This window comes from Eulemur rufifrons, chromosome 21 (genome assembly GCF_041146395.1).
Source record: "Eulemur rufifrons isolate Redbay chromosome 21, OSU_ERuf_1, whole genome shotgun sequence".
In the NCBI taxonomy this organism is placed as follows: Eukaryota; Metazoa; Chordata; class Mammalia; order Primates; family Lemuridae; genus Eulemur; species Eulemur rufifrons.
In genome coordinates, this window is record NC_091003.1 from 5,345,339 (window position 1) to 5,457,566 (window position 112,228).

The window sequence follows — 112,228 nt, forward strand, 5'->3', positions numbered from 1 at the left end:
TCCGACTTTGTTCTTCTTTTTTCAAGATTATTTGGTTATTCTGGTTTGTCCTTAGGTTTTTTTTACATTAAACCCAACACCACACTTCAAAACCCTGAAATAATACTCTTCTCCTTTAAAAAAAAATATATGTCTGTATATCTGCCAGTCAGTACACTTAACTTCCTACCTCTCTGCTCCCCGGCTTCTACCACTATGTCTGCCTCATCCGGAGCTCCAGGGTCCCTTATTTCCTCCTAGCCAAGGGTCTCGACTCAACGTCATTTACACTCTGCAGTGGGGGGGTCTCCCAAAGTGGCCCCGATGCACTCTGCTTCCTGGTGCTCCCACCGTTATGTGGCCCGTCCTCGTGGAATACAGACTGGCTGTGCAACCTGCTTTAACCAACTGACTTGTGGGAGGTGACGTTCTGGGATTTCCAAGCCCAGGCATTAAGAAGTTCTGCTTGTGTGTTTTTGGAAGCCCTGAGTAGCCCACGTACAAAGTCTAGTCTATGCTGCGGAAAGAGCATGTGAAAAGGCTATTCGTAGACACCACTTAGGGAGGCCAACATAGGGAAGCTACATAGAAATGCCACATAGAGAGGCCACTGGGGGAGGCTACGCAGAGAGGGACAAAACTGTATGGAGGAGAGAAGCCCAGGTGTTCCATTGTCCCGCTTAAGCATCCACATGACACTAGCCTAGCTGCCCTGTGAGAGGCCCCAAATGAGAACCACCCAGCTGACCCCAGTTGACCCAGACAACCACGGGAGATGATACAGTGGTGATTGTTTTAAGCCACTAAGTTTTGTGGCAATTTGTTATGCAACAATAGATAACTAAAACAGAAATTGCAGCTTAGTTCAAAGACACAAAACAATTAATTATTAATCTCTCTGTGCCTCAGCTTTCCAACCTATAAAATGGGTGTGATGATAATAATAGCACCTCTTTCATAGGTTTTTTTTTTTTGAGGATTAAATGAGATCACATATGAAATCTCTTAGTACAATACCTGGCACATAGCAGGCAGTTGATAAATGGTAATGTTATTTTTAATTTTTAAAAATAGTTCAATCCCATTTAGTGGCACACATTCAAGCTGTCATTAGATAACCAGAGGTGGAGATTCAAGTTAATAGTGCTATTCGTAAATTTTAAGTTGAGTTTCCACCAGACTCTGTGGAATCACTCACTGCCTTAGCTCTTGAAATGATTCATTAGGCAAGTTTCTGTACAGCTCATGCACTAGTAAGAAAAAATAAATAAATGCATAAAAGAAGGACAGAAGCAAGACAAAACATGCCCACGGTGCAGTAGGAAGACCGGAAATTCCACAGCAGACACCAGGGTCCAAGGAGGCCGCAATTTACATTCTGCCCGAGTGATTGTGAACTGTGGGTTAGAATCATAGAACCTGAGAGCTGGAAGGAAGATCGTCTAATTCCTCGTTCACACATGAGGAGGTGAGGAGTTAAGAGGTTCCAAAGCTAGTTCATGACAGAGCCAGAGCCAGCACCCAGAGAGTCTAGCTTTTCTTTTTTCAAACTTAACAATATTTGTGGTTCTTTTCTAATTTTATCCATGAGCACTGTTTAAAAAAAATTATAAAATTGTAAACCTTAGAAAGGGAGAGTCCCTTGCAAATTCCTGCTCCCAGAAATAACTATGACTCATCGTCGGCTTTTCTGACTCTTAGCTGACAAAGGCCCCTAGGATGACTTGGTGAACTTGTCATTGACAAGTGTCCACATTCATCCAAGAAGGAAAAACAATATTCACGGGCAGCAAGGACGGAAACAAATGCCAGTCACTAGAGCCTTGATACAACTGCGCAATGTGACCCAATCCAGCGCAACCTAACAGACGAGGAAGTAGAGTACAGTGGTTAGGGACACGCAGGCTTAAGAGTCAGTGCCAGATTCAAATCCAAGCTCTGCTCGTATTAGCTGGGCGGCCTTAAATACATTACCAACCTCTCCGAGCTTCACTTTCCTCATTCTGAAATCCGAATCCATAATAGTTCCTTCCTTATGGGCTACAGCAGGGTGAAACAAGATAATGCATTTAAAACACTGAGTGTGGGATCCAGCACTCTGTGTAAAGTACATGACATCATCATCATCATCATCATCATCTTCATCTTCATTTCGTCACCATCACCACCATCATCAATTACCTCTGGTCCTATGGGAGTCTAATGAGGTCATTCTGACTCTAGTTCAAGATGAAGGGTCTATAAACCCCCATTATTAAACCTGGCTGTGCAGCTAAAGGAATAGATTTCCATTTTCTAACTCAAAACAGGAGCAACAAAATTTAGAAACCTCTTGTACAGCAAGAATTCATAAGACCAAAATATTAACACGCTGACTGCTACACTAGAAAAAAAAATTTTTTTCCATGGGGCCACGGTGTTTTATTACAAAAATAGAATAAAAGCTTCGAAAACAAAACGATCCTTTCTAATTTAATGAAAAATGTGTTATTTTTTATTGTTTTCCGTGCATGAGTTATATGCAATTAAATTGTGCATATTAATTGTAACAATAAGAACATCGACAAGTAAGATTTTCACGAACAACCTGCAGGGTTTTGCCCAGGATGTCACCCATCACGTAACATATATGATACAGCATGGCAGCGTGAGTTGGCTGGCACCCTGCGGCTCCCAAGATGAAGACACGTGTGAGTTACATGTGCTTCACGAGGCCCCAGGCTCAAAACTAGCGTGACTTAAATACAACTGACATGGCAGTTAATGTGTTAAAGAGTTGGAATTTTGATAGAGTGATACCCGATCACACTGCAAAACAAAGAAATGATGTGTGATACGGTCTCCTGCTGCAAGGCAGAGTTCAATATTCTCTTAGGTCCTGTCATTCTAATTTTTTTTTAAATGGGGGCTTTTAAAATATCACATACTTAGCAGGGGAGGTTGTGCATGTGTGGGGACGGGGGTATGCAAGAACTCTCCATGCTTGCTGCTCAGTTTGGCTGTGAACTTAAAACTTCTCCGAAAAATCAAGTTCATTAATTAAAAAAAAAAATCATGTACTTAAAAATAAATCACTTACTTGAGCACGAAAGCATATCACAATCTAATGTAAACAAACAGAAAAACCCAACCTATTTTAACATACCACTCGTGACCTAAACTGGGCTCAAGTTTTCAAACATCTTATGAAATATTATGCTCTCACGTAGCTTTTTTTTCCTAACTAGAGATGAATTGCAGAGTTTTGCTTTGAAAAGGCAATCCATGTTTGCACATAGAAATGGCACAGGAAGAGTGCTCAGATTCAACCTGTGCTCATAACACAGGCAATTTACTGTCTTCGCAGCCTTTCCAAAAGAAATCATAGGCATGCTACTATTTAAGTTATATGCATGTTAATAGTTCATGCTCATTTGTAGGGTCGCTGGAACACCATGCTGTTTAACACACAAAGCTATTATTGTTATTGTTGTTGTTTTGCTAATTATGTAAATCAGGCAAATGACAGCGAATTAATTCTGCAATGTCAAGTACTCAATCAGCCTACAGGCACTACAGCCTTCCGATGCAAAATCTGCCACATTTCAGTAATTCGAAAATGACAAGTCAGCTTGCCTAAACTTATCCTTTGCATTTAGGAAATGTTGTGGGTTCCTGTCTGCCCAGGGGATTTCTATTACTTGTTTATGCAAACAGCAGTTGCATAAGAACCTTGCTGCCTTTTTTTTTTTTTTTTAAGCGATTTCATAGTTTCCTGGTAACCATTCAGTCATCTATTTCAACACCCTGACATGACATAAAAGCGAGCGCTGGGCCACACGTTCACCACACGGACACACACCTCTTCCCTTGAACGCTCGCTAGGTGAGGCGCTCCCTCGGACGACCCAGCCCCACTCATGAACGGGCGCCGCCAGCAGAGCCATTTTCTGGAAATAGACAAGAAGAACTGCTGTGTGTTCCGAGACGACTTCATTGCCCATGTGTTGCCGCCGGTCCTGGGGCTGGAGTTTGTGTTCGGGCTCCTGGGCAATGGCCTTGCCTTGTGGATTTTCTGCTTCCATCTCAAGTCCTGGAAATCCAGCCGGATTTTCCTGTTCAACCTGGCCGTGGCTGACTTTCTCCTGATTATTTGCCTGCCATTCCTGACGGACAACTATGTGAGGAAGTGGGACTGGAAGTTCGGGGACATCCCTTGCCGGCTGATGCTCTTCATGTTGGCCATGAACCGCCAGGGCAGCATCATCTTCCTCACGGTGGTGGCCGTGGACAGGTATTTCCGGGTGGTCCATCCCCACCATGCCCTGAACAAGATCTCCAACCGGACAGCGGCCATCATCTCTTGCCTCCTGTGGGGCATCACCATCGGCCTGACGGTCCACCTGCTGCGCAAACCCATGCTGATCCAGAACGGCCCCGCGAATCTGTGCAGCAGCTTCAGCATCTGCAACACCTTCCGGTGGCACGACGCCATGTTCCTGCTGGAGTTCTTCCTGCCGCTGGCCATCATCCTGTTCTGCTCGGCCAGGATCATCTGGAGCCTGCGGCAGAGGCAGATGGACAGGCATGCCAAGATCAAGAGAGCCATCAACTTCATCATGGTGGTGGCCATTGTCTTCATCATCTGCTTCCTTCCCAGCGTGGCCGTGCGGATCCGCATTTTCTGGCTGCTGCGCACCAAGGGGACACAGAACTGTGAGGTGTACAGCTCGGTGGACCTGGCGTTCTTCATCACCCTCAGCTTCACCTACATGAACAGCATGCTGGACCCCGTGGTGTACTATTTCTCCAGCCCGTCCTTTCCCAACTTCTTCTCCACTTTGATCAACCGCTGCCTCCGAAAGAAGCCATCAGGTGAGCCGGACAATAACCGGAGCACGAGCGTCGAGCTCACGGGGGACCCGAACCCTGTGAGAAACGTTCCGGATGCCTTAATGGCCGACCCCAGTGAGCCGTGCAGCCCCTCTTATCTGGGCCCAACCTCTCGGTAGATGACCACACCAAGAAGGGAGATTGTCACCAAGAACCAAGATCTCTGGAAAAACGGTTGGGCTGTCACACAGAGTGACATCATTGGACTTGGCCTAAGGTTCTCTGGAACTTCCAGATTCGGAGAAACAGTGTGTGGCAGAGTGGATGACTGGGTGCAAGCCGTGACCACAGAAATCTTAGGGGAGCAGAGAGCAAACCTTCTAGGTGTCTGAAACTTTTGCTAAATCTCTGACGCTCTTGGGATTGAAGATGAGCAAGTTGTCAGCACTTCTGTTGAGCAGAGCTGGAGCTGCAGAGCCGCCCGTCGGGACCTGTGCCTGGCTGGCCTCCTTCCTTCACCCGCCTGAGCCTTGGACGGCTCTCGGCTCCTGGGGCGCTGTCTAGCCTGTCTGTGGGCTCCAGCCGGAATTGGGAGAGCTGAGATGGGAGGGGAGTTACGCAGCTCCTGGAGGGAGCCCAGGCATCATCAAACAAGCCCCTGGGTCACCTGAGATCCGGGGACCAATTCATCTTTCAGCCAAGCTTTAGCAGAAATGGATTTGGCGAAGAGATTCTTAAGCTTTGGTTAATGCCTGAGCTTCCAGGGGTGGTAAATTAGCCCTGGGAGGGACTGAGCTGAGCAGTGTTACTAAGGGAAAGAAAATGATATTGGTGCTACTACCAGCAACTAATCCATTTCTCTCTTGTTTACACTAATTTTAAGGTTGAGCAGTTAAAAAGGCTTTGGGGAAGAAAGTTGCTTCCCACCTCTGTTTGCTTTTACCATCAAAGGGGATGTGTGCTGCCACCCCACCAGTTACAGGAGGAAGAGTCCTCCTGGTTCATTTGCTCGTGTTTCTGTACTTATGTAATAAATCTACTATTTCAATAAATTTTGAATTTTGACACAGTCTGGTGTCGCATATGTCTGGGTTATGGTTCACAGAAATGGACTTCTTACTTAACAGAGACCTTTCTGGGTTGTTAACTATGTCCTGGTGGAAAAATTCTGTACACGGCAAAGGAAGAAAAGGACGCAGACGCTGAGCTACATCGTGTCATTTAACTAAAAATTATATACGTGTCAAGACAAGGTTGGAAAAGGGCTGGGAATATATAAAAACAATTTAATTGGTAAGAGTCATACAGATAAGATTGCAAGAGCACTTAGCATTTTATTTATAGTGCGGTGAACATGGCTGTTAATATTTGTGTATTAAAAAAGGAATTGAGCCCAACTAAGATTTTTCTGTAGGAGGGGGAAGAAAGCACTTCCTATGGAATGGTTTCACTTCCCAGTTCTGAGATGGAAAGGAGATGTACTGGTTTGAGTCTGTGATCGGTCCAAGTTTCTGTTACGCTTTCGTTTCCATCTGTCACTCCTTGATTCTTTAGCAAGACGAGGCATGTTTCAACCTCCTGACGAGGACACAGATAAGAATTTAGACTCGGGCTCCCAGCCTTGAGTGAACAGCAATGAATGAGGAAAGGTAGACGTTCCTGAATTTCTTCCATGTTTTCAGAGCAGTTCTCTTGTCCGTATCACCAAGCAGCTCCTGCGGGTAGAAAGTCCAAAGCGGGGATCACCTCCTTCGAGAGGAAGAGACGGCAGAGATGAGCTCAGAGGAAAGAAGGGATTCCCCAGCCCCAGATGCATGAGTCAGTGGGGGGCCGGGCTGGGAAACTCCGATTCCTTCAGAGGACAAGGCGGTTTGCAGCATTGCGAACTCACCGCCTCACATTTGCTCATTGATTCAGGCATTTCCATCAGTTCTTATGTATTAGGCACCAACTGTGTGCCAGGCTCTGTTCTGCGTGGTGGATTAGAGCAAAGAACAAGGCAGTAGAAGTCCTCTTCTCATCAGAGTCACATTGAAGTGGGGAAGGGACAGGAATGCAGTGAACAAATGACTGGAAGGGACTTTGGTGTACTTATGGCTATTGTGAAGACACCATGGCAGGGTGATGGGTATAAAGTGACCAGGGCTGGGGGCGCTGGGAGACCTTCACTGAGCCAAGAACAATGGGACAGAGCAAACAATGCAAACAGCTGGGGGAAGGACACACTCCGGGCAGAGGGAAAAGTGAGTGCAAAGGCCCTGGGGTGAGAGTTAGTTTGGTGTGCGTGTTACTTTCCCGTGGCTGCCTTAACACAGTATCACAAACTGAGTGACTTAAAGCAAGACACATTTATCCTCTCCCAGATCTGGAAGCTAGAAGTCCAAACTCGAGGTGTTGGCAGGGTCAGTTCTCTCTCGGGGCTGCGAGGGAGTCTGCTTCATGCTTCACTCCTGGCTTCTGGTGGCTGCTGGCAACCCTGGGTGCTCCTTGGCTTGTAGACACATCGCTCCAGTCTCTTCCTCTGTCCTCACGTGGCCTTGTCCTCTGTGTCTCTCTGTGTCCCCTCCTCCTCTGAGAAGGACACCTGTCATTGGATATAGGGCCCACCCTAATCCAGGTTGACCTCTTCTTGAGATCTGCACCTTAATGACACCTGCAAAGACCCTTATTCCAAATAAGGTCACATTCTAAGATTTGGGATGGACGTAATTTGGGGGAGCAACAGTTCAACCCACTATAATAAGGAACAGAGAACAGGCCAGTGTGGCCAGGACCCAGCAATTCGAGGTTACAGTGAGCTATGATCGTGCCACTGCACTCCAGACTGGGTGGCAGAGCAAGACCCTGTCTCTAAATAAAGAAATACATACAAAAATTTTTAAAATAGGAGCAAGTAAGGCAGGCAGTACTGGACCAAACCAACAGTGATGGCCAGGTCTCATGTTATGGCATCGTGCATGAGAGAGAGACAGAGAATACATGCGTGTATGTGCCTGTCTATGTGCCTGTGTGTTGCAAAGGGCAGGTATGATCACAGATGCGTCTTTTTCCCGTTGCTGCCTCTAACCCTGCCTTGCAGCCGCCTCCTTTATTTTGGGGGGTGCCACTTCATAGGGTCATGAGTTCCGTAAGTTCACTCTCTGCTATGTGAAGTGGGACTTCCTTTTAGCTGCTCCCAAATACTCTCTTCCAAACATCAAGGGATGATCCCTAAATCTAGAACCATAAAAGCAGGGGTGCGAGATCTGGTTCATTCCTGACTTCATGCGCCCCCTTCCCTTTCCAGATCTAACAGCCCGCTCACCCCACGGTGCCTCGGCTGAGGTGAGGGGATCCAGACCTCACCCAGGGCTCTGGTGCAGACACAGCGCAGATCCTTAGGATACATTTTGCGTTAATTTTCAAAACAGTTCCTGATTACGAGCTGTCTCTGCCTGGGTTGCTGCTATCAGCAAGCAGCTGTCTTCCCAGACGGCCAGCCCGAGCCCCATGGTCCCTTTCTTCCCCCACTTGCTCCTGTTGTCAGAGGTGTAGCCCAGGAATCGGTTATATGGGTGCTTCGGTGGCGTTTGGTGGAGCCAGTCAGTGCCGGAAGTTGACCATGTACCGACTACCTGGGCTACGGGGCGTCGCCTGCTCACCCGTCCTTTGGTTCAAATTGGTGACGCCTTCAAATCCGAACTGAGATCTTGATGAACTGCTCTGACGGCCGACCTGGAGCTGCTCACGTGACCGGCAAACTTCCCGGGAAGGAACTTTCCGTCTCCCCGCAGCGCAGCGGGACGGTGCCTTGTGATGACTGTTTGCCGCGGCCCTGGTGGTGCAAGTGACTGAAACGCACTTTGGGCTAGCTGAGGCAAAACATCCAACATAGAAAGAGAGGCAGGATGTTGGAGAGAGAGGGCGGTTCTCACAGAAACCGAGAGAGCACTACACCAGGCCGGGCGGCCCCGCGAGACCAGCCTGCGGCCCTTCACCCAGCTCCCGGCCACGAATGTGACCCGGCCCCTCAACGCCCGTGTCTCCCAGGTCAGATCCTTCCCCTGCTCGGTCCCAGATCACTCGTTATAAAAGAGTTATGAAGGCACTACTTGTGCTGCAGCTGCGTGGAGGGGTATATGTATTTGTTTGTCACATTTTTATTGGGGGCCACAGGGGAGGGCGTCTCCTTCCCGTCCACAGAGGTGCTCAGAGCTTCTCCAGCCACGCCAAGTCTGGGCTGGGGCAGCTGGGGGTGGCGGGGCACGCCGGGCATGTTCCCACCACCTCAGAGGGGCACGGGCACTGGGGGTTGTGGGTGGCGCCTGGCGAATCGTGATGGTGTGCCTGGCGCAGGAGCAGAACAGCAGGAGGCCCGTGGTGGTGACAGACACGGCCAGCACCGCCCCGTGGCCCAGGCGTTCTGAGGAAGGTGGGGTCTCGAGCCACCCTGGTTCCAGAGGCTGCGAAAGGGGAATTATTAAACCACTGTTTGTGCAAAGACATGCTCTCTGCTGGGTGTTCCTCAGATGTTTCGATCACCTTCCATTTCACTAGCCTGTCTGGGCTTTCGGCAGAGCTGATCTCAATTCTCTAGCCCCCAAAATTTCATGCCGCAAAACTATGGTCCCCGAAGAACTGAGAGGTCATCAACGAACCTTCAGAAAGCAACAGCTTTCACACCGCCCCAAACCCATCCATCTGCGGACCTCAGATGTGTGTCTTTTTATTTTTTTTCTTCTTTTTTCTTTTCTGAGGCAGGGTCTCAGCTCTGTCACCCTGGCTAAAGTGCAATGGCATCTTCATAGCTCACTGCAATCTCAAACTCCTGGGCTGAAGCGATCCTCCTGCCTCAGCCTCCCGAGTAGCTGGGACTACAGCTGGGACTACAGGTGGCATGCGCCACCACGCCTGGCTAATTTTTCTATTTATGGTAGAGACCGGGTCTCACTCTTGCTCAGCCTCAGGCTGGTCTTGACCTCCTGAGCCCAAGCTATCCTCCCACCTTGGCCTCCCAGACTGCTAGGATTACAGGGGTGAGCCACCAAGCCTGGCCTGTTCTAGAGTCTTTTATAATAGAAGGCCTTCATAGAGATTTAGTCTTTGTTATTCTATATATTGCTTAATAGAACTCAGAGCAAAGAACTATTCTTTGGCAGGCTTAGCTGAAGTGAGTACCTGGCCATGAAGTTCTGTTCACTGTTTCTTGTCGTCTGTGATATAAGCAGTGCCAGGTTCTCTTTTGGCTCAAATGTAACATTTGGCTACCCTCTGTCTCTTCACGGAGGAGGACTTTGCAGACGGCATCACAAACATCAGGCCTGACATACAGTCCACAATCCCACGCTCTGTCCAGTGAAAGGCAAGTGCTTCTGGGATCTTAGCAAATATTGACACTCAGAGCTCTGGTCACACCCAGACATGGATTTACAACCATCAGTAGGTAGCGGGAACCGGACATGACATTCTCAATGCGATTCTGAAAGGGAGGGAAAATGAACTGACCTAGCAATGTCACCCGGTTGGACAACAGTGGGCTTCTTTTTAGCATGTTTACAAAGTCTGTAATATGATGCTGTAGCAGGAAATTCACACTGTCTGGTTTTGATTTTGGTAAAGCGACACGAATGCAAAGATGTTCTCCCAGTCGGAATCGAGGCCCAGAGAGTTTGAGTGAGTTGTCCAAGGTCATACAACTGGTAAGTGACGAACCAAGTGAACGAACACAGGCCGACTGACCCCAGACCCCATGCTCCGAAAGTTCTGGGAACATGCAAAGTGAGGGTGAGCAGCTGGAGCTGGAAAAATTTGTGTGAATACCTTGACCCTTTTGGGGTCAGAACTTCCAGAACTTCCCGCCTGCCCAACCTTATTAGATCCTTAGGCACCTTCCAGGCCCAGGCTGAGATCTTATACATAAGCTGTCTGGTAGTGTCCAGAATTTAGCAGATGCTCTATAAAAGTTTGTTTCCCTTCTTCAAATCTATCTCTAGGTGGACACTTTTATTCCTTGTTGAAGGTTCTTCTTGCTTTTCTGAAGAAGCAACCACTTCACAAGGAGGCAGGTCAATGATGTTCATTGCAACATTGTTTGTAATAGTGAAAATAGGAAACAACCTTGATGTCCATTAGTGTGGGAACAGATAAATATGTCGTGCTATGGGCACCCGGTGGAATACTACACAGCAGCAAAAAATGAACCACAGCGACGTGTGTTAACAGGACTAAATCTCCAGCGTGTTATCTAGAGCAGAAAGCAGTTGCCAAATGATACGTGTAACATAGCAACACCTGTATAAATATTTGAAACATGCTAAACAAAACCATATATTGTTTTTGGAAACATTAATATGTAATAACATAAAAATGATGAATGAGAAGAGTGCATGCTATTCACAAATTACCTCTGCACAGGGAAGGAGGGAGGGAAATGGGATGGAGGGGAGGCTTCAGCTGTATTTGTAGTATTTGTAACGCTTTTAAGAAGGTTCTGGCCAGGCACGGTGGCTTGTGCCTGTAATTCCAGCACTTCTGGAGGCTGAGGTAGGAGGACTGCTTGAGCCCAGGAATTCAAGGTTGCAGTGAGCTATGATGACACCACTGCACTCTGGCCTGGGCAACAGAGCAAGACCCTGTCTCAAAAAAAAAAAAAAGAAGAAGAAGAAGAAGAAAAAGAAGGGGGAAGAAGAAAAAGAAGAGGGAAGAAGAAATTTCTGCAATTGTCCTTCAATGGGTAAACAGTTAAACTATGGTACATCCATACCATGGAATACTACTCAACAATAAAAAGAATCAACAGTTTGATACACTTAACTCGTTGGATCTCAGGGCATTATGCTGAGTGGGGCAGTAAAAAGCCAATCCCAAGAAGTTGCATACTGTATAATTTCATTTCCAGAACATTCTCAAAATGATAAAATTATAGAGATGACGAAGACCCCAAATGTCTCACAATGTAACTGTCTTTGGAGGCAGGGCCTTTAAAGAGGTTATTAAGTTAAAATGAGGTCATTAGGGTGGGCCCTGATCCAATAGGACTGGTGTTCCAGAGGAGATTAGGACACAGACACACCCAGTGGGGTGACCATGGGAGGACACAGGGAGAAGACAGCCATCCTCAAGCTGGGGCAGAGTCCTCAGAAGAAACAACACTGCCAGCCCTTGACCTTGGACTTCTGGCCTCCAGAACCGTGAGCAGACAGATTTCTGCTGATGCAGCCGCCCAGCCCGTGGCGCTGTGACGTCCCCTCGGCCGACCCTGCACAGGTAGGTGAACAGGTCTTTGCCCCTCAGTCTGCCGGTGCTTCCAGAGCTCGGCTGGAACACCAAATGTGTTTATTTAAAATCCACTTATCACCTATGAATCTGAATAGAATTTTATGTAAAGCCTGCTGTGCTACACAGCAGAGAAATTCAACTTCAGAAAATGTAGAAGAATAACATTAGGACAGATTGACTTTCCACAGGCAAACATTGCCCACCTGCTGCCGCTGTCCCCACTGGCTTTCTGTTTAAGGAAGGAAACAAATCATAAAATTCATTAAAATGCATCTTTAAAAAAAAATACTGAATGAGAGGAAAAAGTTACAGCTGTCTCTAGGGTTCGCATAGAGGCAGAACATTGACATGTTAGTTACAATTTCACACAAAAAATTTTTTTAACGAAACTACTAAAATTAGTATAGCTAGGAAAAAAAAACCCACCTCAATATTATCTACTGTTATTATGTCTAACAAAGAATATTCACATAAAGCTCCTAAGAATTATCTTTCTAAAACAAAAATTGAATTCTGCCTCTTTTCCTACCTCAAAACCCTTCAGTTATCACCAAAAAAAAAAGGCCAGATGTGGCAGCGTGGACTCCGCTGCCAGGCGACGTGGCCAGCGAGGTGTGGCAGTGGCGAAAGGAATGGCCTTTGGGGTGAGATGTCCCTCAGGTGACATTCCAGCTTGGCCGCTCATTGGCTGGTTCTGGGAGCCCGGAGAAGGTGCGAGAGTCCTGCAATCCTTCCTGCTTATACATATAATTCCTGCTGAGATATAATTCACACACTATAAAATTCACCCTTTTTAAAGAAATTGGGTATCTTGCCTGTGGAACACGGTCTTACATGCAGGAGACTTTTCCTAGGACACACGCCCTGGAGGCCTGAGAGAGACGGGACTGGGCCCACAAACTCGAACTTCCACCAATGCCCTGCCTGTGTCCCCGCCCAGGGCTAAGCCAAGACGCCGCTCCCGTCTCAACTGCCCGGTGGTCAGTCTTTTATCATCGACAGAGTGAAATAAAATGCAGTTGAGGAGGAACAACCAATCGATCGTTAAAGGGAAGCCTGAGATACCCAAAAAGCGATGGTTCTGCCCTGGTCCCTGCCGAGGTGACCAGGGTGTCCTTGCTCAGGGAGTAACTCCAAACTGGAACTGGAGTCCCAGCGATCCAAGTGATTCTTTGCGAAACCAAGATACCACGCAAATCCCCCAGGACGCTGCCGTCAGCTGGGGCTGCTGTAACAAAATTCCATAGACCGAGTGGCTTGGAAACAACAGAAATTTCTTTCCTTTTTTTTTTTTTTTTTTTTTTAGACAGAGTGTCGCTTTGTTGCCCAGGCTAGAGTGAGTGCCGTGGCGTCAGCCTAGCTCACAGCAACCTCAAACTCCTGGGCTCAAGCAATCCTCCTGCCTCAGCCTCCAAGTAGCTGGGACTACAGACATGTACCACCATGCCCGGCTAATTTTTTCTATATATATTTTTAGCTGTCCATATAATTTCTTTCTATTTTTAGTAGAGATGGGGTCTCGCTCTTGCTCAGGCTGGTTTCGAACTCCTGAGCTCAAACAATCCGCCCGCCTCGGCCTCCCAGAATGCTAGGATTGCAGGCGTGAGCCACCGCGCCCGGCCAGAAATTTCTTTCTCACAGTTCTGGAGGCTGGGAAGTCCCAGATCATGGCACCAGATTCAGTGCCTGTCCCATTGATGGCATCTTCTCATGGCAAAAAAGGGAGAAAACCAAAAATATCTGTTATAATCAGATCCCTTTAAACCTATGAGGTGGGTCTTATTTTATCCATATTTTTAAATTGGAAACTGAGGAACAGAGAGGTTCACTAACTTAATCAAGGCCTTCGGAGTCTACATTAGGTTGACCTTCACCTCCCAAGAATTCCAAAAGACCAAGAAGAAGCCGAAGGTGGGTCGAGCATTCCCTGGCACTGAGGCTGGGAGAGTTCCGGAGACCAGAGAGCGAAAAGCTTCTTCCAGGCAGCTCAGCAAGAGCTTGAGATCCTACCAGCTCCTGTGTCCCAAGCCCATAGCGGTAGGGGCTGCTTTCCTGCTTCCAACGGGGGACTCCCACCACGTAGGACAGCCTCAACAGCTACCCTTGAGTCCTAGCAGCTGCCCAAGAGGAATAACCACCCACTGAAGCGGCCCCAGCACCCAGAAACAGGAAGAGCAGGTGAGGCAATCGGAAGACGGTGCTGAAGTAGACAGAGATGCCCCTGGATTGCAAACAGTAATAGACCGGGCATGGTGGTGCATGCCTGTAGTCCCAGCTGCTCAGGAGGCCGAGGCAGGAGGATTGGCTGAGCCCAGGAGTTTGAGGTTGCTGTGAGCTAGGCTGACGCCACAGCACTCTAGCCAGGGCAACAGAGCGAGACTGTCTCAAATAAATAAATAAATAAAAAGATAAAAAGTGAAAGAGGACAGCAGAATGGTATCTACAGAGCCGAGAAAGGACCTCAATCCCAGAATCTGTTCTGTTTTCAAAAAAAAGTTTTTTTTCCTCTGTTAAGGCCAAAGGAAGATTTTCAAGGATATCCAAGAATTCAGAGAGTATAATCCCCGGGCCTCCTCCCTCTGATGAAACTACTTGAGAAAAGACTGACCAAACCACAAACAAACCTGAAAAGAAAACTCAAGCAGGCGGAAGAAGAAAGAGCGAGAAAACAGTGTTCAGGACACGGGCGTATGACATTTTAAATCTTACTGGGTCAGGATAGGCTGGGATTTGTGTAACAGACAAGGACTCCTGTAAAAAGAAGAAGCCTTAAAACCAAACGGATATCCTGGAAGGGAACTTGTAAGAAATCCTAGATTCTCTCAGCAGAACCTCAGGGAGCGGGGTGAGGAGTCAGTGTTTCATGGTCTCATCAGGGAACAGGGAAGGGAAGCAGAGAGGGGAAGTGAAAGTATTCTAAAGGTCTCGTCATGTCGGGGTGAGGGAGAAGAGGAATGTGACATAACAACAAATGTATATTTGGTCTCTGCTCTTGGTTCCTGACACAGAGCTTCTAAAAACCCTTACAAAGGTGCTAGGAACATCTTTTGTTATCATTTTTAGTCTTAGTCCCTGGTTCCTAACACAAGAGCTTTTAGGGCCCCTGCAATCTCTCTTTTTTTTGTTAATGTGATGACTGTGGCCAGAGTCCGTACCCAGCTTCGGGATGGGGACAGCGGTCACCACAAATACCAAGGCATGACCACAGGGATGGAAGCCCCTCTCGTGATACCTGGTTGACTCTATCATCAGTGGCCCGTGATTGATCAATCTTGCCTACATGATGAAGCCTCCGTGGAAACTGTGAAGGGCAGGCTTGGAGAGCTTCCAAGTTCGTGAACACCTGACATGCTGGCCGGGCACCTGGCGAGGGCGTGGAGGCCCCACGCACCCCGACCCAGAACCTTACCCCACACGTTGTTTCCACTTGGTGGTTCTGAGTTGTGTTCTTTATAATAAACCGATAAATGTAAGTGAAGTGTTTCCCCCAGTTCTGCGAGCCATTCTTAGCAAATTATGAGGAGCTGGTCGGTCAGAAGCACAGGGGGATGCCGGGGACTTGTGACTGGGGCCCGGGGCGGGGGCTGTCTTAGTGGGCCGGGCCCTTTGCCTGGTGGGATCTGACGCCAACTCCAGGTCCATAATGTCAGATTCCAATCGATTGCAGGACACCCAGCTGCTATCCAGAGAGAATTGGAAGTTGTTTGATATGGAAACCCCACACTTCTGGTGTCAGGAGTGTTGGGAGTACATAGAAAACCTGTTTTTCCTTTCGGGAATGAAATAGATCAAGGAGCCAAGAGGAAAGTGCACTTCAGTGTAGAAAATGGTAGATCCAATGTCTCTGGTTTTAAGAGCAAGGACGTTAGTCATGGAGGAAACAGGGAGACCTTCTTAACCAAGCCTGGGAACTCAGAAGCTATGAGAAAAAGACGGTTCTATTTGACCACATAAACATCGAAACATTTTGTGTGGCAAAGGATACCATAAATAAAACCAATTCAAATGATGGAGCTGGAGAAATATTTTTAGTATAAATAATAGTCATTGACTCCTATTGACTCATTGACCGTGTGCCAGGCACCGTTCTGTTTCCTTTGCACGTATTAACTCATTTCTAACAACACTATGAAGCAGGATTGATCGTTATTTTACAGATGAGTAAACTGAGGCATAGCAGGGTTAAATAACCTGTGGGGGTCCTGTGGTCAGTCAGGCCAGTGTCAAGATGCGACCTTTGGCAGCCTGCCCCAGAGCCAACCCTCTTAATGGCTTTGCAGATGAAAGCCAAAAGCTAAGTGGACGCTATATAAAGAGCTTTTACAAATCGACCTGAAAAAGATAAACAACCAAGGCAGAAATGGACTTACAGACTTAGACTATAAATAGACAATTTATAGAGGAGCAAAACCAAATGGGCAACGCACATGAAAAAACCCTCCAGTTCCCAGCAGTCAGACAAACGCACGAGGCAGGAGCAACGAGACATCATTTTACCATCGTCAGGTTGACACAAACTCAAACGAGGAACAGTCTCAGATGCTGGCGGGAATATGGAGGAAAGGGCACTCTCAGACATGGCGGTCTTTCAGCCATTTGGGAAAGCAACTTGACAACGTCCATCACAACTGAAACTAAACATACCCTCTGAACTGCTAATCCCACTCCTGGGAGTCTGTCCAAGAGAAATAAAGACACCCATGCTTAAGGACAAGGATGTTTGCTGGGGCATTGTCTTCCATGGCAGAAAACCGGCCACAAAGTAAATGCCCATTAAAAGAAAAAGGAAAACGAATGGATGAATTACGATACATCCACCCTACGGAATATCACACGGCCATGGAAAAGAATTATGCCTCTGACTTGCAGAATTTCCACAGATTATTGCAAAATGTGAAAAGCATGATATAAAAAAATGTGTATATCATCTCTCATTTTTATGAAAGAAAAAATGCATATCTGTGGAGGACACCATGTGGACACAGGGAAGCAGAAAGAACGCACTTACTGAGGGTCTGGGAGACTGATGTGGGTTGACGAATAAGGACACAAAAAGACAGGAGGTAGGTGGGCAAAAAGGTTTTACCGGGGATGGCAAACTATGGCCCCCAGGCCAAACCAGGCTGCCATCTGTCTTTTATAAATAAAGTTTTATTGTAACACAGCTGTTCAGAGGGCCAGAGCTAGGGTGAGGCTAGCCAGGTATACACGGCACACAATTTAACAGGCACTCACTCCTCACTCTCAGCGGCACCCCTGCGCTTGCAGACCTACGAGTGAGTGCCCCTTACAGCGTGCACCCCGGGCCTCGCTCCTCTCCCCCTAACCCATTTACGTTCATTTACACATGATCTCTGGTGGCTCAGACGCTACATCACAGAGTCGAGTAGTGGGGACAGAGACCATATGGCTTGCAAGCCTAAGATACCTACAGTACAGATAACGTTTGCAGGACTACCGTTTGCCTGGAGGGTGTAAAATAAAATTAGGTACATGAACACACTAAGGTCCCTAATATACAGTTATATGTCTATCTATATAGAGATAAATTTTAATCAAATGAGATCAATGAGAGTCTGCAACCTGGGGGCCTTCCAAATGGCCACAGCACATAAACACATACACGGTTTACCTGTGGCATTAACATTCACGGGGGCAGGCGTGTTGGCAAGGACGTGGAGAAATTGGAATCCTGGTGTTTTGCTGATGAGAATGTAAAATGGTGCAGCCACTGTGGAAAACCGTTTAGCAGGTCCTTGATAAGTTAAACACAGAATTACCATATTACCCGGCAATTCTATCACACTCCTAGGCACACCTCCAAAAGATTGAAAACGGGTGTTCAAACAAAAATTTGAACACAAATATTCATAGCAGCACTATTCACAAAAGCCAAAACGTGGAAACGACCCAAAGGTCCATCAACAGATGAATGGGTAAACAAAACGCAGTCTGTCCGTACAATGGAATATTATTCAAACACAGAAAGGCATGAAGTCCTGACAAACACAGAAGTTACGGTATGGATGAAATCTTGAAACATGACGCCGAATGCAGGAGGCCAGACGCAAAAGGCTACATATCGCAGGATTTGTATGAAATGTCCAGACTAGGCAAACCCACACGACAGAAAGCACATTAGCGGCTGCCCGGGGCTGGGGGGAATGGGAGAATGGGAAGTGACTGCTTCACGGGTAAGCAGTTTCTATTTTGGGTGACAAGAAAGTTCTGAAACTAGAAAGCGGCGTGAGGGTTGCGCAACCTTGTGAATGTACTTGGTGCCGCTTTCAAATGGTGACTTTTATGTCATGCATTTTTTTATTTTAATATGAAAAAAAATTTTTTTTGATCTTTCAAAAGCAATGCTATGCATATTTTATCACAACAAGAAAATTTCACGGTGGGACTCTTAGGGGGAAAAAAGTCTAAAAAGGCGACTTGGAGAAGGGTGATGATGGGGGGAAAGTGGGGGACATTGGGCTAAAGTCTAGTCCGTATCTCAACCCAGTGAAGATTGTTACTCTTAAAGCAAATATCTAAATAATTCAATTTTTTAAAACAACGAGTGCAGGATCTTGTTGGCCCTTGTGGAAAATCACCCTCCTCATTGCTCTCTGAGGATTTGGAGGGTGTCCATTCACAGGCCACAGAGCTTTGAGTTTAATCACCGTTTCTTGTCCAACTTTTGTCTGATTTTGTGTGTTGCTTGGGACCAAGGGCACACTCAGGTTACCTGAGTAATGAAAGTTAAACGAACAATCCCAGCCCAGTGAGAAAGCTCTGGAAACTGCCAAGCCTCTTGGAGAAGTGGAACTTAGGGTCTTTAATTAAGTCCCAAGTACCACTGGTTGGAAGGTGTATCATTATTTTATAGACCACAAAGACAGGAAAATAATGTGCACAGTTAAACTATGATGTACTTTTTTTTCATCACTTCAAAATTGCATTTGATTTTTTAGGTCTTGGGTGTTGACTTTTTATTTCCTATGTCAGTCTTTTTTTTTTTTAGAGACAGGGTCTCGCTGTTGCTCTGGCTAGTCTCAAACTCCTGAACTCAAGTGATCCTCCCGCCTCGGCCTTCTGGAGTGCTAGGATTACAGGCGTGAGCCACTTCGTGATACAGGCGGGCCCCTATATCAGTCTTATGTACATATAAAAAGGAACATGTTATGAAAAAAAGTATGGGATTTCCTCAAAAAATTAAAACTACAACTACGGTACAATCCAGCAATCCTGCTACTGAGCATATATCCAAGGGAAATGAAGCCAGGATGTTGGAGGGATAGCTGTACTCAGCTTGTAGAGCTGAGATATGGAATCAGTCTAAGTGTCCATCAATGGACAAAATGGGCAAAGAAAATGTGGCGTTTACACCGTGGAATACTAGCCATAAAAAAGGAAGGAAATCCTGTCATTTCCAACAACATGGATGAACCTGGAAGACTTTATGTGGAGTGAAATAAGCCAGGCACTGTGTGATCTCATATGTAGAATCTACATAAGCTGAACTCACAGGGGCAGAGAGTGGAATGGAGGTTACCAGGGGCCGAGGGCAGGTTGGTGGATGCGTTGGGAGGTGTTGGTCAAAGAGACCAACTTTCAGTTAGAGAGGAGGAGTAAATTCAAGAGATCTATTATACAATGCGGTGACTATCGTTAATAACAATGAACAATGTATTGTACATTTAAAAATTGCCAAGAGAGTAGATTTTAAATGTTCTCACCACAGAAAACAAGATAAGCATGTGAAGTAATGCATATGTTAATTAGTTCAACTTAGCTATTCAACAATGTATACATATTTCAAAACATAGGTTGTACACCATAAATATATACAATTTCTATCTGTCAATTTTTTTTTTTAAGTAAACTGGCCAGACACAGTGGCTCACACCTGTAATCCCAGCACTTTGGAGGCCGAGGTGGGAGGATCACTAGAGCCCAGGAGTTTGAGGCTGCAGTGAGCTATGATGACACCGCTGCACTCCAGCCTGGGTGACAGAGAGACCCTGTCTCTAAAAATTAACACAGTAAGAAGAAAGATGTAACTGAAATCAATTGATTAAGATGTTCCTATGACACCTTCACATTTAGAATCTGACTCTTCTGATGGCTTTCCTACACACGCATGCTGAGGTCTGTGTTTTCCACTCACTGTTGTCCTCGGCCCTGCAGAAGTTCCTGGCAATTCAGCATTTCTAAAAGACCTAGAAGCCGTTGGCACTGGTTCCCAGGCCGGCTGGGTAATCGTGTAGGGCAGCCTCCTCTCACTCCTCCCTCAGGAATGCGGCTGGACGCGTCTGACTCCCGCCTCGCCTCTTCCTTTGCCAACCTTCGGATTCCTAGGAGAGAAGAGGGCCCCACCGTGTCCCCAAGCCACCGACACCCATTCTGCACATTGTGATCCCAATGCTCTTAGAGCTCACCCACCTTCAGGCAATGCCAGCAACCTCACGACTGCTGCCTGGCCACAGGCCATGCTCAAGACATCACCTACTGTTAGACACACACCAAGATGTCAAACTGTGACAAAAACAACAACAAAAGGTGCATTTTCAAATCAATGAAATACAGTTGCCAGGAACAAGAGCTGGAATAGTGTCACCATCCTCATGATGAAGCTCCCTCGGCCGCTGCTCTGACTTCTCACTTGCTTTGCTCCCCTCCTCCCCCCCGCTTCTGCCAACTGTCTTCTTGCTGGGTATCTTGGCTTCTTCACGACTCCACGGGAGATGTCTGTTTTTCCCATGTTTCAAGTTCAAACTTCCATCAAGAGAGGCCAGACTGGATTGTTGTCACTGCCCAGCACTGATGGCCCCTAATGAGCAGGTGTGCGTGAGCCCGGTAGTCACTACCCAATTGCAGTGGGTCGAAGTGTGTCCCCCCGCTGCCCGCCCAAGAAACATGTGCATGTCTTAACCCAGGAACCTTATTCATGAATGTGACTTTATTTGGAAAAGGGGTCTTTGCAAATATAATTAAATTTAAGATCTCAAGATGAGATTATCTTGCATTAGCTGGATGGGCTGTAAAGTCAATGACAAGTGTCCTTATAAGACACGCAGAGGACACAGTGATGTGGAGATAAAGGCAGAGGGTGAAGTGATGCAGCCACGAGCCACAGAAAGCCCGAAGCCACCAGACACTGAAGAGGGAAGACATGATTCTCCCCCAGAGCCTCTGGAGGGAGTGTGACCCTCCCAACGCCTGGTTTTCAGACTTCCAGCCTCCAGAACTGTGAGAGAATAAATTTCTGTTTGGTTTCAAGCCACTACGTGTGTGGTGATTTGTTTTGGTGACCACAGGAAATTAATATTCCAGGATAGAGGGCCCTTCAGAGCAAGGCTTTTGCACCAGGCCACCTCGTGGGTGCTGGCTGGCCATGGACGGCTCCCCAGGCACGCAAGCCAAGAGCTGGTCTGGTCAGTTGCAGCCACGTGGTCACGTGACATGGTATTCGTGCCACGGACTTCTCTTCCCGAACTGCACAGAAAGAGTGACACGAGGAATTGCAGTTAGACTTGCAGACTTCCCCGCTTCTTTGGCCTTTGGGTCTATAACTATCATTTGTTCTCAGACATTCTTTTCCTTAGGAACATTAAGTTAAAAACAAATTAATTCTTGTTATGCTCTAAGGAATGTCCCTGGAGTCTGCACTTGGCCTTGCTTTCTCTTTGAGGGGGTTCAATGACGTTCCCTGATATGACCACGTCCCCTAATCCCTGCACTGGGATGAACCGGGGCAGCTTCGCTCCCTGTCTATTGCTAGACTTTGCCACCTGCCGACTGTCGTGGAGGCTCCCATCAGAATTCTTCCTCTCTTCCACACTTTCACAGGACCCAGTACTTTTTTTCTTCATGGCATTATCACAGTGTTAATGAAATACTTGCATAATTTGTAATTCAACATCCATCTCCACCACACCGTGAGTTCCATGCGGACAGGAACTAAGGGTCTCGGGCTGAGCCTTTCCCCGGTACCTGATGCACAGTAGGCGCGGGGTCACTGTCTGCCGCGGAGATGGACGAGTGATTTCCACGTGGCTTGCTGGGGGAAATGCAAACCCGGGCACACAGATCAGAATCCAGACGACAAAGCAGGGGTGCTCTTGGAGGCACAGCCCCAGCGTCTCTGCAAGGGGATGTCGACGAAAAGCGCACCCTGAGTCTTTCAGGTCCTCCCTGACATTTCGTAGGAGCTCCCGCTTCACTTGGCCTTGATTCTCTGGCGTGCTGATGGTCATGACTCTTGTTCCCACACTTCTTCGTTAAGACAGATGTTTGCAGAATAAACACACCAAGGAACAAAGAGAGCTGCACAACCCCCGGAGGAAAGGCTGCCCGGCAGCTAGAACAGACACATTCACACCCTTGGACGGAAGACAAACTGCTCTAATGATATTGGAGGTGGGGATGTTGACAGAAAACGCACCTGCCTGTGTCACCACCTCCTAGAAATGACCCTCCTCTAAGTGACCGTGTCCTTTGGAAGTGACTGGGCTCAACCCAGGTATGGAGAGGGAGGCATGGTCAGCTGGAGCCAGTCGTGGTGGGCTCACCCGCCTTGCCGGGACGCTGCTGTAGGCACGGAGATGTGACCCGATTCTGGCCAGGAAGATAGGAGGGGGAAGTCTTCTGGGGACGCTTTTTAGAAAATTTTTCTCATTACTAATAAGGACCTTTTGGTGTGGCAGTTCCTCAAAAAGCGAAACATAGACTTACCATATGACCCAGCAATTCCACTTTTAGGTTTATGCCCAAAAGCATTGAAAGCAGGTTATTCGAACAAAGACATGCAGAGGCGTGTTCGTAGCAGTGCTATTCACGATGGCCAAAGCGTGGAAACGACCCAAATGTCCATCAACAGATGACAGATAACCAAATTGTGGTCTATGCTTACAACAGGATATATAAGATTATTTTTCAGTCATCAATGAAGTACGGATGCACGCTACAACACGGATGAACCTCAAAAATATGATGCTAAGTGAAAGAAATCAAACACAAAAGGCCCCCTATTGTATGATTCTATTTCTAGGAAATATCCGGAGTGAGCAAATCTTGGACACAGAAAGCAGATTGGCTGGGAGTAGGGAAGTGAGGACTGACTGCCTAGTGGTTACGTGGTGGGGGTGACGAAAATGTTTTGGAACCAGATAAATGTGGTGTTTGCACAATGTGACCGTGCTAAGTGCCACTGAATTGTACACTTTAAAATAGTTTCATGTTCTGTGAATTTCACCTCAAATTTTTAAAAAAAAGGATATTTGAAAATTCTTACAAGGATATAATGTTTGGAGCAGCCCAGTGCATCTGTACCATGAGGGGACAAGCCAAGGACAAACCAGCGCGTGCCTATGTCACTGGCTTGTTCTGGGAGCTCTGTCTCCAGACCTGTCATCATGAAAGATGACGAATGCTGTCTTTGCTTAAAGCCATTTCTAGCTGGGTTTTCTATTACTTGCAGCCGAAAGCACCCCGATTGATACAGACTTCAGGGTTCTGAAAAAGCAAAGGCGTCAGTTTTATCCAAATGGGAACAAGAATTTCAAGATTGGCAGCGCCATCTTCACGTCCCTGTATGTCTCTCACTGGAGAGAAAAGATGTTATAATGTGCTGCTCAGCTAAAGTGAAAGAAATTCAGTTTTTCAGCTTGTAGGTAAATAACTAATGATGAAGATTTCTCAATAGTGTTTAATTCTCAGGCTTAGGCAAGGATTGTGCGTGTGTGTGCATGTGTGTGTGTGTGTGTGTGTGTGTGTGTGTGGTGTCCCTGGCGTGGCTGCCCTATAGGTTCCCTGCTCTACTCCACAAGTAGAAAGGTTTCAGAGCAAGGATCTTAGCTGGGTGGATTTTTGATAAGGGCGTTTAAAGGCTCACACAAGGGACTAGTATTAGCAAGCGATGTTGGATTTGAACTTGCTCTTACTCTATTTCTTGGCTCTGGAACCGAAGTCATTGTGTAATGTGTAAACTATGAAAATAAATGACTTGAGTTGCTTACAGTAAAAACCTGTTTCACAGCTGATAGATTAAGGGAAGCAGGTCCTGTGCCTATGCTGATTGAGGTGCTGTGCTTGTTTGTAAAGGTTGAGGCAATTAGCCACGATGAAAATGAATTCAGACTTATCCCCGTGAGGATTTCTAATAGGGATGTGGAATCGCAGCCCTCGCTGTCTTCACATCTTAGGCTTTTGGGGTTTTTTTTTTTTTCTTACTCAATTGAGAATTTATATAGTCAATGGGTCCCGTCTACAAAGAGGTGAGTTGTTTGTTCAAGAAGGCTTAAATTGCCTGGAATGTGAGATATTTCCAAAACAATGGGTGAGTGTGCTAAAATAAAAGGAAGCAAAACACAAAATCCTGCTGACTTTCAGAGGACTGGCAGGGATTAGGACATCGAGTTAAATCTAAACAACCACCAGGGTCCTGTGGGGTTTGCTTGTGACCCAGCTCCACAGAAAGGAAGAGGAAAAAGGAATAAATGTTGAGGGTCCACTTTCCAGTTGATTCTTATCCGCTTTTGAAACCTGTTGGTTTTGTAGCTTTTCTACAGATTCAGTGGGATCATTAACATGTACATGAGGTTGGTGAATGTGGCCAAAACCACAGGACTCCCAGCAAAGGTTTTGGTTTAAAAACCTGAAACACTGAAATCTATAATTACGGAGGAGGAAAACACGAAAGAAACACACATTGTTTATTAATTACACTTAGGGATGAATATTAGTAAAGACTTAGCCATAGGAATCCAAAAGAGATTTTCATCACCTTTCAGAAGAATATGATTTCGATATTATTCAGCCTTAAAAAGGAAGGAAATTCTGACTCACACTTCCAACATGAACGATCATTGAGGACATTATGCTAAGTGAAATAAGCCAGTCACGAAAGGACAAATATCGTGTGATCACACTTACTGAAGGTCCGCAGAGCAGTGAAATCCACAGAGACAGAGAGTGGAACAGTGGGGGCCGGGGCTGGGGAGGGGACACGGGAGTCACTGTTCAATGAAAACTGAGTTTCCGTTTTCCAAGATGAAAAGTTTCTGGAGGTGGATGGTGCTGGTGGTTGCATAACACTGTGAATATCTTTAATATCAAGAAACTGAACCCCAGGGTGCTATCCTGATTTCATGTTTTAAAAAGGGCTTAAAAAAACTATACACTTAAAAAAGATTGACATGGTAAATGTTACATGTATTTTATCACAATTTTTAAAAATAAAGAAAGAAATGGAAACAGTATGGTTTCTAATTTCTCCTGGGAATATTCTATTTCTTGGTCTACGTGTTTGTTACGTGGGCACGTGCACTTTGTGAAAATGCATCACAATTTCTGTACGTCTCTGCATGTTCGTTTACTTCAGTAAAATTTAGAAGATCATGTTCCTAACGGATAGCTAGGTTGAGGACTCATTCAAAGGAATATACGCTTCACCCAAAGGCAGAGCAGAATTTGAGGGAGGAGGTTATGGTGGGTTGAAGAGTCCCCAGTCCCTCATCACCCAACTCGGGTCTACCTGGGACCTCAGAATGTGACCTTAGTTGGAAACAGGGTCTTCGCAGATGTGATTAAGGTAAGGATAGAGATGAGAGCATCCAGGATTAGGGTGGCCCTAAACACAATGACAGTGTCCTTATAAGCAACACAAAAGGACACAGAGACACAACTCGGAGAAGGCAGCCACCTGAGGAGGGAGGCAGAGACTGGAGTGATGTGGCCACAAGCCAAGGGACACCTGGATCTACCAGCAGCTGGAGGAGACAAGGATCCTCCTCTAGAGCCCTGGGAGGGAGCGCAGCCTCCAGAACCATGAGAGAGTAAACTTGTGTTGTTTTACGCCATTCGGTTAGTGGTGACTTGTTCTAGAAGCTCCAGAAAACAAACGCAGAGGTATTTGGGGCAAACACAGGGAGGGAAACAAAGTTTTCTCTTGCTGCCTTTCAAGAGACCCAACCAATGAAACTGCCCTTTATAAAATTTAATAATAAAGGGCCACAGGTGGGAACTGTGGCAGGGGAAACATGTATATAGCCAGCCATTGTCCCCTGGCTTGTCCTATAACTGCTCCTTACTCAGGAGGCTCATGGCTGATGGTCATGAAGAGTCTCAGCTTTCTTCACTGTTCCTGTAGACAACATCACCCTCATGAAACCTGAGGCTAGCGTTTGAGATCTTGTTCCGGTAGACTGGGGGACCCACCCGGCCCAGTGGCCTCTACCAAGGAACTGACTCACCTGGTCTTGTGACCCCCACCCAGGAACTGACTCAGCGCGACAAGATAAATTTTACACCTTCGTGATCCCACCCCGAACCCAGCCAATCAGCAGACCCAATTGCTTTGCTCTTTGCCCGCCAAACTGTCTTTAAAAACCCTTTCTCCTAAATTCTCAGGGAGATGGATTTGAGAACTTCCTCCCGTCTCCTCACACGGTGCCTGTGATATTAAACCCTCTCTGCTGTGACTCCGCTGTCTCAGTGTGCCACCTTCCTCCTGGGCAGTGGCAGCGAGCCTGGCAGGGCTGGAACGCCAAGGAGGCTGATGGAAAGGGCTCTGAGGGCATAACTTGGTCACTGGCTTTCTTCCAGTTCTTTCTTCATTTCACTCTTAAGGTCTCTTTTTCACTTTCTTATAACACTTATCACTTATGTTTTCATTTCACCCTCGCTATCAGCCCAGAAGTAAAAATATAAGCATAGAAATATCTCACCAGTAAGAACGTAACTTCCTGAGAAAAGGCCACCCACCAGTGTATGAGTACACAGGGTTCTTATTTTCACGTGGCAAACTTGTGAATGGTAGGACTATCAGCCTAAATATCACATGCTGTGGCTGGTTGAGTCATTAAAAAGAGAGAGAGACATGCACCCCAGCACATGCACTCATATTGTTTGATGATGAATATTTTCCTCCTAGATATTCTGGCTCCGCATGACCAAAATACCAACAACTTCAGGGCACGTGACATTGTGGGGTAGGATGCGGGGAAGAAATTTTGTAAATTACCACTTCCTTCTTTTAGGGGTTGAAATATAGTATGGGTTATGAGTAATGAATCTTTTTAAGACTTAAAAAAATTACCAAGTCTATATAAAGAACATCAGAAAAAATGCATTGACAATATCTTGGTTTTGAGGTATACCATTTCCTCCTAGTTCATTACACTATCTTTTTGAGTACAAGAAATGTCCTAATGCTTTGTACATATGTGTATATTTGTAATAAGGGAGATATTCTCACGTAATTCAAGGAACGTGGATATATTAAGCAAATATCATGTTAAAAAGAGTTGAGAAGATGGCCAGGTATGGTGGCTCACGCCTGTAGTCCCAGCACTTTGAGAGGCCAAGGTGGGAGGATCACTCGAGACCAGGAGTTTGAGACCAGCCTGAGCAAGAGCAAGACGGCATCTCTACAGAAAATAGAAAAATTAGCCAGGCGTGGTGGTGCACACCTGTAGTCCCAGCTACTCGGGAGGCTGAGGCAGGAGGATCGCTTGAGCCCAGGAGTTTGAGGCTACAGTGAGCTATGATGACGCCACTGCACTCTAGCCTGGGCAACAGGGTGAAACCCTGTATCAAAAAAATAAAATAAAATATATTAAATAGGTTCAAATGTACATATATTCAAATTCTAAAAAAGGGACTTCCCCGGCATACCAAAAGCCAACACTCTTATCTATCAGAACTTTATTCTGAACAACGAAATCAATGCTAGGATTGGGAAACAACTCCCTTTAACTTTAGCTTCCGAGTCAACGAAGCAGGAAGATCCCTTCCATTTGTTACGTTCTAGTGCCACCACCTGATCCCTTCCGAGCCTCGCGCATTTATGCCCAAGGACACAATTACAGACTGCCCCAAGCTTCAGCCTTATGGTTGGTTTTCTAAAGTTCAGTCACACACATATTAAAGAAATCCGACGTACATAGTGAGATACCATTTTGACCTATCAGATTAGTAACAAGTTTCTAAAAGTGAGATTGTTCAGCGTCAGGGAAGAGGTCATAGAGCACACGTTGCCCTGGCGCCGGGGGGAAAGGGCATCTGCGAAGACCATGGGAACACGCGCAGGTCGGCGGTTTACAAGAGCCTTTCAAGTGTTCCCTTCATTCCTTTGGATCTGGCAAATCTGTTCCTGGGAATGTATCTTATGGGAATAATTCCAAATATGGAGACAGCTTTGTGAAACATCTTAGTGCAGTGTAAACATGCAGAAATACTCCAGGGAACCACCTAAGAGTTTTAAGGGTCTGATATCGATCATCTCATTTTATCCTCACAGAAACCACGGGAGGGGATATAGTATTCCCGTCCTGGGGTAAGAAAAGGGGCTCAGGGAGGTTAGGCAACTCAATTCAGCCCATAAGCCTGAAAGTAGCAGAACTGGAACCCAAGCTTGCCTGGTTCTCCCGCCTGTGGACTTTTTACTACATCAATGGAATAAAATGCAACCAGTAAAAATAACAATGTTTAAAGTCTATAATAGCAAGGAAAATGATATTAAGTACAAAACTGTACATGCAGTAGGATCATGACTTTATAACAAACACCATGAAAAGAGAGATGTATAGAAATAAGAAACAAAATGAAACAAAATGCCGTCTGCCAAAGGAACTGGTCCTTGCGCAACCACCGTCATCGGGTTCCAGAACATTTTCATCATCCCAAACACTTTTAAAAAATAACAACTTGGCCGGGCGCCGGTGGCTCACGCCTGTAATCCTAGCTCTCTGGGAGGCCGAGGTGGGCGGATCGTTTGAGCTCAGGAGTTCGAGACCAGCCTGAGCAAGAGCGAGACCCCATCTCTACTAAAAATAGAAAGAAATTATATGGACAGCTAAAAATATATATAGACAAAAATTAGCCGGGCATGGTGGTGCATGCCTGTAGTCCCAGCTACGTGGGAGGCTGAGACAGGAGGATCGCTTGAGCTCAGGAGTTTGAGGTTGCTGTGAGCTAGGCTGACGCCACGGCACTCACTCTAGCCCGGGCAACAGAGTGAGACTCTGTCTCAAAAAAAAAAAAAAAAAAAAAAATAACAACTTTACTGATATAGAACTCATATACCATATCCTGCATTACTTTCTAAAACGAAAAAAAAAATCACCAATATTTTTATTTAAAGTTATTTTCTTTTCATTGGTCTGAAAATTGTCACAAAGCTGCTTTCTCACTTTCTCTAAATTTGATAAAGATGCAATTCTTAATTATCCCCTAAAGACAACAGAACTAGCATCATGGAGAAATCTCCGCTGGTTAAAGGGTAGATTCATGAGGAACCAGCAAACCCGAGCCCAAAACAGCCCTTTACACTTAAATCTCAGAAAGGAGGAAAGCTGGGCATTGCATTATAAACACCAAAAAAGGGTAGAAATAAATGCTGGAGATTTTTCTGATTTATTCCTTTCCTTTGACCCTGATATTAAGAAGTTCTCATGTTTTCCTTTATCATTTAGTCTAGACTTTTATCACATTCCTGGGCAATTGAAATCATCTCATCTGGGAGCGCTTCCAGTCCCTGGCCGGTTCATCCTACCCCCAGCTGTCACATTTATCTTCCTAAAACATCAAGTTCGCTTTGTTATTTCCCTGCCTAAAAATATCGACTGTTTATGGTGTCAAGGTGCCAACGTGCTTTTTACGTGCTTTTTCTCCCCACCTCTCACCCTGTTCCCCAGCTCCGGCTCCTCCACGCCTTTTCTTGCTAGTCTCCTGTGTAATATTCTTTTTTTGAGACCAAGTCTTCCTCTGTTGCTCAGTCCGGAGTGCAGTGACATCTTCGCAGCTCACTGCAGCCTCGAACTCCTGGGCTCAAGCAATCCTCCTACCTCAACCTCCCGCGTAGCTAGGACTACAGGTATGTGCTGTGACCCACCACGCCTGGTTGATTTTTAAAAAAATTTTTTGTAGAGACAGGGTCTATTTCCCAGGCTGGGTTTAGAACTCCTGGCCTCAGCCTCCTGACCACTAAATTTTATTTATGAACATTGACATCTGAATTTTATCTAATTTTCACAAGCCATGATTCTTTTACTATTCTTTGGATTTTCTTTTTTTAAAACTCTTTAAGAAGGTAAAAATCATTCTTTGCTCACCACGGGCCACTGTTCGCAGATCCTTGGTCCAGACCCCTGTTGCTTTGACTGTAGTCAGTGAACACGCAGCATTGGCAGCACCTGGAGCGTGTGAGAAATGCAAAATCTGGCCGAGCCGAGTGGGAGGATCGCTTGAGCCCAGGAGTGCAGGGACCAAGTGCACTGTGATCTGTGAGTGGCCACTGCACTCTGGCCTGGGCAACAGCATGCAGGATCCGAACCCCCAACCTAGACCTGTGAATCTGAATCTGCGATTTAAGGAGGCTCCCTGGGTGATTCATGTAAATTGGAATCACCTGGGAAGTTGTGGAAAACTACTTAAAACCCACCTCCCCCAGAGTCTTATATAACTGGTATGGGTGTGGCCTGGGCATTGGGATTTCAAAAATATCCCCAGGTGATAGAACTGTGCAGCGAAGATTCTAATGTGCAAGAAAGGTTGAGAGTCACTGGCCCACTAGACCAAGGGTTGGGCATTTACTCCTATACCCATTTCTATTCTTCCTTTTGGAGTTGGAAATTCTATAGGGCATGTACTCTGTGTATCCCGCTAGTATTCTCCCAAGAATACTAGCAGCTAGCAGGTACTCTAGTTCTATTGATTTGACAATCAATTGATTTCTAATAAATTCCTTACTTCCCAAAACTAAGTACTCAAAGTCTATTCTTGCAGATGAACTGGTAATATTTTGCCTGGGTGCTTACAGCCATTTTCTCAAAACAAAAACCCCCAAAATATGCAGATCAATACATAGAAAAACTTTTTATGCTTCTTCTGAGGCAATACACTTCAATGCGCAGTCAGCGAGAAAAACACTTTCTGGTTTTTGACAAGAACTTGAGAGTAGGTGGCTGTTACGTTTCACATTTGAAGAAAGATTGTAAGATCTACACATAGATTGTATTTATTTACACCATCCTGCATCTTGCTTTTGAAAAACGTAATGTGATTTTGAGAATGGCCACATATCACTGAACTGTATACTTAAAAATGGTTAAGATGATAAATATTATGTGTATTTTGGCACAAAAATTTTTTTTAAATGACCATAAACTTGATACTTCTCCTACTATGGGGTGGGGCTTATGCCCTCTCCCCCTTGATTCTGGGTGGGCTTTGGCTGTTTTGACTAAAAGTGTATGGCAGAAGTTATGCTGTGTGATTTAAAAGTTGTCTTGTTTTGGCCGGGGGCGGTGGCTCACAACTGTGATCCCAGCACTCTGGGAGGCAGAGGCGGGAGGATCGCTTGAGCCCAGGAGGTTGAAACAAGCCTGAGCAAGAGCGAGACCCCGTCTCTACTAAAAATAGAAAAAATTAGCCGGGTGTGTCACATGCCTGTAGTCCCAGCTACTCGGGAGTCTGAGGCAGGAGGATCGCTTGAGCCCAGGAGTCTGAGGTTGCTGTGAGCTAGGCTGACACCACAGCACTCTAACCCGGGCAACAGAGCAAGACTGTCTCAAACAAACAAACAAACAAACAAAAAACCCAAAATAATTTTATAATTTTATTACACTTGCAACGTAAGAATTTGCGATTAAACAGAAGGCTATGTAATCATAACAACTAACACTTTGGGCACTCACAGGTGCTGTGCTAGATGTCGGATGTGAACTGTCACTCACACCTCCTGCCACGGGACAGTAGGTACTTTTACTGTCCTCACGTTAGAGATGAGGGAATTATGACTTAGAAATTAAGTTACTTGATCACACAATTCATGAGTGACAGAACCAGAATTCAAATCCAGACTTGTTTTGCTCTAAAACTCACGTGTTTGATCACGACGCTACATGGAGTTTTCTATTAATACATACAAATATTTTCCTCAACTGGCAAAACAAAGGCAAACTAATTCCAGTAATATCAGATTCACTTTATTCAGGTTATTCCCAAGTATAGCAGAAGATTGCAAAGGCAGAGTAAAGGTATAATGAGCGTTTCTGTGTGCTGGCTTTTCGCTCCCCCCTGCCCTGCAGGCCAGTGTCCCGCTGCTGGGGGCTACAGCCCGCACGCTGCCTCTCCAGACACCCAGCCAGGTGGCCTCCTATCTGCTTCTGTCATTTCTTGGCACTGGCACAAGAATGAGAAGGTTCGAGAAAGTGCAGAGCTATTCCTTTTCTCTCTTGGTGGTGGCTTGGCAGCGGTGGCGGTGGCGGTGGTGGAAGTTGTCAGCAGCAGTGGTGGGAGGGGACTCCTGGGCTTCTAAGGACGGTGGTGGCAGTGGCAGCTCCGACAGCTCGGTGGCCAATGTGGGCGCAGGTTGCCCTTCCCCCCTCCCTGGCTCCCCCTCCAGCTCTCTTTGCTCTTTCGGTCCTTTTAACACCTTTATAAGCAACCCCTGCCATGAAACCCTTCTCTGCTGGGCACAGCCCGAGTGGCTTCTGTTTTTCTCACTGACCACTCGCTGATACACTCTGCAGCTAAAATTATATAAATATTTACTTAGAATAACAGTAAAAAGATTGATATTCTTATTTTTGCATATGGAAGAAACAGGCTAGAAGCAGTCGCTTTCCTGGAGTGGGAGAGCAAACTATCATATTTTTGCAGTTTGTTTCCTTCATATACAGTGTAAAAAGCTAATAGTCTCTACAAGTTATACGAGAAACGGGCAATGAAAAGATTTATTAATTCAGGGCATGAGTTCTTTACGGGGCAATTATACTAATATTAAATATATTACTGGGGGATGATGGTTGACAGATTGCTATAGCACAGAGATTGCACAATTTAAAACTGTAATAAATAAATACGGTCCATTTGTCGCAGAGTCCAAACTCGCTCCTGTCCTTCTTGAAAAAAGGTTCGATGATTTACCATAATCCACTACGAAACATCTAAATGGGAAGAAACACAGAAGCCGTTTTTATGAGCATCACTTACTTTTTAAAACAGAAACTGGTCAGATAAACTACAGAACTTAACTGTTGTGACAAAAATCTACATGTAAAGTTATGTGGCATTTTAGACAAATCAGATATGACTGGAGAGAAACAGATACACTTTAAGGGTTCTAAATTTGTTTCCTGAATCAATAATTCTCCCTTTTTGAAAAAAGTCATCTTATGCCAGTGAGCACGACAGACCGGCAGTGAACACCGTGAGTTATTAATGGGAGTCAACAGAATGTGGGCTTATTTTATTACTAATATGCCTGACCTGGACCAAAGCAAGAAGAAAGGCCACAATACTTAGGTTTACTAAAACTAGCAAAACATGATCAAGTAAAAATTTTACCTTGTATTTAAGTTCAGAATAGGAGTACAAGTAAATTGTATGCACAGTTTATACACGCAAATAATTTGGAAAGATGTACAGCAAAATTTTAACAGTGATCCTGTCTCTGGGTAGCGAGATTTTAGGAGATGAGTTTAGCTTTTATTTTTGGTCTTTTTTGTTCCTCCATATTTCTTTGTTCTAGAGTAAACATATGTCTTAGGTAATTGAAAAAGAATGAACTTAAACAGCAATGAATGCCTGAGCATGACAGTAATCAAGATCCTTTAAAATTTAGTTTTCCACTTGCTTCGATATTAAAAACACTTTGTGAGGACTCATGATGCTGGAAAGCGCCCAAGGGACTGTGTGGCCCAGATCTGAAGAACCGAAGCCCACGTGGTTAAGTCGCTTTGCTGCTCAGTGGCAGAACGGAGATCAGAACCATCCTCCTTATTTCTGGTCTAGAGCTCTCTCACACAAAAATTAAACTATGAAAATACACACAGTCACACACAAAAATACATTTATCTCCAGCACATCAGACAAGGCTGGGTCAATTTCAAGACCCTAGAAATACAAACGGTGTCAGGTCAGAAGCTGAGAACTCCCGGCTGGCTTTACCTTCAGGATGTCACAGGGAGCGGCGTCTGGAGGTACAGGTTTCCCGAGATGCTTTGAATATTCGGCTATCAAGATGGAAGCTTCGTCCACACTATGGAATCAAAAGGAAAGAGCAGGCATGAGGGAACCTTTGGGGGTGGCAAGTATGTTTGCTGTCTGATTGCGGTGGTGGCTCTACAGGTATGTGCATACGCCACAGTTTCTCAACTGCATACTTCAAATACGTGCAGCTTATGATCTCTATCAAGTACAGCCCGAAAAATCGTACAAACAATAAAACATAAATGACAATAAGTAATAATGGCTGATCACGAGCACTAAACAAGCAGAAAGGTGTGGGGATGAGAAAGGGAAACCTCTCAAGCGACCGCACAGTCAGACCCAGCGTGGGGACGGAGCCGGCGGGTACTACAAGCCCCAGTGAACTTGCCCTTTCTCTGGTGTCACCCACTTCTTCCTTCTTTTCACTTTCCATATCCACCCCCACGTCTGTCCCAAGCAGCTTATTGTTTCTAAACTCGTGGGTGCTCGAAAATGAGATAACCAAGCTTAGCAAAGATTCCGTGTTACGGAAAGCCACCAGTGCTCTGAGCAAGGGTCTGAAGAATAAAGTGGTAATTTAGGGTTTAGAGCAGACTGTCAGACAACTTGCTTAATTGTCTGATTCCAAGTTCACGTTCCGAGGGCTTGAGTTATAAGACAACTCACTGCTAGGTAGGAGCAGTACTGGGAGGTTTAATATTTGGAGCTTGAAATTACGACCAAATAGCTCTACAATCGTTTGATATTTTCCTCCAAAGTAAAGATAAATTAAGGAAATTCTGCAGTAATATTTTTTTTTAAAAATTAACTTACCTTAAGTCATTCGCCACATAGTTCACTAGTTCAGTGATGTCGTTGGTGTTCATCACGTGCAGCTTCAACACTTGAAAGTGTTTTGTCTTTGCCAAAATCCCAAACTCCTTCTTATCTATGATATTATTCAGAATCAGACTTCTAATCTATGGAATAAGTATCATTACATTAAAAACGTGCTAAGTTCCAAGTGCTTATTCAACACTGAAACATTTCTGACCACCAGAAGCTGAATTATCGTTGTGTTGTGACTAAGCCTCATTTTGAGGGGAAGGAGGGCTGCTTTGGCCCATTTCAACAGATGGTAAAAAAATGAAAAAGTAATTGTTGTCAAGTATTTTGAGACTTTTATGGGGAAGAAGATCTGTTTACAATTACAAGCGTTTAAAGCTACCAATTTTCCACTGAGCACAGAAGTAAGCCACACAGCCAGGGTCACTGCCTTTTAAAAAATTTACTGAGGTTTTAATAAAAGCAAAATAACTTTACATATTAACATATAGCTACACATAGTAGTTCCCAGCTTAATCTTGGTTTGGAAAAATGATAATGTTCTAAAATCAAAATTTTCATAGCAAAAAAAGAGATGCAATAGCCTCTTACTTGGTGTGAAAATCCTGCTAACTGGCCAGTGTTCATATGGTCTTCTAATTGCTGTAAAATGATCTGAGGATCACATGAGCCCAGGAAATTCTAGAGACAAATCAAAGTATAATTAGTGGAAAGGTATCATGAGTACTAATTTCTGCCAAGTCTGGAAGGTTTTCATCTTTACGTTTGAAATATTTTAAAGAATTTCTAATCTAGGAAAAAGCACTTATCGACAGAAAATTATTGAAATGATGGAAAACAGCATTTTACAAAGACTTAGTCCAACAGCAAGAGCTGTTTATCAGGCATTTTGTCATCCTAAGTGCTAAAAGGAATCTATTTAAATACTGAAATGTTGAAAAGTATCAAGGGATGAATTTATGAATAATCAAAAGAGGAAAAAAAAAGACAAGCACAGATGGCTTTGAGAAAACGGAATTAATAGACCAAATGACAAATAAAAAAATATGCATGTTCATTTATATAGCTCTCTATGCACTGGCATATCTGCCTACGGGGGAAATAACTGCACAACATTTCAAAATGCTTTGTTTTCTTTGTTCTATATTATTAATATGAAGGAGAGTTAATTTTTTTTTTTAAGGGTTCTATCCTCAAAATGCTCGTGGCTCCTTTTGTTAGGCACTCACATGTAAAATCTGACTCTCCCTTTTATCTCCCACATCTAAGCACTAAGTCGCTGTTTTCCTTGTAGCCTTTCCATCTTGTTCAAGTTCACTGCCACCACCTTGGGTACCTACCCCTCAAGCTTTCCCTGCCTACCCACAGGGTTGTTATGTGTGGATGAAGCAAGATAAAATTCTGTTTAAATGCAATAGCCTCCCAAGACGTCCCCCTCTGGCCACTCTACCTCTCTCCTCTGGTCAAGCCTACCTGGGTTAATGGGTTATTCCTTCTAAAACACGGCCCCCATCATTTCCCTTCACTCTTCCAAGAAAATCAACTGTTCCCCACTGATATAGAAAAAGTTCCAATGTCTCCTTTAAGACATCCCTCAGTTGGACCTTAATCTACCTTTCTGTCTTACCGCCCACTAAACCCCCACACAAAACTTCTGCCTCACCTATACTGACATACTCGTGCTTTACAGGTCTGGTGAAAAGAAAATGCAAGCTTTTCTTGCAAGGGACATGCAAGATGAGACCTTACATTTCCTTGGTAGTCCCAGAGGAATAATGGGCAAGATACCTTAATTTGCTGGTGCCTTTTCTCTGAGTGTGGCATGAGCATCAGACAAGCTAAGGCAAAAGCCGGAAGCTCCAGCTGGACATACTGCCTGGCAACCCCGATCATGTCGAGATCATCTGAAACTGGACATCTTCGAGAGAGCACATTAATTGGTTAATGATCTGTCAGAGTCACTAGATTATATTGACCTTTTTCGCTTTCTATAGTCATTTACCTGTCCAGGCTTTCAATAATTTTAGACACTAAAGTGCTGGAACATAAGTAATTTATATATTTATATTCTATATATATAGAATATATACTAAGTAATTTATATACTTAGTAATATGCTGAGTAATTTACTTAGTAATTTATATAAATTTACTAAGTAATTTATACACTTAGTAACGAGTACCTCGAGTCTTTGATGGCGTACAATATGGAATAAAAGAATCTACCTACAGAAACACAGAATACGACTTGCTACCATGATTATGTCTGAAAGCCTACAGATGCCTAAATTCTCAGAAGACTCAAAATCTAGGAGACAACACTATATGGTTTGGGTAGTCACAAAGGCACTCTATAATTACATTAACATCAGGTATTAATACTAATTTTTAGAGAACGCTTATTGAATATTGGTTTACTAGTTGTACCACATGTGGAAAGTAAGCACTGTAAAAATAATAGATATTTTATTATAAAAACAAGTGTCATCCGTAACTTCCCAACAAAAAGGAATTACTCATGTGAGATGTCTATTAGAAAGGAATCTTACAAGCAACAAATTTTATATTTTGTTGGTAGGCGAGCAAATGTTTTACTTACTCTAGGACAGCGATGAGACTCTCACGACAATCTGAAAGCTGACTGGGACTTAAAGGACAAGAGGCTGAAGATAAAAAAACAACAGTGATGTACATACACACAGACACAGAATGCTCTGCCAATGTTTGGGAGGAGAGAGAAATACCTGAAAGTAGTGGTATCTGTATCACACGCTGCCACGCCTTGCTGAAGTAGGGCACCTGCGGAAAGAAGTCCGTCAGAGAATCCGTGTTTGGGATTTTACAAACTCTTCTTTATTTTGCAGTCACAAAACTGTACATGTAAAGCTTATATTCAGGATGCTAAGACCAAAATCGTAAACTAACTCCCGATTAGAGATGATTACGGTTCTATAGTCTAGAACTTGGATCTTGCTATACGATCCTGGCTGATTCATTGTTGCTCTATTTGGCAAAAAGTGTCAGAACTCGACTCAGAAAACAAAATTCACACTAAGTCTATCATGTTCCAGGCGTTGTGCCAGGGCTACAGGAAAGGGGGAGGGGCCGAGAGGAAGACTTTCAAGAAAGTGAATGCGAACGTGAACACCCATAAACAGAGGAGTGGTTAAATAACTTGTGGTGTATTTTACTTCATATTATAGAGAATTAAGAATTTAAAATAATGAAATACCTCAAAAGGCTATAGAGTTGTCATAAGCCCCAACAATCCGAGGTATATACTCATGAGAAATGAGAAACATACGTACATGTGAAAACTGCCACACGAATGTTCATAGCAGCATTATTCATAATAACCACAAAGTGGAAACAACCCAAGTGTCCATCAGCTGACAAATGGATAAATAAAATGTAGTATATCCACACAATGGAACATTATTCGGCAATAAAAAGAAATGAAGTTCGGATACATGCTACGACATGACACTATGCCAAGTAAAAGCAGCCAGACACAAAAGGCCACGTACTATGTGATTCCATTGACACGAGATGTCCAGAATGGACAAATCCACAGGGACAGGAAGGGGGTGAGCGGTTGCGGGGCGGGAGGCAGTGGGGAATGGGGAATGATTGCTAATGCAGATGTGGTTTCTTTTGGGGGGTGAGGAAAATGTTCTGGGATTAGATGATGGTGATGGTTGCACAACCTTGTGAATACAGAAACTATTTAATGGCACACTTCGAAAGGATGGATTTTACGTGTCATTGTAGCTCAGTAAAAAAATGACAGGGATCTATATGTGCTGATATGGAACAATCTCCCAGAGACCAATGTTAAGAGAAAATGATACTTTGTTTAGAACGTGACTGCGTTTATGTATACAAAGGTGTATACACAGCTGAGCCTTGAACAACACTGGTTTCACTGTGCACATCCACTCATACGTAGATTTTCTTCCATCTCTGCCACCCGAGACAGCAAGGCCAACCCCTCCCCTTCCTCCTCAGCCTACTCGATGTGAAGACAATGAGGATGAAGACCTTTATGAAGATCTACTTCCACTTAACGAATAGTAAATACATTTTTCCTTCTTTATGATTTTCTTTATAACATTTTCTTTTCTCTAGCTTACTGTATTATAAGGATGTAGTATATAATACATATAGCATACACTGTTTATGTTGTCAGTGAGGCTTCTGGTCAACAGTGGGCTATGAGTAGCTAAGTTTTGGGGGAGTCAAAAGTTGTACAAGGATTTGACTTCACAGGAGGTTGGTGCCCCTAAGCCCCGTGTTGTCCAAGGGTCAACTGTATACACACTCGGCCACGTACTTATATCATAACCGGAAGACTCCCTAAGAATATGTAGGAAATAGTAAACAGTGGTGACCTCTGGGGAGACAGTAATGAAGGGAAATAATAAAGGAGAATTTCCATGTTTTACTCGGCATATTTCTTTATAATATATACTACAATGATTATATGGATGTATGTTTTGTGAAATTTATAAAAGATGAACAAGACATGGTCTCTGACTTTAAAGATCTCCACAACCTTTGAGGGGGCAGCCCCAACGTCTAGTTAAAATAAATTAGAGTGCGACAAATGTTAGAATAGAGCCAACATGGTACATGGTTTGAGAGCATAAGTGAAGACATGACTTGTGGGGCCTACAGAACTCAGGACAGTGAGGCCTTCGAGGAGGTGACACGACTTTAACAGAACATCGTCCTGCAGCCAGTCAGTTCTGTTCTCTATAGAGGAGCTGATGGCTTCATCCGTGTGCCTGGCAGTCACACGGCCAGCAGCATGAAGATTAAATTCAACAACATTTACATACCTGCCATAAAGAATGGATACTAGACATGGCTTTTAAAACTTTCCTTAGATAAGAAATCTGTAAAATAAAATAAAATAGTTTTAAAGGCCACTAAAATGCAAAATTTTGATGTGAAACACTAGATACTTAAAGTTTCAAAAGGAGTATCAGTAAAAATTTACCTTCCACGAGAACGGCCAGAGAAGTTCCCTTGCAAATTCATAAATCTCAAAAAAGGCCAGGGAACCTTCCATTTGTTCCCAGAGAAATTTATGTCATTCTGAGTTTGTACTCTCTGGCCTAACACCAAGTTCTTTTAAGTATGGCATGAACCCAGCGAGACTGAATGTGCTTTTACCATACATCTGTTCAGTAATAAGTATCAATGCAAAATGCTTAGGAGATGCTGTACAAAAGCTTTAAAATATACTTAGTCTAGGGCACCGCGTCTTACCATTTTGAAGCCAAGAAGCTTTTGCAAGAGTCCATTCCAAAGCTGCAAGTCATAGATTTTGTATTCTAAACAAAGCTCAGTCACTAATCTTACTGCCTGGAAAAAAAAAAAAAAAAAGGGAAAGAAAAGAAATGTCTGTTGAAGACTTACTTCCTTCTTTCTTTCCTCTTAAAATTTTTTTTTTTTTTTTTTTTTGAGACAGAGTCTCACTTTGTTGCCCGGGCTAGAGTGAGTGCCATGGCGTCAGCCTAGCTCACAGCAACCTCAAACTCCTGGGCTCAAGCGATCCTACTGCCTCAGCCTCCCGAGTAGCTAGGACTACAGGCATGCGCCACCATGCCCGGCTAATTTTTTCTATATATATTTTAGTTGTCCATATAATTTCTTTCTATTTTTAGTAGAGACGGGGTCTCACTCTTGCTCAGGCTGGTATCGAACTCCTGACCTTGAGCGATCCACCCGCCTCGGCCTCCCAGAGTGCTAGGATTACAGGCGTGAGCCACCGCGCCCGGCCTAAAATTTTTTTTGTAGTGACAGAATCTCACTATGTTCCTCAGGCTGGTTTCGAACTCCTGAGCTCCAGCAACCCTCCCCTCTCTCCCTCCCAAAGTGTTAGGATTATAGGTGTGAGCCACTGTGCCCAGCCAACCTCCATCTTTCTAATGTAAGAAACAAAAAGACGTTCACAAACAACACTTTAGACTTCTCCCCCTTTCTTCTCAGAACAGTTTGCCTGTTCACTCCACACCCTTCCTGTCCTGGGCTCCAGCTGCCTCAGAGACTAAATTCTCACAGGCAACTAGGAGGACAAATGATACCCCCTCTCTGTAGGGACAGAGGGTGTCTTCTCCCTGTCTAGAGGACAGACAAGCCCTGGGAGGGATTATAAAAGTGCTCTCTTGGCGACAAGGGTGACTTTAGTCCATGGGCTTTGAGGAAGAGCGGTAAGGGGACTTCCCAAGTTGCCGGACCCATCCACGTGCCAGGACGGGAAAGTAGAAAAGGTTTCAGAGCAACGGAGTTGTTGGGGGTTAAAGAGCTTCTCTGGTTTTGTCTTTCAGGGACCTGAGGGGACACGACAGTGTGGGAGAAGGGGTCCTACCTCCTGGATGACTCGGTGAACCTACCATGGCCTCGTGACTGTGGTTTTTCCACAGACCCTTAATCATTCCTTCTTTAGGACTGTTGCAAAATTGTTCAGATGTGATGGGGATATTCAAAGTCTCAAATAACGCCAGAAAAGTTATACATTTCAAATCAGATCTGGAAAACAGAGATGTTTATAAGAATCATTCTCACGGGCCATGTCTACATTTAAAATTCAAGCCACCTATGAAAATGTTACACCAGTTTGGTTTTATGTTATTTTTTTATTTTTATTTTTTTGTATTCAACAGGAAGTCAGAAGCTACAGTTTGTTTTTAAATGTCCGTTTTGGGCTTCTGAATACACTCAGTGAATATAGCACCAGATAGAAATCAGTTTGAGGAGGATACAGAAAACATCCAGTTTCTAAATGTCTCCAAGAAATGAGGAAAACACGTCCTCAAAGGCCTGTTGCCCCTTTGCCAAGACGTCAAGGATATTCAAGGCAACAGGACCACATTCACGCGGCTACTCTAACGCGCTCTTCTGAAGTAAGGGGCTTAAAAGTTACAGTTTTAAAAAATGACCTATTTCCTATTTCTTAATACAATGAAAAAAATTCCACTTACTTCACTTCTTCAATGGGTTTTTTAAAGAGAGATTCTATGGTTTTCTTGTCAGCCAAATACAGGAGACACTGCAGAGCTCGTGTCCGGTGAGCGAACGTTAACTGATGCACACCCAGTGTCTGCAAGAACAAGAGAGGTTTGGAGCGTCGCACACCGGCATGTTGTAGGTGGGTAAATGAGTTTCAGCTTAGGTAACATAAGCAACATAATTTTTTAAAAATTAAAGTCAATCTCTGCCTTTCAGGAATGCCTAGTACAGAACAGTGCTTCTCAACGTGTGGTCTGCGGACCCGTCGGGGACAGTCCTGACGCTTAGGAACTAAAGGGTCAAAACTATTTACTTGATGATACTGAGATGTTGTTCATCTTTGTCACCGTGCTGATATTTGCACTGAGGGTGCAAAAGCAATGGGGGGGTAAAATGGGTAGCAGGATCAAGGCAGGGGCCCCAGCGCTCATAGGAGCCACTGTACTCACAGGCATGCACTGGCAGTATTAAAACCAAAGACTTTCACTTAGGAATGTTCTTGATGAAGCAGCAAAAAATAATTTTATTGAAACTTGAAATTTGGATATACAGTCTGCCCTCTGTATCCATGGGTTCCATGTTTGTGATTCGACCAATAGCAGATCAAAAATATTTGGGGGAAAAAAATTCCACAAAGTTCCAAAAAGCAAAACTTGAATTTGCCACACTGGAAGTGCTGCATTGAATCCACTTGGATGAAGTAATGTGTAAGCATTGTATTAAGTATTGTAAGTAATCTAGAGATAATTTAAGGTATACGGGAAGATGTGTATAGATTATATGCAAACAATATGTCATTTTATATAAAAGACTTGAGCATTATTGGGTTTTGGTATCTATGGTGGTCCTGGAGCTAATCCCACACAGATACCAAGAGGTGACTGTATATCATATAAATGAATTCATATATGACAGTGTATCATATAAATGAATTCACATTCAAATACATATTAATTTTTTTTTTTGTTTTTTTTTTGGAGACAGGGTCTTTCTCTGTTGCCCAGGCTACAGTGCAGTGGCATCATCATAGCTCACAGCAACCTCAACCTCCTGGGCTTAAACCATCCTCCTGCCTCAGCCTCCCAAGTAGCCGGGACTACAGGCGCGCACCACCATGCCCAGCTAATTTTCCTATTTATGGTAGAGACAGGGTCTTGCTCTTGCTTAGGCTGGTCTCAAACTCCTGGCCTCAAGTAGTCCTCCTGCCTCAGCCTCCCAGAGTGCCAGGATTATAAGTGTGAGCCATTGCGCCTGGCCAAATACATGTTAATATCAATTAATTAAAATGTACTCATTAATATTCTATGCGGTACAGTGGGAAATACATGAAACATACTGCAAGGAAAAGTACATAGGCAGCTGAGCCGTGAGCTGCACTAGCCACTTCACGTGGATACCATTTTTATTTGAAAGAGCCACTCAACAACAGACTCATAGGCAAAGAAAAAAGGGATTGTTTTTCCTTCCTGTCATGGCTCACAGTCAGCATCTGACTTCCCCCTTTCCCTCCTTTTCTGCAAGAACCACTCGCTTGTGGGTGCCACACCCTTCCTCTCCCTTTGCTCCAGCTGCCTCCCAGACATTTCTACATGCAAACGCCTGAAGCCAAGGGTGGTGCTGCCTTCAGGAAAGGCGAGTTCAGTCTAGGTGGAGTTTGGTGGGCAGAGAGGGTGCCCTGACCAAAGCGGGCAGCTGAGTGTGCCAGGCTGGGAGACCACAGGGGAGGCTTTTTTTGTGGTCAATTTTCTTAGCCCCCTGGTATCAGGAATGTCGACTGACCAGGGAGTTAACAATGGTGAATACAGATAACCTGTGGGAACTGTCAACAGGTGCACCATGCAGTTTGCTGAGCAGATGTTACCAAGGCCAGCACTAAATGGAGCATGGCAGACAGCACAATCCTTGTTTATGACGTTAGATACACTTTGAGAACTTGTTTGGAGGTTCTAGGAGGGGGCACAGCTACGTGTATATCCTTGACTGAAGAACGGTCCTCCTCTATCGGGGAAGGTCATCCTCTTTGACCGAGCATGCAGCTTCGGGAGGGACGCAGAAGGAGCGAGGAGTGAGGAAGGGGACGCCTGCCTAGCCAGCCAGATCAGCCAGATCAGCCAGATCAACCCTGGCGATCGATGCGGTGACAGATGTCGCAGCGAGATCGCCCTCACATCCTAGATACACTGAGTATGTATGTGAGCGTCCTGAATCATCTGTTCCTGAAATCAAGCATGGTAAACACATGGGAAGAGTGTTCAGCGGAGGTGCACAGACGAGTTTTGATTAAGTTTCTAGGCTTACAGTTGTTGCTGATGTTGCCAATACAAAGAGCATTCTTGAACTGTAATCCATCGGACGAGACAGGAGGAGATACTGCACTCTGGGAAAAAATGTAATTACATTGATTTAATTTAGTGATAGATTATCAAAACAATAGACTTATGTTTCTGTCCAGAGAAAGTCACTAGACATCCCAAACGCAGGCAAGAAGGATTATGGGTCAATGACATTTTCGCTTTCCCTTTATAAGAGGCTTAATCTTTTCTTGAGTTCCTTCATGGCTAACGAGGAAAACATATACAATAAAACCAGGCCTCAGCTTCCTCATCTATAAAAGAGCTAGGCAATATTTCTATTTAAGAAATTAACACAAACCTTAGCTGTAAAGTTCTCTGAATACTTCACAAGGGAAATTCTGTGTTTAGTACCCAGGACCTTGTTAGTGACATGTTTCAATCTCTAGAGTCAACCTCTAGGGCAGGCTGGCCTCTCCCAGGAAAGGGCCAGACGGATACGGGTAGGGGTGGGGTGGGGTGGAGCTTTCAGTGGAAAAAGGCAGGAAGTTATGAACTTCGCATGAAAGTTATGAACTTTTAGGATTTCTTTTTTTCCTCCTCCCTTTGAATTGCTTCCCTCTAGGACTTCCCATGTGGCCGATTCAGTTAGACACTCCAGGAGCTACCTCTTGTTGAACAAAGATGCCACTGCCCTTAAAAGACTAAACAAGGCCAGGGGTGGGGTCCAGAAGGAAGGAGGGCATGGTTAGGCCAGCTCTGCTCCAAACTGGGAGAAACTCTCTCCTTGAGTTTGTCTTTTCTCACCGTCAGCTCTCAGGGCTAAGGTAGGACGTAGGGCCTCAGCCTCCCAGGCCTCTTGACCTACTTCTGCTCTGGGACAGGAATGGCAAAAAGCTGGCTTGCATGCCAACACGCCCTCTCCGTGCTTACGCCAAGCAACATTCATGGACTGCCACATTCTTTCTGATTTGGGCGCAGATACAGTCTTCTCAAGAGAGCAAGCCATGACCAACCAGACAGCACATTAGATAAAATCAGCGTACCTTTCTTGGTCTCAGACCTAGGTTACAAGGCCAGAAGGAATCCGGTGGTCCGTATATGAACCATGCCAGCTTACCACGGTGAGAGAACATATAGGGGCCCAGGGCCAAAGTCCTAGCTAAAAAAGACTTTGCCTTTGCTTGGGATACACTCTCTGCTGAAGATGTTCTAGGAACCCTCAACATTCATGGGGGCTCACTGGGGGGTCAGATATTCCAGATCTTGGCTGTCTCTGATTTTCTCCACTGGAGATACTCATAGCCATGTATCAATGAATTCGTTCTTCTCAGAGACTCTGACCCAGGTTATATTAAGAAAGTCTTTTAAAAACCAACCTCTGAAAAATTTTTATTTTTTTATTTTATTTTATTTTTTTATTTTATTTTTTTTGTTGTTGAGACAGAGTCTCACTTTGTTGCCCAGGCTAGAGTGAGTGCCGTGGCGTCAGCTTAGCTCACAGCAACCTCAGACTCCTCGGCTTAAGCGATCCTACTGCCTCAGCCTCCCGAGTAGCTGGGACTACAGACATGCGCCACTATGCCCGGCTAATTTTTTCTATATAGATTTTTAGTTGTCCATATAATGTCTTTCTATTTTTAGTAGAGACGGGGTCTCGCTCAGGCTGGTCTCGAACTCCTGACCTTGAGCAATCCACCCGCCTCGGCCTCCCAGAGTGCTAGGATTACAGGCGTGAGCCACCGCGCCCGGCCTGAAAAATTTATTGGTAAGATTTCTATTAGGCATCAAGATATAGGCGAACGTAAATAAAGGAAATGAGTACCTTCGTAGCGCTTCATCTTCTTGAAGTTCAAACAATTCTGACGGATTCTTTGAAAAAGTAGGAAAAAAGATAAAAAACTGAAAAGCTCGACTGTAAAAACGTTGATCTTACGAAAATCTATTAGATGAAAGACCCAATATACAACATTATGTTTACATAGAAAAATTACAATGCAAATAATTATGAAAAGAATTTTGCTTAAGTGATGGGTTTACTCACATTCATTCACTCAACAAACATTTACTGAGCACTTACTATGTGATAGGCACGATTCTAAGTGCATGGGTTGCTGGAGTAAACAAAACAAGTATTCCTGTCCTCCTGCAGCTTACATTCATTGGATAATTTTTAAAAGGAAAGGACTCTGAATTTTAAATGAGTCATTCATTAATTCAGTATATATTTATCAGGACTTACAGAGGACTGTAAGTGTGCTAGATTCTGTACACAGATGCAGTTCCTGGCCTCAAGGAAGTTTTAGTTTGTACTTTGAACTTATGTATAAGTTAAAACATCTATAAATGCTGGTTTTGAAGAGTCAACCACAGATTCTATGTGGCCTAGACATGCCTCTAACTCCCCTGTTCCCACTGAAGCATAGTCCTTGCTCTTGGTAAACACTTAAAAAATACTTGTTGAATCAAATGCCAAGTGATATAAAAAAGTACTAATTAAAAACCTAAGGTTGAATTGTGTAGGACAAATATTCAGCCTCTGAGAAGAAGCGCTTGGCTCGTACTCAACAGCAGATGTTCTTGGCTGTGACTACTCACTTCACCAGGTTTTGCTGAAGGGCACAGCCATTTCTCCAACAACATGTCCCAGACTTTTTCCAAATTAATTTCATTGACTTCGGCTATTTCTTTAGCTGCTGCATGAATATCTAAGATATACAAGATAAAAAATGTTAAAAAAAGAAAAACTCAGGTTGTCAATATAAGAAAACTGAGTATCAAAATGATAGTTTTTGAACCAAAAAAAGAAATCAAGAGTTTTGTCCTCACCAGGATAATCTTTGCCAGATGCATTCTGAATTCTTTGATTGATGCTGGGATGTTCGTACAGACTTACAATGAGATGCGCTGGCTTTCCTATCACTCTTAAATATTCCTCCGTGTTCAACTTGTGGGCTATGAGCACAGCTTCCGTGCCTGATCGCCGGTACTGGATATGGAGCTTCTTCAACAAAGCCTCGGCTTTTTCACGCTTTTCATCCTTTTGAAAAATTCCAAGCAAAAAGAAAATCTTATTTTATAAATCTCACTTGAGACTAAGCATCTAACGTTATCAATCATGGTCCTACCCTTCCTTAGTTACGTCCTTAAGCATCTACACAAAGTCGTGGTCTTCTTTCTCCATTTGAGGCACTAGGGCAGGATGGGAAGGCAGGCTACGCAAGCACAGCTTAATTCAGAAGAAAGAGGAACCTTCACTCTCATAGTTCAGATACACTTAGGCCGGGCACATAGGCTCACGCCTGTAATCCCAGCACTCTTGGAAGCCACAGTGGGAGGATCACTTGAGGCCAGGAGTTGAACAGCAGCCTTGGCAATATAGTGAGACCCCATTTCTACAGAAAATAAGAAAACTAGCCAGGTGTGGTGGCGTGTGGCTGTAGTCCCAGCTACTCAGAGGCTAAGGCAGGAGGATCGCTTGAGCCCAGTTTAAGGTTGCAGTGAGCTAAGATTGTGCCACTGCACTCTAGCCTGGGCAACAGAGTGAGACCCTGTCTCAAAACAAAAAACAAAAAAACAAAGTGGAGACCATTCTTCTAAGTGAAGTATCACAAGAATGGAAAAACAAACACCACATGTACTCATTATTAAACTGGAACTAATCGATCAACACTTATGTGCACATATGGAAGTAAAACTCAACGGAAATCAAGCAGGTGGGAGGTGGGAGGAGGGGATGGGTAGATTCATACCTAACGGGTGCAGTGCACATTATCTGGGTAATGGGCACACTGAAAACATTGACTCAATCTGTATAAAAGCAATACATGTAACCAAAACGTTTGTACCCCTGTAATATTCTGAAATTAAAACAAACAAACAAAACAAACCAGACACACCTGTGATGGGATGTTCTTTAGCCATCTTTCGGCTAAATAAAGGCAGAATTTCAAAGCAGATATCTTGAAGGAACCTAAAAAGTTAAAGAAAAGATTTATAAGCAAATCTTAATCCTTTTAATATATTTTGGCCCAATTAGTAAGTTTTTTTGAATTGTAAAAATGCATACTCACAGTTAAAAAAAATATGTAAACAGGACAGAAGGACATAAACTAGAAAGTAAAAGTCCAGAGGCCCTCATCAGCTTCCATTCCTTAGATTCTTATATTCCTTCCGGAAGTTTTCTGTGTGTGTGTGTGTGTGTGTGTGTGTGCAGGCACACGTGCCCATTTTAACCCAAATGGGATGAGACCATACATACACTAGGACGATTTGCGGTTCTCACTTTGTATCTTGGATATCTTTCCAAATCAGATATATAGTATTCCATTCTATGAATACGCCCTATTTTTTTTTAACTAGCTCCTGATTGATGAGCATTTTTAAAAAAATAGTTATTTTCAAACTTGTGTTACAACTGAAAACATGGCAGGAAGCGCCTATGCTTGTGTATTTGTTTGGTTATGTGAGACTACCCAACGATTCATCATTGAAAGCATAACCGGGTGTTAGAAAGCACATGTCAGCTCACATTCCTACCAACAAGTTGGCGAGTGTCCGTATCCGCACACCCCGACCAAGTGAACCCTGACAGCTTCACTTGCGGTTTTTAGCACTCAGCAGTGCCACGAGTGAAGAGAGCCAGCACATACGTTTTAAAACTCTCACACTGTTCCTCCTTAAAGACATAAAAGGAATACTTTTTTTAACTATAGCTTTAAAGGAAAAAACCTTTACCTTCGGGGATATCCTGGGCAAGGCTGATGGCAATCGCTACGGCCCACTCGGGGTTGACTATGGATAGTAAGTAGGACTCGATGGTTTGAGTGATCTTAGTTATTTCCTTGTTAATCAGCGTTGAGGATTTCGCTTGTGTTAACTTCAGGAGCTTTGGCTTCAGTTTTTTTTCAAAAACGTGTTTGGCCGTAGACACATACAGTGTGTCCAGAGAGAACTTCAAAGGAAAGGAAAGTTATGGCTGATTCGTATGTTCACCTTTAAGGCTCTCCATGAAAGTAGCATAACAATCTTTTACACGGGGCCGGAATTAATTATAGGACAAAGAAATGTCTTGCAAAGTTTTAACTCATTACCTTCATTAATTTAGAAATTAAGAGCAATGTTGGAAAGGATTCTTCACTGAGTTCTGTAGCTGGAAAGAAAACAAGGAGGGTATGATTTGCTTAGGAAAAAAATTTTTGGCTATTCAGTAAAATTCATTAAAAGTTAATGAACATACAGAGAATTTTCCAGAAGTTCTGTGCTGTGCCAAAGAATATTAGGTGAAAAGGCAGTCTAGTTTGGGCTGCTGATGGCAAAGTTATTACATGTTCCAACATATACTGATATTCTAGGTCCACAGGAGGAGAAATTCTTCTGTATGACTTCAAATGTTTCAGAATATTCAATGCCTATATTAAAATAAAAAAATATTTTCCTGTGAGAGTAACCCAATACTAGGCTGTTTTAAAATCTTCTAACTCTATACCATCAAAAGTTTCCATTTCTGACCACAGTCTTGTTTTCACAAAGATGATCAAAACATTTTCTAGTCTTCTCTTTCATGTTGTTCTTCTAAACCTTAATTTATATGATCATTAAGGAAATCCTACTAGGAGAAACCAATGCTGCCCTGTTGTTGGTAGGATGTTTTGTAAACGAGAGTTGGGCAGTTCTTCTCTACATGTTCTTCAAATAGTTTGAGATACACTTCAAAAATACTTGGTTTCATTACAATGAGAGAAAGCAGATCTAAAATTAATTCCCTATATCCTTTATCCTTCTTATGTTTATATTTTAAACTTGGGGGCTTATATAACCTTTTTAATCAATCCATTTTCTTTTAATTTCTAAAATCCAATTAAAAACATTAACGCTACTATGACCAAAATTCAGAAATGATTAAAAAGTGAAAGTACTAAGATAGAATTTTTCGAAGAGTATGTGTTATTTTAAGAAATCTGGGGCCGGGCGCGGTGGCTCACGCCTGTAATCCTAGCACTCTGGGAGGCCGAGGTGGGCGGATCGTTTGAGCTCAGGAGTTCGAGACCAGCCTGAGCAAGAGCGAGACCCCATCTCTACTAAAAATAGAAAGAAATTATATGGACAGCTAAAAATATATATAGAAAAAATTAGCCGGGCATGGTGGCTCATGCCTGTAGTCCCAGCTACTCGGGAGGCTGAGACAGGAGGATCGCTTGAGCTCAGGAGTTTGAGGTTGCTGTGAGCTAGGCTGACGCCACGGCACTCACTCTAGCCTGGGCAACAGAGTGAGACTCTGTCTCAAAAAAAAAAAAAAAAAAAGAAATCTGGGAGGAAAACACTTTATCTAGGACTTCGAAAAGTATTGGACCTACCCATTAATACACAAAGCTGAATCTACCTCTGAGCCCCATGTCCTTTTGTTCTTGCTAGATGACAAATAATATTGCCTTAACTCTTCACAGTCAGTCCTCTAGCAACTTCCTGCTCTTGGATAGCAGGAGAAGTGGTTTAAATCACCCCAATACAGTAAAAATAGGATGAAGATAAGTGACAAACATGGATAGCATAAAAATCTTTTTACTTTTGTTTTCCTTTCAAAGAAAAAAGATCTACAATAAAGTGAACAGTTTAAAGAGAGCTCCAAGTATAATCTAGAAAGACAACGGACAATTGTAACGTGATTTATGATCCGAATAAAAGCATAAAGATGATTTTTAATTCTTTAACATATTTGTTATACCTGATTAATATTAATATTGGTTATCTTTTCATCAGCTCTTTCTATAACTTTCAGGACAACTTCGATCATTTCATAGTCATAGGGATCCAACTGCACAAAAACAAAATACATCCAACCTTGAGAAGGCATCGCCATGCTGACAGTTTTACTCAATTACGTTCATCAGTACAGGTCACAAATATAAAATCTCAGTGCACTACCATGTTAAATTAGATCAATTACTCTTTCAAAAGTTAGCTAAAAATTTCTAACTTCTAAAATCACCTCTGTCAGTATAAACAGATATGCTTAAAATATCTCAGAAGCTATTAAAGAGAAGCTGCACAAGGTAATGCTTTAATAAAGAAAGATGCTCTTAAAATACTAAAAACACAAAAAGAATAAACATATGGTCAAAATTCCGTAATTTTATACGATTTTGGAATTAAAGTTCTATTTCTTCTACTTATGATGGGAAAATTAGAAAAGAAATTGACCTTTTCTTGGAAATGACACAACTGAAATCGCGGGCCTCCAAGCAAAAGTTTCTCCAAGGATTCTGTTTTAGCTCTACCTATATACTGCAGTACAGAAGTTAATGGGGTGGTATCTATATATACTTGTAAAAAGAAAGGAAGTATTCTCTTTGCTCTTTGTTTCTGCCCACACACCATTAATTTTTTTCTATCTTTTTTAAATGCCAACTAAAGTCACATGAAAACAACACTGAACAAAGTGGGAAGATGAACTACTGTACTTAGAAAATTTGAGCAAGTCTATACAATTTTTGGCTAAATTACACTCAAAATATAAAACTGAAATATTTCTTGCAGTCTTACAACCTTATTTCTCCTGCCATCTATCTACATTCTCCCATTAAACTACCCCTTGACCTAAAAATTCCAATTCTCCTACAAAGATAATCAAACAAGAGTATGAAAATGTATGTGTAAAGATATTCACTGTAACCATTTATAATAAAATTTAGGGTGCAGTGGCACACGCGTATAGTCCCAGAGACTCGGGAGTCTGAGGCAGGAGGACTGCTTGCACCCAGGAGTTCAAGACCAGCCTGGGCAACACAGTAGGATCCCATCTCAAAAATTTTTTTAAAAATTAAAAAAAATAAAATTTATAAACAATTTTAATGTCTATCTATAAAAGGCTGATTAAATGCAGTATATTTTACCTACATAGTGAATAATAAACATGCATCTGTCAAAAAATGAGATAGATGTATATGTATTGACATGCAATGAGAATGTGTTAAGTGAAAAAATAGGGTACAGAATAGTTCTTTTAGAATAGGATAGTCTCTACACCAAACTATTAACATTTTTATCTATAGGGAATGGGGTCATAGTGAAATCTCCCTTTTTGATTTATTCCTTTCTCTCTAGTTTGATATTTTTTTCAAAGAATGTTCGCTATTTTCAAAAATCTGGGAAAAAATGCTACGTTGCTACGTCTAGGACACAAAGGATAGACATGCACGGAGGGACATGTGAAGAGGCAGCCAGCGGGCAGCCATCTGAAAGCCAAGGAGAGAAGCCTCAGAGGAAACCAACCCTGCTGGCACCTTGAGCTTGAATTTACAGCCTTCTAGAACTACGAGCAAATAAATTCTTGTTGTTTAAATAAAAATTGCTATGCCTATTTAAAAAAAAAAAAAGGCAGAAAAATTATTATATTAAACCATATCAAAAATATAGAGATCTAGAATTATTTCAAAATTAAAAGTTTACAAAAACATAGAACATATACATCCAATTTGTGACTATACATATCTAATTAAGGTTGGGAGGGATGTTTGAGATGAGCCGATACATTCATTTCACCATTCCTCTACCTTATGCAGTATTCCACTAAGACTGATGACCAAATCTTTTGTGCTTGTCAGTAAAGGAACCATCTCGAGGGCTTTGGCTAGGAGCTTGGACCGCTGTTGCTTTGTAGACTCCGGGCTTGCAATCCTCTGGCTTTGGCTGGCATTGGTGTTGTGGAGCAGCGTTTCAATGAACAGCTGAAGAGCTGCATCACAGTCCAACTGAAATGTGCTAAAAGAAGCACTCAATTACACACTCATCTCCCTAAATGCATGCATTTCCATGCAGAATTTCTGACAAAATATTCAGGTGCACGCTCCCATCTCTGAAATTTAACCTTATCCATAACAAAGGAATATCACAGATTTCAACAGAGATGACAAAGGTCTGTGTATATTAACCTTGGAATACACATTATTAACTAAATGATGTGCTATAAGATGATATATAAATTATAATTCTGTTTTAAACAAATTTTATAAAGTGCCTGTTAGCCTATGTATAGGGAAAAAAAAGGACAGGATAAGCCAAACTCTTTTTGACTGTGATTATCTCTGAGCATTGGGATTATGTGCAACTTTGATTTTAATAATGTTCCAGCTGAGTTAGAAAAAAACAAGGATTTAAAAATTAGGAATCTTATTAGTATAGACAAAGCGACAATTGAAATGCCTTTTCAGGCCCTAGTAATAAGACAGTGATGGTTTAATTTGCTATACAGAATATATAAAATACCAAGAAAAGCTTTAAGCATCACTATTTTCAAGTCGTTCTGTAATATTCTAAAAGTCATCTAAATTTATTCAGATAGACTGCTTGAGGCAAAAGTGTCACTATCACACAAATACAAATCATCATTGCCACGTAATCAGAATGATCGTGAAATGAACCTGACATTACAGCTATTCAAATTTCAGAAAAGGGTTCTGTACTATAAAACAACACACAAGAATTTGCCAGGAGTGCAAGTTAATAAAACAGAGTGTGTGCACCTCGTTCTACTCCAAACTGAAGAAAGGCATAGTTTTGTTATTTCAAAGTACAGTTTAAGTCTGTGCTACTTTGAGCTACGGGCAGCTTATCATAGTCCTTGACTTGTAGGCTCAGGAAGGTGACAGCCAGGGTCATTACTCTATTCCCCACTATCCACAGGGAGAAAGAACTGGATGGCTGCCTGGTGCAGGAAATGCACTAAGCTGCTTCATTATCAGTAACTCAGATTCCATTGCTCTGTTACAAATCAGACGGGGGTTATAGCACACTTAGTATTTAGAAGCAGTCACTTATAATTGACCTTGAGTAGGTCAAAGAGGGGCTTGTTTTCTCATGTATCAACTGGCACTAATATGCAATAAAAATTATAAAAATTAAATGAGATGATGTATGTGAGAGCACTTTGAAACCAGCAAATCAGTCCTCGTATTTAATAGATAGAAGCATCTGAGATGTAAATTATAAATCATTTATTCCTACTCATCAAAGTCAGCAGAATCTATAAATAACACATTTTGTATTATTTAGGTTTTTAAATTTGCTTACAAAGTTTTCAATAGGAAATTAGGAATTCTCCCTAAATCACACTTTTCATTACTTGTTAATTTAAGATTACTTTGCTAAGTTGATCTGATTTAGAAGTTTAATTACACAGAAGAGTATTTCCAAAGTTTTCTGATCACAGGAATCATCCAGAGCTCCTGTTAAAGATCAGAAATGTCCAGGCCTCAGTCCAGACCCGCTGAGTCAGCTGTGACTGCCAGGAGAGGCCCAGAAATCTGCATTCTCAATCGCGTGCCCCAGGTGATGCTTTCCATGAGGCAAGTTTGGCAAACATTAAACAGTGAATTAAAAGGTGATACCGTTAGAGAATTTAATCTAGCTTTGGATTCCCTTGGTTTAGGGGTGAGCAAAGAAATTACCGGAGGTCTATAGACCATGTAATAATCATCCTTATTACTGTGTTCTTACAGCAACGATTACCAGTTTGTTAAGCTAACAGCAAAAACACCATGGAAGTTTAAGGAATTACCTGCAATATTCCAGAACAAGGCTTGTGTCCATATCTACATTCTCCACAAGTGCTTTAATGAGATCTTTCTTGGTGAGAAAATGTTGCCTGAAAACTGGTTGAAAAGAAATCTACAAATAAAAACAGCAAAATAAAACCCTTTCAAGAAGGGCAACATTATGATTTACCCTTTTACTATCTTTTTTTTTTTTTTTTTTATGGAGACAGAGTCTTACTCTGTTGCCCTGGCTAGAGTGCAGGGGCGTCATCACAGCTCACTGAACCTCAAACTCCTGGGCTCAAGCAATCCTCCTGCCTCAGCCTCCCAAGTAGCTATAGCTGTAGGTACATGCTACCACGCTCGGCTAATTTTTGAATTTTTTTGTAGAGATTCAGTCTCACTATGTTGCCCAGACTGGCCTCAAGCCATCCTCCCCCTTTGGCCTCCCAAAGTGCTGGGGTTACAGGTGTAAGCCACTGCACCCTGCCTACTACCCTTTGGTTAAAACGAAAATTTTTCTATCGTTCCTCCAACTTTTATTTTTATACCCAACCCAACCATGTATGTAGATCCACCCTACACTGTTGCCTCTTCATCCATGAAGTTTGGTTGTTAGGGTCAGCGGAACACCAGTCCCATTACTACATAGAAATTAGGCTTCAAAACATACACTATTTCTGCAGTGGTTACCTTCCTGATAAGCCAACTGTTTGAAAATCAAATAAGATGGTTTACATCTTTGGTAACATTTTTGTCTATTCTTTTGCTAAGTCATTTTTCTTTTTCTTTTTTCACTAGAAGTCCTAGATCTGATGCAAAGTCAAAAACAAGGGACATTTACTTTTGCCTACTATTAATAGCAGTTCTTGAAGCACAGTATACTTGTATATACATTTTAATATTATCTTTAACCAAATAACAGCAGCAGAAAACAAAAGTATGAGGCTAAAGGCTAGGCCTGAAATAGCATAAATGTCAACTGATACTAGACATATACCCATAAATGAGAAAGCTAAGCAGCTGAAAATGTCGGGCCCCTTTTAATCTCCTCAGAAATATAGAACAAAGGCAATGAAGCAAAAAGATCCTTATTTCTTTGCAAGCACCAATATGTGTACTTAATATAACTTTATATTAATATATATAATTATATATTAGATATGTCATAGCATATATATAATACTATAAAATTTATGAGTCAGTGTATATACATTCTCCTCCCAAAAGTAAAGGACAATGAGATCTTTATCTTAAATTTTCCAACTGGGTAATTAGCAGAATTGACAATAGCAGTACGAACACTCACTCCAAGTTTACCAAGGCGAATACCCCACCGGGCATCAGTACTGAGCTCATGGAACTTAAGCTCCATTTCTGTTTCCTGGTAGAGGCTGGCCAGCTGAGAGCCCACCAGAGATAGGGCCTAAAAAAGCAAAATAGAATTAACGTTCAGTTGCATATGGAATAAGTTCTTCTAACACCTTTTAGATGAAACCCAACAATAAAAATCATAACCTTTCTTTGTGGTAACAGTGTAGGGTGTTACATATTGCTTTCTACACAGTCATTACTTCTCATACAATATTTAGGGAATTCAGCTTTTTGTATGATGCCATGAATTTCATCTGGCTTTCCTTTATAATGAAAGGCCAAATTTTAGTCATCTTGCAAGCAAAATCCCCACAAAAGGCAAGTTTTAAAACAAACAACATCCAAGAGAAGTTTTCAATCTGTTAAACTTGTCCTACAGAAGAGCTGACTCAGGGTCTAGGGTTTCAAATACACTAGTGTAAGTGTAAGATGTGAAGTTCAAAGGCTACATACAGATTTTCTTTTTTCCTTCCTGGCTAGGATTTGAATCTGTGCATACAGATTTTAAAAAATAAAAAACATCGTAATTCTTTGGGTTGAGCAATGCTTGTGACTCACATACACAATCACCAGTATGCCACCAGCTAAACAAAAGCTGGTAGAAGGCGTGTGAGTTCACTCAACATCTCTTCTACTAAACCTTTAAGACCTGGTGGCACAGCCAACTTCATTTCTCCCCCAAAATACTTAATACTTCAAGAACTGAAGGTGCGCTTCCTTAGAGCTTACCAGAATTTTGTCATAATTCTGCCATGCTTTATCTATGAGCTTCCAGAGATTTTCAAACACGTCTTTTTGGGGCAAGAGAGTGCAGTAACCCAAGGCCAGGTCAATATCCACCAGGCGACAATTAAATACCTACGGGAAGAAAACATCAGAAGAAGCAAATTCCTCACAATCAAAACAGAATTAAGTATCTGAAGGCTTATTTATCACTAAATTGAATTACAGACACTATGAAAGAACAAGTGTCTCATGAAAAGTTATTTATAGTAACACAGGTCCAATGTGTTTGCTTGGGTTTAATGTCCTTTATCAGAAATTTAAGGAAAGCAACTGTAACAGGTTCCATAGGGCAAAGAACTCTTCCCTTCTCTCCCACCGGCCTCTTCCATCCCTCTCTCCACATCTCCAACACCCCCTCCCTTTCCTCATTCTTAGCCAAGGATCTCACTTTCTGCCTCACTGAGGACCCAGAAGCAGCCGGAAGACAGCTGCCTCATCCTCCCACCACCAAATCCACCAGCCCCTGTACCCGCACCCGGGTACTCTGCTCTCCCTCCAGTCACCAACTATCCCTGCCCACCGGCGTGAGGCCAACCCTCCGCGTGGTCGCCAGCCCCCAGCCCCTCTCATCTACTTAAAGCCTTGCTCCTACCAAAGGCCACTCTGTCTCACGACCATTAGTTTTTCCTCTTTTGTGGCTCAATATTCTATCTCTCATCTTAAAAACAAAATCACTGACCTCTTCTTGCTCCTACCCTGTTTCTCTGCTCCCCTTTAAAGAAAACCACTGCAGAAGATTCCCCCCGCGAGGCTCTCCTGGACCAAGTCCCAAGAAGCTCTGAACCCCAACACTCCACCAACTGTTCTCACAAAGGTCACAAGTGACCTCCGGGGCCAAACTCGATGGTCAGTTCCCAGTCCTCACCTTATTTATTAGCAAGGATATGGAGAAAAGGGAACCCTTGCACACTGTTGATGGGACTGTAAAATGGTACAACTGCTATGGAAAACAGTATGGAAGTCCCCCAATAAATTAAAAATAGAATTACCACATCATCTATCAATCAATCCCACTTCTAGGTATATACCCAAAAGAATTGAAAGCAGGGTCTCAAAAAAATATTTACACACCGTGTTCATAGCAGCACTATTCACAATAGCTAAGAGGTGGAAGCAACCCAAGCTTCCGACAACAGCTGAATGGATAAACAATATGTGGTATACACACAATGGAATATTATTTGGCTTTAAAAAGGAAGGAAATCCTGTCACAAGTGACAACATGGATGAACCTTGAGGACATTATGCTAAGTGAAATAAGCCAGACACAAAAAGACAAATAATATATAATTCTAAGTAAATGAGGTATCGCTAGTAGTCATATTCATAGAGATCCAAAGTAGAATGGTAGTTACCGAGGGCTAGGGGAGGAAAAAGGGGAATTACTGTTTAATGGGTGTAGAGCTTCAGATTTGCAGGATGGAAAAGTTCTGCAGATCTGTTTTGCAACAATGTGAATGTACTTAACACCACTGAAAATACACTTAAAATAGTTAAGATGGTAAATTTTCTGTTATGTGGTTTTTTTTAATCATAAGTAAAACATTATTGAGTGAATAAATTTAACATTTGGGGCTTAGAACTAACTGAACTAAAAATAGAGCAGTGATGAGTTGGGCACAAAACTCATGATCAAGAAAATTTCCATCTTATATTGTGAGGGAGCCTCAGAAGGCAAAATATGGCATTATAGTCAAAAATCAGTATCCTTTAGACACTGCCAATACAAAAAGGAAATGGAAGAAAAATCTATGCACATAGTGTCAAAGATTTCCCATGAAGTAAAGGGGAAAAGATCCAGGATCCAGAGAACTGCAAAGAGAAACGCACAGTTTATTGCCAGGCCCTGATGTCATTTTGCAGCTGGAATAGTAAAGACTTCAGATGAAAAGAGACGATTATAGTAAAGACTTTCAGGTTAAAATAAAGGAGACTAAAGAGATGACTACTAAATGTAGTATGTCAGAGGTTGGCAAACTTCTTCTTAGATGGCCAAACAGCAAATATCTCAGCCCTGCAGGCCATATGACCTCCACAGCAGCTATTCACCTCTTCCCTTGTGGCAGAGACAGTGTGTACAGGAACAGGCATGGCTGTGTTCCAATAAAACTTTATATACAAAAACAAACAGATGGGCCTTGCAGGCTGTAGTTTGCTGATTCCTGTAATACATGATGCTAGGCTGGATCTTGTACTGAAGTGGCAAACATGCTACGAAGGATATTACCAAGTAAACAGACAAAATTGGACCAAGGACAGTAAATACGAGTATTGTATCATTGTTAAATTTAACAGAGTTGATGACGGCTGCTGTGTACGGGAATGTTCTTATTCTCAAGAAACAAACACTGAAATATTTAGGGGTAAAGAGCCATAATGTATGCAACTTACTCCTAAATGATCATAAATATATATATATATCTCCAAAATGACTTTATATAAAGAAAGAGAGCAAGCCAGCAAGTGATGAAGCAATGAGGGTGTACCAGAGCTCTTTGAACTGTTCTTAAAAATTTTCTAAAACTTTGAAATTATTTCCATTTTAAAAAAAGTAATCTAACAAATGGAAACTAAATGCCCAATGCAAACCTTTTTTTTTTTTTTACCAAAAGTGTATTAGAAAGAGGCCGGGCGCGGTGGCTCACGCCTGTAATCCTAGCACTCTGGGAGGCCGAGGTGGGAGGATCGTTTGAGCTCAGAAGTTCGAGACCAGCCTGAGCAAGAGCGAGACCCCATCTCTACTAAAAATAGAAAGAAATTATATGGACAGCTAAAAATATATATAGAAAAAAAAAAAAAATTAGCCGGGCATGGTGGTGCATGCCTGTAGTCCCAGCTACTCGGGAGGCTGAGACAGGAGGATCGCTTGAGCTCAGGAGTTTGAGGTTGCTGTGAGCTAGGCTGACGCCACGGCACTCACTCTAGCCTGGGCAACAGAGTGAGACTCTGTCTCAAAAAAAAAAAAAAAAAAAAAAAAAAAAAAAAGTGTATTAGAAAGAAACAAAAAAAAAAAAAAAAAGAAAGAAGAAGAAGAAAAAGGTCTATTAGAACCTTTTTAAAAATAAAGGCTAATGGAAAATTAGGATTTCTGGCATAGAAATAACTGACAGCTAGGATCCTTGTAATGCTTCAATCCATAAAACAAATAACTAAAATCAGGGGACAAAAGTGGGAAAGACTGACTACCCATTTCATAAATGCTCCATAGAATGTCAATTACCATAATAAAAAACCACCACAACGATTAGCTGTGATACAGGTTGTCGAGGCTTTTGAAGAGTAAAACACTACTGTATGGAACCAGGAATCACATGCACAGTTGACTGAGGTAAAAGGCGAGGGGAAAAAAAAAAAAAAGATTTTACCGAGAAACCAAGAACAAATACTTACTTTGTGCAATAGTGTTGTAGCATTTTCCCTGATAAACATACCGGCTTTTTCTTTCAATTCCATAACAGCATTCCTTGATTTAACTAATGTGGTTTGTCCAAATAACTTTTAGAAAAGAACAAAAGAATCTTTAGGTCCATGTCTATGTACCATTCTGAAAACTCTTCTTAACTATTATGCAACTTTGAAAATTCATCATTATATGCAAAAAGTATTAGCATTAATCTATCACCAAGCTAGAGCTGAGGGTGGGAGATTGCCCGAGAAGGGGCAAAAATGAACTTTAAACCTGGTACATTTTAATTTTGAAAGCTATGACTCAATAAAGTTGATTTAAAAAAGAAAGAATCAGCATTTAATAAATATCAGCAGAGTAACAGAAATGAAGACAATTTCCTCTGAGACCAGCTTCATAAGCAAGGTATCGATAGGTGGTTTGTCTTCCAGAATCTCGCCAATGATGCTTTCAGGAAAAAATTATAATAATTTGGACAACAACAAAACAAACGGCAGAGAGACATTTTTGACCGAATGTGGTGTAGACAAAACTGCACTGAGCTTGGCGTGTCAAGACTTACCACAACCTAAAACTTTGGTGAACTTATTTTACCTCCCTGAATCTGAGTTCCCACATTTGCAGAATGGAACTGTCAGGGTTGCTGTAAAAAGTGAGTATGCAATTGCGTGCAAACACCTTGAACTACACTGGAATCTTAGCAGATGCTCAACAAATGTTTCTTAAATCTCACAGATTGTCAATTTCCTTCCTACAGAGCCCAACAGGGTAATGTGAACTCCCAATTCCTTTGTTTGGCAGTGCTTTTGTATCTATATTCACCCAAAGTCCAAGTATTTGTTCTCAAAACTATACCTTTTCACTTAAACTGGCATTCGTGAAGTTTGACACAGAATGCTGAAGACAGGAACCAAATGAACCAACTACAAATCTTAGGGCCAGCTCCCACTGGCTAGATTCCTGAAGATTCTGTAGCAGGGCAAAAATGGAATTCATAGCAGGTAAAATAAGGCCATCGCCTGCAAAGTGATAAAAGGATTTTCATCTGAGTATAAGGATTTTAATATTTAGATTTTATAGGCAAAGAAAGAGCATATTATAGAAAACTTTTCAGGGAGAGCATATTTCTCCAATGCAAGTAATAGTTACGGAATTCACTCTCAAAGTTAGTTAATGAGAGAGTTAACATGAGGCTTGATTTAAACCAGAAAATCACTAAGTCCACTAGATAATGAGATACTTTGATTATAATGTGCTTATTGTAACTGAGATGTTTAAATTGTTAACTGACAAAAACCATTTCTCCATTTGAAAGACTAAAATTTATGAACAAATTCATAAAAGTTAATACTATAAGCTAAATCGCACAATCTAACCTTTTAGATGACTAGCAATGGAAGAGCAATAACTACATAATTACGCTAAGGACATTAAGTCAGATTCATATTCAGAATTTCAAGGAATTTCTGCAACTGTGTATCTATAAAATCTTAATACAATGCTATATACATTTCTGATGCCGAATACCTTCACTAATAGAGCAGTACGGCAAACTTGCAGACTCCAAGGGATGTCTCTTGCTTTCTACAAGAGAATAATAAATTAAATAACACTAAATAAAATAACTCTCTTATAAAGCACATAAACTCAAGAGATATTTAAATACTGTGTTACGATCAAATAATCTAAAGCAAATTGCTGTTTTAAAAAAATTAAAATATACATATAGAAAAATGCACAAGTAAGTATACAACTTGATAAATGTCCACAACTGAATGGAGCAGCACCCAGATCAAGAAACACAACATTACCAGCACCCCAAAAGCCCCCTTCATCCTTTCCAGTCATTGACTACCCCAAGGACAACCACTACCCTGAGTTCTAACAGCATCAGCTTAGTCCTAGCTTGTTTCTGTACTTTATGTAAATCATACAGTATATAGTCTTTTGTATCTGGCCTGTTTTGCTCAACACTGCCTATAATACACATATCACTGTGTGTAGTACTAGTTCAAAACCTCTTCGGTTGGAATTCCCGTACAGCAGAAAGACATACAAAGTAATGACACAAGTAAGATTTACCAGTTAGGGGCACAAGTGATGAAATCAATTCATAAATAACTGGTAGCACCAGCTGTGACTCAAGAACAATTCCATCTTCGCTGAAGAAGTCACTGTAGGACCACTCTTCATACGGATCTTTATGAGTTCCAAAAGCAGTCTACGTACCAAATCACACGGAAAGGACAGAGTTAAGGACACTGCAGAACACAGATGGCATCTTCACCAAGCAGAATCCACAATCAGAGATATTAGTGCCAAACAGTTTTGAAGGTCAAATACAACTATATACTGTGTTTCTTCTGGTCTATGGCTTATAAAAATGTCATTTTATATTAAATTCTAACAGAAGGATCATGTCCAGAGAGGCCTTGTCTGAAGCCCAGTGTTTTAAAAGATAGTGCAAATAAAAGCCAATAAATGTGATTGGAAAAGAGAAATGCCTCATGCTGGGATTACAGGCTAAGGCCAGTCCTGGCCAGGAGTTCAAGACTAGCCTGGCCAACATAGCAAGACCCCGTCTCTACTAAAAAAAAACAAAAATGAAGAAGAAGAAATTTTCTACTCTAGAATAAGAAAACATAAGAGGTATATTCAGTATTTTTGTAAACTGTGCAAGTGATTTAAAAATGGCACATAATGGTTGCCAGGGAATTTAAGGAAAAAAAAAATTCAAAAGTAACTTACTTTCATTAGAATTCCACAGTCATCCATTTGGCATTGTCTTGAAAGCTCTACTGCTGTTAAAGTATATTTACATAGTTCTAAAGCATCTAGTAAAAAATCTGAAAGAAAATGGAGAGAAATCATTAAACTCATATTTCATGTCTCCAATGAAAACAGTCTTTTTACAATTACCACTCAGAATTCTAAGGAAGGCCACAAAGTAGGTAGAAAGGTTTCAACATAGCTTGGACTATTGTAAATAATATAGTTCAACCTTTTTCTTAAACTTGGCTTAAAAGATCACATCAGATATGGGGAAGCAAAGAATTTCACAATCCTACTAAAGTGAATAATATCAACAGTCAGTTGTTAATATTTTGAAATATCTGAAACATTTTACAATAATAATCCCCAAAGAGAATCAATTGTAATTGTCCCATTGTAAAATGGTGATACTATCTATCTCTCGTCCAGTTACTGTACTGTTTGAGTATAAAGAGACAGCATTTGGGAGACAAGAATGAAATGAACCTGAGAATACAAAACTATGTATATTATAAATCTTGTCACCTGGACTGCAGATGGTGGCGGCTTGGCATGCTAGATCATGTATCTCAGAAGGAAGGTTCACTCCCACGGGTGCTGTCATTGGGATATCATCAGCCAACATCTGACAAAGCTTCTGACATGTCAGAAACAGTAATTTCCCGGTGTCAGCGTTGCAGTGATACTTAAACAAATCTCTGCAGGAAAGGAAATGTTGGCAGTAAGAATACTCACGCTGAAAGTAAATGCATGTGCCTTTCCTGGATTAATATATAACCACCATCATCAACACAGAAAACGTCTCCAAAATGTTTTCATGGTATATAGTGCACTTTGTTTTTCAACTTATTTTGGATACCATCACATGTCGAAGTGCACAGTGACCTAAATTTAATGGTCACGTTACCTAACTCTGCAGTATTCGTTACTTGCCTTTGACGCTACTACTTTCTGACACAGAGGCCCAAAATAGGCTCTCAGGGCAAGACATTAAGACTTCTTTATGTGAAAAAAAAAAGTGCCACTGGTTCTACCCTTACTATTGAAGAAAGCAAGCAAGTAAATGTTATTACACTTTCAGACAACCGACGCAATTCGGGGATCTGGGACATCACCTGCATTTTTTCAGTGCTGTTTCGACATTCCCGTCTTTTAAGGCTCTCAAGGTCAGCTCTGCTTCCAGCTCCTGTCTGGACACCTGCAGGGCCAGTGCCTGTCTGTGCAGCTTTGATTCAATGCTCAGCTTGTGCAGCTCAGCAGCCGTGGGCTCCGGGATGCTCCTGGGTTTGTGTTTAGCCTGTGCAGCTTCATGAGTTCTAACATACTGTTCACGGAGATCTGCTACCAGGGAACTATTGCTGTAATCTTCAAATGGAAGAAAGACCTCAAAGTTCTCCTGTAGCAAAGGTAAGCAAGACAAAGGCCCGAGTCTTGTTTAGTTTATCTATTGTTAAAAAAAATCTTTATTTTTTTTCTGTCTCCGCTGCTTGAATGAGGATTATCATTATTTTTTAAACTTTTCTTTATCACCTCTCCCTCAAAGACTACTTCTTCATAAATTAAGAGTTTAAGACTTTATGTTTCAAGTCATAAAATTAACAATATTATAAAAATTTCGAAAAATAGGGAAACATTGATCATGACCAGGGTTTCTCATTTTCAGGATGACTAACATTTTGGGCTACATAATTCTTTGTCATGGGGGGCCCTAAACAGAAAGAGAGAGGAATTGAGTATTATGTTTTGGTGATTCTGTGCTGGTGGCTTGAAGAACTCAGCTTTGCTCTTTTCTGTAACTGCTGGTTGGCTGTTAACTCTAGACCTAAAACTTATTTCTCAGACCCAATAAAAAAAATCCCACTGAAGACCAGTTGCCATGGCTTACAACTGTGATTCTAGCACTTTGGGAGGCTGAGGCAGGAGGATCACTTGAGTCCAGCAGTTTGAGGTTGCAGTGAGCTATGATGATGCCACTGTACTCTACCCAGGGCGACAGAGCGAGACTGTCTCAAAAAAAAAAAAAAATTAAATAAATTAAATTACATTAAAATAAAAAAAAATTAACTCTGTACTATATATGATGAACAATAAAGAATTAATTCTTTGACCAAAAAAAAAAAAAAAGTTTAAAAGAGTATAGAGTGAAAAATAAGTGTTTCTAAGCGAGGCATGGTGGCATGCACCTATAATCTTAGCTACTCGGGAGGCTGGAGTGGGAGGATCACTTGAACCTAGGAGCTCAAGGCTGCAGTGAGCTATGATCACACCACTGCACTCCAGCCTGGGAAATAGGGTGAGACCCTGTCTGTACAAAAACAAACAAAAATAAACAAAACATAACAGTGATTGAATGTCTTCTTTTTAAAGGATTAATCCAAGAGGTTCCTCTTCTTTCAATGTGCATCTTTTCCCAGAGGAATGCAGTTTCTGTGTCTGATCAATAGATCCCATGAGTTTTATAGTACATGTCTTTTTTAATAATCTCATTTTAGCTGTTTACTGCTAGTGAGCATTCTAAATAGACGAGCAAGGGTGTTGATGTCAGACAGTCTCAACAGTGGCTCTAGTGATCGGCTATAAGACCCCGGGCAAGTTACTTAAGCTTACTGAGCTTCAGGTTCCTCATTTACAGAACAAAGACCAGGGCTACCTCCAAGGCTGGTGTGAGGATTACAGACACACACCAGACCTGGCACAATAAATGTCCCCCAAAATAGTGGCATGATGAATATACAAGACTTTGCCTAGATGAAAATCATTGCCGTAAAATACGTCTAACTGTCAAATTTAAGAAGAGAATAGACAAGTTAACTTATGCTCACTCCCCAGATGCTTTTCACAAATAATCCTATCGTCTAATACAGCAGGTCTCCAACTTCTGGATCACAGCACTCTTCACACTCTTACTTGCATTATTACAATTACATAAAATAGCCAGAACAGGCAAATTCATGGGAGAGAAAGGTGACTAGAGGCTACCAGGCACTGTGAGAAGAGAGGAATGGGGAGTTACTGTTTAATGGCTACAAAGTTTCTGCTTAGAGTGATGAAAAACAGACAGCACTGTGAATGTAATTAATGCCACTGAATTGCATACGGAAGAATGTTAAAATGGAACATTTTTTGTTAAATGTATTTTACTATGACTTTTAAAAATAATGCAACATACCAAAAATTGTTGATACTTCAAATGAATGCATTATAGGGTATATGGATTCTCTCTCAATAAAGCTGTTGAGAGAAAGAGAGAGAGAAAAAAAGAGAGAGGGAGAGAGAGAGAGAGAGAGAGAGAATGAAGGATAACCAGTATCTGAAGTCCCTGAAGGCTAACGCAGAAAATTTTAAGGAGAAATAAATACACTGATTGGTCAAATATTAATAATAACGTTCGATATAGCTCAACATCTTTACCTGTAAGCTAGCAACCACTTTAAATAGTTTTAAGATTTCTTCACATTCATCCTTCTTCTGAAGATTGTCTGCAATTAAATTTTGAAAAGTTAGAGCAGACTTACAAATCCCCACATTATTGGAATTTTTAAAAGCTAACATTTTAGTTAGCTTTGGTTCTCTTATCTCAAGTCTTCAGTAGTTATTTTCAGATGACATACAAAAATAAATCTAATTTGAAAAAAGAAATCTAATTATTCTTTCTGGAGGTAGAAAAGGGAAGTTACAAGAGAAAGCTATTTTTCTGAAATATATTGTAGCTTCCCCTCCCCCTGAGAGATACTTTCTTAACTGTTTTATCTAAGTTCAAGTTTAAGTGGATTTTTCTTTTCCCTGATCATAACCAACTGCTAAATGGGAAAAATGAGCAATAAGTGCAAGGGAGCAAAGAAATCTAGTCTAGCATTAGATAGCTCACTGAAGCACATAAACAAATGAAAGGTTGATTCTACATGCTTCTGTTCTTACACTACTGACAAAAGAATAAGGCAAAAAAGATTTTTCATGAAAAAAATGGTTAAGATCCATACAGACAATCGGAGCCAGAAAAACCGCGGGTCTGATGACAGCTGTCATCAATGCCCTTCTGAAAAGGATGCGCTTTGGAACCGAACCAAGGTGAGGGAAAAGAGGTAGAAACTACCTTTCTGAATGTCACGTAGTATTTTAAGAATGTCTATTGATGTCTTCGCTACAGACATTCTCCAGGCCTTGTCCTAAAAAGAAAAATGCAAAGTGAAATTGACCACCTTTATTGACCACTTCTGTAGTACACATACAAACACACACACAGAAGCCACAGAATAAGAAGAACAATTAAAGTTGTTTAAAAAATGAGAGGTCCGTGTTAGGAGGAGTTGGGCAACCAACACAAGTACCCTAAATGAGTGTTACAGAGGCTAAACATGAAAAACTGCAGGGTAGACTCTTAGATGTACGATTTGGAAATACCATAGAAGGTGCAACTCTCCCAAATAACCTTTCAACGACACTGTGTTTTGTTTAGTTATTTACTATTTGAAAAAACATTTGGAAAAGTTCTCTGGAAAAGTTAAAAAAAAAAAAACCAAAAAAAAAAACCAGAAGTCTAATAAATAATCACTATCTTCCAGTAATTATTCTTAAAGTTTTTTTTTAAAAAAAGAGAAGAAAAAAATGAGAAAGTTTAATTAAAATATTCAAATATTTTCACTACTGCAGAAGTTCAAGCTGGTAGTTAGGAACACAGACTGTGGCATTATACAGTTTGAGTTGAGGCTCTTTCACCTTCTAACAACCTTGAAAAGGTCATTTATCTTAATATTTTAGTTTCTGAACTTAATATATAAAGAGCTAACAATAGGAACTATATCACAGCTTTTTTGTGAAGATGAAGTCAATAATTTATTTCAAGTATTTAACCTAATGCCTATTGCCTATTAAGAGCATAAAAATATTAGGTGTTAAAAAAAAAAAAACTCATTTCCCTAAAGGAAAAAAAATTATTGAAATGGACTGCTGAGAGAATTTGGGAGGTATCTATCCCCAAGGGCTTAAAAACCCAACTATCCTGGATAAATTAGGTATTTGGTTCCTTATCTGTAAAGCAGTGAACTGGACTGGATAAGGTGGCTCACGCCTATAATTCTAGTACCATGGGAGGCCGAGGCGGGAGGATTGTTTGAGCTCAGGAGTTCAAGACCAGCTTGAGCAAGAATGAGACCCCGTCTCTACTAAAAATAAAAAAATTAGCTGGGCATGGTGGCCGTGACTATAGCCCCAACTACTCAGGAGGCTAAGGCAGGAGGATCACTTGGGCCCAGGAGTTTGAGGTTGCTATGAGCTATGATGATGCCACTGCGCTTTACCCAGGGTGCAATAGTGAGTTTTGCAATATTGCAAAAAACAAGAAGAAGAAGTAGTAAACAGGCTCTCTTGAAACCATTTCTAAGTTTCAGTGTTTTAGGATTATTTATATTTACATTAGTTCTGTAGCTGACATTACTATTTAACAGCAATAATTATGTCCTATACAATACAAAACACTGTTTACACTGCAAGGCATTGTGAAAAACCCTTTATGTACAACAGCTACTTCAAGTAATTCTTCCAATCTGCAGATCCTAGGTCATTCTGTGTGGGCTCGAGCAACTGCTCCAAAGCAGCCGTATTTGATTTTTTTTTTTTCCTGTGTAGTAAATTTAGAGGAATTTTTACATTAGGCCACTCTAGCAGTAAGAAAGGTAGATCTTTATGTTTTCTAAGTCCATCTTTTCTATCCTATTGATAAATATCCATAAAAATTGGATTTATTTATATTTTATTTAGTGAAGATCTCACCTCTTTAGAATTGTCTGGTTCTTCTTGTAAGGCCAATCGTGCCCATATGATGACTCTTTCTGCTGTTTTCTCAGCTTCAGCAGGAGGCAAAGATCTCAACAGAAGGAGACAGTCTTCACCCTATGAACAGTGTTTGAAAGGAAGAAAAAACAGTTGGTACCCGCAAAGAACAATTTGGATTTGCCTCTTTCTTTCCTATCTAAAGTGAAAAGACACCATTTTAAAAAATAAATTATGGTTCAATGTTTTAAAAATCTGAAAATTCAGGGGTTCTTTGTTTTCTTTTGTTTTGTTTTGAGACAGGGTCACCCAGGCTAGAGAACATTATCATTATAGCTCACTGCAACCTCAATCTCCTGGGCTTAAGCGATCCTCCTGCCTTGGCCTCCCAAAGTGCTGGTATTACACATGTGAGCCACTGCACCCGGCCCCCTGAAAACTTATAACAGCAAACCATAAAATAAATTTAAAAGACAACCCTTGGTACTGAAGATTTGTTTAATTCTTAGGCATACCTATAGTTACAGAATTATATGAAAATAAAGATGGTTAAAAATATAAAAAACATAAGAAAGAAAACCTACACCCCATTCTGGAATCAAAGGATCCTTCAACATATAGAAAATGTGAGTCTGAGTTTTATTAACTACCAGAGTATGAAAGCTTATTACCTATTCACAAAATACTTTTAAAGAACCCACAGGTATGAAAAAAGTAAACAATATAATATCCTATGTTTTCATCTTGGTACAACTTTATTTTGAGCAGATCTGGACAGTTTGATGGGTTTCAGTAATTTTTAAGGATTCATGTAGCCGGGTGTGGTGGCTCACACCTGTAATCACAGCACTCTGGGGGGCCGAGGTGGGAGGATCACTTGAGCTCGGGAGTTTGAGACTAGCCTGAGCAAGAGTGAGACCCTGTCTCTATTAAAAAAAAGAAAAAGAAAAAAAGGATTTAGTTAACAAAGAAGCCATATGAAATGACAATACGAAACCTACATACCTGTTCTCTATCGATTAGGTCAATAATTCTTAGACTGTAGATCTCATCATCAGACAACATAAACGCTTGGGCTACCTTCAAAGCGTCTTCTAGAGAAGATGGGACATCTTGTTTGAGAATGTATCTGACCACCCTCTGAAACAGGGACAGTATGTACATTTCTTTGTTATGAAATCTCAGAGAATCCACAAGGCATTTGCTCATAAGGGCAAAGTGGCCAGAAAATTAAAATAATGCAGCAAAAAAATAAACTGTATGAGAAATTAAAACATGATTTATATTCTGAATCACATGACAGTCCTGTCTTCTTTATTCTTTAGCTTCTTAATCTATCATTTGTTGCCCTTCATACTGTCATAGACAACTGAACACCCTATAAACACTGTATCTAACAAAAGAAAAGCAGTGGAAAACCTAGCTCTAATAACCTCCTAGAATACAATCCTCATTAGCATCCCAAGCTGCCCTACAAATGGAAGGAAGGGGGAAAGGACACTTGAAATACTGTACTTACCATTATTTCCTTGTTTAAGAGATTCACCTCTCTTATTCCATAGCCCCGTAGGAGTTTTTTCATCTCCATTAACTTGTAACTTTCCTGTAACAACTTGACTCTGAAAGCAAGTTTATGGATATTAACATGGATCATCTGTTTTATGAAATACTATGGGACACAGTAATAATATAAAAATGTAAACGAATGTCAACTGAAAATAAGAGCTTTACCCAAAGCACAAAAAAATTGTACTCTTACTTGGGATGGTCCATTTCCAGGTGCTGTTTCACCAGCTGCTCCACAGCTGCGCTCCAAGGAACCACTGCTGCGTACATTATCTTAAGCACAGCATCAAATATGAGCTACAAAGAGATATGGCACAGACAACGAATAGCCCTTGGATTCATGTTTCATGTAAATTAACGGCACTGCCTAAACAGCCGAGGTCTTACGTCGACCATAAGGTAGTTTGAGAATATTCATCCACTGACTGCAAAAGCATTATGTTTCTTCCAATTCTCACACACAAATAGCAATTTTATTATTTAGAAAAATTGGGGGCCGGGCGTGGTGGCTCACACCTGTAATCCTAGCACTCTGGGAGGCCGAGGTGGGCGGATCGTTTGAGCTCAGGAGTTCGAGACCAGCCTGAGCAAGAGCGAGACCCCATCTCTACTAAAAATAGAAAGAAATTATATGGACAGCTAAAAATATATATAGAAAAAATTAGCCGGGCATGGTGGTGCATGCCTGTAGTCCCAGCTACTCGGGAGGCTGAGACAGGAGGATTGCTTGAGCTCAGGAGTTTGAGGTTGCTGTGAGCTAGGCTGACGCCACGGCACTCACTCTAGCCTGGGCAACAGAGTGAGACTCTGTCTCAAAAAAAAAAAAAAAAGAAAAATTGGGAAGGGCATTTTGCCTGCTAAGACATATAGCTTTATTGCTCTCTACAGGCTCTATGTCTGAAAACAGTTTTCATGATTTTATTCATATTTTATAATGGTAAATAATAACGATGTGAATTCAGAATAATGGCATGTTACAACATATTAAAAAAATGTCTCCTTGTTTGTATAACCACAGAAAAACCTGGAAAGATATGCACCCAACTGACCAGGGAGGTTCTTCTGGGGGTGGGAATGAGAAAATGTTTACTTTTTGTTTTCCATAATTAAAGAAAAAAGAATTATGGGTGATTTTTATTTTTTTGTATGCCTTTTTAAAACTACACAAATTCTGCTTAACAAATATGTGTTACTTTTATGGTCAGAAGAAAAGCTTTAAGAAAGGATCCACTGCTCAAAAGGGAAACCCAAATCGTCAATATTTACTTACGTCTGTGTCAGACAAACACCTTATTACTGCCATGGCCTTTGCTTCCCATGCTGTTTCAAAGAGTGATGTGGACTTTGAGCTACATCTCTTGACTAAATCCTAAAAAAGGATAAACATACATATGTTTATTAAAAATTAAAAACTCTTGGGAGGATGGGGAGGCATGGGCAATGTATATAGCCTGATCTTTTGTACCCCCTTAATGAGCTGAAAAACAAACAAAAAATAAATTAAAAAAAAAAAAACTCTTATAAAAAAAAAAAAAAAAGCTGTGTATGGTGGCTTATGCCTGTAGTCTCAGCTACTCGGGAGGCTCAGGCAGGAGGATCACTTGAGCCCAGGAGTTTGAGGCTGCAGTGAGCTATGATTTCGCCACTGCACTCCAGCCTGGGTGACAGATCAAGACCCTGTCTCTAAAAAAAAAAAAAAAAAAAAAAAAAAAGTAAACACACACAGATAGATCTAAATAAATAGCCTTTATGAATGTATAAAAAAAACCCCAAAAAGTTCTAATTAGTCATGAATGTTAAATAATGGTCAAAAAATACAAAACTGCCAGAACTTTAGCTTTCAGTTTTATAAAGTATAGAAAGTCTAAGAAGGAAACATGCTTGAAGAATCTACAAATAAGATTATTGCAGCATATTAATGTTGACAAAAAATAATTGCTAAAATGTATTGAGCTCATACTCCTGTTATCTCACAATAGTGCCTGGGGAAAGCCCTAATATCCTCTTTTGCTCAAGGGCCTCAGTCAGTTAGCAGCTGAATGAACCCACATTCTTAACTAATATGCTGCAGAAGTTCTAATGGTAAAGCATGACATTCCTTAAAGAGTTCAACATTTAATCCATAAACTGCATAGATCCAAGAAATAAGACTAAATCTAAAGAAAAAGTTACCTCTATGTACAGCAAAAGAAGTTCCTCCTCTTGCAAGTTATGTTCTCTCATGTAAACTCTTATAAACTTCTCTAGGATGGAGGGAATAAGCTCTGGGGCCAGTACTTTATCAAACATTCGGAATACTATGGTGGTTGCATTTTCCTGGATGCCAAAAGAAATACGGCTTAAATGCAGACTCGAGCCATAACTGGATCTAATACAAAAAATAATTCTGATGAGCCCAGACTTTTACCTTCTCAAAATCAGAGAGAGCCAATTTGCAGTTGTATTTCCTATGCAATGTAATCAACTCTCGCAAGTTATTTACCAAAGTCCTTAATTGACATACTTCCTCTGTGTTCTGATAATCCTTCTAAAACAAAAGGGTTAAAAGTTGTTAAAAATATAAAATAAAAGTATGAGAGGGGAAATAGATGGAGTCAGAATTATTTCAGATAAAATAAGAAATAACCATGAAAGAAATTTTCTTTCTCTGAAAAAAAAAAAAAAAAGAAAAAACAATACTACTACAGTATTTTTTCAGAACCCAAAAACACTTAGGTACACAAACAGATGGCCCTCAATGTCCCAACTATTTATATAGGTCAGGGTAAGATATAAAGCCATAACATTTTCTAGAATTCTGTACAAGGAACAGATTTTCAATATTGATAAAAGGCAGCTAACAGGGAAAAGGCAAAGTAGTGTTTTACTTGGCAAGAGAAAAAAACTTTGATATGGAAATATACATTGCAATGATGAATCAGTAGACTGCTTAAAACTTATGGAATAGAAAAAATTCACATTTTAAGAGAGTATCATCAGTAAGTATAATTAATAACATGAATCAGCTATATCAGAAAATAGGAAGAAATTTATTATTTCTTTTTGGGTCCTGAAATTTAAGGAATGAAATACAATCTCATAACATATACTACTTTCAAGGTCACATTTGCTGGTACTAAACTGCGTAATACTTCAGAGGTAAGATTATATTGACAAGTCTTATATTAGTTTACAAACCAAATTATGGCACTCCTAAGAAGCTTTTTTAAAAATACAACAATGTACATTTTTTTTCAGTATAATGAATGCTTTCTAGTTTTGAGAAACCTGAAGGGGAAAAGAAATAAACTTAATAAATTTAGAAGCCAAATAATTAATTCCATTTATGAACCTCAAGTATAATCAACATTCTGATTGTAGTTCCCCTCTGGTGCTGTTATTTTTTCAGACTGTCAGAAAGTCCCAGATTTTTTACAATTTGGCCTTTAAAAAAATCATTGACATTGACACTTTAGCCCTAATGGCTGTTAGAATTTCTAAGAAATACAATCAGGCGAAGGGGTGGCTTACTAGTTCAAATGAAAGGAGACCTGATAGATGTAGCCTTTGAAAGCTAATCCTAATGCATTACTAAGGTTTATTCTTTTAAAGGATTGTGAAATGCTGCTAATGCAGAAAATCCCAATTATACTACTTTAGAGAACATCTATATATTGTTTCCCCTTTGGGTGGTTCAATAGAGAAAAACAATGCATTAAAATAGGTGGAAGATGTCAGACACAAATGTCACAACTGTCAAATTTTCCTTTATGTGGATTTGAAAGGCACAAAACAAACAGAACATAAAAACAAGGCATTTAAGAAGTGGATACATTTCCAGATACTTTTCTCTACATACGTGTAGACAAACCCTTTGACATAAATTGACTGTTTTCATTACTAAAAATCCATTCTTCACATCATACCAAGGAAATCCAATGCCAAGAGGAAGCCAATCCCAACTCATCAGTTTTTTCTGCTGTGAAAAATATCTCTGCCAGTTGAAGCCCATTTTCTGGCCAGTTTGCCTTTAAAAAATATTATAGGCCATTAGAAACAAAGTTTTATGTTGTCGGGAGTATGCAAAATGTTTTTTTAATGTTAATTGAACTGGTGTTACCTTATCAGTTAATTCAAGATTCCTGGCTGCTTGCTCCAACCATTTTGCAATAATTTTCTGAAATAGACATATCATTTAAAAATTAAATTCGCAATGTAATAACTAAAAACCTCCACAATCATCTTTTAAAAGAGACACATTTAACTAACACTGGTATTAGTTAACCGTTTATTTAAATGACTGGTGTTAATCTGACTTAATCTTCAATGATCAAAGATAAAAAATAATACTAAACCATTAAGAGAAGAAAAACTGAAAGTAACTCACCTGTCCTTCAGGTACAGTCCTTCTCACAAATGGGATCACATCATTTTTAAACCATGGGCAAAGTTTTTGCAAAGAGACTGGTGTGGAAATTGAGTTGAGCAAGTTCTCAAGCATTTTCACATCAAACTTGCTTTCAAAGTTTGCCTAAAGTATAAAAGGAGTGAGAAATTAAGATATATCCAACAAATGTAAACTGACAGCCTCAAACAGAAGTTTGGCAAAGACCTATAATGAAGTCATTTCAAGGAATACCCTACTTATTTAATAATGAGTGCTGAAGGAGATTTATACTATATAAATGATTCTAGTTGGGAGCCACACTTTTCATGAAATCTCATGGCAGTGAGTATCAAATAATAAATTACGTAGCAGAGGAATCGGCAGAGATGGCATTCTAAGGAAAACATAACTGGAGGGGATAGTGCAAATCCCAACAAGCAATGTAGCTGTTAACGGCATCATGCCAAGATGCTACTTTTTGGACCTAAGGTTGTAAGTCAACATCAGGCAACCTTAAAGGGATTCATATCAGCCATTTTAATGGGTAAACCTTGACCACAATCTGAGCTGCAGTAGGGTCACCCTCTCCACCAATGCCACTAATAAATAATGTAGCAAAATGTTGCCTTTTGAGCTAAGATGAGAAGTTAGACTCTTAATGATGAGATAAAATAAGGTGCCAGTGTATCTTTGTAGTACTTCCTCTGATTTAATATCACCAGTGGACAATTTCCTCTGGGGTAGGTCATACTTTATGAAACAATCTGAAAACATTCCATTACCCAGTCATACTCGCCACCCTGTTAGTTTCCAGCATTGATTCAATCATCTATCTCAGGAGCTATAAAGCCATTAGGGGAAAAAAATGCAAAACGTGTTACCCGATGTCTAAGCCAAAGGTATTGTGCACAAACAAGGTTTCCTTCTCTTAGCTGTAAGAAAATATCTTTAAGATCATCTTCATTATTCAGAAATTCAATCCAAGAACTACAACTGAGAAGACAGAGAGAAAAAAAGTTAGTTTAAAAAAAAATTAAGGTTACACTTTACAAATGGATATCATTATGCATTTTGACTAGTCGGTTTTCCTCATAATGTTAAAAGACAAGTTAAAAAACCAGTTCCAAAGATTACATAGTGAAAAGCAAGCTTCCTTCTTATCCCAGACCCATAGAACTCTTTCCCACAGCCATGTGTCTTCTTGCAGGGCCTTTCTCAGATAATCACCATACATATAAACAATTATTTTTAATATTTATTTATTGGAGGTTTTTTTTTTTTTATTGAGACAGGGTCTTACTATGTTGCCCAGGCTGGATTCAAACTCCAGGATTCAAGGGATCCTCCTACCTCAACCTCCCAAGTAGCTGGGATTCCAGGCATTTTTAATTTCTAAATAAATAAGTTTTTTTAATATATGCTCTCTATATTTTAAAAATTAATTTTACATTATATTGGCTAGGCACAGTGGCTCATACTTGTAATCCTAGCACTTTGGGAGGCCAAGGCAGGAGGACTGCTTGAGCCCAGGAGTTTTTTTTTTTTTTTTTTTTTATTATTTCTTGTACAATGATATGAAATAATGTGGAAAATATTCATGATAAATTATTAAGTGAACAATGCAAGTTAAAAACAACAGTTTCATATTTTTTTCCCCACCCCCCCCTTTCCCGGGTCAGCACCTTCAAGTGTTACCACTCCCCAAACGGTACGCAATGCACTCATTGTGTAGGCATACCCCCATCCCCTCCCCCACCCCCCACCTCAGTCTGATGTCCAATTGGTGTCGTTCCCAGATTTGTATTTAGGTGATGTTCAGGGAAACCAATTTTCTGGTGAGTACATGTGATGCTTGTTTTTCCATTCTTGGGATACTTCACTTAATATAATGGGTTCCAACTCTCTCCAGGAGAACCATAGAGATGTCGTATCTTCATCATTCCTTATAGCTGAGTAATATTCCATGGTATACATATACCACAGTTTACTAATCCAATCATGTATTGATGGGCATTTGGGTTGTTTCCACATCTTTGCTATTGTGAATTGTGCTGCTATAAACATTCGGAGCCCAGGAGTTTGAAACCAGCCTGGGCAAGAGGAAAACCTTGTCTCTACAAAAAACAGAAAAATTAGCCGGGCATGGTGGTGCATGCCTGTAGTCCCAGTTACTCAGAAGGCTGAGGCAGGAGGATCACTTCAGCCCAGGAGTTTGAGGCTGCAGTGAGCTATGATGATGCCACTGCACTCCAGCCTGGGTGACACAGTGAGACCCTGTCGCAAAAAAAAAAATCAATTTTAAAAAGAACAACTGAAGAGAAACAGAGATCAAGGATGCAAAGAGAAAAACTTTTGACCTCAAAAATAAATATTTATCTCACTCAAAATTAAGAATCAAAATCAAGTCACTGTGGTATTATTTTTTGTAATAACTTTGTTTTCACATATCAGATTGGCAAAAACCAAAAATTGTATAACATAGTGCTGGTGAGTGAGAAAACGGGCTCTCTCCTACTCCATCTAGCAGAGGAAATACATTTGGAGGGCAAATTTAGATGCATTTACCTTTTACCCTAGCAATTGCACTTCCAGAAATTGAATCCATAGATATACTCAACACTCCTTCAGAAACACAAATTTATCCAAAGTAATACTATTTTTTAATGACACTCCAAACCTACATCTAATTCACAATCTAAACATTTTAAATGGGGAATATTCACACCTGAATTTTTCTGGTCCAAATGCTCCATAAAAAGTAGTCAACTTTGCATGAGCCCTTAATACCTAAAGAGAAAATAATTTGATAATCACAATATCATGTGTGACAATATTGAAATAAAAAACACTAAAAACTAGTCATTCCATTTCAATAGTCTTATACACATTCACATTTCATCCCACATTACAGATCAGTCATTATAAACACAACTTCCTTTATTTAACATAAAACCAAAAAAAAAAAAAAAGGTGGAATAATGAAAACTTCCAATTACATCCGATTGTAAAGGCACGAGGACATTAATTGTGGGTGCCCTTCAAAATCTGTTTTCCCACTGATTTATAAACATTCTTATAGCAAAATCTAGCTGGATTACACCAACATTTACTTTGACCTAAGAATTTAAATACATACATGCGTATGTCCATGCTCACATGTATTTCGGCACCCTCATAATCATCATCATCACAGTTTGACATTTATTTGAGCGTTTCACAGGTACCAGGTACTATGCAAAATGGTTTATAGAAATTATTTCCTTTAACCTCAAAATGACCCTATAAAGTAAACACTATTAATCTTCCCATTTTGCAGACAAGAAAACTAAGATACTAAAATGATAACTTGCTCTTAAAGAAACACAGACCCATCTTGAGTGGAAAATATATTATGAAGGTACATTCATCCTCAAATTAACCTATAAATCGAATATAGTTACCTCTTTCAAGGCATCAGAATAAATAAGAACAGTTTTATCTTCTTTCTTCAAAAGCTAATTAAGAACAATAAAAACCACAGTGAGAAGAACATTTGCTATATTAGGATTTTTTTTGTTTTTTTTTTAACCCAAGGAACTTGTAAAGTATTATTATGATTTTCATAAAAGAAGATGGCTTTTCTGTGAATTAACAAAAAAATTATCTTTAAAAATAAACTGCATATGACTCTGAGATGAGCAGTAAACAATACGGAAATAACATATTTAAACAAATAATGTATTTTATCAAAATAGCCTGCAACATTTTGCCCATGTTACACCTTGATTTTAAGGAATCTCACTAGCAACAGTACTCATAGGTCACCGAGGGGAACAACCTACTGCAAAAACGACATTATTTGCAATAGCAAAAAACTCATGTTATAAAAGGTCTATAACAGAAAAAGAATCCATTCTTTTGAAATTATTTCTTTTGCATAAGATAAACTAGCATGTGAAAACATTATTAAAAGTTACCCTCTACTTGATACCCTACTATCCAAAGGAAAAAAAAAAAGTGCTGGCAAGGACGTGGAGAAATTGGAACCCTTGTGCACAGTCAGCGGGACTGTAAAACAGTGCAGCTGTGGCAGAACACAGTATGGTGGTTCCCCCAAAATTAAAAATAGAATAACCATATGATCCAGCGATTCCACTTCTGGGCATATACTCAAAACAACTTAATCAGGGACTGGACTAGACATTTGTATACCCATGATTATAGCAGCACCATTCACATTAGCAAAAACACGGAAGCAACACAAATGTCCATCCACAGACAAACGCATAAGAAAAATGTGGTATTTACATACAATGGAATACTATTCAGCCTTAAAAAAGGAGGAAATTCTGTTCTTTGCAACAACATGAATGAACCTGGATGACATTATGCTGAGTAAAATAAGCCAGCCACAGAGGATGAATACTGTGTGATTTCACTTAATATTGAGGCATTAGACTTAGAGTAGTCAAAATCATAGAGACAGAGGGTAGATGGTGATAGCCAGGAGGTAGAAGGAGAGGAATAAGGGGAATTAGCATTTAATGGGTACAGAATTTCAGATTCATGACACGAAAGGAGTTGTTGAGATTCATGGTGGATGAATGTATTTAATGCAACTAAACTTAAAAATGGTAAAGATGGTAAATTTTATGTTTATTTCAATAAAAAAAAAATTGAAAAAAATGTAGAAACAACTCAAATATCCATCAACTGATAAATGGAGAAACAAAATGTAGTATAGCCATACAATAGAACATTATTTGGCAATAAAAAGAAATACAGCACGGATACATGCTATGACATGGATGAACTCTGAAAACATGCTAAGTGAAAGAAGCCAGATACAAAGGACACGTATCAGGCCAGGTGCAGTGGTTCACACCTATAATCCCAGCACCTTGGGAGGCTGAGGTTGGAGGATCACTTGAGCCCAGGAGTTCTAGGTTACAGTGAATTATGATTGCATCACTGCACTCTAGCCTGGGTGACAGAGTGAGATCTAATCTCTTAAAAAAAAAAAAAAAAAAAAGACACATATCATGTGACTCCATTTATTTGAAATGTCCAGAACAGGCAACTCTACAGAGACAGGAAGTAGATTAATGGTTGCTTGGGGAAAGAGGGAGTGACTTTATGGGTATGGGGTTTCCTGCTGGGGTAATGAAAACATTCTAAAATTGATTACGGTGATAGTTGCATAACTCAGTGAATATGCTAAAAACCACCGAACTGTATGTATTTATTTACTATTGTAGAAAAAAGGTCTTGATATGTTGCCCAGGCTGGACTCAAACTCCTAGGCTCAAGCAATCCTTCTGCCTCTGTACACTTTAAATGGGTGAATTGTACGGAATGTGAATTATCTCAATAAAGCTATTATGAAAATTTTTTTTAGTGGTACACATAGAGAAGAGAATTGGAGGAAAAAAATGTACTGGTAGGAGAGGTAGGATTATGAGTGATTAAAGCAAATTCTCTCTAAAAAAACAAACAAAAAAACCCCAACTTACCCTGGTTTTGGCATAATTGAGCATTTCCTGAGTGGTTGCGTATGTTATCCACTGAGCCTTCAAACAGTAATTCACCACGAATTCATCGTCCTGTTTCACAAATGCCAGACACAGTAAGGCAACCTAACATTCATCAACACATCAATTCGAATACTCTAGTATGTGACAGGGAAACATACCTGGATTTTATGTAGATTTTCCTTAGCTTCATCTATAAGTTTTTGCCATTTGGTTTGCTCACTGGTGTCCACGGAACTCAAAGCTAGTTTCTCCAATATATCATTTGATTTTACCTTATAAACAAGCTGTAATATAAACATGCCACAGGTGACTTGAAGTATGACAGTACCAGAAGATGACTTATTCTCACAGCAGCTTCGTGAGATAAACTATTATGAAAAAAAGGTGAATCCTCATGTGGTCCAGGAATAAGGTTTAAAGAAGAGGCCAGGCCAGGTTAGATCATGCCCATAGTCCCAGCTACTCAGAAGGCTGAGGCGAGAGAATCACCTGAGCCCAGGAGTTTGACGTTGCAGTGAGCTATGATGACGCCACTGCACTCCAGCCTGGGCTACAGAGTGAGATCCTATCTCAAAAAGAAAAAAAAGCGTCACAAAAATAATGTGACAAAGATTCATGTATTCATCAACTTTCACTTAAAAAATAAAGCATATTATTATACCAATATAGTTTAAGACTCTTCTTTCGTCCTCCCAAATAAATCATCTTCTTTCCCCCAGCCAGAAGTATCCATTATTATTCCACTAATTTCTTTATATCTTAACTCATATACGTTTCTAAACAATACTCAGAATTATTCTGAATGTTTTAAAACACTGTATTTTTAAAACAACAAATATATGAGTAGCTACCACCCATTTAATATTAATAAATATTAATTCTTTAATCAACTACAATCAGGCTTTCTCCTTCATCACTTCCCAGGAAACTGACTTTTCAAGGGATATCAATAACCTTCTAATTGCCAAATCTTCCAGACATCTTTCAGCTTTTATGCCTGATCTTCTCTGTAGTATTTCAAACTGCTAATCACCCCCAACTAAACTTAGAAGTTTCTCCTTCCTTGGTTTCCATAATCCTATAGTCTTGTGGTTTTCCTCTTTTATTTCTTCCCAAATATGTGTACAGTCCCATGTGCTATTGCCCCTGGAAACATCCTGAGATCTCTTTTCACTCTCCACATTCTACCAGAGTGGTCTGAGCCATTCCTCTGGAGTCACCTAATTCTAGAATTAGCTCAGGCCACTTCCCAACTTCTTACCAGACATCCTTATTTCACTAGATCCCTCATAAACAATTTTTTAAATTTTAGAGATGGGGTCTCACCATGTTGCCCAGGCTGGAGTGCAATGGCTATTCACAGGCACGATCATGGCACACTACAACCTCAAATGCCTAGGCTCAAGTGATGCTCCTGCCTCAGCCTCCTAGGTAGCTGGGACTACAGGCACACACCACACCAGGCTCATATCTGAATTTCATAAAGAAGTTTTCATCTTTTACCCCTAACCTGCTCTTCCACACACATTCCTCATTTTAGGGCATGCCACCACCATTCAACATGTGTGCTGAGCCAGAGTCCTGCTAGTGAAACTTAAGTCTCCTTCCCTCCCTCTGTTTGATTACTGAGTCCCGCTGACTCTACTGCCTATATTCCTCTCTTATCAGTCTCTTTCTCTCCCACATCTCCATCCACAGCACTGGTTCCAGTCTCCCAGAAAAAGCTAAGCTGCTTAGTATCCCAATTGACAATTGCACCTCTTGGTTTATCATTTTCAAAACAATTCTCCATCTTTCCAAAATGACAATCTAATCACAACACTCTCCTGCTTAAAACTTTCAGTAGCTCCCCATCACCTGCAGAATTAAATCTCAATCCTCTGCAGTGCACATGAGGCCCTACAGCCTGGTCCCCACTTTTGCCTCATTATCCCCTTGGCTCCACTGCCCGTATATAACCTGCACTCTACTCCCATCTAATTACTAGGAGCTCCTGGAAGCATCACAGACCTCCCTCACTTATTCCCGATGTCTTTATACCCAGACTTCCCTTCTTCTCCCTGGATATCTGCAACACTTTCAAGATCAGACATGACAATTACCTCCTCAATGACATATTTCCACACCACTGCAGGTCACTCTCTCCTTTAAATGCCTTCTCTACTTAGGTCACACCTTAATCACAGTCCTAATCACACCAAATTCCAATTATGTTTTACATGTCTGTCTCCTCAGCCTCTAAGAATACTAATACATGAATAATTACCTCAACATCCAGTCCAAACTGAATGGCAAAGCTCTCAGCTTCAGCAAACCTGTGTTTGTGAAGTAACCGACTCAATCTGGCAAGTTGGAAAAGAAATTTCATTATTAACCAGGGAATTTAAGTTTTTCATTAAGAGGTAAAGCTTAAGAGAAAATGAGAAGTTACCTGTTTTCTGGTAAAGCTTCTGTAAGACATCTGAGTACCAAAACAGAGACTGAGTCTTCAGATAGTCTGAAAAAAAAGTTTTCAGTATAAATGTACTCATTTAATACTAATAAGTAAATTTTAACTGAGCTGATTAAAACAAAATGTGACCTACGATGGATCATTTTTGCAAATTCCTTCCAGAAGGTATATGGTATCCTACAATAATAACAAAAACATGATTAAAATTCCAATATAAAAGCAATGCATTTATAACTACTGGAGTAATTATAGCTTCAGGCAAGAATTAGCAATCAATGGGTTTTAAAACCATGGTGGGGAAACCATTTGTGTAAAGGATATTTCCACAGTCTCAGAGTAATACCATACAGATTACTTACTAATCATAAAGAGAAAAATCTTTACAAATGGAGAAATCTGCCTTTACCAAGTGATAAACTTTAACATAACCAAAAATAGGACAGATACCATGAGCTACTCAATGTGATGTGGTTAGGACACAGTATCACCTGTGCAGTGTTTGTTCCAAAAAAGCTTAACATGAATCTAATCATGATGAAACAATCACACATATCAAAAGAGAGGGAAATTCTAAAAAAACACAAGGTGGGACTCTTCAAAAAGGCCAACGTCTTAAAAGACAAAATAGACTAGGGAACCATTCTAGATCAGACAACCACATGACCATGACAACTAAATTTGATGAGTGCCCCTTGATTAGCTCCTGGGTAATGAAAAAAAAAGCTTTAAGGTAATTGGCACAATTGGTAAAATTTGAACTTGGAAGGTTTATTTCATAATTGCAATGTATCAGTGTTAAATGTTCTAAATGTGATAATTGTACTGTAGAAGAATGCCTTCATTCTTACAAGGCACCTATAGAAGAATTTAGGGGTGACAGGTCATGATGGCCGCAAATAATTTCCAAATGGTTTGAAAAAATATAGTGTGAGTGAAAAGAAATGGAACAAATGTGGTAAAATTCTTTTTAAAAGATCACAATAAAAAGTACATAAATAGGAGCAATAGCCCCCCCATCATCATCTCTATCTCCTTTTGAGAAAGAAAATTGAATAAACTTTCAACACGAGAAAGTTGAATAACCAGATGACTGAAGTTTTATTTGATTAATTTGCTTTTATTTCTTTCTCTTAAGGTGAAGACTAGTAAGTGTATTTGAGGACCCCGTTACTAAATACAGTTATAAACCTGAGCTCTATCCAAGTATTCCACTAGGTTCCACTCAGGCTTAGCTTAGTTATTCTTAAGATTTTTTATAATAAAGTAATTTAAAATATGCATAAACTTACTGTGCTAATTCCTGTTTGGACCAGAGAAGAAACACTAGATACTTCCAAAGAATATAGTATTTCCATTGTAGGTAATGAATAAACCAGGAGGTTTTTCATCTAAGAAAAATGGTAGAGCAATTAATTTAGTAGGTTAATATACACCTACAAGCACAAAATAGCACTTCACAATCAAGAGCATAGATTAAAACACTTGGTACAAAGCTTAATGCAAAAAAGTAATTTATAAGTAAAATTGTTACTATTTTATTTAAATGTTACACATAAAATTACGTTTTATGTCTCCATGTTCCAAATCTGTTGAATGAAAATCCATATGCCTGAAGTCCATTCTACAATTTGTATTTAAGGTGAATGTAATTCCTCAATGACAAAACAATAAACACTCCAATAAACATGCTCTTACAGATATTTTTGATTCCTGAAATGCTCTGTTTAAAATGTGGAGCCAAGATTTATATCCTTTTAAAATGGGAAAAAAAGAGTTCTGCAGGATTATTTCTGATGTGTCAAGTTTCTGTGTGAACTATTACTTAACGTTCACTTTTGTATTAGTCAATGCTATCGCTTTTTTTTTTTCTGGTGCGGTGACTCAGATTAGTTAACGCTATTTCTAACACATAATATGGACAAGAATGAAATAATATTTTCCAATACCTTCTTATTAGTTGTAGTTGTCAGAGCTACTAATTTGAGATTTGTAATCCCTTGCCTAAAAGAAAAAGGAAGCTTTAAGTAAATCAAATAAGCTTTTATACAATGAAAACATAAAATGTTATCTGTCCAAAAAAAATAAATAAATAAGCTTTGCCAATTGCTAGATACAAGCTAAGTTAAAGTGATATTCTTACATAAAAGTTAAAATGGATTTACCTAGACAACACTGGATTCCATTTCTGCATGTGATGGCCCAGACTGACACTGTTTCTAACATAATCTCTTGGAGGTTCACAATCACTCGCCTATTTGTTCCCAATGAATGTGGCAAACAGTGAATCAGTCCTTACTCCATCAGACTGTTTCACAGTGTTGTTTAGAGTGCAAAACATAATAAATGATCTGAACAAAAACCAGACAAGAAACCTGGTGCTAAGGGAAGGGAAATTACTACTAGCTGTAGTCATAATGTACCAAGTGACCGATGAAGGAGAATCTGCTTCTGTAGTAAGAAGAAACTCTTCTATGTGAAAAGAGGGCCAGTTCCACACAGGAGTTAGAGTGTAAATATCCCATAGACTCAGCACATTCTGCAAAAGAGACATTTCATTTACACATCTTGATGATTAAAACTTTACATTTCAGGATCTATCCTTTGATATGTATACTAAAATATAGTATATACGACAGTAATCCACTTCAGCCAAAGCCCTTGCCTTTGTAAGTTTGACATTTCTGTTGGTACATATAATATCAAGGGAAAACATTGAAAGAGATATATCAGAAACCTACATCAGTATCAAGAACAAAAAGGAGATTGTCTATCAGCTGGAACTTCTTTGCACCTACAAAAGAGAAAGTTAAGATGTCTGAGGATTTTATTTCAGTGTTTCCTATATCCATATTTACATAGTAAGCTAACATTAATATTTATAGAAAGGCAGAACTACATTTAAATTAATAGTTCCCATTTTCATTTATTCCTGCCTTTTTTTTTTTTTTCTAGGTGACCACTAAAATGTAAAACCTCCCAAAATGAAGAGTAACAACTGCAACATGTTGAGAACAACCATCATACTCATCTGGCTTGTTTCAAAGAGCGGTATGGTAAAATGGCCCACATGCTGACCCATGTATAATGATGGGAAAACTAAAACTCACTAATAATTACCAAAAGTAAGTTCATTAACTTATTGTACCTTTAATAATCTCTGCATCAATAAGGTTCTTAACTGTCATTCCCTTCTTGGAAGAATCTGGTTCCCATTTTGAGAATGCACAATCACCACTTCCCTAGAAAAGGGAAAATGGTACGTCAATTGCAAAATTTGATTCTCAGACCTGAAACTGCCTCAAAGTAGAAACATGTAATTATGCACGTTACTAATTCCAAAATATATTTACATATTCAAGCCCAACTAGCTTTTATCTACCAGTTCCTCTCTTAGTTTCAGAAGAAAGTGAAAAAAACAGTGAACTGTTCATATTTATTGTTATCACATGAATATTTAAGAAAGAGTAGGCATATTCTGGCAACCTGTCCTAGAGACACACAGTGAACTTTAAGACCTCTTTCAGTATTATGATGTAAAAATAGTTTTTAAGTATTTTCATTAAAATAACCACAAGTATTTGGGCAAAAATTATAAATATTAATTTTACATCATATGAAACCCTGGCAAAATATTATACTATTAATAGACATGCACAATGTGAAAATGATTGCTTCTTAACATATAAATTTGGCAAGTAAAAATGTTGTAAATGCTGTTATTACATTGAATTTTTGCCTATTCTTTGAACATATTAGATGTTTTCCCCCAAAATTCCAAGAAGTTATAAGCAAACATATTAGAAGTGACATATAAATAATAAAATGTTACTTTTCACAAATAACGTGAAATGTTATACAGTAATGGTAGTGGATCAATTGTGCTTTTCTGGAAATTCCTGTCCAGTTTCCTATTTTACTAATAACATATACTTGCAAGTAACCTAGCTAGCCAAGACTAAGAATTATGTAGAATAACTTATGTGGGTATTAAGGACTTTTTACTCTTTAGGACCATTCTTTAATATTGAGGTTCTTAACCTGGCTCATCTCAAGATTCAAAATATCTGTGAAGCTAGAGGGGAAAAAAGTTTACATCTTTATTTTCACTAATCTCTATCCAGAACTTAGCATTTCTTTCACTTATGATTGCAGGCAACAAAAAAAACAAACACCAAAAACCAAAAAACAGTACAGTCAGCAGTACCTATGAGTGTAACCAATAGTAATTACACTTTCTGCTAGATACACTATGATCAGTACAATTCTGAAGTAGTGATATATAAACAATATTTCAAGATAGCTGCAACAATGTGGTTTTTTTTTTTAAAGAAAATCTGTGATTTAGTGATAAAGTCACAGGTACTGCTATGACTGTGGAATTTTTTGGTCTTTTTTTAAATTGTTTTTGCCCGCTCTCATAATTGAAAGAAATTCTGTATTTCAGGTAGAGACTAATGAAAATAAAAACACAATATTTTTTCCAAGACAGAAATTTAAGTTTACTGAGTTATTTTTATGACCTTAATTGTATGATTTTCCTGTTTCTGTTACATGTTTGTTACAAATTAATTTATTTAATCAAACGATAAAATTGTAGTGAAGAAACACTTAAGGCAACCAAAACCATAGTTTTACAAAAAGAATTACCCCAATTATCACAGGGATTTCACTTGTTAAATCTCCAACCACAAGACTGAGACATCCAAGAGTATGATAATTTTCAGTAGAAATAAAACTGGACTTGATTTGTCCTTGTAACTACAAAGTTAAAAAAAAAAAGAATGTTATATGTATTTTTACAATCCACAAAATCACAAAAATCAATCAGTTATAAATGTGTTAAATAGAAATGCTATTAAAAATGCTTTATCATGGTAACCAGAACGATTTATGTTTCCATTAAATATAATTTTTAAGAGGACAATATGGTTTTATTTTCTTACCTCTTTCACTGTATTGAAGTCTACATTCTCAATCGCTGCATTAAGAAAGAAAGAAGGCTAAATTTACAGTATTAATCTACAAAATAATACAAGTCACCTCTTTTGTGTCAAGGTGAAATTAAATATATATAATGTAGTTCAAAGAACACTTGTCAAGGCTGGACGCAGTGGCTCATACCTGTAATCCTAGCACTCTGGGAGGCTGAGGCGGGAAGATTGTTTGAGCTCAGGAGTTAGAGACCAGCCTAAGCAAGAGCGACACCCCATCTCTACTAAAAATAGAAAAATTAGCCAGGCATCTTGGCATGTGCCTATAATCCCAGCTACTTGGGAGGCTGAGACAGGAAGATCGCTTGACCCCAGGAGTTTGAAGCTGCAGTGTGCTATGATGCCACCACTGCACTCTACCTGGGGCAAAAGAGCAAGACCTCCAAAAAAACAAACAAAAAAAAAAAACACCACTGGTGAGAATTCATAAGACAGTGCTGATTTTTCAGTTTTGCCCCTGACGAATGATATAAACCGTGACTATGGGTTATATGAGGGCACTAGTCAGTGTCTCTCTAAACATCCCTTTACCACAATTCTTCCTACTGAGGAGGTCTCCGTGCTCTGACTTTGCCACTCTCATTCAAGCTCTGAAGTCTTGCCTGTAAAGTGTTCATCACTTCTCACTCCTTCATTCAACTGTATATCTTAAATCTTGTCACAAACTAGGACCTAGCAAAGGCCTGGCACATTGATGTTGTAAAAATGTTTGTTGGACACATGCCCTGAATCAATTCCTCAAAAAAATCTCACCTGGCTCAGAGGGACATATGGTCCATCCTACTCACTTAACACATAGTATCGATAATTGCTCTGCACTATTAACACTCAAATAGTCATTTCCATCTCCAGATTCATCCACCCTCTCAAAAAGCATTTATTATTGTGCCAGTGTATGGCTTCTGTCCCCAATTATGTTGTAAACTACTTGAAGGCTATACCCAAATTATATTTCTTCAGATACTGGTGCAGCCCTAGCAGAAGAGAATAAGTATACTCTGAATACATAAAAGTATACTCTGTATCACTGAATACAAGTAAACTAAAATAATATTCTTAAAGAGAATATTTAAAAATTGACTAATTATTAAATTAATAAAACTAGTAACTATTGCTACAAATCAATAAGAATGTAGTGCATTATTTACCTTGTTGAATTTTTAAAAGGTGAAGGTTTGTGATACAAAAAAATCCATTGTTTGTAAGAAGCAACATATAATAGGTACCTATTAAAATTAAATCAAAATCAGTTTCTCCAAAAGGCACATGGATATAAAATTTAAATGTCAATTTATTCATTTAAACTCTAATCATCAAAAAATATAATAAGATAGATAAGGCTTACTTACAAAGATTTAGTAAGTTCTTACCAAAAACAATGTTAACTTCTTTGAAATTTTCATTAAAAAAACTTTACTTGTCAGAAAAAAAAAACCAAACCTCAGATATATTGAAATAAATTAAGGCCCAGTTAACATTTGTCAAAATCAAACTATGATAAATATGCTGAAACCTACAAAAACATTTTTTAAAAATGTCTCCTTGGTAGTCTATAGAACTCTCAAAACTGTAAAAATGAGTTTAGAATACTATATTTAGGAAAAGTACATATTTAAACCTCTGAAAAGAGCTAAAATAAAAAAATTGTTTCTTACAATATTAACTGCATTAATAGAAAAGAATTTAACTCTGCATAGGTAGAATAACAATGAATTTGTAAAATTTATTAACTTTAACTTTGAATTTTTTTATTTTTATTTTCTTTTAACCCTGTCATTATGATAATGAACTTTTGATTATTAGTCAGAAGTCACTAAAAAAAAAATTCAAGGAAACTTACCTTCATTTGAACCATCTTTCTCAATAACAAGATTCCGGTAAGTACACTGATTTTCATCATTTGCTTTCTGAACAAAAGCCTAATTGCAAATTAATTTCAAATGTTAAGATTAAACCAAGAAAAGTACAATAAAGAATTATATTCTTTTAACCCTAGAGTTATCAGCTATCATTAGCAGTAATTCTGCCTATATTCTAAACATTTTAGTTTTAAAATGGAAAACTATTTTGGACAAGCTTACTGAACACCTTCAAAGCTTAATTTTTCAGTTTTACATTTACTTTATGTTTCTGAGGTACGATTTTTTAAATTTAATGTAAAAAACAAATCATTCTTTTAATTTGAAACACAGGTTAAGTAATGGTTTCCAAGAGTTTTACTTGTCTAAAACTTAAATGAATGAATACGAAAAATGTAACGTCTTACGTTAGTGAGTAATGTTTGCTTTGACTTTACATGAATAAGATGTAAGTTGCCACTTCTCTCACCAACCAAAAGAAACTTTCCTTCTTGACATAGGCCAACCACATCTACTTCAGTATCTGAAAATTTCAAATCAAAGTTACAAGCTTTCTTCAAAAATGTTTATTTTCATTATGAAAAACACAAATCTTGTCATTAAAAAGTCAACTATTATTTAAGCTGCTCCCAAATAGTGCAAAAAAGTTGTGATGAAAGTGAAAAAGAATGCTACTCACTTTCATTCAGCCAACAAACATTTAATGATTACTTACTATATGCTAAGCATTGTTGCAGGCCTTTTGTATATATGTGAGAATAATAACAAAAGATTTCCACCATCATGGAACTCAAATTCTAAGGCAGGAACAGATGACTATTAGTATAATTAAAAAATTATAAGATAAGGTGATAAATGAGCCTGGCCAATGGCTCACATTTATAATCCTAGCACTTGTGGGCTCACTGTGTTTTCCACAGTATTCTGACACAAAAACCATGCAAATAACTAAAGTGTTGCTTTACCTGTTTCCCCCTAGACTTATTGAGAGAAAAGATCATCTCAGTATGCTCTGACTCTAGTGCCGAGCACCAAAAAGGCACTCAAGATTAATTTCTTGAAATTAGTTTAATTTCAATTCTTAGAAATAGTAAAGAGGCAATCCAGTAGAAATTGGTAGCAAGGTGTATTTGACTTCCCATTTATTTTATTTCATTACATTAGACTTACCAAATATAAGATGCAATTGAAGTGATCTACAAATACTATCAAGCAGTATCACTGATTGGTCTGCTACAATAATAAACCCATCACTTAAGCTGCATGCTTGTATCTTTGGATTTAGTGAGGCCTGTGGGAGGGAAAAGCATGACTAAAATTAAAACATTTTTATACAAATTTAACAATACTTATCAATAGTATTGAGACCATAATCCCAAACACCCAACTTTAAAACTCGGTGTGACAGGCCTTTTTTCTTTAGCCCACCTATCTAATTAGTCATCAAGTTTTTCTTTGCATAGTATATCTTGAACCCATCCAGTGTCCTATGTAGGAAGCTGAAGAAGAAGAAAGTTGGCTGGGCATGGTGGCTCACGCCTGTAATCCTAGCACTCTGGGAGGTCAAGGTGGAAGGATCACTTGAGGCCGGGAGTTCAAGACCAGCCTGAGCAACAGTGAGACCCCATCTCTACAAAAAATAAAAAAACTAGCCAGGTATGGTGGTGCACACCTGTAGTCCCAGCTACTTGGGATGCTAAGGCGGGAGGATCACTGGAGCCCAGGAGTTTGAGGTTGCAGTGAGCTATTATGACACCACTGCACACCGGCCTGGGTGAAAAAGCCAGACTATGTCTCAAAAAAAGAAAAAGGAAGAAGAAAGTTAAAATGTAGAAAGAAATTCATGGAAAGGATAAACTTCAAATTCAGCAGGGTGCTTAACTCAGGGGTGAGGTACAGGAGGATCATGGGATCGGGCTGGGACCTCCCCAGAGCCTTCAAATCTATTAGTAATGTTTTAGTTCCCAAGCTGGTGGTAGTTATTCTTTGTATCAATTTATATACATTTTGTAAGTGCTAAATGTCAAGGAGCTATGAAAAGTTCAATTTTGAAAATACTGATCCTAAGATGATGGAGGAGAAATTCAGATGGCAATGTCTAGCAATACGAAACTGAAGACCAATTCCCTGAGAAAGTGCTATATTCATTCACAAAACAGGCCTACTAAGCATTTGGTAGAAATTTTGTGAAAGAAACAGTCTGTGTCACAATCATTACCTTTTCAGAGGAGATCTTCACTAGCAGATCTACTTGATATAAAGCAGTTCCATGTTCTTTTCTTGAACCAACACTCAGGTACCCACTTCCTGTATCATCATTTGTTAGCAGCTCAATATCATTCCACATGTTTTTGAGACTATCTTCCTGAGTCAGGAACCACTGTCTTGCCTGTGACAACATGTAAGATTAGAGACCAAATTATCTTGTTGCATATAATCCAACTCCTTGGGAAATGAAAAAGCTCACTCAAAAAAAAAAACAAGCCAGGCATAGCAGCTCATGCCTGCAACCCTAGCACTTGGAGAGGCTGAGGTGGGAGGATTGCTTGATGTGAGGAATTCAAGACCAGCCTGAGTAACATAGGGAGACCCCATCTCTACAAAAAATAAAAAATTAGCCAAGCATAGTGGCATATGCCTACTCAGGAGGCTGAGCTGGTATGATCACTTGATCCCAGGAGTTCAAAGCTGCAGTGAGCTATGACCACGCCCCTGTACTCCAGCCTGGGTGACAGAGCGAGATACTGTCTCCAAAAAAACAAAAAAACTACTATCAACACATAAAGACTTCTTTGTCTTCATGCTATTTCTGTGGTCAATAAACATTTTGGGCCAGTAAGAGAAATGGAACTAGAGCTATGATTATCACCAGAGAACAACGTATTAGTTTACACAAACAATTCTAATCTTAACAGTGTGTCTTAGAGCTCCCAATACTTTGTGTGCCTAGCTTGAAATCATAAAAAATTTTCATTTGAAATAAACCTTTAATCAGTATAGCAACAAAGAATGTAGGCTCTGAAGTCAGACTGTCTGGGATATCTTATGATGGCAGGATTCCAGATAAACTTTAAAAAAATGTACATTAATGTTTTTATAATATTACTATATAATAAATAAAAAATGATACAAGGAGGAGGAAGAAACTGCATTAGGTTTCTGGACCAAAGACAACACTTGAAACCTTAAGAGAGTCACTAAACCATCCCAACAGCAAAGATTTACTTGACTCGTATCATCTGTAGTCTGGATGCGAACAGAATACTGAAGAAAAACAATCCCTGGATCAAGACTAATGGGGAACAATAACAAAATAATTATAATTATTTCGATAGGTGTTACGAGAATTATGTTTTAAAATCTATAGGAGGTAGGGAGGGGACAAAATAAGAAAAAAAATAAAATCTATAGGAGGTATAGCATAGGGAAGGTACAATTTCTGACTTGGCACTCTTTCACAATTAGTCAGTTGTCCTTGGGCAAGCAACTTAAATTTTCTCTTCCCTGGTTCTCTACACTATAAAATGAGAATATACAGTTGACCCTTCATATCTGTGGGTTCCACATCCCTGAATTCAACCAACAGGCATATCAAAAATATTCAAAAAGGGCCATATGCAGTGGCTCATGCCTATAATCCTAGCACTTTGGCTGAAGTGGGAGGCTCACCTGAGGCCAGGAGTTTGAGATCAGCCTGGGCAAAGTAGCAAGACTCAGTTGCTACAAAAAAATTTTTTTTTTAAATTAGCCAGGCATAGTGGCACTCACTTGTAGTCCCAGCTACTGGGAAGGCTGAGGCAGGAGGACAGCAAGAGCCCAGCAGCTTAGGGTTGCAGTGAACTATGATGATGCCACTATACTCTAGCCTGGGCAACAGAGTTAGACCCTGTCTCAAAAAAAAAAATTACATCTGTACTGAACATGTAGACTTTTTTTCTTGTCCTTATTCCCTAAATAACACAATATAGTCATTTACATGGCATTTACATTGTATTTGGTATTATAAGTCATCTAGAAACGATTTAAAGTGTAAGGGAGGGTATGCATAGGTTATGTGCAAATATCATACTATGCCATTTTAGATCAGGGATGTGAGCATCCAGGGATTTTAGTATTTGTGGGAGATCCTGGAACCAATTCCCTGTGAGTACTGACACCAAGGAATGACTGTAGTTGTAACCCACCTAAAAGGGTTGAGTTTAACCGAGCACAATGCTTGGCTCATGGCAAACACTCAATCTTAAGTGCTAGCAAGTAACACCTGGGTTGGAAATTTAAGGTCATAGGAGTTTTTCAAATATAGAAAAAGATTTTTTTCCTAAGAGCATAAGCAAGAGTACAGAAATAAAACATTAGAAGAACAGAGAATCGTTCTAGTGCCTGGTGTTTCAGTGGGAGTTGGGAGGAGATTAAGATAGGAGGGACAGGTTGGAGTGAATATTTTACGGGCTTCAGTTTCCCACAACTGTATAACACAGAATTATTATCAACTTCCCAGGGCTGCCATACTCTCTCATTCGACAAATGTTTATTAAGTGCCTACTATATGCCAGGCACTTTTCTAAGATCTGGGAATGTAATTGTGAACCAGTCACAAAATGTCTTTGCCATTATGAAGTTTATATTTTCGTGAGAAGGACAAAAACAAAATAGATAATATGTATTGAGCGTTTATTGAGCGCCCCGCAGTTTTGAACACTTTACTCGTTTAATCTGCGCAGCCTATTTTACAGCTGAAGAACACAAGTCAGGGAAGAAATAATTGACCAAGGTCACCTAAAGCAAGTAAGTAGTATGAATAGAGTAAATGGATTCAAATCTACACTTGCTTAACTGTTATACCGCCTCCCTACAAAAATAAATAAATAAACGCACAAATAATTACAAAAGGCCCTAAATGTTTTTAAGGAAACAGTGATCAGATGAATGGGGGAACAGTCGCTTAAGAAGATCATCAATGGGAAAGGAAAGAGGTGACAACTGAGCTGAGGCCTGAGTAATAAGCCAACTCTGCAAAGCTCAGGCGGAACACACGTAGGCAGCGGGAACAGACTGCAAAGGCTCAGAGGTTGGAAAGAGTATGGGGCTGCTGCCAGGTCCAAGCAAGAGCGGAAGATAGTGAGGGACAAGCAAGTGGAGCCAAATGAAACCTCGACATCAGGATTGAATTTTATTCTCAGTGCGGGGGATGGGAAAGGATAGTAAGCCGATAGTGACATGGTTTGATAGACATTTTGAGATCACCCTGGCTGCGGCGTGGAGAACAGATTAGCGAATATGAGATAATGAGCGAGATGAAACACTTCTAGGCCTGCATATAAACGCTCTCAGCTGGACATCGCCGCCAGCCAAGAACCGACTCCAACCTCTCTCCTGCCAGCGTCAAGAGGAAAACACCCCGAACTGAAGCTGAGGCTGCTTCAACCTGAGACCACCCCCCTGCTCCCCAGAGCAGCGCAGGTCCCCCTCCTCACCTGCAACTGAAGAAACTTAAGAGGAACACTCAAGTATTTCACCCTTCCTCCTGACTCACACAACCGCCTCTAATCTCTTTAGGGTTCCATCCCACAGGTTTAAATTGGCGGGAGAACACCAAACCCAACCTCTTTTACAGCGGCCGGAGGAGGCCAAGATTAATCTAGAGTCGAAATAGGAAGTCGCCCCACCCTGAATTCCGCCCATTTCGATCTCCCGGCTGTGCACTATAGGCTGTATTCATGGCCCCGCCCCTTTCGCTGGCCTTACACGCCCCCTTTGAAAGAACAACCAATCATCGCCTCGAAACGCGTTGTTATAGAAACCCTTGTTACCACCTCTTTTCCTCCCAGCAACCTGTGCGACGCGCCAGGCCTCATCCCCCTTTGTGCCATCCGGGTCTCTCGCGCGAGCGATTTAGTCTGTGGCGAAGCGTCTGGGCGGCCAGAACTGTTGAAAGTGGCAAGTGGAGGCGCCGCCCTAGCGGCTAGGACTCTGAACTATGGCGGTAGGTGCCAAACCTGTGTTTAAGGCCTGGGATGTTTTTCTGCTACTTCCCCAAGAGTGGGAGAACGGCTCCCAGAGCTGTTGTCCGTGCGTGTGTGTGGACAAAATGGCGCCGCGGCCTTCTTCTGCGTCCGCCATCATGGCTGTCTGCTGTAGGGGGGGAAGTAAGGCGGTGTCGATGGGGGTGGGGAGCCGCAGGGAGTGCCTTTTTTTCCAGAACTTTCCTCATCTCTTCCGCCACCCCCTGTTCCGTTCGACACGGCGAGCTGCTTGCATTTTAGCTTACTCATTCTTGCTAGTGATTAATATTGAGTTTCTTTAGGGGCTTGAGAATTTATGTTTGCGGTGGAGAAAGGGGCTAGGGAAGAGAGAAAGACCAGGAGTCGTCTCTGAATAATGGGGTCAAAAAGGCGGTGCTTCTAAGGGACAGTATGTGAGAAAAGAACAGTGTTGTAGGTATTTTTTTTTTCATACGCTCAGTGAGATGCTTCTAGTTGCATAATTTCCGATTGTGTTCGTATGTGTAAACGTTAGTTTATTGCTCAGTAAGGAGCTGGGAGGGTATTGCTGAATTAGGAATTAAGAATTCGACCGACTTAAAAGGTTTTGGAACTACCAATTCAGACTGATGCTCGGCCTCCGAAGTGGCTCGTGATGTAATCAATTTGAGGCCTTTGGGAAGCATTATAATCAAGTCCCGTCACTGACCTTGTTCCTTTAAGAACCTTTCATTGACCAAATAATTGCTACAGTTCGTAAATTACGTATTCTGAACAATAAGCCTGCTTTGGATGTAAGATGTCCAATTCTGATGGATCACATTATTGTGCGATTACCTCATTTTTTAAGTTCGAAAGGAAAATGTAAGCGTTTTGCGTTCCTTTTTGTGAGTAAAAAGTTTTATCTTATTTTTGAAAATAAATAGGACTATTAAACATAATTTTAAAATTTACTGTTCCTAACAATTGGAATTTCTGGAATTAGGGAGGGTTGGATGATTTTCTGCCTCCTCCCCTCCACCTCCCATATCTAATTGATTGAATTTAGAACAGTGTTTTAATAAGGTAGGCTATTTGGTGTTTGTAGAACTAGTTGATTTAATGTTTTCTTTTGTTTAGTGTTTTGGGCCTAAGTACACTTTGAGAGTAGTATTTTTCTTGGGTTCCAGTATTTTAAAAAGTGAAATCAATTCAAATATTTAAGTACCCAGTATTAAATCTATTACTTACCTTCTTTGGACTGGAAAAAGATTTGTATATGAAGGTAGATTCCTACTAAGAATATTCAATTGATTTTTTTTTTTCCTGGATACCTTCCTTAACCTACTATAAAATATTCTCAGGGAAATAAAAGTTTTGAATGGGCTATCTGATTGCCTGTCAGTTCATCTCTGTTTAGCAATACGATGATTTTTGTTGTTCTGTGTTTTACAGATGAAAATGGCTGTTTGGCCTGTGTCATAGGGTGCTTTCTCTGTTGCCAGGCTTCTTTGATATTAAGCATGTAGTTAATAAACTGTTGCCTGAAAACTTTTACTGCCTGGGCTTAGTACTGGCTTTTCCATGAAAAGGTTGTTTTCATTTCTAGGTTCTCTGCAAAAGTCAGTGAGATGTAGCAGTAGTTGAAGAATGCTGTCTCTGACAAGTGTCATGCACTGGGGGAAGTGATGATGGTGCTTAATGTTTTTGAACTTGCCTTTTTTTTTTTTTTTTTTTAACCAAGTGTGAACTATACACTTAGCATGGAATAGATGAGTCTGAAATAGTCATTAAGGATGATAATGAGAAGAAAAATAAAAGAAAATGTCCCTCTCCACTCCCACTGCTTAACTTGACTAACCTAAAAAAAAATTAAAATGTCTAATGTTAATTGTGAAAATCAAAATCATCCTTAATTGTGTGGTACAGCATCATTTATTAATAGTAGACATAGAAAAAGAGAGAGAGATGTGGTATCCTTTTAGGTGAGTCAGCTAATGTTGCTGAATCTCGTCTGTAAAATGAGAGCATTCTTTGCACTCTAAGGGATGAAAGCCTTTCAGCACAAAAATTACTGTCATTTCAGAAGTCACCCATACATACATGATAATGCTAGAATGAGAGCCTCCTTGGTAGTGTTCTTCTAATTCTTATTTTTCTTTTTGTACCGCTGCTAGAGGTATAACAATAATTTATGTCCTTCGCCCCAACTAAATTGTAAATCTTTCCTTTTTGTTGTTTTATTCCTGGAGTCTATCTTCAGTTTTGGCACATTTTTGAACCTTGGTAAATACTTGCAATGCAACCAACCTCACATCTCACACCTCATTTGTTACAATACTCCCATTTATTTTACTTGGCGTTCATTTTCTAGACTAATCCTCCTAAGGAAAGGAGAAGTTCTTCATTGTGTGATTCCTCTTGCTGAAGATTGTGTATCAATTCCCTATTTATCCAATTCGTATTTCTTCTGATGTCCTAAGTAAGAAGTCAGTAAACTTTTTTTGTTTGCTTAAGAACTTTTTTTTCTTTCTTTCTTTCTTTTTTTTTTTTTTTTTTTTTTTTAGAGACGGAATCTCATTCTGTTGCTTGGGCTAAAATGCAGTGACGTCATCATAGCTCACTGCAACCTCAAACTCCTGGGCTTATGAGATCCTCCTTCCTCAGCCTCCTGAGTAGCTGGGACTACAGGTGCACGCCACCACACCTGGCTAATTTTTCTTTATGTTTCGTGCACTGTTGTCCAAGCTGGTGTCAGAACTCCTGGCCTCAAGGGATCCTCCCGCCTCGGCCTCCCAACAGTGCTAGGATTACTGGCGTGACCCACTGCCCATGGCCCTAACAACCCTTTTAAAAATGTTAAAACCATTTTTATTTAGCTCAAGGGATGTACAGTAACAGGCTGAGGACCATAGTTTGCCACCTCCTATCCTAAGTAGTCAGCTCCCCAGGTTATTGACTGTATTACCTTCTCTGGTCAAATAGCTTACGTGTCCACCTTCTGCTTGTAGCTAAAAACTGTTTTCACCCTCTTTTATCAAAATGTGACTCAAGGGAACTTTTGGAATAGAGTTTGTCCTTGAAGCTTTTTTCTGTGTCTCCACCTTAAATGAATTTTTTTAATTTATGGTACTCTTGTTTGTAATTTGGACTACACGGTTCAGCATAGCCACAGAAATAATGTTATATCGGAAACTAATAGTTAGAATTCATTTCTTCCTCAGACACTTATTGATTGATTTCTGAGCTGGGTACTGTTTTAGGAGTAAGGCAGACAATTGCCTTCTGTAAACTGGAAAATAGCTGATATTTAGATGAAGGAACTTATCCTTAGGTAAATCGGGTTTCTGGAAGAGTATGTATAGATGATTATTTAAAATTTTTTTACGTTTATATTGTAATAATTAAAAAATGCTTTAAAGCAGAAACAACTTAATGTTTCCGTAGCCCAGAGCATATGTGAGGAGAGGCAGACCATATTTTGCAGCAGCACTGTGCCAAGTGGCTGTTTTCATTAGAGGGTTAATGACATTAAGATTGGGTTCTCAGATAGGTAAGTTAACTTTCTGTTTATTCTTTTATAATATTCTTAAATTGTTATTTTCACTGTTTTAAGATCTAGGGTGTTTAGTCTCTTTAACCTTTACCAGCTCATTTAAAATGCCTTATTAATGTATGCCAATTTAAGATAAAATTATTGGTAAAGTCAGCTAAATGAGTTCACAAATCTAAAAGGGATTATGTTTTCTCCGCTTGAATGTTTATTGGAAATAATTGGAGGCCTTATGCCCCCTATGTTTTAAAAGTTACAAATAATATTTAGAAAGTTAAAGATATGTCGGCCTAAGTCTATATGTCTCTGTTTGGTATAGGTTGGTCATTTCCAGTTACTTAGGCCTGTTAGTATACAAAGCATACTTAGCTACTTGGAAATCAGCCATTCTGAGTCACTGACTTTTTTTTTTTTTTTTTTTTTTTTTGAACTGTTGGTAAAACCCAAGGGTGACTATCTTCCCTCCCTTTCTCTTTTAAGAAATTGGAAACATTTTAAGTGTAATTAAGAACTTTAATCATTTGTCTTTCAACTTTTAGGCTAGTGATACGGAACGAGATGGACTAGCCCCAGAAAAGACAACCCCAGATAGAGATGATAAAAAAGAGCAGTCAGATGTATCTGTTTCTCCTAGAGCCTCAAAACATCATTATTCAAGATCACGATCAAGGTCAAGAGAAAGAAAACGAAAGTCAGGTATGGATTCATTTATGTTCTTCCCAGTTGAAAAATGGAAAGTATACCCAATGAAAGTATATTGGGTATTTTCTGAAGAATTTTTCAATTGTGAGAAATACAAATGTCCTAATACAGGAATTTTATAATTGTCCAAAGGCAAAAAAAAATTTCTTTTAAGTTTGAGACACTGTAGCTATTTAATAACCCCTGAGCAACGTGGTTTGATTGTTTCACTTATATATAGTATTAATGTAGTAGAATAGTCCCACCCCTGCCATTAAAAATGTAATCATTGGAAGAGAACCAGTAAATAGCTCTGTGTTAGCCAGATTGACTAGGAGCTGTTTGTTTTACAGCACTGGAATTTGTGTTTAAGGTGAGATGTTTCTGCCTCTTTAGTTACAGTGAATTTTTGTGTTTGTTCACAGATAATGAAGGAAGAAAACACAGGAGCCGGAGCAGAAGCAAAGAGGTAATTAACACTTTGTAGTGAATAGGTACTTTAAAATACTTGTAAAGTATCTGGTAGAAATGTTTGTATGAGTATATGACATTGTCAAGGTAAGTACCAAAACTTGAAATTTAAAAGGTTAATTGGCTTACAAAATAAGCATGATTTGGATTCATCATTTTTCAAGAAGATAATTGTTTATATGAAAAGTACCTTCAAAAACTATTAATTTTATTATATTGTGAAAGTATTCACAATAAGAATTTTATATGAAGAATATAATTGGATTTTTTAGGCCTGTCACACAGAGCTTCCATTAATCTGAGGTCCCGAATCTCCTCATGCATAGCCATCGTCTTTAAGTAGCAATACCGTAGATATCTGTGGACAACTTTTTCTTTATGAAGGATAACGAGAGTTCTCTTTTCTTTAGCTAACTAGTTCAATTTCCCTAATGGTAGTAATGAATTTTGAAATGAAGGTTTGAGTGAGGGACAGCTAAAAAGGTGGCAGTGACAGCAAAGCTTGAGGAAAAAGAAAGGCAACTGCTGTGTTGCAGCGGAGTTAACTTGTTCACCCACCTGAGAAGACAGGAAATGAGCCCTCAAGGAAGAGCAGAAGTAGCAGCCAGAAAGGGAAGAGCAGAGTCTATTGGGGGCTGGGCAAGGGACTCCTAAAACAAATGTGGGCAGGGACTTCACCTCTTCCCCTAATGGAAGCTCTGTTAAATTTTTAATTTAGGAGAGTTTTGTGAAAATGACTATTTTGTTTAGCTCACATGATAACATTTCTATAATAAATCATACTCAGCGTGCTAATGCGCGAAGAGACTGAACTGAAGACGCTGCAGACTCAGATAGCAAAATAATAAGCCTACTTCATGATAAGGTAACTATTAGTCATTCAAACTCCTATTTCCCTTAAATATATCTTAAATCAGTTAAGGGTTTTAATGTTTTTTATAAAATAATAGTAATGTTATGTTTGGAAAACGGTTTGAAATAAACTTTAAAACCTTCTGGAATTTAACCACTTATAGCTTTTCCTGTTTGCCTCTTTATGGCAAAATCAAGCAAATTTTCTTTTCTAAGCTCATGGAGAACTGGCAATGAAACTAAAATTTAGCTGTGTTTCCAGGTCTCTCATTTTTCTGCAAAATAATAAGTTACATACTGTTACTATTTTCAGCTGTATCATCATGCATGTTCCAAAATGATTGGCCAAATTTTTTATTTTTAAGAAAAGTTAATCTTGAATGGAAAGAAATATGCTTTGGCCTATTTAGGGAAATATAAGTATCCTATTTTGGTGGAAGAGTGATGGCCTAGGCATCAGAATAACATAGGGTCTAGGTTTGGCTCAACTATTATGTAGCTTTGTGACTTTATATCTTAGTTTAGTTATACATAAAACAAGGGGATTAGAGGATCTCAGTTTCCTTTCAGATTTAAGTTTTAGTGACTCTGAGATGTCTAGAATTTTAAGTTTTAGCTATAAGTTGAAGTAACATAATGTGGGGAAATGTAATATTTAGCACTTCCTACTTTGGTGTTTGAGTGGTAGAATGGAGACTTGATTATACAGTTAATTTTAGCTGAGTCTCTGAATGCATGTGTTGTGAAAGCTTTGGTTTTAGTCTTTCAGATTATGGGGGAAGTATGTATTATATGATGGCATAGGGATTATGTTATACCTGTTTTGATTTCTTAAAAATTAAAACACATGTACGGTTGCCATTTCTATCCTAGGTACGTGAAATGTAATAGAACTCCAAGCCTGTTGGAATATTGCAAGATGAAAAGTGATAATTTCACAGTTTAGACATTGGGAGAAAAATGAAGAGCTATCTTCTAGAGAGGATGTGGCAGGCAGTATAGCTATAAAAGGGACACTGCAACTCTTCGTAAAGTAATCTGAAATTGCAGAAAATATTAATGCTTAGTAGTATTAATTATACTTAGCTACTTGATTTGAAATGCATTTTCTGGTGCATTTCTCTATGTACTTGTTATCTCCAATATTGTTTACTTTTTGAACTTAATATTTTGTCCTCTGGATTTAGAAGTCGATGTATATAATGGTCTGTATTCTTTTAGGTAAACAGGGATTTTTCTTTGATATAATGGTTTTTCAATATTTCAACTTTTAAAATCATTGTTTTTACTGTGGTATTGGAATTATTTGGGGAGGAAACTGTATTTGGGGGTTTTATAAAGAAAAAAAATCTAGTAATTACATCTGCAACATTTGGGTTATGTGAAACTAGATCATGTTTTGTATTTGCCACACACTCCTAAGGTTACTAATGTTGCATCACAACATTTTTGTCTACTGATACCCATACTAACTCTCTTTGTTGCACTATTTTCCTGAAAGAACCAACTTCTTCTTAAAACAGGCAAGAAGACATGAATCCAAAGATAAATCCTCTAAGAAACACAAGTCTGAAGAACATAATGACAAAGAACATTCTTCTGATAAAGGAAGAGAGCGACTAAATTCATCTGAAAATGGTGAGGACAGACACAAACGCAAAGAAAGAAAGTCATCAAGAGGCAGAAGTCACTCAAGATCTCGGTCTCGTGAAAGGTAAGTAGTTTTGGTATTATAATTTAGTGCCTTCTAATAAGCTTTAAGTTACATAAAGCTTCTCACTGACCCAGCAGTACCCAGAAAATTTTAACTAGGAAATTGGTATTTTTTGCTAACTTGACCTGGACCTTTGCCCACTAATAGCTGAAGCCTTTTTGCACTTTGCTTTCTGATAAATGTAAAAGTGGTTTCTAAAGACTGGTGGATAAGGGATAGTTAACATATTCAATTAGTGGCTGGTTTTTTGTTTTTTTGTTTTTTTAACCTCTTGATTTATCTGTCTTGCTCTGAAAAAAATTATATTGTTAAATTGTTTATATGGTTTAAGCCAACAAACAGTCCTTTCACATCGCTGATGTAGAATGTGCTACTAAACTGTAGTCTAGGTTTTCTTTTGTTGTGGTATAGATAAAAAAGATTTTTGAGAAACTTGACTCAAGGCTCAAATTTTGGGCATGTTAATTTATTAAACGGAATCTTAAATTGGGGTAGAATGCATTGAACGTTTTTGGCATGTTATAGCTTTACTGTGTTCCTTAGGAGGCATCACCAGACAAGTATGAAGGTCCATATTTAGTTTATAACTCTTCTTTTGAAAAACCTCAATTATCCTATCTATAAATAATAGTTTATTGCCTGTCTTGATTGTATTACTACAAATAACTATTTCATAAAAATGTAAGTGAAGTGACACAACTCTGAGTACCTACAAATTTGTGCTCTTTAATTTCAGACGCCATCGTAGTAGAAGCAGGGAGCGGAAGAAGTCACGATCCAGGAGTAGGGAGCGGAAGAAGTCACGATCCAGAAGCAGAGAGAGGAAGAAGTCACGATCCAGAAGCAGAGAGAGAAAGAAGTCACGATCCAGAAGCAGGGAAAGAAAACGACGGATCAGGTCTCGTTCCCGCTCAAGATCAAGACACAGGCATAGAACTAGAAGCAGGAGTAGGACAAGGAGCAGAAGTCGGTAGGTGACCATCATCCTGAATAAAATAGGCCCCTCACAGTGTTTATCTTCTGTCAGAGAATATTAAAATTGTGGCTCACAATTTTATTTATAGATTATGGTAAAATTATTTTAATCACTAACCAATAAAGAACACACTTGAATAACATTCTCACATATTCTTGTGTGATTAGTAGATCTCCTGAGTAGTGCAAGTATGAATAATCCTACTGAAATTCGGTTGTTTTGAGCACTGAATTCATTGTATTTTTATGATCACAATAGCTAAACTGACATTTATTGCATGAGCTATATGCTAACAGTCTTTGGGTGTATTCACTCATCTAATCCTCAGAACAACCATATTGTGAGGTAAATCCATCGGACTTAGGTTAAGTAACTTGCCCACAAATTCCAAAATCATATCGTCATTAAGTGCTAGAGCAAGGACCATGTTTCAGAAAACGTCTGAATTCAAAGTGCGTGTGCTAAAGAACACAGGAGGAAAGCTCTTTTACAAATGTTCGTCAGAGAATGTTTTTATTTTCTACTCATTTACATAAGACATTAGGGTACTATATACTCATATATGGGTATAGAAGTAATGGAAATGCTTTGTTGTTGATTCAACCTGTAAAAGATTGACATGCAGGTAAAAATGGAGTTACACTTACTAAAATAACTTGGTTTTTGTGGTTTGTCACTTGTTTGGTCTTTATTAATTCAGTATCAGTTTTTAGTTTTTGGGCAATTCTGGTCACTGACATTTCTAGTTTTGACAACTGATACCTTTTATTCTGATCACACTGTTGTTTTTTATGTCATTTGGCTGTTTTGGAAGGGGAGGTTTCCTTTCTTTCTTTCTTTCTTTTCTTTCTTTTTTTTTTTTTTTGAGACAGAGTCCTGCTCTGTCGCCTAGGCTAGAGTGCAATGGTGTCATCATAGCTCACTGCAACCTCAAACTCCTGGGCTCAGGCCGTCCTCCTGCCTCAGCCTCCTGAGTAACTGGGACTATAGGCACATGCCACCACACCCAGCTAATTTTTCTGTTTTTACCCCCCAAATTTTTTTCTATTCTTAATACAAAAAACAGAGCTATGTTCAGGCTGGTCTTGAACTCCTGGCCTCAACAGTCCTCCTGCTTGGGCCTACCAAAGTGCTGGTATTACAGGCGTGAGCCACTGTGTCCAGCCATTAATCTTTTAGTAGTAATAACTTTGTGTTTTTGAAAACATGTACAAATTTATTATAGGTTAAAATACTAGGAACATTTGACCTGTTAATCCCTATCGTGTACATAATGATTTACAGGAGTACAAAATGACTGAGGTAGAACGCTAATCTCGTTTCCAGTGTATCCAGCTGTAACAGATGGTTTTTAAAAAACTGGCCATATATATGAGGAGCTTATAATAACTGTAAGATGTGCAGAAGAGGTAGAAAGGACTCAAAATACATATTTTTTATCATTTGGACTTTTGGTGAACTATGTAAATATAATTGATTCCTATTTAAAGTAGTTGTTACTTGGTCATAATGACAAATGCAAAATGTGATTTACTACAGAGATAGAAAAAAGAGAATTGAAAAACCAAGAAGATTTAGCAGAAGTTCAAGCCGGACTCCTAGTCCACCTCCCTTCAGAGGCAGAAACACAGCAATGGATGCACAAGAAGCTTTAGCTAGGAGGTGAGTATATTTTTTATTCATTTTTCCCTTCTCAGCTTTAAGTGGATGCTCATTGTTTGGATAAAACGAATTCTTTAAGCCAGGGATACTTGAAATATGTTAATCATAAATACCGTGGCACCTTTGTGATCTAGAACTATGTAAGTAGTTTAATTCTCTTAAACGTTTGCACAACTAGAAAAATTGAGGTGTCTGCAGCAATACCTGTTTTTTCCTTCATGATTAAGTGATTCATTTTTCTTAACAAATTTAGACTCCCAAATGTTTTTAGTTTGAGAGTTTGAAAGAGTCTCAAATCTAGTTCAGAAACCATCAATTTTGCCTCCTAAGATGGCTTTACCTTTTTGTTTTTCCCCCTCAAAAAGACAAAATACCTAAAACAGTAAGTAGAAGTCTGTTGATAGTTTTCTTATTTTGAAGGTAGCAGTAGCAAATAATAGATAGACATTATAAGCCAACTTATTTGATCTTGTAAGCTTTATTTCTGGTAACTTTTCTACTGTTTCAAAGACAAGTAATTTTGGAACCATACAGCCGGGCTGTCTGACCGAAATCTGCAAACTGTTCAAAGAACTGCCTCATACAGAGAGGGCAGGAGTAAAACAAAATCCAAGCTCTTGTTTGCAGGTTTTCCTGTGTTCTGAAAAAATAGACTCTTGGGATTTTGATTTTTTTCTTTACGAAATTGAGTTTGTATTTTTTTTTATTATAAAAATACAGTTATCACAATGTAACCTGATGTGCTGCTGCCCTGTGAACCCAGCCTGGCAGAAACTCCAGCTGAACAGCAGCAGCAAAGGTGTGAGCTCACCCCTTCTTCATTCCATTCACCGCAGTGAATGGTGTTGATTTCAAACCTGCAATGGCCATTTTAATGCAACCAATAGTTGTCACTCACATTTTCTTTCTGAAACTAAAATCAACAGAATTAAGAAATAACTTACTACAAAATTTGACAGGTATTTTTAAAGCCCTAAAGTTTATTCTATTTACTTGTTTGTATACTATAATTCTATTCTGTTTTAGTTTTTGGATTTTATAAAGTGAAGCTGTTAGTTACTAGCATGGGAAACTTTTATTGATTTAAACAGACTGCTTGGGGAACTTTCAGATGAAAAGTTCACATGAAATCCTGTAATTTTAGAAGACTAGATTATTTCTTGGCTACTTTGAAACCATTTTGGAGATAAGTTTTCAGATCTATGACCTACATTTTATTGTTATTTCTAATGAGAAACTATTTTATTCTCAAGGACAGAAATCAAGTCTGTACTATATCTTTCTTGCATATGTGCTCAATAAGAGGGAATAAGGTAATAGGTTGTTATATTCCCTTTATGTAAATTTCAGCAAACACCAATTTATTACCACTGCATTTTATTACCCATGCTGCCCCAAAACAAAAAACACCTGTTCTGCAGTCCTTACACACACACACACACACACACACACACACCCCACCCCCACCCCATTTATACTACATTAAAGGGGGTGGGAAGTATTTAACTTATGATTGGCAAATCAAGGAATCCTTTTGAAGAAAAGGGGTTTCTTTTTCAAGAACTCATTTTGAAGATAATGTTATTTATTATTTGCTGCATAGGAAGAGCAAACCTGACAGTGCATTAATATGCATATCATTAGTAAATTTGGTGTAACCAGAATTTGTTTTTATTTTGTTTGGGGAGGAATTTGTGCTTCATATTACCAGCTCATTTGCTAATAATAAATTTCTTCAGCTGCTAAAAGTCATTTTCTAATATAGAGGGGTTTTCCTTCCTTTTTATTAGGTTACAGAAAATGGCAGGGTTTGTTTGCCCTTTCATTTTTGGCTTTTTGATTTTTATTAACTTTTGGAAGGTGTAATAAAGTCTATTTTAAACATAAAAATCATTATCTGGATGTTTTGATTGGCCTTCTCATCCTGGTTCATTCCCTCCCGAGAAATGTAGGTAATTCTATAAACTTAAATGATTTCTTAACATACTTTGAAATATACTCAGCTCGCTATAGTTATTTGCAAGACTTAATTTTAATCCTTACAACCACCACTGATAAAAATTGAGTAATTTTTAATTTTTCATCCATTTTTTGGTGACAGCTACATATATACATAATTATTCTAGTTTTTGATTACTCGATCTATTCAAAATGTTTAAAACCACTGTTAATCTATTCTTTAACTGTGACTGATAACCACCTTAAGAATGATTGCTTTTTCTCCATATACAGGTATCAGTTGGGGGGGTATTAAACATTAATTTAAAATTCTATGTAAAATGTTTTATGACTTCATATAGAGAAATATAAAGATATATTGGTTTTATACTGAGTTATTTTTAATTTATTTAAATTATCTTCAGGTTGGAAAGGGCAAAGAAATTACAAGAACAACGAGAGAAGGAAATGGTTGAAAAACAAAAACAACAAGAAATAGCTGCAGGTAATTTTTTTTATTATGGAAATACAAATTTTCTTTGTAGAAAATTTGAAAAATACAGTAAAGTAATTGGAAGAAAAGCACCTGTGATCCCTACAACTTGTGAATACAGTGACTATTTTTATTCCTATAGTACTTGAGTCACTTACTGTTGATTCCATATGAAATTTAATATGGAAAGTGGTTTTTGTTTATTGATATTCTTAATAGTGGTACTTTTTTAATACTCAAAGTTTTAACAAAATGCCATTTTGTTTTTAAATATGTAATTATAACAAAACTTTCATAAATGGGGTCCCATAATGTTGGTAATTAACTTTCTAAGGTTATATATATTCTGGATGAAAAAATATATAATCAGAAGAGTCTGTTTACAGAGAACTGACTCAATCACAGTGGAAATACCAAGCCTGGCGCTTAACCTTTATAGCACCTGGCCTTAGCATCTGTTTTATGTGTGGAATACCTGCTTAATATTTTTTAATGTTTCTTGTGTGTGTCAAATGAGATGTCTGTGCAAACATTTCATAAACTATAAAAACCATACAAATAAAAGATTTTATTGTGTTATACAGTTATAAGCATCATAGTTCATTTCCACTGAAATCATACATTCAAAATTCTCTTTATCCTTAGAAAAATAAAGTTTTAGTATATATTAGGGAGATCCAGAAATATGTCCCTTGATGAACACACACAATAAGTCTTTGCTAAAATGTTATTTATAAGCTTAACAATCATTTCCATGTATTTGGTGAAAATAATCCTGCCTTTTTATAGATTGGTAACTTTTTATATATAAATAATAATGTAAATCAGGAGATTTGCCTTAAAATTCATACTTAATATCCTCTTTAGCAGCTGCAGCTACTGGAGGTTCTGTTCTGAATGTTGCTGCCCTGTTGGCATCAGGGACACAAGTAACACCTCAGATAGCTATGGCAGCTCAAATGGCAGCCCTGCAAGCTAAAGCTTTAGCAGAGACTGGAATAGCTGTACCTAGCTATTATAACCCAGCAGCTGTGAATCCAATGAAGTTTGCTGAGCAAGAGAAAAAAAGGAAAATGCTTTGGCAAGGCAAGAAAGAAGGGGTAAGTTCTCTTGTTCCCATCTTTTTTCATTTATTCCTAATTAGCAATTACTTAGAAAAACATATTTGAATTGGAAAAGATCAGTTTGGTCTTATCTTGCTTCTGAGAACCTGTAATTATTTAATACTAAAATCAAATGTGACAAATTATGAGGTATTCATATTTTGTGTTTTTATAACATGTCTTAAAATATTATGAATTTCATTGATAGCGTGCTACAAATGTTATTTTTTCTTTTGTTTAGAGTATATTATGGGGAGATTTGATATCCTTTTAAAAAAGGTACTTAAATTTTACGTATTCTAAAGTTTAGTGTTTCTTAACAGGACAAATCCCAATCTGCTGAAATATGGGAAAAATTGAATTTTGGAAACAAGGACCAAAACGTGAAATTTAGGAAATTAATGGGTATTAAGGTGAGTTATACTTTGTATTAAAATTCTGTATATTAACTTCTATTGTCAAGGTAACATTAGTTCTCAGCTGCAAAATGTTATTTCAGTAGTAGGACAACTCTGCATACTTTCTTGAGTTTTTGTGTTTATGTTCTCCAGGTTAATTCATGGGTTTGACTAAACCTGTGGTCCTCACTTTTGGACAATATGAGTTGTTCAGTTTAAATCGACACATTTGTTATTACTGAATTCCTTAGGTAAACTTGTAAAATCATAAGCTTTAGTATGTAAAGATGGGATTTTAAAAAAATTAATTTGCTTGAAAAAATACTGCTTTCTTAGGGTTAACTGTACATGGTGATACAGGGCCTTCTTAATCTTTAAAGTGCCAAGGAAGCTTTTTGGTTTTTTTTTGTTTGTTTGTTTGTTTTTTTGCTTTTTGGTTTTCTTTAACTTGTAAAAAGTAGGATTTTATTGAACCTTAAATATACAGATACAGTATTAGATTTAATACAACTTGTTACAGTCCACAAATACTCAGACTTTGGTTATTACTAAGGGGATTGGCTTTTTATTGATGACATATTTGGTTTAATAAACTGCACTAAGCTGGCTGTTTCTCGAACTTGCCAGAGGACTTTTGCGTTTGCTGTTAGTCCTCCCTGCGCTGTTCCTCCCTCAGATGACTCTTATGTCGCCATTTATTTATGTATTTATTTTTTATGAGTTCTTTCCCACCACCTTTTGTAAAATAGCAAGCAATCCAATTCCTGGAACGCTCTCGTTCCCATTTTCTCCTGTATTTTTCTCTCTGGTATTTATACACTGTCTGACATGCTCTACGTTTTGGGGGGACAAAACTGTCTGACATGCTCTACGTTAAATTGTTGTTTTGGTTTTTTGGTAGAGATGAGGTATCACTATGTTGCCAAGGGTGATCTTGAATTCCTGGTCTCAAGCAGCCTCCTGCCTCAGCCTCCCAAAGTGATATGGTTACAGGCATGAGCCACCAAGCCCAGCCTTGTTCTGCATTTTATGTTTTTTGCCCCCTTGCCTGAAGTTAATTTTTGTTATATCCTGCTCTATTCCAGACCTAGAAAAAAGTATTGCCTTGCGCTCTGGAGGTATTTAATGAATGAATGGAAGTTAAGTAATTTGGGTCAAATGTGTATCCTGAAAATATTTAATGGTACTGTCAAGTGAAAATCTATTTTTATTCCCTTGTGAATTCATTTTAATATTTTATATCTGATACTTAGAGTGAAGATGAAGCTGGATGTAGCTCAGTTGATGAAGAGAGCTACAAGACTTTGAAACAACAGGAAGAAGTATTTAGAAATCTAGATGCTCAGTATGAAATGGCAAGATCACAAACCCATACACAAAGAGGAATGGGTTTGGGTTTCACATCTTCAATGCGAGGAATGGATACAGTTTGAAAAAGATCACACATGTAAAGTTTGGAACTTTATAGACTTCCTCTTCTGATGTCAAGTCCTTGTTCACCAAACAGCTAGCATTCTAGCTTGCATGGGTGTTGCATTGACTTTAATTTATTGAAAAATACGATTTTTTTGTAAATATCAGATCAGTGATACTGGTGTTAGTGTTGTAATCAGGTTAAACCCACTTCCATTAAACTTGACAGGACTATAGAAGGACAATATTTTTTAGTTCATATATTCTACTTTTCAAATATCTAAAAGCTGCAGGTGGGATTAAAATCTCATACATGAATTTTTCGTGTCCACTGTCTTGTGTACTTTTGTACTTAACCTTGTACAGTTATTTTCATCTTTTGAAACATGAAAGAAATGTTATGTAGATGTTCTTTAGAAGATCTGGCCATTTGGTACATAATCCACCACAAATAAGCTGGGTGGTGATGATAATAAAAATGGTTTTCTCAAAACTGGTGTTAATTTAAGTTACCTGGAATTCTTGTTCAAATTTGTTTTATGGTTTCTGCAGCATTTTGCAATTGCTATTAGAAAACACTGGCTAGAAATTCCCCCACCCCCCTTTTTTAAGACCAGTTAACTATGCCATAGGCAGTACCATGGTGAGCAAAAATGTAAAAGGAGGGTGGGAGGAGCAGACAAAAATACTGTTTTCCTGCTATTATAAGGGACAGAATTGGTGTACAGTATTTGTTAAATATTCCATATGTTATTCAGGAAATCGATTAATGCATTAAAGGGATGTAAGCACTTTTATTTTAATAAAGTGCCTTATAACAAGTTCTTTGTATGCCCTTTGCTCATTATCCCTTTGAAGTCTTCTCCAGCATAAAGTACTAAAATACTAGATAACTACTTTGTCATGAAAGTATGAAATTTAATAGGGCATGATTTGGGGGCGAGGGAGAAACTATAACATTCATAGATCGATTATGTATTACAATGTTTAGCTTTGCTTAGAAAAGCACTTTGGAAAACTGTAAGAGCACAGTACACCAAGGGAAAACTGTTTATAGGTATAAAATTTACATCCTTATTTTAACTGGAATTAACAAAGTTCTACCAACTTGCTTGTTAAGGTATGCTTTTGTCATACATGAAGATCAAGTGATTGGATTATAAGATTGTAATGTATTTTGGTAAACGTTTAGTGTTCCCAGAGCACGGTAATTACAAGGAGAAATGATTTATTACCGTACTTAAATAACAAAGCTAAGACTTAACAAAGAAATGACACCATTGATCTTTGATTTTGTGGTCATCACAAATACGTTTTTCAGTTAAGCTCCACCCTTTCAAATAAATTTCATTAAAAATACTTGTTACCCTATAAGGTAGTGTTGTTACAAAAGCTTCCTATTTCCACGGTGTTTTAGGAGCTGGCCATATATAATGATATGGTCTGTCCTTTGCTCATCTAGACC

At 39.7% G+C, this 112,228-nt stretch overlaps 3 protein-coding genes across 6 annotated transcripts; 2 read left to right on the forward strand and 1 right to left on the reverse strand.

Moving 5' to 3' along the window:
* Positions 1–3,872: 3,872 nt before the first annotated feature.
* Positions 3,873–5,577, forward strand: LOC138401757 (hydroxycarboxylic acid receptor 2-like). The gene is given in 2 exon segments (XM_069497313.1): positions 3,873–4,963; positions 4,966–5,577. Coding segments are annotated over 2 exon segments (1,167 nt in total). The 5' UTR covers positions 3,873–3,877; the 3' UTR covers positions 5,047–5,577.
* A 27,216-nt stretch (positions 5,578–32,793) lies between these two features.
* KNTC1 (kinetochore associated 1) lies at positions 32,794–95,129 on the reverse strand. Its single transcript, XM_069497174.1, has 64 exons — positions 95,024–95,129; positions 91,768–91,972; positions 90,720–90,840; positions 89,957–90,072; positions 89,531–89,609; positions 88,839–88,916; positions 87,643–87,677; positions 87,347–87,457; positions 85,845–85,938; positions 85,438–85,490; positions 85,120–85,235; positions 84,646–84,700; positions 83,989–84,087; positions 82,833–82,876; positions 82,679–82,744; positions 82,514–82,589; positions 80,406–80,531; positions 80,227–80,316; positions 78,175–78,228; positions 77,460–77,521; positions 75,616–75,727; positions 74,735–74,878; positions 74,468–74,524; positions 74,274–74,375; positions 72,776–72,895; positions 72,541–72,684; positions 71,639–71,737; positions 70,562–70,665; positions 70,322–70,421; positions 69,808–69,942; positions 68,803–68,922; positions 67,127–67,199; positions 66,445–66,512; positions 64,149–64,429; positions 63,559–63,731; positions 63,010–63,107; positions 62,344–62,482; positions 61,789–61,845; positions 61,117–61,280; positions 60,246–60,350; positions 56,799–56,927; positions 56,005–56,121; positions 54,719–54,828; positions 52,716–52,923; positions 50,888–50,977; positions 49,403–49,574; positions 49,257–49,315; positions 48,901–49,117; positions 48,063–48,136; positions 46,993–47,203; positions 46,762–46,871; positions 45,989–46,035; positions 44,171–44,249; positions 41,845–41,963; positions 41,257–41,392; positions 40,130–40,225; positions 39,697–39,753; positions 37,600–37,654; positions 37,455–37,518; positions 36,645–36,774; positions 35,448–35,537; positions 34,845–34,990; positions 33,990–34,080; positions 32,794–32,986 (listed from the first exon to the last, which is right to left on the reverse strand). The coding sequence occupies exons 2-64, from the start codon at positions 91,948–91,950 to the stop codon at positions 32,963–32,965; spliced, it is 6,684 nt and encodes a 2,227-aa protein (XP_069353275.1). The 5' UTR covers positions 91,951–91,972; positions 95,024–95,129; the 3' UTR covers positions 32,794–32,962.
* A 297-nt stretch (positions 95,130–95,426) lies between these two features.
* On the forward strand, positions 95,427–111,527 carry RSRC2 (arginine and serine rich coiled-coil 2). 4 transcript variants are annotated; one of them, XM_069496811.1, is made up of 10 exons: positions 95,427–95,532; positions 99,602–99,758; positions 100,169–100,212; positions 102,590–102,780; positions 103,517–103,750; positions 105,296–105,418; positions 107,782–107,861; positions 108,717–108,949; positions 109,276–109,365; positions 110,604–111,527. In XM_069496811.1, the coding sequence occupies exons 1-10, from the start codon at positions 95,527–95,529 to the stop codon at positions 110,781–110,783; spliced, it is 1,338 nt and encodes a 445-aa protein (XP_069352912.1). In that variant the 5' UTR covers positions 95,427–95,526; the 3' UTR covers positions 110,784–111,527. The 4 variants fall into 4 exon arrangements, with proteins under 4 accessions (XP_069352912.1, XP_069352913.1, XP_069352914.1 ...); XM_069496812.1 differs by having other exon boundaries at positions 108,720–108,949; XM_069496813.1 differs by having other exon boundaries at positions 108,726–108,949.
* The last annotated feature ends 701 nt before the right edge of the window (positions 111,528–112,228 follow it).

What these genes read in the sequence shown, in the direction of transcription:
- KNTC1 (XM_069497174.1), bottom strand. Translation starts at nt 91,950, where the DNA reads ATGTTGTCACAGGCAAGACAGTGGTTCCTGACTCAGGAAGATAGTCTC. An exon ending in GAAAGATGGTTCAAATGAAG is followed by an intron (nt 88,917 to 89,530) that starts GTAAGTTTCCTT and finishes TAATTTTAATAG; the next exon opens with GTACCTATTATATGTTGCTT. An exon ending in AAGTGGTTGCTAGCTTACAG is followed by an intron (nt 64,430 to 66,444) that starts GTAAAGATGTTG and finishes CCTTTGCTACAG; the next exon opens with GAGAACTTTGAGGTCTTTCT.
- RSRC2 (XM_069496811.1), top strand. An exon ending in ACAACAAGAAATAGCTGCAG is followed by an intron (nt 107,862 to 108,716) that starts GTAATTTTTTTT and finishes TATCCTCTTTAG; the next exon opens with CAGCTGCAGCTACTGGAGGT. An exon ending in GGAAATTAATGGGTATTAAG is followed by an intron (nt 109,366 to 110,603) that starts GTGAGTTATACT and finishes TCTGATACTTAG; the next exon opens with AGTGAAGATGAAGCTGGATG.